Source organism: Pelodiscus sinensis, chromosome 24, assembly GCF_049634645.1.
Source record: "Pelodiscus sinensis isolate JC-2024 chromosome 24, ASM4963464v1, whole genome shotgun sequence".
NCBI lineage: Eukaryota > Metazoa > Chordata > Testudines > Trionychidae > Pelodiscus > Pelodiscus sinensis.
In genome coordinates this window covers 6,498,765-6,638,930 of record NC_134734.1, presented here as the reverse complement: position 1 = coordinate 6,638,930, position 140,166 = coordinate 6,498,765, and the positions used below count along the sequence as shown (strand labels likewise).

The following is a 140,166-nucleotide window of genomic DNA, read 5'->3' as shown; positions in this document are numbered from 1 at the left end:
GTGCTGTATTCTCTGACTTCTCCCCCTTCTCCAAGTATAGGCATGACCCTTCCTGCCCTTGAGGAGGGGGACGATAGTGTAAAACTTGTACATTCATGCTATAGTCTCCTCATAACATGGGGAATGCCAGTTTTCCCAGGCCAGACACACATCCTGTTCTTAAAGATTTCTTCTTGTCTCGTTTTCCCCATAGGTGAATGGATCCCTGGTCAATCTTCCCTTGGTGCTTGCTTCAGGTAAAGTGTATGCTTATTTCAGTGGCTCGTCCTCTGTGGTTCAGACAGATTTTGGCCTCTCTGTATCCTATGACTGGTTCGACTCTGTGTCGGTTTCTGTTTCTGAGGCCTATTCTGGGTTCCTCTGTGGACTTGGTGGAGACTTCAATGGGAACTGGAGTGATGATTTTCGAACTCCGAATGGTTCTGTGGTCCATGACCCTGTCACCTTTGGCAACAGCTGGAGGGTTGCCAATTCCCATTTTCACTGCACAGCCGTTGGGCTCCCCGCCCATTGTAATGAACGAGCCCAGTACAGATCCCAGACCTATTGCAGGATCATCGCAGACTCTGCTGGGCCTTTTAAAGTGTGTAACAAACCAGCTGATGCTCATGTTCACATGAAGAACTGCATGCAGGATATGTGTGCAACTCAGGGAATCCACGAGACTCTGTGTCAAGTGCTTCGCAGTTATGCTCAGCAGTGTCAAAGTCGGAGCATTGCCATTAAGCCATGGAGACAGCAGGCTGCGTGTGGTAAGCAGATGGTTCCAGACACATGCTCTTCCTCTCTTATTGAACAGCTCAGACATTAGCCTGAGTCACATTGGTCAGGGCCGGCTTTTCCTGTTCCTACATTCTGATGCTTTCCTTTCAAAGATCAGTATAAAAATCTTTAGATGATGAGGACAGATCATTTATTTCTTTGTTCCCAGTTTTCGTTCTTCAGAACAAATTAGCTTTTCTGATACAGTGTCGACTTTTATTCTTCCTGCTTTCAAATGTCAGTCTCTCAAAATGTCCTACCAAGCTATGAGCCAGCACTACAAAGCTGGTAAAACACAGGAGTCATTAGTTTCTCAATAGAGCTCCAATATCAGATCTAGTTTGAAATTAATAAAATGAAAATGAGTGCGAGAAATGTTCATCTTAGATGCAAAACTGCCAGTTCTAATGGGTAGAATTTTGACAAGTGCTCTTGGGATTTAGGAGCACAAATCCCACTGGGATTCATACTATAAGTTGCTCAGGTACCTCTCAAAATGCCAACCAACATGAAAATATTTTTTCACACAACCATCCCTTTTCATGTTCTATCATATTATCCCTATTTTCATTCCCTCTCTGGGGTTTACTGCCTGGTAGGGACTCCCTGGAACACTCCTTTGGGATTTAACAATCCTTTTTATGTCCCTTTCAGAGTTAATCTGCCCCCCCAACAGCCACTATGAGCTCTGTGGACCTTCCTGCCCGGCCTCTTGTGCCCACCCAGCTGTGCCCTCCCGCTGCCGGACTGCATGCCAAGAAGGGTGCCAGTGTGACCCTGGCTTTGTGCTGAGTGGCACTGACTGCGTGCCTCGGGAGCAGTGCGGCTGCACCCACAATGGCAGATATCACCTGGCGGGGGAAAGCTTCTGGGAAGGAGAAAATTGCCAGAGATTGTGCAGGTGCAATGGCTCCTCCCACGCTGTCCAGTGCTCCAGCGCTGCCTGTGCTCCCGGGGAATCCTGTGGCACTCGCCGGGGGGTTTATGGCTGCCACGAGAGAACCAACGGCATCTGCTGGGCGTCTGGGCTGCCCCACTACACTACGTTTGACGGCAAGCGCTACGACTTCCAGGGCACCTGCAGATATGTCTTTGCTGAACTGTGTGCGGCATCAAAGTCCTTGCCCTTCTTCAGAGTGGAAGTGAAGAATGAAAACCTGCCCCATGTCCCTGTGGCTGTGACGTCGGAGGTGTTTGTCCTTGTGAGCGGAGTTGAGATCCACCTGCAGAGGGGTCAGCATGGGACAGTCCAGGTAATTCCCTGGGAAAGTATTGACTCAAAGATCTTACACCGGAAAAATATTTCCCAGATTATTTTCTACCTTCCCCAATAAACCAATCCTTGTTCTCTACTAGTCCACTTTAAAGGTGGCTACAACTAAAATCCTCGATTAGGTGGACAGTCTACACTGCCAGCTTTGCCGGCAATGACTGTGCAAATGAAATGCTGCATGGAGAGCGTGGACCCCATGTGTCGCTTGCTCCCATGCAGCGGCCCAGCTGAGCGGCGCAGAAGTCAGCCGAGTGCCATGATGGGAGGCAACAGTGCCACCCAGAGGGAACAGCCAGCATTTCAGTGTTACAGAGTCACAGACATTGGGCTACTACATATATGACTAGCTAATAGCCCGTCATAAAATGGGATTTATGGGTCTCTCCTCTATGTCTGTCTCTCTCTCTCTCCTCCTCCTTCTGCCTAACCCCTCTCTCCCTCTGCCTCCTGCCTCTCTCTCTGTCTCTCTCTTTCTCTTCTTCCCCACCTGCCTCTCACTCTCTGGGTATGTCTACACTGCAAAGTTGAATAGCGTCTATTCATGCGGAGCTCTTAATTCGAATTTGGTAAATTTCATTCTATGAGGAGTAATGCCAAATTAGAAATAGCTACACAGCTAAGTGCTATGTAGAAACTTAATTCGAAATAGGGGCCCTCCAGCCCTTCCCAGGGAGCCCTGGTGGCCACTCTGGGCACAACCAGGAAAACTTACTCTCCTCTCCCCAGCCCTAGAGCCATTAAAGGGGTAGACCCTGGCCACAGTGCCTGTGCCAGCTCCAAGCCTGCCAGCTCAGAGCCAGCAGTGGCCACTGGGGCCCCTGACCCAGAGGCCCCAAAACATGAGCCAGTAAGCCACTGGCAGCCAGCCCTCCACCGCTCCCCAGGAGCAGTCTGCCAGCTCCCAGGAGCCTGACAGGGGCTGGAAAAGGCGGGCGCCTTCCTGGTCCAGGATGGAGATCATGGACCTTATTCAGGTTTGGGGGGGGATGCCCCCAACATTCATGATCTCCGCACTAGACAGAGGAACCTGGCCATGTATGGCAGGATAGCTGCCAGCCTGGCCACCAAAGGCCACATGTGAACCCAGGAGCAGGTTAGCATGAAAGTCAAGTTGGTCCGGTGAGACCCCCAACCTTGAGCCCTGAGCTTCCCCTCCCCCTTCTTCCTCTTGCTTCCCCCTTCCAGCTCCCTCCGCCCAGGTTTCTCCTTCTCCGCTCCCACCTTTTCTCTTCCCCTCTCCCACCTCCTTTTCCCAGTCTCCCTAGAGGTTCATCCCCCCCCCCCAGTTTTGTTCAATAAACCCAGTTTCTTTTTTTGAACATATGTCTTTTGTTTGACATCAGGAAGAGGGGCTAGGGACAGGTAAGTGGAAGGACGTGGGGGAGGAATGGAGCACGAGCCCCCAGTGGAGAAGACCAGGGTGGCGCTGAGGTCTCCTCGGGGTGGACGCTCTCCCGCAGGGCCTCCTGGATCCTGACAACCCCCTGATGGACCTCCCGGATGGCAGCCTGCAGCAAGTGCAGCCAGGCTGATGGCAATGACCCCACAAGATGCACCAGCATGCCCAGGGGTGGGTCTGGTTCCATGTTGCAGAGTGCCATGTTGTCCTGAGTGAGGGCAAGAAGTTCACTCTGAGAAACAAATGCTTTGCGGTCCCTCAGCGAGGTAGACAAACAAGCAGGGAACCCTGAGAACTGTCTGTCTGGTATTGGGGGGCAGGGTAGGATCCCTTAAAGCACAGACCTCGGCTAGCCTGAGGCAGCAGCCCCCCACACTAAGTCTGACCCTGATGCCCTGCCGGCACTGGTTCCGGCCAGCTTTACCTTCAATTCAGGGTCCACTCAATGTGGACGCGCTATTTTGAATTAGAAAAACGCTATTTTGAATTAGTTTTTGTGTCTAGATGCATTATTTTGAATTAGCTTATTCAAAATAAGTTAATTCAAAATAGTGCTGTAGTGTAGACATACCCTCCCTTTCTCTTCTCTTCTTCCTCCTGCCTCTCACTCTCGCCCCACTCCGTCTCTCTCTTTCTCTTCTCCCCTCCTGCCTCTAACTCAGCTCTCCTCTGTCTCTGTCGGGGATGCACACTCGTCCAGGCCCTGCCCCCTGGGCATGTATGTCCCCGCCCCCTTCTCCTCCCGCCGTGTTGCTCGGAAAGGAGGTCGGGGTGGTGAAGTTCACGTGCAGGGGTTGGGCCTGGAGCCGCTGTCACGCCGCGTATCATCACTCTGCCCCCCCCTTTGCCTCCTGCTGTGGCGCTCGGCTGAGTTCTGCACCGCTCAGCCGGGTCGCAGTGGGGGAGCAAGCGGAGCAAGCGGCTGTTTGGGCTCCCCTCCAGCTGCCTGGCTTAGTGGCACAGAACTTAGCCGAGCACCACGGTGGGAGGCGAGATGGGGCAGGGAGGTGACGTATATGGTTGCCAGGTGTCCGGTTTTCTACCGGACAGTCCAGTTTTCGGGCCCTCTGTCCAGGAAAAAAAATCAGAAAATACTGGACATGTACAATGTCAGGTGTTTCCTGGTTCTCTGGCTGGGTGCCAGATGGAAGCCTGGCGGGGGCGGGGGAGTGGCTGGGAGGGGGGGTGCGATAGGCACTGGGAGCCTCTAGCTGCCTCTGGGAAGCAGGGGAAGCTCTGTCCCTGCTCCTGAGGGCTGTTCCGGTGCGTGCTGGAGCCGCAACTGGACTTGCTCACTGGGACCATGAGCGGGGCGGGCAGTACCCTGGGATCTGCATGTGCCCGGGTGAGTCTGGCTCCCCGCTGGTCGATTCCCTCTCCCCGCCCCCTGCCAGCCAGTTCCTCCTCCCGATCTCCCACGGCCAGCCTCACTGCCCCCGACTCCCACCCCCGACCAGCTTTGCTACCCGCCAGCCAGCCCCGCAGCCTCCGACCCCCACCCCCAACTGGATTTGCTTCCTGCCAGCCGCCCCCCCCCCCCCGCAGCAGCCCGGCTGAGTGGTGCAGAATGCAGCGGAGCGCTATGGTGGGAGGTGAAGGGGGGCAGGGCGGTGACATACACAGCTGGGCGCTGCGTTCCCCATGCAGCATCTGCATGGGGACCACGGGGCCCAAATTGCCACTTGTGCCGCTTGCTCCCCCGCGGCGGCCTGGCTGAGTGGCGCAGAAGTCAGCCGAGCACCATGGCGGGAAGCAACAGCATCCCCCAGAGGCAACTCGTAACGCTACAGCATTACAGAGTCACAGACATTGGGCTACTATATATATGACTAACCAATAGCCCATCATAAGACAGGATTTTTGGATCTCTCTCCACGTCTGACTCTCTCTCTCTCTCTCCTCCTCCGACTGCCTCCCCCTCTCTCTCTCAGCTCTCCTCCACCTCCTGCCTCTCTCTCTGTCTCTCTTTCTCTTCTCCTCCCCCTCCTGCCTCTCATTCAGGGGACCACAGAGCCCAAATGGCCGTTTAGGCTCCATGCTCCCCCTGCAGGAGCAAGCAGCGAAAGTGGCCATTTGGGCTCTGTGCACCCCATGCTGCATGGGGAGTATGGAGCCCAAACAGCTGCTTGCGCCTCTTGCTCCTGCGCGGCGGCCCAGTTGAGTGGCACAGAAGTCAGCCGAGCACCACGGCGGGAGATGAAGGAGGGCGAGGCAGTGACATTCATGGCCAGGGGGTGGGGCCTGGAGCCACTGTCAAACCACACGTCACCACCCCACCCTCCTTCGCCTCCCGCCGTGGCACTCAGCTGACTTCTGCATAGCTCAGCCAGGCCGCCGCTGGGGAGCAAGTGGTGGAAGCAGCCGTTTGGGCTCCCCTGCGGCGGCCCAGCTGAGTGGCGCAGAAGTCAGCTGAGCGCCATGGTGAGAGGCGAAGAGGGGTGGGACAGTGACTTACACGGCCAGGCCCCGCCCCCTGGCCATGTACGTCACTGCCCCTCCCCACTTCCCCTTCCGCCGTGGCGCTCGGCTGACTTCTGTGCCGCTCAGCCTAGCCGCCGTGGGAGAGCAAGCAGCACAAGCGTCCTGCATGGGGGTGCTGCATGGGAACCGCAGCGCCCAAACGGCCCTTTGCACCGCTTGCTCCCCCGCGCAGAAGTCAGCCGAGTGCCATGGCGGGAGGCAACAGAGGGAACAGCCAGCATTTCAGCATTACAGAGTCACAGGCACTGGGCTACTATACTTGTAAAATGGGTACACTACTTGTAAAATCATAGGACTGGGAGAGATCTTGAGAGGTTATCTAGTTCAGGCTGTGTCTAGACTTCATTCCTTTTTCAATAAATGGATGTAAATTAGGCACGTCGATATTGCAAATGAAGCTGGGATTTGAATTTCCCATGTTTCATTTGCATAATGGCGGCCACCGCTTTTTTTTTTTTTTTGAGGCATAAGGCTCTTGCGCAAAAAGGAAATGTCCATGCTGCTTGGTTTTGCGCAAAAATCTATATAGCAAAAACGGATTGGCAGAAAATATGCACATGAGATCGTGACTCATGCAAATGAGCCCCTCATTAGCATATTTTCTGCCACAAAAACTGGCAGAATAGACGTAGCACTCGAGCCTTGCAGTCACATCTGATTTGCTCCTGGCCATACCTCACAGTATCTTCAGTGTCCACATGGATGAGTGGCATGAGGTAGTAGTCAGAGGCTCTGGACGATCCTTAACAATCCCTCTGTAATTTCTTGGATTCAGGACTCTGGCAGGCAGCATAGCTCCTGGGATGCCAGGTCAGAGTGATGATAGGTGCCTCTGTCCCCCTCAGAAGAGAGTCACCAGCCACCACTTTCCTACATTTCCTTCTGGGTGTAGTGTCTGTGATCCGCCTGGCCTTGAGGCTACTTGGCTTCTCCTCCTCCACCTTTTGGGGATGATTCCTCATAGCTCACTGTCAAGGTAGCATAATGGTTCTTCATCACTATGGTGGCTGGATTGGAAGTAGGGGTGGAGTATGACTGCTGCCAGGAGTAACCAGCATTCAGTGTCCTCCCTCTGACTGAGTCATATCTTGGTGGCATGATAGCAGGTCTCTTTAGCTGGATAGCTTCCTCAGCCTTGGATGTCTCACTATGAATGCTCTCAAGTAATTCCTCAGGAGCATGGATGCTCCTCAGCCTAGCCATCTCCTCCTAGCAGCTCTCCCACCTGCTTCCAGAGAGATTCCACCAGCAGACACCTGTCACACTGGCTGGTCCCTCCTGCCTGGCTCTCTGAGAATGGAAAATGCAGGCCATAGTCTCTGCAATTAAAACACCAACAGCTCCTGGTCATTAGCAGGCAGGACTGAGTCTGGGACCTGTGGAACTAAATGCAAGAACTACTGCCTGAGCTAATAGCCACATAGCCATTAGCTAAGGCTATAGAGCAGACTCATTTTTCTCTAAGTGGTCTTAGTTCCACTACATGGGATGGAACACTTCACCCAGGAGTGTGAGTTATCAAATCCACCCCAGGACCTGGATAGAGGTATTTTTTATCAGAGTCTTTGTCTTAGTGTACCGTAGGTGAAGGAGCGAGCAATGTTGGCACAGGCAATGCAACCTTTCCTAACCACTGTGATTATATTACAATCTGTTGACCAGCTCCCCCTGGTCACTTAGCATTTGGCTTTTAAAGCTTTCTCTCCCAGATCAGTGCTACTCCCATAGGAGGACAGTGATCACAAGGAGGACTGAGCCTTTTGTTCCCTAGATCATCTTTGAACAGCCTCAAACAGTCCCCAGACATACAATCCCTAATGGTCTAGTATTGTCATGGAGGAGATGGAGTAAGCTCAATCTGTTTCACAGAAACCTGGAGCTGAATGGGAACTGAAAAAGTCATCTAGTCCATCCCCCCCACATTGAGGAAGGACTATGTATACCTAGATCATCACTGACAGGTGTTTCTCTAATTTGGTTAATAACATACAATGACGGGGATTCCACAACCTCCCTAGGTGACCTGTTCCAGGGCTTAAATATTCTTAGAATTAGATTTTATCCCTAATGTTTAATTTGGAGTTTTCCTTGCTGCAAATTAAGCAAATTGGGAATTGTCTTACCCAAATTAGAGGACATGAAGAACAATTGATTGCTGTTCTTTTTATAACTAGGGATATAAAATCCTGTTTAAAATATTAATCTGTTAAACTCTGGCTGTGTCTAGACTGGCATGATTTGCGCAAAAGCGGCCACTTTTGTGCAAAATCTTGCCATCTGTCTACACTGGCTGCGAGTATTTGCGCAAGAACACTGACTTTGTAATGTACAAAATCAGTGGTTCTTGCGCAAATACTCTGACGCTCCCACTCAGGGATAAGCCCTCTTGCACAAGTATTCTTGCACAGGAGGGCCAGTGTAGACAGCAATGTTAATTTCTTGGGCTAAAATGGCCATCGGAGCTTTCTTGTGCAAAGGCACATGCCAGTATAGATGCTGTCTTGCACAAATACTTTTAATGGAAAAACTTTTCCATTAAAAGTATTTGCGCAAAATCATGCGAGTCTAGACGCAGCCTCTGTGTTTAACTGATTAATTGATTCACTGCACTGAGCTGTGAGCAGAGGCCTGCTTCAGTCCAGTCAAGCTGGAGTGGCCCCTTGCCCACAGCATGGCTGGGCCGTGATGTGTCCTGTTGTGCCATAGGCTGCTCCAGCCAAGCCTGGCTGAGCCCACCAAATCATGCTGTGTGCGGAGCATGGCGCAGTGCCATGGGTCTGGCCAGGCTGGGCTGAGACCCACTGTCCCACGGGCGAGGGCTGGTCTGGTAGGCTGGGCAGAGCCCATCGTGCTGCACTGCAGTGGGGTGTGCTTGAGCCCCTCACCTGTGGTACAGCATGCCACAGCACGGTTGAGCTGGAGTACCCTCCGCGCACGGCATGGCATGGTGTGGTGGGCCCAGCTGGGTAGAAGATTCATATCTTCCTAAAGTACATGCAGGAGTTCAGCCAGAAGATATAGGGCTTGCTGGTGTCATTTATGTGGTAGAGAAGAATAATTCCCTCCGCTGAGGGAAGCTGTCTGGCCTGGATCCTGTTGGAGATCAGACTAGATGTTCAAAATGTCCCTGTCTATGAATAGGACATTTCCTATGTTGATCTCTTTGGTGCTGTTTTCCCTCACTCAGGTTAACGGGGTGACTCTGAGTCTCCCAGTGCATCTCCAGAGAAGCGGAATCCTCGTTTATCAGGCTGGGTTTCATACGGTTGTGCAAGCCGACTCTGGGCTGAACGTGAGCTACGATCTGGCCCACAGCCTCTTTGTCAGCCTGCCCCCAGAGTACCGAGGCCAGACCTGCGGCCTGTGTGGGAACTTCAATGGGGCCGCTCAGGACGACTTTGTGACACATAACGGCTCCCTAGGGAAGGACGCCTTCCACTTTGCTGCGGACTGGAAGTCGGAGGCTGTCCCTGGCTGTGACGATGGCTGCCGCGATTCCTGCCCTGTGTGTGACGATGAGGAGAGTCTGGTGCAGTCAAAGTCCCAGTGCTGGGTGATCCAGGATCCTGACGGGCCGTTCTCCTCCTGCCACTCCCAGGTTGAGCCAGGCCCCTATCTGTCTGATTGCATCTTTGACCTGTGTGTGTCAGGAGGGGCTGGCAATGCCCTATGCGAGTCCATTCAGACATACGCAGCCGCCTGCCAGAGAGCCAACATCACCATCTCCCCTTGGAGGAGCGAGGCTTTTTGTGGTAAGGCTGCTCTGCTATTGGACTGTGTGCTGCTGGTGGGCACATAGATCTTATGTGATCAGATTCTATAAATATTTGTAGCAGGAACCCAAATTCTGTTGTAATCCAGTCCCCAACTACAAAGGCTTGTAGACATATTAAAGACAAGGTCTGAATTGTCTTCTAGAGAAGGAGAAGATCAACCAGTCCCAGGTTGTCCCTCTCATTCCAGGGTGAATTTGACCTACCGATGTAACCTTCTACCTTAGGCATTCCTGTTCATCATTAGTATTTTGCAGAGGCATGTGAGACTTCTCAAAGCTAACGTTCTTACTAGTAACCGTGGGAGTGTAAGATATAGTCATGCCAAAGATTCATACCCATTTTCCACTCCCAATTCTTTTCACAGATCCTCGCTGTCCAGCAAACAGTCACTACAAGCTTTGTGGGCGTCCCTGTCAGGACCTGTGTGCAGGCTTCTTTCTTGAACATCACTGCAGCTCCCTGTGCTCTGAAGGGTGTTTCTGCAATGACGGGTACCTGCAAAGCCGGGAGCAGTGTGTCCCGCCAGAGCAGTGTGGCTGTGAGCATGAGGGAATCTACTATGGGGTGAGTTTCCACTTCTCTTGCAGATCTGGCAACTCAGGACAGTGAGAAGACAATATAAGGGAGCCTGATTTACTTTAATCAAGGACTAAAGAATCTGCTTTTTCCCTGGTGTATGTTCCATGGAAAAGTACTGGAATCATCTGTCCATGAAAATTTTTCTCTATATATCTTATCTGTCTATCTTACTTACTTGTCTATATCTAGTTTTGTTTTCTCTTCCTTTCTGGGAGATCAGAATATTAATCACAGATGGGTAGTGCTGGAAAAGTCCATTACACATCAGCAAACCCAGACACTTGCACTGAAGCAGAACCAAGCAGACCTTAGACAATCCCTGAGACGTGTTTTCCAATCTCTTCTTAAAAATCTCCAGTGATTGGGATTCCAGAACAAGGGATGTTAAATGTAATCAGCTAATTGATTAGTCAATTTTAACCCCACTGCATTACAGCCTTTTCAATGTATTAAGAGTCTGGTGGCTCTTAATACTTTTAAAAAACACAAGTGCGGCAGGGGGATCAGGTGTGAGCTGGGAATCAGATTGCTTGCACCCAGTCCCCTGCTACGTCTCTGCCTGTGTCCCCTTCCCCCACAGAGATGGTGCTGGGGGGGAGCCGGCTTTTAAGCGAGCTCCCCCAAGCACTGGCTCCCACTCTCCACCCCCCATCTTGCTGCCTCTTTCTGACAGAGAAGCGACTAGTCGAGTCACTAGTCAACTAGTCACTAGTCACTGGTCAACTAGTTGCTTACATCTCTATCCAAAGCCTCCATTGGAAGCCTGTTCCAGAACTCAACTACTGTGTTCTCTACTCTCTCCCTAAATCGTGGTATTGGTCACTATCAGCAACAGGGTAGTGAGCTAGGGAGACCAGTGGTCTGAGGCTTTGTGGTGGTTTTTATGGTCAGATGTGCTTACATGCAGGAGGAATCCTGCCACATGATAAATCCCCACAATAAAACCATGCTGATGATCGATTGTTTTCCCCACATTAAACACCTACTTGTACACTGGGAAGCCCCAAAACTGTCTTTCTCAGAAGCATGAACGGTACCATTTGTTGCAGCTAGGGACCTAAGAGCCAGGTACCATGGGGCAGCCTTCCCATACTTAAAAGCAATCCCAGATGTGTTGTAGGTCAAGGAGTATGCACAGGGAAGAGGCAGGGCTGAGGGAAGATGGGGACAGAGGAGTTTAATAGCTGCGGAATAAGTTAACATGGCTGCTGTATTCAGATATGAATGAAGGAGCTGTGAGCATGGAGGGGACCAGATTGGAGCTGGCACTTGCTATAGGTTATGACAAATCATAGAAACAGAGAGCAGCATGGGACCTCGAGACATCATCAAATCCAGCCCCGGGGCTGAGGCCAGGCCAAGTAAACCTAGACCAGCTCTGGCAGGTATTTGTCCAACTTGTTTTTAAAAACCTCCAATGAGGGAGATTCCACAACCTCCCTTGGAAGCTTATTTCTGTGCTTAACCACCCTGGTAGATAAAATGTTCTTCCTAATGTCCCTTGCTGCAGATTAAGCCTGGGCTTCTTGTCCAGTCTTCAGTGAACATGGAGAACAATTATAAGGGTTATGTCGAGACTACATCCATCTGTCGCCAGAGGGATTTAGATTAGACATACCGAAATTGCTAATGAAGTGGGGATTTAAATACGCAACGAGGTTTACAGGATCGGTCGGAAAAGGCTTTCCTTGTTGACCGATCCCCATCTAGACTGCCACTTTTTGCCGGCAAAGTGCCGTGGCGGCAAAAAGTGGTGGCCATTTTTATTCCAATGAAGCGCGGGATATTTAAATCCCCGCTTCATTAGCAATTTTGGTATGTCAAATTTACATCCCTCTGTAGACAGAGGGATGTAGTCTAGACATACCCTAAGGCTATGTCTACACTCGCAGCTTCTTGCACAAGAACATCTTGCACAAGGGTTCTTGTGCAAGAAGTCTTGCGTAAGAAAACATCCACGCTGCCAAGTGTGTGCTGTGCTTTTGTGCAAGAGCAGTGTGGACACTTTCTCGTGCAAGAAAGCTCTGACGGCCATTTTAGCCATAAGGCTTTCTTGCGCAAGAAATCCCCGCCTAGCGTCCACACTGCCCTCTTGCACAAGAGCTCCTGCACAAGAGGGCTTACACCTATTAAAAAAGAGCATAGCTCTTGCACAAGAAGCTCTTTCTTACCACACCGTACTGTAAATTTCCTTGCGCAAGAGCGGGTGGGCAGTGTAGACGCTCTGCAGATTCTTGCGCGAGAATGGCCATACTTGTGCAAGAAGCCGCAAGTGTAGACATAGCCGAAGTGTCCTCTTTCTAGCAGCCTTTAACATATTTGAAGACTTCTCAGGTTCCTGCTCAGATTTCTCAAGACTAATCAGAGCTCTTTTTTTTTTTTTTAAATCTTTCCTCACAGGTTAGGTTTTCTAAACCTATTGCAAATTTTGTTGCTTTCCTTTCAGCTCTCTCTAGTTTGTTCCCATTTTTTCTAAAGTGTGCTGCCCAGGACTGCAGACAGTACACTAGCTGGGGTCTCTCTGGTGCTGAGTATAGGGGGACAGTTATCTCCCATGTCTAACATACAACCCTCCTATTAATAAACCTCACAATGTTATTAGCTTTTTTTGTAATTGCCTCACATTGTTGACTCCTGCAATTTGTGAACCACAATAACCCTAGTATCCTTTTCAGTGGTACTACCACCTAGCCAGTTATTTCCAATTTTGTAGTTATGATTTCTAATCAAAGTACTTTGCATTTTGTCTTTATAGTATTTTGCCCTGTTGAATTCAGACTATTTCTCCAATTTGTCACGGTCATTTTGACTTCTAATCCTGTTAATTAAAGTGCTTGCAGCTGCTCCCAGCTTGATATCGTGCACATTTTATAAGCATACTCTCTGCTTCTGTGGAAGGACACTACTGGGTATGCCCCCCAGTCTGACAGTGAATCACTGAAACAGCTCTTTGAGTATGGTGTATTATCGAGTTGTGCTCCCACCTAATAGTATTTTCAATTACTGCAGTTTGTATATGAGAATGTCATGTGGGACTGTGTTAAAAACCTGACTAAAATCAAGATAAATCACATCTACTGCTTCTCCCCACTCATCCAGGGTTACTAAGCCAGTAACCCTGTCAAAGAAGGACATTAGGTTAGTTTGGCATGATGTATTCTTCACAAATCCATGCTGGCTATCCTTATATACTATCATCCTCTAGGTACTTGTAGTATAACAGGTCAGTCTGGGCACTGCCGAGGGAGTTAGATCAGGGCATACAATCGCTGCAGTAACTGCATCACTTGTGCATGTCTATGCTTTACTTTTTCCATCTGTGGTGCATATCCTCACCAGGAGCACTTGCACCGATAGAACTGTTAGCACAGGGAACTGTGGAATGGCTTCTCAAAGCCAGCAGCAGCAGTCAATGTAAGCAATGCCATGTCCATACAGACACTGCGTCAACTCAAATACATCAGCATTGATTCTATGCCTCGCATGGAAGTGGAGGTATTAAGACGGAGGGGCAGGAGAGTTACGTGGGTGTGAATGAAATTTTGGAGTAAACAAGTAGAGTTACATTGATGTAAGATGCCTTGCATCAACAGAATTATGTAGTGTAGGGCAGGGCTTGGCCTTTCTGATTTTGTCCCTGAATGCTTATACTATTCATTTGTGCTGCTCCTTAGCAATCAGTCCATGTTTCCACTTTTTACAAGATTCCTTTCTGATTGTCAAATAACTAAAAAAGCTCCTAATCTTATCATTTATTTTAGAAATGTGTGTCTGTCTGTCCATCTGTGAGTTCAAGAATTCCTCTTAAACAGTAAGAGCTAGGATAACCTAATTTGGTATAAGTGGTGAGGAGTCCTGTGGCACCTTATAGACTAACAGAAGTGTTGGAGCATAAGCTTTTGTGGGCAAAGACCCACTTCATCAGTCATCTGATGAAGTGGGTCTTTGCCCACAAAAGCTTATGCTCCAACACTTCTGTTAGTCTATAAGGTGCCACAGGACTCCTCGCCGCTTTTGCAGATTCAGACTAACATGGCTACCCCTCTGATACTAATTTGGTATGCAGCTTCCTCTTATCATAACTTAAAGCAAAGTCAGGGTTTGGTTGAGCCAGGACAATGGGATGTGCCTGGAATTCAATTGTTTTTCATAAAAAGGAAAGAGAGGGGTCTGGTAGGAGGGACAATTTTACTGCAGAATGACCTGAGGGAAGCAATAAGGGGCCAGAGATGGGGACTGGGACAGCTATAACCCCATTAGGCCAGCAGGGGGCTGGAGTGCAGAAAGGAACAGCTAGCTGCCTACTATATATTACAGAGAATGTGTCTGCTTGTGTGTCTGTCTGTCCCTCAGCTGTGCTGCAGTGGCTATAGAGAGATGCTTCTCACCTGGCCTCCAGCTGCTGTGGTGACAGAAGCTTTGTCCTCTCTCCCCAGGGCAGCCTGCACACTGAACCTCTCATCCCCAACCCCACCCCAGAGTAATGATTTAAACGAAGAAAAACAAAACATATTTGAAGTAAGGACCCAAATTGAACTGGGTAAATCTTCTAGTGAAGCAGTATTGGCCTGTTACTGTTCTTCCTAGCTGTCTCTCGAATCAGGATAATTTGAAATTATGTCTTTATTATTGTTCCCTTGACAAACTGCCAGCTGAACTGAACAACATTTTTCCTTTGATTTTCTTCCTATGGGACCTGACCTACCAGTTTGCTGAGCTTTTTAAAGATCATTCTCCTTATTCTGCTCCGCTCACCTTCCTTTCCCTAGAACAGTGGTTCTCAAACCAGTGCAGACCTTTCTGTAGGCCACCAGCCATGATCACAGAATCATAGAAACAGAGCTGGAAAAGACCTCAGAAGGTCATCAAGTCCAGCACTCCGCCCAAGGCAGGACCAATCCCAACTAAATCAACCCAGCCAGGGCTTTGTCAAGCCGAGACTTAAACAACACTAGGGATGGAGACTCCACTACTTCCCTAGGTAACCCATTCCAGTACTTCACCACTCTCTTAGGCTGTGTCTAGACTGCAGGCTTCTTTCGAAAGAGCGCGTCTAGACTACAATGCGCGGATCGAAAGATCGATCCGCTATTTCGAAAAAGAGCGTCCAGACTGCCGGACGCTCTTTCGAAATTGAAAGCCACCCGGAACTGCTTCTGCCAGGGCATGGGGGCAGCATTTCCTTCCGGGTGCTGCCTGCCTGCCCTTTGCAGAGACGCGTGGTGAGAGGGACACTCCTGAACACCCGTGGCTCTGCTCCTGCAGCTGCCTTTGCTGTCCCTTGAGGAATTTTGCAAGGCATTGCAGTGCTGCTTTGGAGTGCTCAGCTTCCTGGGACACCCCAGCAGCTTTTTTCTTTTGAGGTTTTTCTGCTTGCAGACCCTTATTTGTAGCATGGAGCCAGAGCTGCCCCTGGGCAGGCGAGGGCCCCACACCACCATACTGCAGCTGTTGCTGCATCTTCGTGAGACAATCATGAGGCTCCTTCCCGAGCTGGACCCAGACCAGAGGGACGAGGGGTTCCCCCGTCCGGCAGCCACACTGCCCTTGCCTCCGAACTTTTTCGTGGACAGGCGTGTTTGGAGGTTTGACACCAGCTCTGACTGGTGGGACCGGCTTGTGATGGAGATCTGGGATGACCAAGACTGGCTACGGAACTTCCGCATGAGAAAGACCACTTTCCAGGAGCTGTGTACCTGGCTCGCCCCTGCTCTGCAACGGCAAGACACCCACCTGCGGCCCGCCATCCCCCTGGAAAAGAGGGTCGCCATTGCCCTCTGGAAGCTGGCAACCCCCGACAGCTACCGCTCCGTGGGACACCAATTTGGAGTGGGGAGATCTACTGTCGGGGCCGTCTTGATGGAGGTAAGTCATTGTCTGGGGACAGTCACAGTTTGGGGTGGGGGGAAGGGAGACTGTCAGGAAGGGCCAAGTGGAGTGGGAGTGAGAGTGGGAGGGAGCTCCTCCAGTCACCCTGAATTGGGGGGGGGGGGTTCTGAGGAGGGGATTCCCGGGCTGTTTGTTTGAGAGGGAAGGTGGGCGGTGGGTTCTCCTCCTAAGACATAAGGCACCCCTTCTAACACTTTGTTGTCTGTCTCGTTCTGCAGGTGGTGAGGGCCATCAATTCGGAGCTGCTCAACAGGCTCATCTGTCTACCGGATCTGGACAGCGTCATGGCCGGCTTTGCTGCCCTCGGCTTCCCCAATTGCGGAGGAGCGCTCGATGGGACACACATTGCCATCCGTGCACCGCCCCATCGAGCAGCCCAATTCATCAATCGAAAGGGCTACTTTTCTATGGTCCTCCAGGCCCTGGTCGACCATCGTGGCCAGTTTTCGGACATTTGTGTTGGGTGGTCAGGGCGGGCACACGATGCCCGCATCTTCAGGAACTCGTACCTGTACTGGAGGCTTCAGGCAGGAACATTTTTCCCCCATCGCCAGTTTGCGGTTGGGGATGTGCACATGCCGGTGTGCATAGTGGCTGATGCCGCCTATCCCCTGATGCCGTGGCTGATGAAGCCCTACACCGGCCAGCTGGATGCGAGCAAGGAGCAGTTTAATGCTCGCCTTAACCGGGCTCGCAACCAGGTTGAATGTGCGTTTGGCCGTTTAAAGGGCAGATTCCGGTGCTTGCTCACACGCCTCGACATGGGGGAGACCAACATCCCCGAGGTGGTGGCCGCGTGTTGCGTCCTCCATAACCTCGTGGAGAGGAAAGGGGAGGCCTTCCTACCAGGGTGGGGGAGAGCTGCTGATGCCCAGGAGAGGCTCTTTGCCCAGCCCCGGACAGCTGCCATCCACCAGGCTCACCGGTCTGCAGTTGGCATCCAGGAGGCCCTCCGGGAGCAATTCTCCAGTGGAGGCCACTGAGTGCACTGAGGGGCTTCTGCCTGGGGACTGGGCCCTGGCCCCCAATAGAAGCTTCCCTCCACAACCCATCTCCTGACCCAGTTTGGACACATCACTTACACCAGGGTGTGTTTCAAAATAAAATGTTCTCTTTACTTATTTATAATTTTGTACATATTATCAAACAATGTGGCAAAATAACAAAAAAAATTTTCATTTTTGTTGTTGCCAAACTATATACAATAAACAAACAGTTCCTTTAACCCTTTGTTTGTGCTTAATAAGTGGGGTGATGGGGGTGATTGAAACCTGGAGGGGGGAAGGGGACTGGAAACCTGGAGGGGGGAAGGGGATCAGGTTGAACGGGGCTTGGCAGATTTCCCTTTCCTGGCTGGGCCTCGTGTTTGGGGTGCTCCCCGGCTACGGGATCGGGTGATGCACCTGTCGGTTGGCTGGCTGCTGGGGGGCTCTTGGGACGTGGAAGCCTGGGGGAGAGGAGGGCCAGGGGGAGAGAGGGGCTTGGGAGCTGGGGGGGCTGGGGGAGAGGGAGGTCCAAGGGGGGAAAGGGCTGCTGTTGTGGAAGGGGGGTTTGGTGGGGTGGGGTCATGGGGTGCTGGAGGAGCAGGACCAGGCACAGCAGCAGGCAAGCCGCTGACCTCCCTCAGGGTGGCGTACAGCACCGTGCGCTGCAGGACCAGCTCATTCATGAGCCGATCACGCCACCGCTCCTCTGCCTCCGCCCTCTGTAGCAGGATGGCGTTCTGCTCCTGCACAGCCTCGACGTGCTGCCGGAGGATGTCGGCGTAGACACGCCTGTGTCTGCGGCTCCCATGTCTCCAAGGTGGAGATGGAGATGGAGGTGGGGCTGGGGTGCTGCGGCCCTCTTCCACGGCTGGTCCGGCTGTGGAGGAAAAGAAGAAGACACAATCAGTCCTATAAACTGGACTCTGTAGCACTTACAATACTAACAGGATGATTTATTAGGGGATGAGCTTTCCAGGGCCAGACCCACTTCCTCAGATCAGAGTAACACCGCTACATTTCTATCACAATCAGTCATGTGTGCAACAGCTGTCCAAAAGGGCATGCCCTCTCCCTTGAGACAGGGGAAGCAGACATTCTGAAGGTCACACTGTGTGTGTGTGTGTGTGTGTGTGTGTGTGTGTGTGTGTGTGTGTGTGTGTGTGTGTGTGTGTGTGAGAGAGAGACCTGGGCATCAGCCTGAGCATGACAGGTTTCCCTTGTGCATCACCCACTGTGCACCCACCCACCTACCTCCCCCCCCCCCCGGGTGTGACACAAACTCACTGTACTCACCTGCTGCTTCCTCTCCCACGCCAGATGACGCCTGGGAGGCCTCAGAGGTCTGGGTGACTGGCTCCAGAGTGAGGGTCGCCGTCTCCTCGGTGTCCTCCTCCTCTGGGCCCATGTCCCCGTCTCCAGACTGCTGTAGCTCCCGCTCTGGAGCGTCCACCACCGGGTCTGCCAGTCCGGACTGCACGAACCTCCGTGGTGTGCGTGCTTCTGCACTGCCACCCAGGATCTGGTCCAGCTCTGAGTAGTAGGGGCAGTAGTGGGGGGCTGCCCCAGAACGGGAGCTCTCCTCCCTGGCTTTGGCGTAGCCCTGCCGCAGCTCCTTCACTTTGGAGCGCACCTGGTCCTGGGTGCGGGGGTAGTGGCCCTTCTGGGCCAGGGCTTCAGCCATGCGGCCATAAATGTCGGCATTTCGCCGCCGGCTTTTGAGGGCCTGTAAGGCCTCCTCCTCTCCCCACAGCTCCAGCAGGCTCTTTATCTCTGCGCCGGACCAGGATGGTGCCCGGCGCTTGGAGCCCTTGGCTGGGTCCCCAGAAGGCTCGGAGGAAGGGCCAGGACGCTCTTGGGGCTGTGACATGCTGCAGCAAGGTCACCGTGTGCTCTGGCTCCTTGTCTGCAACAAGTGGCTGTGAGGGTGCCTGTCCCTTTAAGGAATGGCTGCAGCCAGGAACCACAGACGTGCAACCCATGGCCCAGATTGTCCACCAGGGCTTGTTCCTGGAGGCCAATAATTTCGAAAGAAAGGGCTCCCCCTGTCCAGACTCACGTTCTTTCGACGGATCTCCCTCGAAAAAGGCGTTCTTCCTCGTGAAACGAGGTTTACCGCCGTCGAAAGAAAAGCTGCGTTCTTTCGATTTAATTTCGAAAGAACGCGGCTTGAGTCTGGACGCAGGGGAAGTTCTTTCGAAAAAAGGCTACTTTTTTCGAACGAACCCCTGAGTGTGGACACGGCCTTAGTGAAATAGTTTTTCCTAATATCCAACCTGGACCTCTCCCACCACAACTTGAGACCATTGTTCCCTGTTCTGCCATCTGTCACTACTGAGAACAGCCTCTCTCCATCCTCTTTGGAACCTCTCTTCAGGAAGTTGAAGGCTGCTATCAAATCCCCCAACTCTTCGCTTCTGCAAACTAAACAAACTCAACTCCCTCAGCCTTTCCTCATAGGTCATATGCTCCAACTCCCTAATCATTTTGGTTGCCCTCCACTGGACCCTCTCCAATGCGTCCACATCATTTTTGTAGAGGGGGCCCCGGAACTGGACACAATACTCCAGATGTGACCTCACCAGAGTCGAACAAAGAGGAACAATGACATCTCTGAATCTGCTGGCAATGCTCCCCTTAATGAAACCTAATATGCCATTAGCCTTCTTGGCTACAAGGGCACATTGTTGTTTCATATCCAGCTTCTCATCCACTGTAACCCCCACGTCCTTTTCTGAAGAACTACTACTTAAATGGTTGGTCACCAGCCTGTAACAATGCTTGGGATTCTTCCGTCCCAAGTGCGGGATTCTGCACTTGTCCTTGTTTTACCTCATCAGATTTCTTGTGGCCCAAGCCTCCAATTTGTCTAAAGTCACTCTGGCCCCTATCTCTGCCCTCAAGTGTATCTACCTTTCCCCCTAGCTTAGTGTCATCTGCAAACTTGCTGAGGGTGCAATCCATCCCCTCATCCAGATCATTAATAAAGATATTGAACAAAACTGGTCCTAGAACTGAACCTTGGGGCACTCCACTAGAAACCAACCGCCATCCTGACATCGAGCCGTTGAACACTACCCGTTGGGCCCGGCCTTCTAGCCAGCTTTCTATCCATCTTACCGTCCATTTATCCAATCCACATTCCCTTAAATTGCTGGCAAGAATATTGTGGGGGACCATATCAAAAGCCTTGCTAAAGTCAAGGTATATCACATCCACTGACTTTCCCATGTCCACAGAGCCAGTTACCTCATCATAGAAGCTAATCAGATTGGTCAGGCACGACTTGCCCTTTGTGAATCCATGCTGACTATTCCTGATCACTTTCCTCTTTTCCAAGTGCCTCAAAATAGATTCCTTGAGGATCCCTTCCATGATTTTTCCAGGAACCAAGGTAAGACTATCCGATCTATAGTTCCCTGGATCATCCTTCTTCCCTTTTTTGAAGATGGGCACTACATTTGCCTTTTTCCAATCATCCAGGATCTCTCCCAATCTTCACGACTTTTCAGAGATAATGGCCAAAGGCTCCTCAATGACATTTGCCAACTCCCTCAGTACCCTCAGATGCATTAAGTTCACACCCATGGATTTGTGTACGTTTAGCTTTTCTAAATAGTTCCTAACCTGTTCTTTACCCACCACGGGCTGTCCATCTTCATCTCATCTTGCGTCACTTAGCGCATTAGTCCGGGAGGCTACCTTGTCCTTGAATACAGAGTCAAAGAAAGCATTGAGTACTTCAGCTTTCCCCACATCATCTGTCACTAGGTTACCTCCTTCATCCAGTAGGGGCCCCATGCCCTCTCTGATCACCTTCTTCTTGTTAACATGCTTGTAGAAACCTTTCTTGTTATCCTTCACATCCTTAGCCAGTCGCTATTCCAATTACGCTTTCGCCTTCTTCATAACCCCTCCCTGGTCATTTGTCCAAATTTCCACTTTTTGTAAGCTTCCTTTTTGTGCTTAAATTCACCAAGGATTTCCCCTGTAAGCCAATCTGATCTTTTACCATGTTTGCCTTTCTTGCTACGCGTCGGGATGTTTTCTTTCTGTGCCTTCAATAAGGCTTCTTTAAAATACTGCCAGCTCTCCTGGACTCCTTTCCCCTTCATGTTAGCATCCCAAGGGATTCTGCCCATCAGGTCTCTCAGGGAGTCAAAATCTGCTCTTCTGAAGTCCAAGGTATGTATTTTACTACTCTCTTTTCTTCCTTTGGTCAGGATCCTGAAATCTACCATCTCATGATCACTGCTTCCCAGGTTGTCACCCACCTCTACTTGACCGATTAGTTCCTCCCTGTTTGTGAGCAGAAGGTCAAGCTGTGCAGAGCCCCTGGTCAGATCCTTCAGCACTTGTACCAAGAAGTTATCTCCAACATTCTCCAAAAACTTCCTGGATTGCCTGTGTACTGACGTATTGGTTTCCCAACAGATGTGAGGGTGAGTAAAGTCCCCCATGAGAACCAGGGCCTGCAATCTGGGAACTTCTCTCAGTTGAACAAAGAAGGCCTGTGACGTAGTGAGGGAACCTGGCTCGGTTTCTATGCTGCTGGCTCTGGGGTAACCCCCACTGCTGCCGTGGGTACCATGACCCAGCAAAACAGGATGAGTCACTATCCAAAGGGATCTCTCAACCAGTATGGCCAGACACCCCCCATGGAGAGGAACAAAGGAAGGTGGAATGCTGCCCTGGCTGGGGGGGAAGGGCTGGAAGAGTGTTGGTTAGTTGCTGTCTGGGAGCATAGAGGAGACAGCCTATGGAAAGGGGCTGGAGTTTAGGGACCCAGTCTCCCCCATCTCAAGGGGGCCTGAGGCAGCCTAGCCCAGCTCTGTGACCAGATTACATCTGTGCTGTATCCTGGAGAGGCAATAAACTTCCTCTATTCCACCGGCTGGTGCAGTCTGTTTGTGCCATTTCGGGATGCAGGAGACGGGGGACCCCCAACGCGCCGTCACAAGGCCTCATCTACCTCATCCACCTGATTTGGTGGCCTCTAGTAGACACCAACCACAACATCACTGCTGTTGTTTGCACCTCTAAACTTAGCCCATAGGCTCTCAACAGGTTTTTCTCCCTCTATATACTGGAATTCAGAGCAATCCGTCTATACCCTTCCATGATAGCACTCCAGTCATGCGAGTCACCCCACCAAGTCTCTGTTATCCCAATTAAATCATGTTTCTTGGACTGGGCCAGGGCCTCGGCCTCCAGGTCTTCCTGTTTGTTGCCCAGGCTTCTTGCATTAGTGTACAAACACCTCAGATAACCAGTTGATTGCCCTATCTTCTCCATTCGAATCAGGGGTTCTCCTTTCTTGCTCGTTCCTCTTTGCATTTCTTCCTGGTATCCAGCTTTCCCACTCCCCTCAGGTTTTTGGTTACCCTCCCTGAATGAAACTAGTTTTAAGCCCTCCTCACTAGGTTTGCAAGCCTGCCTGCGAAGATGCTCCTTCCTCTCTTGATTATGTGGATCCCATCTCTTTCTAACAATCCTTGTGCCCGGAACAGGTATGTTGCTTACTGGGAGTTTGAATTCAGGATGTGACTGAGAGGCTTACCAAACTGATCAAATCTTTGGATCGCTACCCCTTCCTGCAACATACCTGTTCCGGGCACAAGGATTGTTAGAAAGAGATGGGATCCACATAATCAAGAGAGGAAGGAGCATCTTCGCAGGCAGGCTTGCAAACAGAGTCCCATGGTAGAAGAAACCAAAGCCCTCTTTGTGACACCACTGCGCAACCACACATTTAGTTCCTCAATTCGATGATCCCTGCCCAGTCCTTTCCCTTCAACAGGGAGGATGGACGAGAACACCACTTACGCTCTGAATTCTTGGATCCTTCTTCCCAGCGCTACATAATCCGCAGTAACCCGCTCAAGGTCATTCTTGGCTGTATAGTTAGTTCCCATGTGGAGAAGCAGGAAGGGGTAGCGATCCAAAGATTTGATCAGTTTGGTAAGCCTCTCAGTCACATTCTGAATTCAAACTCCCAGTAAGCAACATACCTCTTGAGATTCCAGGTCCAGACGGCAGATGGATGGCTCAGTCCCTCTTAGGAAGGAGTGCCCGACCACTACCACCCGTCGTTTTCTTGGGGGGGGAGGGAGTCGTGGAACACCCATCCCTAGGACTACGCATCCCATGTCTTCCAGTAGATGGTGTTCCCTTGCGGTTTCTTCCTTGTGAGGTCCCTTCCAAAACATTCACCACTGCAGAGCCTGCGGAGAGAGCCTGAAAGTGATTACTTATCTCTATAGCCTTTTCCCCCTTCTAGAAGTTACATGCTGCCAGTTCTCTTCCTGGTCCTGTACTGCCCTCTCTGGCTCTTCCGCCTGCAGTGCTTGCAGGATTAAACGCTGCCTTCTATCGGGAAATATTCATCCTCTCTGATCGAGCAGAGGGTCAACACTTGAGTCTCCAGTCCTCTAATTTTTTCTTCCAAAATGGTGACCAGCTTGCACTTAGTGCAGATGAAATCTGTTCTTTCTTCCGGGAGGAAGACAAACATGGCACATGCTGTGCAGGTAACAGCAGCAGACCCATCACCATCCATTGCTGCTGTCCTGGAGAAAGGATTTAAAAAGAAAGGCAAGAGAACCTCATCCCTTTCCCTTTCCCCTTTCCCTTCCCAACGCCCTCTCTAAGCTCCCTGTTAGCACTCACCTGTTCGCAAGCTCCTTGGTCACTTGCTCACTGCTTAATAAAGCCCTGGAGTGCCTGAAAGTCCCTCCCCCTACCATGGCTCAGCCAATCAGCAGAGGCTTCTAGAATGCAAACTTTAATTGGAAGCCAACTGTTTCCACCTGCCAGTCACAGCACATACTCCATGAAGGAGAGGGGGAGGGAAAAGGGGAAGTGGAGAAAAAAAAGCCTCACTTTCAAACACAGGGGAAAAAAAAGCCTCATTCACAAACACAAGCACAGCACACAGCAAGAAAGCCCCAAGCACAACACACACTTCCCTCTAGAGTCCTGTATCTGCTTCTCCTCTACCTGGAGAACTCCCTCTCTAAAGCCTCACTCATAAACAAAATGAGTGCAGGAGCATGCTGAGGATGGGGGTCGGGCCAGAAGGTTGGCTGCAGGAGTGGAGCGGGGATGGAGGGTCTTGGCTGGAGGAGTATGTGTGAGGGGGAGGAGGATGCAGGGTTGCTGGCTCCGAGATTCTGCCACTCCTAGGCACTGCCTTCCACTGCTCCCATTTGCCATGATTCCAGCCAATAGGAACAGCAGAGAAAACCTCCAAGTGAGTTGTTTCCTGCGCTGCCATTCCTCCAGTTGTGGAAGGAGCAGCAGAAGTGTGTGGAGCCACTTCCTTGCCATCAAGCTGGATCTGGCTTGCGAGGCTCCCTGGTCTGCAGCAGGAAGTCAGTGCTGGTGCGCCAACCCACCAGGGGTGTGTGCAGGGCAGAAGCCCAGGCTCCCCACTGTGGGGGGAGTGGGTCCCAAATCTGCAGCCCACCTGCTAGATGGTCGCGGAGCTTTAGTGGGCGTTGGACCACAATTTGAAACCATTGCTTTAGGAGCATGAAATCTATCATGATTTTATGGTCACTTTAAGTCAAATTTCCTTCTTTCACATTTGCTACCAATTCCTCCCTGTTGGTCAGAATAAATATAAAATGAATCTTAATGAAATTCTAGTTTCTAGTTTGTGTCTCATTTCTCAGATTTTCGTAATGCATTTGTTAGTACAATGTTTTGATTATGTCAAAGGACATTTCTTCTTCTCCTTTTTCAATCTCTCTCTTTATGCCAGGTTGGAGATTTTCTCTGGCTCGCTGATTGCACCCAAAGGTGCAGCTGTGACTCCTCTTCCACTTTCCGGTGTGTCCCAGCCAGCTGCAACCCTGGCCAGCGATGTGCTGTGAAGGATGGGAAGCTGGGCTGTCAGAGCCAGCTGACAACCTGCACGGTGACAGGGGACCCTCACTACTTCACTTTTGATGGGGCTGTGGCACATTTCCAGGGCACGTGCGCCTACGAGATCTCCCACACCTGCAACTCCTCCCTCGACTTCTCCTTCCGCGTGGTGGCTGCGAACAGGAATTTCCGGAATCCCTGGGTCTCCTTCATTTACCGAGTAGAACTTTGGCTCAAAACTGGTGATTTTAATTCCCATGTTGTTCTCGAGCGAGGCAAAGATGTACTGGTGAGCTGAGTTATTTGACCCTTTGTTTGTAGAAAGGACAAAGAAGAAACAGACACAACTATCATCTCTCACAGGCTCCCATCACCATAGCATCCAAGCACCTCACCTTCTTGAAATCCTTTATCTTCCCAAGCCTCCTTTGAGGCAAGGCAGTGCTATTATTCCCATTTCACACATGGGGAAACCAAGGCACATATTTCCAGCTCCTCTGTGATCTCTGTGAGAGTTAGACACAATACATGCCTTTCAGCATCAGCACTAGAGAGACCAAGGGCTGGATTTTCAAGATATTGAGGTTGGCTAAGGATGCTAGTAGTGTTTTTAATCAAAAACACCATGGTGCTTCTGAAAACCCCAGCAGTGTTTCTCTGCTTCTTTAGAGCTGATGCACTTGCTGGAAATCTGGTCTTAACGGACTTGCCCAAGGTCACACAGCTTGTGGCAGTCAGAGAACTTGAACCCTGCCCACCCAGCTCTCACACCAGCCCCATAGCGGCCAGCCCCTTTAGTGCCTCCCCTACTACAAGGCAGAGGGTGGGAGTGGTGTTTGTTAAGGTCGTTTGTCCAAGGAGAAGCAGAACTTCAGTTGGAATTGTCCTGGGAGCATCTCTCCCTCGAACTATGTGCTGGGACCGACCTGTCTCCTCCAGTCTTGTCAGCCTTTGGCTCCTGCTCCTTGTTAGTCTCAGTCCCTCTGGAGCCATCATTTAATTCTGATAAATTATAAAGCATGAGGCGGCCCTATGCTCCCCCGTGTGTGCTGTCTGCAAGGAGGAGGGATTCAGCATGGTGGGAGGGTGGGGCAGACAAATGGGTTGAGGCACGTGTGTGTTGCATGGGCATTGCACCCAGCACAATGGCACGACGAGCTACACTGCACAGAGAGATGCCAGGGATAGACTGAGGGGACGTTGCTTCCCCTGCCCCCGACTGAGTTGCTTCCACTGTACACTCGCTAGCCCAGTGTGGGGCTCGGACTGTGAGATTACAGTCCTGGAAACAGATGCAGTGCACAAACTGTGCTGTGCTCCTCTTCTTGTGTCCTTTGGGGAGCTCTAGGTTATAGATTTGTCTCCTCAGACATCACAGCAGCTTCCATGTGGGTTTAGCGCTGGAATGCTGCAGTGGAAATGCCCCTCTGTAACCCTTGGGAATAGTTTTTATTACCTCCCCAGGAGGTACTCCCCCTTCCAGATCACCTCCCTTCCTGTTTCAGGTTAATGGGACAAAGACCCTCATACCAGCCCAGCTGGGTCATGTGGCCAATCTCACCAGGGTGAGGAACATGGTGATTCTGAGAGCAGACGCCAACGTGGAGATCCAGTTTAATGGCCGCCATGCCTTGTTTGTCCGCGTGGGCCCAGAGTATCGAGAACAGCTGTGTGGAATGTGTGGGAACTTCAATGGCGTCCGCAGGGATGATAAAGTCCTGCCCAGTGGAGAGAGAGCCCGGGATGATGCAGAATTCGGAAATGCCTGGACCTCTGACATCAGCCCACCGAGGTGTGTGTGTTATCTCTTCATGGTCCCTTCTTTTGTCTGAGCACCTGTTTCCGTGGCCTTATCTGTCCTCTCCCAGCACTGTGTTGCTTTAGGAGTGTGCCTGCATGGCAAAAGAAACCCAACAAGAGTGAGCCTTACAGCCCGGGGGAGGGTTTCAGAGTCCAGGTTCCAACCCTCTAGCAGGGATGTCTTCACTGCTATTCTAAGCCCCACAGTGCAAGTCCTATTGGCTTGAGCTAGTTGACCTGGGCTCAGGGATTTGCTGTTGTGAGGGTTTTTTTTGGCATGTGACATAGAGAAGATATCTTCTCTTTCTCAAAGAAAGCTAATGTTGTGCCTTTATTTAAAAGAGAGAAACAGAATAACTCAGGTAATTGTAGGTCTGTTACCTTGACATTGATTCTGGGCAAAATAAGGGACTGGCTAGTACATGACTGAAATACATGTTCAAAGGGGATTAACATAAGTAATGGGAAGCAACACTGTTTTGGCATCTGTGGGTGCTGAGGGCTGAGAGCTCATGGGGAAAAGCAACTCCTCCCCTCCCAAGCGCTTCCAGAATGCTGCAAATAATGCCTTTGGATGTTCGAGCTCAGGAAGGGAAGGGAAGGGAGGAGCAGGAATGGGGGATTGCTCTGGGGAAGAGGTGTTAGAGCCTTGTGGCTGGGGGCTGGGAACACAACTCAGTGGCTGCAGAGCTCTGTAGTGCCCCTTCCCCAACCCTGCTCCATCAGTGGTGCCTCCGGAGCAAAGTCCAGCAACCAGCAGCAGGAGAGGGGTGGGCATTGACCTCCCCTGGCCTGGCAAATTCCCTGGCTCAGGATTGATTAGTTCCGAGGGTGCCGGGTCAGGGACTTTCAACTTGCGCTATTGATTGTATTTACGTAGAGTTCTGGAAGGTATTTGACTTAGTGCCGCACAAGATTTAGAATCAGCTCTTGACTGATACAAAATGAATCTGCACACATTAATGGATTAAAATGGGGCTAAGTGAGAAGTCTTAAGACATAATTGTAGACATGGAATCAGCACTGAGTGATGTGTCCCTAGTGTGTGGGGTGGAAATAATGAGGTGTGCTGATCAATGATACAGAATCAGTGTTTCACTGGTGCCAGGACTTACCAGGGCTGAGCCCTGGCACCTCTATGCTTGGCAACTCATTGCCCCAGCACTTCTGGGTTTCCTGCATCAGTTGAATGTAAACATTTGTTTGAGCCCCAGCACCTCTTTCATTACAAACTAAGTCCTGTGCAGAATGAATTGGACCACTTGGTAAGTTGGATGCAAGTCAGCAGTGTACATTTTAACATGGCCAAATGTAAAATTATGCCTTTAGGAGCAATGAATGTCAGCCATACTTCTAGAGGGAGGGATTCTATCCTGGGAAGTAATGAATCTAAAAAGAAACTTAGAAATCGTGGTGACTAATCAGCTGAACGTGAGTTTCCATGGCAGTGCTGTACCCAAAAAGTGAATCATAGAATCGTAGGGCTGGTAGACACCTCAGGAGTCATCTAGTCCAGCTCTCTGCTCAAGGCAGAACCAACCCCGATTAAATCATCCCAGCCAGGACTTATAAACCTCTAAGGGTGGAGATTTCACCATCTCCCTAGGGAACCCAATCCCAGTGTTTCACCACCCTCCTAGTATTCAGCATAAACCTCTCTCTCTGCAGCTTGAGGCCACTTTTCCTTGCTCTGTCTTTTGTCACCACTGAGAACAGTCTAGTTCAATCCACTTTGGAATGCCCCTTCAGATATAGAATCATAGTATCATAGTGTGGGAAGAGACCTCAGGAGGTCATTGAGTCCAACCTGCAGCTACAAGCAGGACCATTCCCAGCTAAATCATCTGGGACCAGGGCTTTGTCAAGCCAGGATTTAAAAACCTCTAAGGATAGAGATTCCACCCCCTTCCTAGGGAACCCATCCCAGGACTTCCCTACCCTCCTAGGGAAATAGTTTTTCCTAATATCCAACCTAGACCTTCCCTACTGCAACTTGAGACATTGCTCCTCATTCTGTCATCTGTCGCCACTGAGAACAGCCTCTTTCCACCCTCTTTGGAACTTCAGGAAGTTGAAGGCTGCTATCAAGTCCCCCCACACTCCTCTCTTCTTCAGACTAAATAAGCCCAAATTCCACAGCCTGTCCTCATAAGTCAAGTGCCCCAGCATCTTCAACATTTTTGTTGCCCTCTGCTGGATTCTCTCCAATGCATCCACATCCTTCCTTTAATGGGGGCCTCAGAATTAGACACAGTATTCCAGATGTGGCCTCACCATGCCAAATAGAAGGAAACAGTCACTGCCCTAAATCTTTTGGCCATGCTCCTACTAATGCACCCTAATATGCCATTAGCCTTCTTGGCTCCAAGGGCACACTGTTGACTCCCATCCAGCTTTTTGTCTATTGTAATCCCCAGGCCCTTTTCTGCAGTGTTGCTGCTTAGCCAGTCAGTTCCCAGTCTATAGCAGTGCTTAGGGTTCTTCTGTCCCAAATGCAGGACTCTGCCATTGTCCTTGTTGAACCTCATCAGACCTAATCCTCCAAATTGTCTAGGTCACTCTCCAGTGTATCTTTCCTTACTCTCCAGTGTATCTATTTCGAACTCTAGCTTATTGGAAGGTTAAGGGGAGGCTTGATGAGTGCTCATAAATACCTCTGTGGGGTATTTATGTGGGACAAAGGTATAAAAAGATGGAGGCTGAGCCTAGATAATTTACCAAAGGCTGTGATAGATTCTCTGGGCATTTGTCTAACAGATCAGATCCTCTGCAAACAGAAATTAACTCAAGATTTGTTCTGGCTTGTGTGCTACAGGAGGTCAGATGGGGCTACATATACACTGCAGGCTTCTTGAGCCAGAACTTTTTGCGGAAGAGATCTTCCACAAAAAGTTATTGCGCAAGAGCGCATCCACACTCCGATGGCCATTTACAGAACCCCCCCTTCCCCACAAGATGTAGCATTGCTGGAGGTTCTAGTGTTTTTACTGAGTTTTTTGCTTTCCCCAGCAAGTGGGGAAAATGGCTGTGACGGACCGGGCCAGGTCTGGGCACCGCTGTGGGCATCTGCTCAGAGCGAATTGCTCAGAACAAGGGCTCTTTACAGCCCCAGACCAGAGACCTTCCCAAAAAGGCCACAAACTGGTCACACTGAGCAAAACCCCTCAGGGTGTGTCTACACTAGCTCGTTGATTCGAGCTAGGTAGGCAAATCAGGCAACCAGAGTTGCAAATGAAGGAGGAGTAACAGTTAATCCGAATGAAGGATTTAGTTCAGATTAACTTTAAACTGCCACGTGTAGCCGCGGGCAGTTAGTTCAAACTAAAGGGGATTTAAAAACGGCAGCCGGACGGGAACATGCAAATAAAGCCCTGGATATTTAAATAGCGGGCTTCATTTGCAACTCCGATTGCCTGATTTGCCTACCTACCTCGAATTAACAAGCTAGTGTAGATGTACCCTCAGATACCCCAGCTCTCCCTGTGCCACAATCAGCCCTGGGCCTACACACAGGTGAGAGGTTATAGAACCCAATCTCACCTACCCTGAACAGGTCTTTCTGGTCCCAAAGAACCAGCCACAAATCCCTGATCAATTTACACTTTGGATCTTACCCACAAGATCACATTGGGCCAATCCTTTAGAATCTAAAATCTAAAGGTTTATTAATAAAAGAAAGGAAAGCATGAGAGTAAGGTTGTTAAGGAGAATACATTACATGCATTGAATCTCCCAGTTCTCAATGCAGGTTCTTAGCAGAGATGTTATAAACTGCTATCTTTAAAGTCTCTGGTGTACATCCTATGTCAGGATAGGCCCATGATTCTTCCCGGCTCGCTGTTCCTCGTAAGGCTGCATCTGGAATCGGTAGCAGAATTGAAGGCAAGATGGAGTCTGCCTCATGGCATTTTATATCCATCCCTGGTATCTTCCAAGCTGGAGCAGGTCACATGGCACAGTGACCTATCCTTGTGTCCCAAGTCAGCAGCCATGATACTGGCTGGTTTGCAGGTCCCAGACACATTCCTTAGGTGTGTACTAGCCTCTCTGAGAGCCTTGTCCTTGTTAATTAGCATAGTCACTGGCTGAACATTCCTGGCCCATTGCTCGGTCTCAGACAGAGAATCTTCCAGCATCAACACAGAGTCCATATTTATAACTCCACATATAGAATTCACACAAGTACATGAGTAGAATATATAGAATCAGTAGAACACAAGCTTTCACTTGGCACCTCACCTTTGTATATACTTAGAGGCACACTCCCCTGCTTTGGGTGCAGCATGACCTGACTAATCCCCTATAAAATCCCGTAACATGACAATGGCACCCTGGGCAAACTTGTATTTTGGTGCCCCTTGAGTTTAAGTATGTAGGGGTACGTCTACACTGCATCCCTAGTTCGGACTAACACCTCCCAGCGCGCACTTCCTGGTTCGAATCAGCTGTGATTCGAACTAGCGCACCAGCGAGATCATGTCAATGGAGCGCGGGATATTTAAATCCCCGTTTCATTAACTACTTCAGTCATCTCCATTTGCATCCCTAGTACGAACTAGGGAAGCAGTGTAGATGTACCCTAATAGATATAAAGCTGTAATCTCAAAAGCTTTTATAATTTACTCAAAATTTGACACAAACTTGAATTCAATTTTATTAAAGTATTGAAGTATGTAAGGGTATGTCTACACTACCCCGCTAGTTCGAACTAGCGGGGTAATGTATGCATACCGCACTTGCTAATGAAGCCCGGGATTTGAATTTCCCGGGCTTTATTAGCATAAGCGGGGAGCCGCCATTTTTAAATCCCCGCTGCTTCGAACCCCGTGCAGCGCGGCTACACGGGGCTCGAACTAAGTAGTTCGGACTAGGTTCCTATTCCGAACTACCGTTACTCCTCGTGAAACGAGGTGTACCGGTAGTTCGGAATAGGCACCCTAGTCCGAACTACCTAGTTCGAGCCCCGTGTAGCCGTGCTGCACGGGGTTCGAAGCAGCGGGGATTTAAAAATGGCGGCTCCCCGCTTATGCTAATGAAGCCCGGGAAATTCAAATCCCGGGCTTCATTAGCAAGTGCGGTATGCATACATTACCCCGCTAGTTCGAACTAGCGGGGTAGTGTAGACATACCCTCAGTCATAAAAACATTAGAGCTAAAAGTGTCAAATAAACTAAAAATTAAACTAAACACTAAACTAATGATTAAGAACAAATACAAAATGCTGCTCACCAAGATGCTAAGATTCAGAAGGCAGCACTGCGCCTTTGCTGCTGCAAACTGTGCCATTGCCTGCGACAGGAGAGATTGTGACCCACAGCATTCTCCATAGGCAGGGGTGGAACTGAAAACTCAGCAGATCAAAGGAGAAGGCACATCTAGGAGGGCACGTGAAGAAAGCTGCACTTGCCCCTTATTCCTGGGATTTGGCCTGCTGCTCAAGGCAAGCTCTATGCAGTCAGATGGGGGCTGCATCTTGCTTGAGCCCATGGCCCTCCTGCAGGCCTCTGGCTACGCCTGACTCACTGGGGGGAAGGGCATTTCAGATTGTGTTGGGCATCAGGGAGGCAACTTTTTACTGTGACTCCAGAAAATACATAGGCACCAGAAACTCCACGGCTACGTCTACACTGGCATGATTTTCCGGAAATGCTTTTAACGGAAAAGTTTTCCGTAAAAAGCATTTTCAGAAAAGCTCATCTAGATTGGCAGGACGCTTTTCCGCAAAAGCACTTTTTTCAGAAAAGTGTCCGTGGCCAATTTAGACGCGCTTTTCCGCAAAAAAGCCCCAATCGCCATTTTTGCAATCGGGGCTTTTTTGCGCAAAACAAATCTCTGCTGTCTACACTGTCCCTTTTGCGCAAAAGTTTTTCGGAAAAAGACTTTTGCCCGAATGGGAGCAGCATAGTATTTCCGCAAGAACACTGACAATCTTACATGAGATCGTCAGTGCTTTTGCAGAAATTCAAGCGGCCAGTGTAGACAGCTGGCAAGTTTTTCCGCAAAAGCAGATGATTTTGCGGAAAAACTTGCCAGTCTAGACACAACCCAGGGTTTTTTGTTGTTTTTTTCTTTTTGGATTTTTTGCAAATAACTTAGAAATTAGCTATTGATTTCACAGTACAGCCAAATCCTGAAATATTTCCATCAGTAATAATTTAATTATTTACAGCTAGGGAAAACAAGAAAAATGCTGCTTGAGAACTTAAGAATTAAAATTCAGTGATATAACAACCTTTGGAACTCCACAGAGTTGTTCTCTATGCCCATGAAGCTCAAAAGGGCTGATCTCTTTCCAAAACCAAAACCAAAAAAGATATTACCTCATTTACCTTGTCTCGGTGTTTTAACAGCTTTAAAGCTTGGATTCTTTGAATCTCAACTTCTGCTGTCATTAAAAAATTATCTGATCTCTCCCCGTAATTTCCCACAACTGTGAATATTATAAAAAGACAAAAAGCTTAACATCTTACAAAGTTATAAACATACAAAAATGGATTCCACGACGCCTATTCATAAGCCAGAGCAGCAGGGATGATGCAGGACCGGCTCGAGACATTCCTGTGTCCCGGGCAGCGGGTGCACAACACATGTGCGGCTTTGCCCCCGGGTGCACGGCGCATGCACGGCCCGGCCCCCTGGTGCGCTGCGCACCTTACAGCTGCAATCGGGCACATGGTGCCCGATTGCAGCTCTAAGGGGCACCGCACGGCTCCCGCCCCCAGGTGCGCAGCACCCCTTACAGCTGCCATTACGCACCCCCCATAGGTTGGCACCCCGGGCAGCTTCCAGGCGAGCCCCTCCTTAATCCAGCCCTGGGGTGATGCATGGTGGAGATGCACAGAGTGGATATGCCCACTAGAGTCCTCTCTCAGTTGAGAGGCCTGATTGTTGTGACTTGCAGTTTCAATCACACATTATCCTCAGTTCCTCCCACAAACAGTAGGAACCTCAGTGACTTCCAGAACATGGAAAACATTTGCAGGTTAAGGGATTTAGATGGGAGCAAAAAAAAATTCCTTATTCTTAAACCTGATGCATATCGGAATGTTACAACCAGTTCCTTCTAAACTGCACAGCAGCTCAGCTTCACAGGTGATTAATCAGCCCCACCCAGTCAGTCAGCTCCCTGCAGGAAGCCCTGAGCCTCTGACTGGGCGGGGCTGATTGGGGCCTGTGAAGTTTAGCAGGCACAGTGGTTACAAGCTGTGCTCAAAAGCTTAAACAAGGCCCTTGCCCCAGAGAATTTTAGCAAACTGTTAAGTACAACTTGTAGTGGAAATAGAAAGAATATCTACACAAGAGTTTTTGCTACAAAAAATATGCAAATGAGGGACTCAATCTCATTTGCCCAGGGCCAGCTCTGGGCACCAGCAAACCAAGCACATGGTTGGGGCGGCACATTTCCAGGGGCGGCATTCCGGCCAGCCTTACCGCGGGATGCGGGCCTGCCTGTGGCTGCCCAAGGCAAGGGGCGGGGCGGTGGAGAGGAGTGCTGCAGGGAAGGCGCCAGGCAACACAGAGACAAAGGTGGAGAGGGGTCATGCGGCAGGATGCCGGAGCCCAGCCATCTGCAGCCTCTCCCCCACCCCCGATGGTTGTGCTAGGTGACGACTGAAGTTCGCTGGGCGCCCGATGCGACTGCCGCCGCCCTGGACAACAGGGTCCTAGTGGTGGGCGGGGGATGCGGCACAGGCGGGGTGCCGGTGTAGCGAGTGACCGTCACAAAAACGGAGCGGTTTCACTTTTTGCCTATACACCCCGCCTGGGCATGAATCAGCCGAGCATCGGTGGAGCGGCAGCCGGTGGGGAGAGGCAACTGGGTCAGGGCTGGCATGTAGGCAGGCACAGCGCGCTCCGCTAGCCGCCGTCGGTGTCCTAGGGGGCGCTGCGGCGGACAGCTCAGCCGGGAGGCGGGCGAGCGCTGAGCCCCATCGCTTGTGAGCCGAGCCCATGGGAGGAGCGGGCACGCCCCGCACCTACCCCGACCCCCGATGGCAAACGCCAGCGAGCTCAGGGGCGGGCAGCTGCGCTCCACGGTCTGAGTCGCCTGCCACCGTCCCCGCTCGGACTGCCGCCGCGCCGCTTGTTGTTGATTTCACCCCCTCTTCCCCACCTATCCCCGTCCCTTCGGCCTCTTGTCTAATCAGCACCAGGAGAGCTCGGGAGACCCTCCTCCTGCTCCGTGCGGAGCGTGGACCCTGGCGCAGCCAGCGCCCCACCCAGCGCTCTGCCTCGCTCCTGCTCCCAGGTGTTTGCCCGGGGCAGCCAGCCAGCTGCGCTACCGCGCCGGCCCCTCAGCACTTCCACAGCACCCCCGGGAGCCACTGGCCGCAGAGTCCCTCGCGGCGGCTGCAGGCGAGCCCTGGCCTGGCGGCTCCTCTCTCTGCTCTTGCAGGGGAGGGGAGCCCGTGGCGCCCTGCTTCACACCGGGGAATGGTGTGTACAGCTGCAGAGAAAGGGGAGTAGGGGGACCCGTGACACTTTCACCTCCCCCCAGGGCGCGCCCATGTTTCCGCACGTGGTGTGAGGAAGGGACGTGAGGATTTGGCGGGGAGCGGGAAAGGAGACGGAGTTCGGTCAGTGGGGGGAGGTGGGAGTGGGGAGCAGACTGGGTCCGGTCTGGAGCAGGGGGCGTCGGGTTTGGCTGGGAGGGAAGAGGGGGCGCAGGGTGGATTAGGTGGGGGAGAGAAGAAGGGCGGACTGAGTCCGGTCACTGAGGGGTCGGGTTTGTCTGGGAGGGGAGAGAAGGTGGAAACTGGGTTCTGTCAGTGGGGGGGGGGGTGTGTGTATGGAGGGGAGACAGGACGTAGGCTGGGTTTGGCCGGAGGGAGTCAAAGAGCCGCAAGGTGAAAGGGGAGCTTTCCTCCTCAGTGCCTATCCTGCAGCAGCAGGCCAAGGGGGGAGGGAGGTCGGCCAAAAAATGTTTTGCTTGGGGCGCAAAAAACTTAGAGCCGGCCCGTTTTTGCCTATTTTCTGCCAGTCTGTTTTTGCACTCCGGTTTTTGTACAAAAACAAGTAGTGTGGATGTTTTCATTTTGCACAAAATACCCCTTTTCCGCAATAGGTTAGGGTTAGGATTAGGATAGGTGGGGTGAGAGGGGGTGAAATCAACAACAAGGTCCCTCACCAAAGGCTCTTGTGTAAATTACATGCCATGGGATAAGAGGGAAGGTCCTTTCTTGAATTGAGAACTGGTTAAAAGACAGGAAACAAAGGGTAGGAATAAATGGTAAATTTTCAGAATGGAGAAGGGTAACTAGTGGTGTCCCCCAAGGGTCAGTCCTGGGACCAATCCTGTTTACCTTATTCATAAATGATCTGGAGAAAGGAGTAAGCAGTGAGGTGGTAAAGTTTGCGGATGATACCAAACTGTTTAGGATCGTGAAGACAGAAGCAGACTGTGAGGGACTCCCAGAAGATCTCACCAAACTGAGTGATTGGGCAACAAAATGGCAAATGAAATTTAATGTGGATAAGTGTAAAGTAATGCACATCGGGGAAAAATAACCCCAACTATACGTATAGTATGATGGGGGCTAATTTGGCTACGACAAATCAGGAAATAGATCTTGGAGTTATCGTAGACAGTTCTCTGAAAGTTTCCACTCAGTGTGCAGTGGTGGTCAAAAAGGCAAATAGGATGCTAGGAATTAGTAAGAAAGAGATAGAAAATAAGACTCAGAATATCTTACTGCCCCTGTATAAAACTATGGTACGCCCACATCTTGAATACTGTGTGCAGATGTGGTCTCCTCACCTCAAAAAAGATATTTTGGCCTTGGAAAGGGTTCAGAAAAAGGCAACTAAAATGATTAGGGGTTTGGAATGGGTCCCATATGAGGAAAGGTTAAAGAGACTGGGACTTTTCAGTTTAGAAAAGAGGAGACTGAGGGAGGATATGATAGAGGTAGGCAAGCAACACGGGAATGCAGGGGCAAGATTAGAAAGGCAAAGGCACAAAATGAGATCAAACTAGCTACAGGCATAAAGGGAAACAAGAAGACCTTTTATAAATACATTAGAAGCAAGAGGAAGACCAAGGACAGGGTAGGCCCACTGCTCAGTGAGGAGGGAGAAGCAGTTACAGGAAACTTGGAAATGGTGGAGATGTTCAATGACTTCTTTGTTTTGGTCTTCACCGAGAAGTCTGGAGGTGTGCCTAACGTAGTGAATACAAGCAGAGAGAGGGTAAGTTTAGAAGATAGGATACACAAAGAACAAGTTAAAAATCACTTAGGAAAGTTAGATGTCAGCAAGTCACCAGGTCCTGATGAAATGCATCCCAGGATACTCAAGGGCTACGTCTACACTGGCCCCTTTTCCGGAAGGGGCATGTAAATTTCACTAGTCGTTGTAGGGAAATCTGCGGGGGATTTAAATATCCCCTGCGGCATTTAAATAAAAATGTCCGCCGCTTTTTTCCGGCTTTTAAAAAAGCCGGAAAAGAGCTTCTACACTGGCCCCGATCCTCCGGAAAAAGTTCCCTTTTCCGGAGGCTCTTATTCCTACTTCAAAGTAGGAATAAGAGCCTCCGGAAAAGGGCACTTTTTCCGGAGGATCGGGGCCAGTCTAGACGCTCTTTTCCGGCTTTTTTAAAAGCCGGAAAAAAGCGGCGGACATTTTTATTTAAATGCCGCGGGGGATATTTAAATCCCCCGCGGATTTCCCTACGACGACTAGTGAAATTTACATGCCCCTTCCGGAAAAGGGGCCAGTGTAGACGTAGCCAAGGAGCTGATAGAGGAGGTATCTGAGCCTTTAGCTATGATCTTTGAAAAATCATGGAAGACAGGGGAGATTCCAGAAGACTGGAAAAGGGCAAATATTGTGCCCATCTATAAAAAGGGGAATAAGAACAACCCAGGAAACTACAGACCGGTCAGTTTAACGTCTGTCCCAGGGAAGATAATGGAGCAGGTAATTAAGGAAATCATATGCAAACACTTGGAAGGTAATAAAGTGATAGGGAATAGTCAGCATGGGTTTGTGAAGAACAAGTCATGCCAAACTAATCTGATAGCTTTCTTTGATAGGATAACGAGCCTTGTGGATAAGGGAGAAGCAGTGGATGTCATATACCTAGACTTTAGTAAGGCATTTGATACGGTCTCGCATGATATTCTTATTGATAAACTAGGCAAATATAACTTAGATAGGGCCACGATAAGGTGGGTGCATAATTGGCTGGATAACCGTAGTCAGAGAGTTGTTGTTAACGGTGCTAAATCCTGCTGGAAAGGGATAACAAGTGGAGTTCCTCAAGGGTCTGTTTTTGGGACCCGTACTGTTCAATATCTTCATCAATGATGTAGATATTGGGATAGAGAGTACGCTTATTAAGTTTGCAGATGATACCAAACTGGGTGGGGTTGCGACTTCTTTGGAGGATAGGGACATAATTCAAAATGACCTTAGCAAGTTAGAGAAATGGTCAGAGGTAAACAGGATGAAGTTTAATAAAGAGAAATGCAAAGTGCTCCACTTAGGAAGGAACAATCAGTTCCATACATACAGGATGGGAAACGACTGTCTAGGAAGGAGCATGGCGGAAAGGGATCTAGGGGTCATAGTGGACCATAAGTTGAATATGAGTCAACAGTGTGCTGCTGCAAAAAAAAAGCAAATATGATTCTAGGTTGTATCAACAGGTGTGTTGTAAGCAAAACTTGTTAAGTCATTCTGCCGCTCTACTCTGCACTAGTTAGGCCTCAGCTGGAGTACTGTGTCCAGTTCTGGGCGCCACATTTCAAGAAAGATGTGGAGAAATTGGAAAGGGTACAGAGAAGAGCGACAAGAATGATTAAAGGTCTAGAGAACATGACCTGTGAAGCCAGGCTTCATGAACTGGGCTTGTTTAGTTTGGAAAAAAGAAGATGAAGGGGGGACATGATAGCGGTTTTCAAATATCTAAAAGGGTGTCACAAGGAGGAAGGAGAAAATTTGTTCCTCTTGGTTTCTGAGGACAGGACAAGGAGTAATGGGCTTAAAGTGCAGCAAGGGAGATTTAGATTGGACATTAGGAAAAAATTCCTAACTGTCAGGGTGGTAAAATATTGGAATAAATTGCCAAGGGAGGTGGTGGAATCTCCCTCTCTGGAGATATTTAAGAACAGGTTAGATAGACATCTGTCAGGGATGGTGTAGACGGAGCATGGTCCTGCCTTGAGGGCGGGGGGCTGGACTCGATGACCTCTCCAGGTCCCTTCCAGTCCTATGATTCTATGATTCTATGAAAATCATGAGTGGTGTGGAGAGGATCGATAAAGAAAAGTTATTTATTAGTTCCCTAAACAGAAGAACTAGAGGACACCAAATGAAATTAATGGGTAGCAGGGTTAAAACTAATAAAAGGAAGTTCTTCTTCACACAGCGTGTATTCAACCTATGGAACTCCTTGCCAGAGGAGGCTGTGAAGGCTAGGACTATAATAGAGTTTAAAGAGAAGCTAGATAATTTCCTGGAGGTTAGGTCCATAAAAGGCTATTAGCCAGGGGATAAAATGGTGTCCTTGGTCTCTGTTTGTCAGAGGCTGGAGAGGGATGGCAGGAGACAAATCACTTGATCATTGTCTTCGGTCCACCCTCTCTGGGGCACTTGGTGCTGGCCACTGTCGGCATACAGGATACTGGACTAGATGGACCTTTGGTCTGACCCAGTACGGCTGTTCTTATGTTCTCATTTCCTTAGACCCCAAAAAAGGAGGTTTACCGATATTGCAGAAAAAGGGGTTTTTGCATGAGAAGAAAACATCCACATTGCTTGTTTTTGCGCAAAAAGCCCAGCACAAAAATGGATCGGCAGAAAATATGCAAATGAGATCATGACTCATGCAAACTAGTCCCTCATTTGCAGGGCTCGACAAATAATGCAATCTACTCACCCGCAGCGAGTAGATTGCAACCCGGAAAAGCCGGGTTCAGGCGATCTGCGTATGCGCAGATCTCTGGACAGCGCTGCTGGCAAGCGGGGTTTGCCACAGTTCGGCGAGCCCTGCTCATTTGCATATTTTTCCTGAGAAAACTTGTAGTGTAGACGTAGCCAAACAGTTTAACTCTTAGGCCATGTCTCTCCTTATGTGGAAGTTCAAATTCCAATACATAACTCCAGCTATGTAATTGACATAACTTAATTTGAACTTCCCTGCCATCTTCACAGCCAGAGCTTGATACTTCAATTGACTTTTCTTATTCCTCACAATTTGAGGAGTGCCAGTGTCACTGGGGTGCCTTCAGCATTTGATTTAGAAGGTCTTTACTAGACTCGCCTAATTGAACATGGGAAGACAGACCAGCACAGCATGAACCTCTGAGTAAGTACAGACATGGCTTTAGGGTGTGGATAAGTAATCAGGAGTTGAATGAGAAGTAAAACCAACTGTGACCCCATTTCCCACTTCTTTTGGGAGAGACACATGAGAGAGCTGATCTGAGTAACACTCCCTTATCTCCTGTGCCCCCACCCATCTGTCTCACATGGGAGAAGCAGCAGCAACCTGCCTGGGACCAAAACTGAGGGAAGCTTCTGAGCCAGGGTGCAGGGAGGACAGGACCTTCAGCTGTTGATGGAGGGTACAATTTAAAGCTCCCCCCACAACCGAAGTGTAATTTAGGCACTGAGAGAGTTCAGGCACCTCCATGATTTCACAGCCTCTGAATAGGGGGTTTGTGAATCTCTGTCAAGCTTGATTCTGGGAATTAAATGCCTAAAATTGCTGTTAGGCACTGGAATCCTTTTGTGACTCTAGCTCAAGGATTTTAAAGTACAGGGATCCATGGCAAATCCTATGTTCCTGTGACAAGCTCATCGCTGCTTTTCATAAATGTGATATGTGATGTAAAATGTAAAAAATCAATCAAGAAAACACGGAGTGAGGAAGGCAGAATTTCAGTATGAAGCCTTGAGCCATGTCAGAAATTGGTCTGTCAATAGACAACTGTTCTGAATCATTAAAAAGATGCCTCTGGTAAAAGAAACAACCTTGTAACTGGTATTTGCATGAAACTTCCAGGTGTAAGAATGATACTGGTAACACAGAGGCATGTACAAACCTGAATGCATTCCAACAGCTGTGTGGGATCCTAACAAACCGCTCTGGGCCATTTGCTGAGTGTCACTGGCACGAGAGCCCAACCCCCTACTACGACTCCTGTGTCTACGACCTCTGCCAGTATGGCCAGGGCAATCGCATGCTGTGTGCAGCTGTCGAGTCGTATGATGAGATGTGTGCCTTTCACGGCGTGAAAGTAGGAAAGTGGAGACCAGGACTGGACTGTGGTAAGCAACAGGGAGTCTTTTGTTTTCCTCTAAATTCATAGAGCCCCCAAGGGGCATTGAGAAGTTATGCCATGGAAGAGATCATCAAAGAATCTGGGATACTCAGTCATGAAAAGAATGTGAGTGTTTGTGGGAAATGTGTAACTTTGTAAAACACCTGTAGGTACAGGTAACTTTGTTCCTTTTCTTCCCCAGGGGTCACTTGTCCAGCCAACTCCTATTTTGACTTGTGCGGCCTTCCCTGCCATGCTTCTTGTGCCAGCCTTAATTCAACCATTCCATGCACAAAGCCCTGCGTGGCGGGATGCTTCTGCCGGGAAGGGTATGTTCTGGATGTGGAACGCTGCGTGCCTGTGAGTCAGTGCGGCTGCACGCTGGAGGGTCGGTATCACCAGCTGGGAGAGGAGGTGATCTTGACAGACACCTGCAGCAGGAAATGCAGCTGCCGCCAGCCAGCCCAGCCCATGCAGTGCCAGGATCATGCCTGCGGGGCTCTGGAGACGTGCAGAGTTGTGGATGGCGTCCGAGGCTGCTACCCTGTGAAATTTGGTGACTTATGGGTGTTTGGTCACCCCCACTATCACATTTTTGATGGACTTACTTTTGACTTTGAAGGAACCTGCAAATACACCCTGAGCAAGTACTGTGGCCCCCCTGGGAATCTCCCCGATTTCACTGTCAAGGTGGAGAATGAGCACAGGGGTGCCATCACAGCATCCTGGACACGCCTGGTGGAGCTGGATGTCTACGGGCAGCATATTGCTGCAGCAGCCAGAGAGCACGGCCAAGTGCAGGTGAGCAGGGCCGGCTCTAGGCACCAGCAAACCAAGCACATGCCTGGGGCGGAATATTTCCAGGGGCAGCATTCCGGCCAGCCTTACTGCCCTATGCGGGCCTGCCTGTGGGCAGCACGGAGACAAAGGCAGGGAGGGAAGAGGGGGTATGTCTACACTACCCTCCTAGTTCGAACTAGGAGGGTAATGTATGCATACCGCACTTGCTAATGAAGCCCGGGATTTGAATTTCCCGGGCTTCATTAGCATAAGCGGGGAGCCGCCATTTTTAAATCCCCGCTGCTTCGAACCCCGTGTAGCGCGGCTACACGGGGCTCGAACTAGGTAGTTCGGACTAGGGTCCTATTCCGAACTACAGTTACTCCTCGTGAAACGAGGAGTACCGGTAGTTCGGAATAGGCACCCTAGTCCGAACTACCTAGTTCGAGCCCCGTGTAGCCGCGCTACACGGGGTTCGAAGCAGCGGGGATTTAAAAATGGCGGCTCCCCGCTTATGCTAATGAAGCCCGGGAAATTCAAATCCCGGGCTTCATTAGCAAGTGCGGTATGCATACATTACCCCGCTAGTTCGAACTAGCGGGGTAGTGTAGACATACCCAGGGAGAGGAGAGGGGGCCATGCGGCAGGATGCCGGAGCCCATCCACCCCTGCCCCCTGCAGTCTCCCTCCCGGCGGCTGCTAGGCAACAACTGAAGTTTGCTGGGTGCCCAATGCGGCTGCCGCTGCCCTGGGGAGCAGGGTCCCGGTGGTGGGGTCCGCGTTAACCCCCGCAGCGCTGGCCAGCAGCACCCTTCCCCCTGCGGCCGCGAGGCCCTGCACGGCCAGGGGCCCTGCTGCCCTGCTGCCACCAGCTCCACGTGCCCTCCCCCACGCGCCGGGCAGAGGTGGGGCTGCACATGCACCTTCCCCCAACCCGGGGCGCAATTAAACTGTCTGCCCGGGGCACCAGAATGGCTCAGTCCAGCCCTGGCAGCACCCCCAGGAGCCACTGGCCGCAGAGTCCCTCACGGCGGCTGCAGGCGAGCCCTGGCCTGGTGGCTCCTCTCTCTCCTCTTGCAGGGGAGGGGAGCCCGCGGCGCCCCGCTTCACACCGGGGAAAGGTGTGTACAGCTGCAGAGAAAGGGGACCCGTGACACTTTCACCTTTCCCCCAGGGCACTCTGATGTTTCTATGCGTGCTGTGAGGAAGGGACGTGAGGATTTGGAGGGTTGGGTTTGTCTGGGAGGGGAGAGAAGGTGGAAACTGGGTTCTGAGAGTGCGTGGGGAGGCATGGGTCAGGATGTCTATGGAGGGGAGACAGGACGTAGACTGGGTTTGGCCGGAGGGCATGGTGGGAGTCAAAGAGCCGCAAGGTGAAAGGGGCGCTTTCCTTCTCAGTGCCTATCCTGCTGCAGTGGGCAAAGGGGGGAGGAGAGGCATCCAAAAAATGTTTTGCTTGGGGTGCAAAAAACTTAGAGCTGGCCCTGCAGGTGAGAGCTTGAATTTAATTGTTTTCTAACTTCTCTTGCTAATGGGAAGGGGACTTGACAATTAGGGAGGGATCTGAAAATGTTACCTGCTAACCCCTATAGTGTCCTGCTTTATAGCTCAGCCTTTCCCACCCATTTTCCTATCTCCCATGGAGATGTTGCCCCTCCCTACACTTCAGGGCAAGGGAGGACAGGCGTTGGAAGGCCAGCCCTCTGCCTTTCCCTAAGGCCAGGTCCACACTAGGGGATAAGTTTGAATAAAGATACGTTGACTCCAGTGATGTAATTAACATAGCTGGAGTTGTGTATCTTAAATCGCATTTTGGTGCCGCCCACAAAGTGGGAGGTTGACAGAAGCCCTTCCCTTAGTCCTCATAGGAGCAGGACTACCGGCACCAGCGGCAGGGCCCTCGGTTCAGATGAGCTGTTTTCACAGATTCATTCATTGAAACCCTGGAAGATTGACTGCAGCAGCTTCTACCTTCTCTGTAGTGTGGAAAGCCCTAAGTCAGTTTATCCTTGGTACTTTTTCCTTGTTCCTCTCTCTACTTGTTTCCAAGCAATCAATTGACATTAGGGTCTTCAGAGGGATGGAGCTCTCATAGCTGCTGTCAGCTTCCTTGGGAGCTGGAGAAACTTAGCATCCCTCAACAGAACAGAGAAGCCCTGAACATTCTCCCCTGTACAAAGAACCTGTGTTGCAAAGGGGCTGCTTGGGTCTCTCCAGCAGCCTCAAATCAAATCTCTGCAATGAGGGTGCACCCTGGCCTGTGGTACTAGTGTGCAGAGACTGGTACTTGAAGGGGGCAAAGACCCTCTTGTTAAGGGGGGAGAGCCGGGCAAGGGACTGCAGAAGCAAAGAAGGGAGGGGTTGGTAGAATGCTGTCTGGAGTGGGAGGGAGTTGTACACACATCGCTCCTGCACACACCAGCACAGTTTGAAGCAAAGGATGATAGAGCTGATGCCAGAAGGGGCTCAGGAAGGAGATTATTATTTGCAAACATTATGCTGATTTTTTGGCGCCTTTCCTGGTCATGCTGAATTCTTCCCCTTAGGTGAATGGATCGCTGGTCAATCTGCCCCTTGTCCTAGCATCAGGTAAACTCTATGCCTATTACACCGGTTCATCTGTTGTGGTCCAGACAGAATTTGGCCTCTCTGTATCCTATGACTGGTCCCACTACGTGACTATCACTATACCTGAGACTTACTCTGGGCTGCTCTGTGGGCTTGGTGGAGACTTCAATGGAAACCAAAGTGATGATTTCAGGATGCCCAATGGATCTGTGGCTCCCAACCTTGTCTCTTTTGTGACTAGCTGGAAGGATGTCAATTCCCCTTTCCATTGCACAGCTGTTGGTCCGCAAGCAGAATGCAACAAAGGAACTATACACAAGTACAGAGATCAGAGCTACTGTGGGATCCTCACAGACATGGAAGGACCTTTCAAACATTGTAGCAACCTTACTAGTGCTCCGATGTCCCTGGAGAGCTGTGTACATGATCTCTGTGTCACCAAAGGGAGCCACAAAACGCTGTGCAATACACTTCGGAGTTATGCTGTGCATTGCCAAAGTCACAGCATCACCATACTGCCATGGAGACAGCTGGCTGGGTGTGGTAAGCACTGATTTCAGGGGCCTTCATGAATGGTAGCCCATAAATCACTCAACCATTGGGCTTGGGAACATTGAGTAGTCTCATTGATTTGTACCTTTCTGCACAGTGAGTGTATTGACACTCCAGAGGTAGAGCAGAGTTTGGTTTCCTCCTTCCCAGTTATGGTGTCCCAAGTACCCCAGAAAGTAATGACATAGGTATTCACTGTGCATTGACTATATAGCGCAATGCAGCGGATATTGTTCTCCCAGGAGCGGTATATACTGAGCTAGGGATGTTAAAATGTGTTTATTTTGGTAATAGCTGAAACTTCCAGAAATTCCACATTTCCATGAGGAAGAAGGTGGCTCCCATGAAGCCTCCTGCTGCTCCACTTGTGCAGCTGCCTCTGAAACGGAGCCAGCAAAGCGGGGGGAAGAGGGAGGCAAGAGGCTCCCTGTGAGCACTGGCTCCTGCCTCTTCCCCCTGCTTTACTGCCTCTGTATCAGAGGCAGCAGCACTTGAGGAAGGGGCTGGCAGCAGGTGGCTCCCTGGGAGAACATGCTTAAAAGAGCACCAGCTCCTACTGACCCCACCTCCCTAAGCTGCTGCCCCTAATATAGAGGCAGCAGAATGGCGGGGGGAGCCTGCATGTAACCATGAAAGTTAACAGATGGCTGTTAACTGTTTACATGATCACATCTCTATACTGAGCTTCAGACATTAGAACTTTTGCTGAATGACAATTTTAGTGAGGACAATGCTTTCATTCCCTGCTCTTGGAGAAATGCCAAGGGATTTTTAAGTGTCTACTGTACAGCTGCAAGATTTAGTAAGAAAGTGCTGTATCTTCAACAACTTGAATAGTATAGCATACTCTACAAATGTTGCACTGCAGGATTCTCAGGATTTTTCTTCCCGTGTGATAGTGTAGGATGGGGTGGGGAACATTTGACCCTCAGAAAAATCAGGCATGTGTTGTATGCAAGTGAGAAGCAAAAAATATGTATATTTAAACCAACAAAAAATCCTCACAGACATGGCCATCAAGGGAGGAGGAGAAAGGCACAAAGACTCTCTCCATATTCCCCTCATGCATCAGAGCTTAGGGCAGCCTAGTAGATCTTGTGTGCTCCAGACCCGTGGTAGAGTGGCGGGGGGCAGGAGTACAAGTGCGGGCTTCCCAATGCTGGAAGGGGTCCTGAGCCTTGAGGGCTGGATCCAGCTAAGCTGGGTCCTAGGTTCTCCACCCCTGGTGTAGGACTTCTTGTGAAAGTTATAGTCCAGCCATCATGCTAGCAACAGAGGTGTAATAACACACCTGTATCACTTAGTACATCCATTATTTATAGAAAACATGATTTTGTAACTGAATACAAAACCTGAATATCGATCAAGAAAAAGACATTAAAAAGGAATATTCATTCCTTCCTGATTTGTTTTAATTCTCTATGTTTCCTGCCTGGGAGGATTCCTGTAGTATCCCTTCTGTATTTCTAACCACGGTTCTTCATGTCCCTTTCAGAGTTAATCTGCCCCCCCAACAGCCACTATGAGCTCTGTGGACCTTCCTGCCCGGCCTCTTGTGCCCACCCAGCTGTGCCCTCCCGCTGCCGGACTGCATGCCAAGAAGGGTGCCAGTGTGACCCTGGCTTTGTGCTGAGTGGCACTGACTGCGTGCCTCGGGAGCAGTGCGGCTGCACCCACAATGGCAGATATCACCTGGCGGGGGAAAGCTTCTGGGAAGGAGAAAATTGCCAGAGATTGTGCAGGTGCAATGGCTCCTCCCACGCTGTCCAGTGCTCCAGCGCTGCCTGTGCTCCCGGGGAATCCTGTGGCACTCGCCGGGGGGTTTATGGCTGCCACGAGAGAACCAACGGCATCTGCTGGGCGTCTGGGCTGCCCCACTACACTACGTTTGACGGCAAGCGCTACGACTTACAGGGCACCTGCAGATATGTCTTTGCTGAACTGTGTGCGGCATCAAAGTCCTTGCCCTTCTTCAGAGTGGAAGTGAAGAATGAAAACCTGCCCCATGTCCCTGTGGCTGTGACGTCGGAGGTGTTTGTCCTTGTGAGCGGAGTTGAGATCCACCTGCAGAGGGGTCAGCATGGGACAGTCCAGGTAATTCCCTGGGGCTAGTGAACTCTGGGGCAGTGCATAAATTACTGATAGACACTGTTGCTGGCTCACTTATTCAACTTCCTCCCCAAATGTGGCATTGAACTCTCTTTAGGATTCATCCCCTGGATTAATCTCTTTGCTGCTATTTCTCTCTGCCAGGTTGATGGGGTCACTGAGACCCTCCCAGTGAGTGTCAAAGCAGGAGAAATCCTCATTTATCAGGCTGGGTTTCATACGGTTGTGCAAGCTGACTCTGGATTGAGTGTGAGCTACGACCTGGCCCACAGCCTCTTTGTCAGCCTGCCCCCAGAGTACCGAGGCCAGACCTGCGGCCTGTGTGGGAACTTCAATGGGGCCGCTCAGGACGACTTTGTGACCCATAACGGCTCCCTAGGGAAGGACGCCTTCCACTTTGCTGCAGACTGGAAGTCGGAGGCTGTCCCTGGCTGTGACGATGGCTGCCGCGATTCCTGCCCTGTGTGTGAAGATGAGGAGAGTCTGGTGCAGTCCAAGTCCCAGTGCTGGGTGATCCAGGATCCTGACGGGCCGTTCTCCTCCTGCCACTCCCAGGTTGAGCCAGGCCCCTATCTGTCTGATTGCATCTTTGACCTGTGTGTGTCAGGAGGGGCTGGCAGTGCCCTGTGCGAGTCCATTCAGACATACGCAGCCGCCTGCCAGAGAGCCAACATCACCATCTCCCCATGGAGGAGCGAGGCTTTTTGTGGTAAGTGACCATGATTTCTCTGTAAAGGAACAAAAGTATTTTTGCAAGCACAGGCAAATGAATCGAACAGAAACACACGCACAAAATTACATGCACATAGTGTTCAGGTTGCAAAGCCAAGCTGGGCAGTGTTGGGAAAGGCCCATAGGAAGGTCACCCTTGCAACTGCCACTGAGCCTTGTGTTTTATGCTGAGACTGTATCTGAAGAGGCAGTTCCCAATCCAACCCTCATACAGTCAATACCGTATGTATGATTTCTTGATTTCAGCTTGCTTGCTAGTCATCCATCCGCATACACAGCAGTAGGCAGGGCTCTTCTCTTGTATTTCTTCTTCCCTTGGACTTGCACTCAGAGCTTCTAGTAGAGTCATGTACATGGAGCCTGGGATTGACTTCCTCTGATGACAGAGCACAGGCTCACCATCCTGGGCAGTTTTGGCTCTTCCCAGCTTGCAGTTCTGAGTTTGTTTGACAATTGGGGGCTGGCTGCTCTCCCCTGTAGATTACATGGAGAGAAGCCTTGTAGCCTCTGCAGCCCGCTTTTAACGTGGACATTTCAAATGCACTAAGGGAGCTGGGGTTCCAATGCCACTGAAATGGAAGCCACTTGAAAATCAGTATCATAAAAAGCAAGGAGCCTGTTGCGACTCCAGTGCAGCCAGACTAAATGCAGTGGATTTGCTATTGTGAAATCTCTAGTTGCATGGTCAATCCCGTTTTGTCTGGATAATTCCTCTAGCCATGTGCATATACTGACCCAGGAACTTCTAATGGCCTCTTTCACAGCCCCTCAGTGCCCCACCCACAGTCACTATGAGCTGTGTGAGACTCACTTTCAGGACCTGTGTGCTGGATCCTGGCTGCAGAAGTATCACAGGCTCACATGCTCTGAAGGTTGTTTCTGCAATGATGGGTACCTGCGGAGTGGGGAGCAGTGTGTCCCGCCAGAGCAATGTGGCTGTGAGCACGACGGACACTACTATGGGGTGAGTTGAGAGTTCACACTGACTAGTATCAGGGGAATCTGGGTGCATTTGAACATATGGAAGAACCTAATTTCTTTATTTCAGAGAATAAAGAACCAGCTTTTCCACTAGTCCACACACTAGTCTGAGAAGTTTCTGTCAAACAATGTTTTCATCATCAAATAATTTCTTCAAACTGTTTTGATGTTTTCAGCTTAAAGTCACCTTTTGGCTAAATATCAAACAGTTGTGGTGTTCAGTTGTTGGCCAGAATCATTTGTTTCTCAGTTGCTGGAAACCAGAAAATATCTAGTGTTTTTTCTCATGAAAGCCTGAACAATTTTGTCAAAATTGGACTTTCCTCCAGAAAATTTCGTTGTTCTTAAAAAACCATTTTATGTTAAAAATGGCTTCAGATAGATTCATATCAGCCAGCTCTAATCTTAGTCCATGTCACTTTGAACACTTTCTTTCCTGTGTGCATATGGTCAGCTCCTGTTTGGGTAGCAAAGCAGAGCAAGAGTTAATAATGTGCTCCAGTACCTACCTGTCTGGCTTGGTTCTGGGATTTAGTGAAGAGGTTGTGCTGGTGATGATGCTGATGAGGAGGGTAATTTCATTTCTTCTCTCTCTCCATGCCAGATTGGAGACCATGTCTGGTTCTCTGGTTGTACCCAGAGATGTAGCTGCAACTCCCGAGACCATTTCCGGTGTTTCCGAGCTCAGTGCTACCCAGGCCAGCAGTGTGCTGTGAAGAACGGCAAGCGAGCCTGCCAGAGTCTCTTGACCACTTGTGTGGTAACAGGGGACCCTCACTACTTTACATTTGATGGGACTGTGGCTCATTTCCAAGGCATATGTGACTACGAAATCTCCCGCACCTGCAACTCCTCCTTGGACTTGTCTTTTCGTGTGGTGGCAGCAAACAGGCATTTCCGCAATCCCCGAGTGTCTTTTGTTTACCGAGTGGAAATTTGGCTTAGCACTGGCAATTTTAATTCTCACATTGTCCTAGAGAGAGGCAAAGCTGTCCATGTGAGTTGACCTGTATACTAACAATCAATAATGTCCCTAGTGATTTCACCAAGGGTGTTTTAGAGGCAGAAGGATTTGTCTGAGGCTCAAACACACAGGGAGACTTTTCTCCTAGTTTTTCTGTTTCCAATTATTTCAGGAATCAGGCAAAAATTGTTTCTTGTTGTTGTGTGTGATTTTGCCTCTGGTTCCATCAGTATTTTCAAAAGTAGTGACTCAGGATGGTTGGGTAGTCCTCCTGAGGCACCAGAAGGAGCCTCATTATCAACATTTTCTAAAGGCCAGGCCATTGTGGAGTGTCTCACACTGAACCCCAAAATAGTGGAATTCTAAATGTTTGGTGACTACAAAATCTCTCTGGTTGCAATAAGGAACAGAGAGTCCAATACCATTCTCAGTTACCCAGTTACAGTCAATGCAGTTACATGAGTGTAAAATCAGTCCACCTCAGAGCTCCTTGAGGCCCAGGGAAGGCAGGGCTAGGGCTGGTGTAGTGACGGGCCATTTTGTGGCACACATACTGTGTTATTTTGCTTTCCCTAGCAGTGTCAGTTACAGGGCTCTGAATGTGGAGGGAGTTCTCCAAAGATGCCAGCACCGAAATCTCTCAAGCAGAATTTCATACACTATCTCTGTGTATTGGACAAAGACTGTAAACCCCTGCATGCTTGGTTAATGGAACAGCAGGTACCTGCTTAGAGAAGGCAAAGTGAGGGGGGGAACTAATTTTGCCTTTTTGTCTCAGGTTAATGGGCTGCGGACTCGCTTACCAGCACATCTGGGATCTGTTGCTAAGGTCCTGAGACTGAAGAACATGCTAACAGTGAGAGCACAGGCCAATGTGGAGATTCAATTTAATGGTGCCAGTAGTTTGTTTGTCCGTGTGGGCCCGGAGTATCAGAAGCAGCTATGCGGGATGTGTGGGAATTTCAATGGCAATCCCATGGATGATAAGGTCCTGCCCAGCGGGGAGAGAGCCCAGAATGACACACAGTTTGGGAACAAGTGGATTTCCGACACCAGCCCTCCTGGGTATGTTTGTTTATCCCTGGCCACCTTTTCCTACAGAGAGGGAAAATACAAGCATCCTGGCAGAAGCGAGGTTCCTGAAGAGGCTGGAAAATCCAGTTCAGCAAGCTAGGCTTTGGAATTCAGGGCCGCAAGATCTTATCACACTGACCCTATGCAGTATTAATTCATTTCTTTCTCAGGAGCAGATTTCTAGGCTAGCAGGGACCAGCCTAGGTGACACCATCTACAGATACATAGTTTTTCAAATGTCACCCACTGATTCCTGCTTTGATATCCATGCTGGGAGATGGGACTCAACCCCCCAAGTCCAGTGCAGGTTTCTGGGCTGCTTTGTGCATCCGGCAGACAAGGGAAGGACATGTATACATTAGCATTGTGCAGCATGGTTATTAGAGTAGTGTGTAAGCCCAACCAAGAATGGGGCCTCACTGTACTAAGTGCTGCACAAACTGAAAGAGCTAATAGTCTAACTCAGTGGTCCTCAAACTTTACCCCTCTGCCTGAGAGCCATAGTCAGGAACCAGAGCTGGGGCGAGGGACAGATGTGAACAGCAGTAAGTGGATCAGGAACCATGGTCTTAGGCTGGAGTTGGGGCTGGGGCTAGAAGTCAGGAGCTGAATTACAGCTGAGAGCCCAGAGGTGGGGCCCCAGCACAGCTGGGGGCAGCATTGGGCTAGGTGGTATTCCCTCCCAGTCCCCCATTGCAGCTGGACTGGGTCTCACTGCATCCCCCTGATCATTCCTCCATACACCCTTAGCGTGGGGACCACTGGTCTAACTAGAGAAGATGGAGACAGGGCAGAGGAAAAAGGTCAAACACACAAACAGAGAGGAAAGTGTTAGTTCTATAATTCCCTGGGAGTGCAGAGGTGTGTTTAGTTACTTGGGGGTTAGCTAAAATTGAAAGGAAGAGAGTCAGAAAGACAGGGCAGGGGAGGAGAGGAGAGGGGACTGGAGGGGAGGAAAGCAGAGAAACAGAGAGAAGTTCTCACTGAATATGTGACTGCCAAATACATCAACATGCTAGTTCAGGGACTGGCCTGTGCTGCCTGGGCATCCTAATTCCTTAGTGAGATGAGAGGGAAATCTTTGTAATCATTATTCACGTGACTCTTCCAGGTGTACTAACGATACCAGCAACCTCGTGCCTTGTCCAAAATTACACATATACCAGCAACTGTGTGGAGTCCTAGTGAACCACACGGGACCTTTCTCTGAGTGTCACTGGCACGAGAGCCCAGATCCTTACTACGAGTCCTGTATCTATGACCTTTGTCAGTATGGCCTGGGCAATCGCATGCTGTGCACAGCAATCGAGTCGTACGATGAAATGTGCACCATTGTCGGTGTGAAACTGGTGAACTGGAGACCGATGATGGGATGCAGTAAGTGAATACATCTTTGCTTGTATTGAAAATGGCTATTCTCTGTCAATGAGGCCGGGCCTACATTAGGAGAGAAAATCAACCTAAGATATGCAAGTCCAGCTACATGAATAGTGTAGCTAGAGTTGATGTAACTAACATAGGTCAAATTTCCATGGTGTCCCCACTATGGGAGGTTGACGGGAGAGTTTCTCCCATTGCCTTCCCTAACTCCTCACAACCCAATGGAGTACTGGAGTCGAAGATGGCACCATCAGTAGTCGATTTAGTGTGTCCTTACTAGGTGCGCCAAATGAAACTCCAGAAGATTGATCTACACAACATCGATCTCCCGCTAAGTGGAGACAAGCCCTGAAACTCCAGCTCTATGGAACTCTCAAAAAAGAGGACACCTGGTGCTGGTCGGTGCTGTGGCAGTGGTAGCTGCTCCTCTCGCACAGGTGGCCAGTCTCAGGAGCCAGCAAACTTGTCCCCATGCATGCCAGGCTTGGGGCTCTGGCTGCCGCCTTGTGCTGCTGGGGCTGCCGCTGCTCCGCTGGCTCTCATGGTGTGAGGGGATGCTGCATGCTGGGCTCCCGCTTCTGCGCCATACCACCCTGAGATACGCAGCAGTGTGGACTCCAGCAGCGCCACCAACCAGCCGGCAGCCTGGGCTGCTGCGGGACCAGGAGGAGAGAGTGGGGGACCAGAGAGGCTGCTGGCTGGGGCATGAAGTTAAAGGCACCGAGGGGAGAAGTGGCATGGCTATAGAAGGAACCCAGGCATCATGCTTCCCGGAATCCCTTCCTTTCCCCTGCCCACCCCACCAACCACCAGCTCCCACAGTCCTCCCACAGCTGAGACTGGGACCCTCAAATCTCACCCACAGACCCACTGCCCGCCTGCAGGGAAGGAAAGAAGCCAGAAGTTCTAATTCCCAGTTCCCAGTTCTAACCCAGTTCCACTGCCCTCCCCCAGAACCAGCCCCCCTCCCAATCCTGCTGCTCTAACCCAGTGCACCCACCCCTCCCCTCGCCCAGAGACAGGTACCCCCCCAGCCCTCCTGCTCCAACCCAATGCCTTGCCCTTCTCTCAGTCAGGCACCCCTGTGCTCTAACCCAGTGCCCCTGCTCTGCCCCAGAACCAGCCACCTTCCCAGCACCCCCGCTCTAACCCAGTGCCCCTGCTCTGCCCCAGAACCAGCCACCTTCCCAGCACCCCCGCTCTAACCCAGTGCCCCTGCTCTGCCCCAGAACCAGCCACCTTCCCAGCACCCCCGCTCTAACCCAGTGCCCCTGCTCTGCCCCAGAACCAGCCACCTTCCCAGCACCCCCGCTCTAACCCAGTGCCCCTGCTCTGCCCCAGAACCAGCCACCTTCCCAGCACCCCCGCTCTAACCCAGTGCCCCTGCTCTGCCCCAGAACCAGCCACCTTCCCAGCACCCCCGCTCTAACCCAGTGCCCCTGCTCTGCCCCAGAACCAGCCACCTTCCCAGCCCCCCCCCCCCCCCAACCCAGTGCCCTTTCCCTCCCTCAGAGCCAGGGACATAATCTAGCAGGGTGTAGGGTAATGCAGTGTCTCCATGGGAGGAGTCAAACCTGCCCCCCACATCAGATGTGTCCTGGGTCTCACTGGAGTCTTCGCAGCCACATGCTTTTCCTACCAGGCACTGGGGCACATGTGCAAAGCAACTGTTAATGTCTGGGTGCACGGCTCCAAATGTTCAGTTTGATAGGCATGTGCCGCTGCCCCCTCCCTGATTCCCTTTGCAGGGCAAAATCCTGGACATGTTTTGCCATTTAAAAAAGCCGGACAAACAGATTTAACATAGAAAACGAGGACATGTCCAGTAACCCTATACAGGCAGTCCCCGGGTTACGTACAAGATAGGGACTGTAGGTTTGTTCTTAAGTTGAATTTGTATGTAAGTTGGAACTGGTACATATTGTAGGGGAAACTCTAACCAAACATTTCTCCAGAGCTCAGTTTTATTCTCCCACACCTCACTTCCCTCAGTCCTGCAGACCAGGGAGACGTGGAGCGGCTTTTCTCGCCGCGGAGGACGCGGGTGGCGGGACCGTGGCGCATCTCGGCGGTCTGCTGGGGCAGGGGCGCAGCTAGTGCGGGGTTGCCTCACCCCGTTTGTAAGTAGGGATCCGATGTAAGTCGGATCCATGTAACCCGGGGACTGCCTGTAGTTGCTGGATGAGTGTGATGCTGTGTTCTCTAAAGTCAGGGTCCCTACCCACTGCAAACCACAGGCAGCATTTCCACAGTGTGTACATGCAACACAGCTGTCCCAGCTTCCTCAATGGGGAGAAAGGAATGATGCCAGACTGGGTCAGTCATTCCCATAGGCAAATATGCTTCCTTATCTGATTCCAAGTCCTGTGTTTACTGTCAATGGGAACAGGAAGAGAATGTAGAAGCTGAGACCACAACTGTCCCTTTTCCACTCTAGCTTCTCCATCCATGCCACTTCCCTCCATTTGTTTGGCTGCTATTCGTACGAATGTGACCCTTCTGCCAGGGGAGAGGGCAGCAATCAAGCCAAGTTTGATATCTAGGTTCGTTTTCAACAATACAAGACAGAACTGGCTTAAATCCTCTCCAGTAACCTGGGCGAATCACACTGCTGCCCTGGGTGCTTCTGAGAGGGCAGGCTTCCCCATCCACAAGCACAGAGTCTGAGGCTACGTCTACACTTAGCAAGGCGATTGATCCATGAGGGTCTAATTTAGCAGGTCTAGAGAAGAGCAGCTGAATCAACTGCGGGTCACTTTCTCATTAACTCTGGCACTCCACTGGAACGATACGCAAAGGGGAAGTCAACGGAAGATTTTTTTCCCATTGAGTAATCCACAGTGGAGACTCCATGGGAACCCCATATAGCTGGAGTTACATAAATTAGGTCACCTGTGGCCCGTATTGCAGAGCTGCCCTGAGCATATGAAAGGAGGGAAGAAAATGCCACAGGCAGGAATCTTAATCATAAAAGTGTAAGCAGGATGCCCACCCCAGAGTGTGCAGGCAGGGCCATCCACCTTCTATTCTTGAGCTCTGCTCCCAAAAGTTCCTTTTCTGTGCCCCTCTCTGCTCCCTCATCTTCCCTACTCACAGTGGCTGTCATGAGTCAGTGAGGACCCAGGGACCAGAGGTGCCTCAGTGTGAGTTCACTTCCCACCTGGGGAAGAAGGCATCTTGGTTTTTTGGCTGCCCCTCCTGCCACCATTCTGCTCTGCTGGCCACCTCACCAGCTGCCAGCTGCTCTGCTGCCTGCCCTGCCAGCCACGGTGCTGAACACCATCACCTTCTGCTGCCACCTGGTTCTTTCCTGGGACTTCTACAGGTCCGTTGCTTGAGGCTTCTCCTCAGCTCTTAGTAATTTTCAGTTCTAAGTGGCAGAACTTGACTGCTGAAGCAGGCTTGGCAGAGACGCTGTCCTACAATGAGTGATTTCAGCTCCAGTGAGCACTTAACAGTAAGCCTAATGGAGCTTTACTGTCTTTGCAGGAGGGATGTAACTCTACCTGGGGCTCTGAGAGAGAACCCCCGCCTCCTGGAAGGGACACCTGTCCCCATTCCCACTTATTTTCACAGTGCTCTGTGTCCAAGCCCCGGCCTTAGCACGTTCATTTCATTGAAAGTGACCCATTCAATCAGAACAGGCTCCACACTGTTCTGCTCCCTTTGACTTGCACAATAAGGATGACACCACTGGTAACAATTCACTGCCCCTGCATTCGGTTCTACAGTGATTCTAGAGCCGATCACTTTGGCAACTTTGACTGCTGGATGGCCAGCTAGAGTGGGTGTGTTCATGTAAATACAGTCCGGTTTTGAAGTCTACCCCTCCCCTCAGCTGGCTGTCAGAGGACGGCTCATTTACTTTCAGATGAAAAATGTGGAAAAGACAGGGCTTGCTCACTAGACTGGGGCTGTTTCTGAAGTGCACACTTGAAATTCATGCACAGGTCTCTCTTGGTTCTTCTAGGTTTCACCTGCCCAGCCAAGAATTACTTTGACTTCTGTGGCCCTGCCTGCCCTGCCACTTGTGCCAACCTCAGTGCTCCCCTGCTCTGCACAAAGCCCTGTGTGGCAGGATGCTTCTGCCGGGAAGGGTATGTTCTGGATGAGGAACGCTGCGTGCCTGTGAGTCAGTGCGGCTGCACGCTGGAGGGGCGGTATCACCAGCTGGGAGAGGAGGTGATCTTGACAGACACCTGCAGCAGGAAATGCAGCTGCCGCCAGCCAGCCCAGCCCATGCAGTGCCAGGATCATGCCTGCGGGGCTCTGGAGACGTGCAGAGTTGTGGATGGCGTCCGAGGTTGCTCCCCTGTGACGTTTGGCACCTGCAGGGTGTTTGGCCACATCCACTACACCACATTCGACGGAGTCATGTTTGATTACCAAGGAGCCTGCAAATACACCCTGAGCAAGTTCTGTGGGCCCCCCGGGAGCCTCCCGGACTTCACCGTCAGAGCAGAGAATGAGCACAGGGGATCCATCGCGGTGTCCCGGACGCGCCTGGTGGAGCTGGATGTCTACGGGGAGCGTGTCACTATAGCCACGGGACAGTATGGCCAGGTGCAGGTGAGAGCATTTCCCAGATTTGCAGCAATGTATCTCCTCTGTGCTGAACAGAGATGGGGAGGAAAAATAGTTCCAGGGAACTCACGACAGGAAGAAGCCTGAAATATGCTCCTCTTCCATTTAAATGGTGAAGAACCTGTTGCCAAGGTAAGTCAGAGACTGGGGCTTGCTGTAAACATTGTCTTCGGAGCCTCACTTGGAAGGACCAACTGCCCAAGCTGGCCACATCTGCAGTTTGCAAAGAGGATGGAAAATGGCAGAAAATTAAACACCCTAAACTTACAGACCAACCCTAGGGCACAGATGTGATGTGATGTGAAATAGCTAGGGCTGGGGGCTGCCTGTGGGCATGACACTGAATGCATCAGGCTTGGGGAGAGTGGATTAATGCACACATTTGTCTCGCTTTTCCCCCAGGTGAATGGATCCCTGGTCAATCTGCCTCTGGTCCTCGCATCAGGTAAACTCTATGCCTATTTCAGTGGCTCGGCCGCTGTGCTCCAGACAGATTTTGGCCTCTCCGTATCCTATGACTGGTCCCACTCCGTGTCGGTTTCTGTTTCTGAGATCTACTTTGGGTCACTGTGTGGACTTGGTGGGGATTTCAACAGAAACCGAAGTGATGATTTCCAGACCCCACACGGCTCTCTGGTTGCTGATGCTGTCACCTTTGGCAACAGCTGGCGGGATGCCGATTCCCCTTTTCACTGCACGGCCGTCGGGCTCCCAACCTCATGTGACCAGGTCGAACTCGCCCAGTACAGATCGCAGAGCTACTGCGGGATCATCACAGACCCTGCTGGGCCTTTTCAAGGGTGTGACACGCCGGCTGATGCTCAGGCCCACTTGGAGAGCTGCGTGCGGGATGTGTGTGCCACTCGGGGCAGCCGCCAGACCCTGTGCCAAGTGCTCCGCAGTTATGCCCAGCAGTGCCAAAGTGGTAGCATTGCCGTTAAGCCTTGGAGACAGCGGGCTGCGTGCGGTAAGTGGACAAGTCCAAATATATGGACAGTGTTACGTCCAACTCCCTAGTCCTTCCTTGTTTCCTTGGCCTGATCCAAAGTCCATTAAAGTGAAGAGAGTCTTTCCACTGATTTCTGTCAGATTTGGCTCAGGTCCCATTGAATCACAGGAACATGTTGGGCTGACATCCCCGGTTGGTGGGTATTAGAAGCTTGGCGCAAATGCGGCAAGAAATGCTATGTACAGTGCACCTCCCTTTTGGAGGTCAGCTAGCCCAGCATATTTGGAGCATCACTGCTAGAAGCTCACAAGAAGTTGGAGTCCACTGGTGCCCCTAGACCCTACCCTCATTTCCCACCCCCACCCCACTCCCCACTTCTTCCTCCCTACTGTTTGCTCCTCTTCCCCCTTATCCATACAGCAGGAGGGGATAGAAAGGAGCATGTGGCAGGATCCTCAGCGGAGGAGGCAGAGAGGACTTGAGCAGCAGATGGGTGGGGAGGGTGTCAGGGACAAAAAGGAGCACAAAGCAGTTGGAGAGCTCACGGGTGGGCAGAGCAGAGTGGCTGGTGGGCTTTTGGGAGGGGCAGAGAGGAATAGGGTGGTTCTCGGGGCGGACAGGGAGAGGAGCACGTGAGGGGCACCTTGGGGCACAGTGGAGGGCAGCGTGATGGTCCAGGTGCCAATTGCCCTTAACACTTCTAGGGCGTTTCTAACACTTGAGCCCAGCCTGTCCCAATGCAGGAGGCCTGTGCTGCCTATGGCAACTCTACCTCCTGTTTCTGCCACCTGGCTTGTTTGTACAGGGCAAGGGACTGTTATCAGGTTGCTGCGGTGTCAGTGAGATTTTCAAGCTGAAATGAAACAAAGTGGATATGCCATTTGGACAAGTGAGGTGGTCAGAATGGGAATGGAATTAGGATAACCCCTTTGTACTGAGTCCAGGGAACATTAGTTGACTAGTGTTCACACTCGGATCCTTTCTAACCAACTTGGACTTTGGCCAGTGTTCTCAGATTATGATGCTTGGTTATTCTTAACCAACTAGCCAATTAGCCCGTCATAAAATGGGATTTTGAGGTCTTCTCTCCTGAGCTCTTTCGCTTTGTCTCTCTCTCTCTCTCCTCCTACTGCCTCCCCCACCTCAGCTCTCCTCCGCCTCCTGCCTCTCTCTCCGTCTCTTTCTTTCTCTTCTCCCCCTCTTGCCTCTCACTCTCCCTTTCTCTTCTCCTCCTCCTCTTCCTGCCTCTCCCTCCCCTCTATCTCTCCCCTTCCCCTTTCCCTTCCCCTCCCCCTTCCCTCCCGCCATGGCGCTTGGCTGAGTGCTGCCTGCTCAGCCGGGCTGCCGCGAGGGAGGGGGGCAGGGTGGTGATGTATGTGGCCAGGGGGCGGGGCCATGTACGTCACCGCCCTCCCTTCCCCTTCTACCCCGGAGGAACCCAAACAGCCCCTTGCACTGTTGGCTCCCCTGGCGGCCCAGCCGAGGGGCGCAGCACTCAGCTGAGTGCCACAGCAGGAGGGGAAGGGAGATGGTGATGTACACGGCCTCGCCCCCTTCCCCTCCCTCCATGGTGGCTCGGCTGAGTGTTGTATGCTGAGCTGGGCTGCTGCGGGGGAGGAGGGATGGGGCGGTGATGTACACAGATAGGAGGCAGGGCTGTCTACGTCACCACTCCTCCTCCCCTCTCCTGCGGTGGCCTGGCTCAGGGGCGCACCACTCAGCGCCACGGCAGGAGGAGGAAGGGGGGGCGATGACGTACACGGCCCCGCCCCCTGGCCGTGTACATCACTGCCCCGCCCTCCTTCCTGTCCCACCAGGGCTCAGCTGAGCAGCGCAGCGCCAGTGCCACTCAACTGGGATGCGGCCAGGGAGCAAGTGGCGGCAAGTGTCCATTTGGGGTCTGGCTGTGGCCAGTGGCTGCACCCCCCCCCCTTGCCAGGTCTGCTTCCCACCCCCTCTTCCTGCCGGCCAGCCCCACGGCCCCCCAGCTCTGCTTCCTGCCCCCCTTCCAGCCAGCTTCGCCCCCCCTTCTCCTCCCTGCATGGTGCCCGGCCCCCCTTCCCCTCCCTCTGTGGTGCGCTGTGTCCCTCAGCTGGGCCCAGCTGAGCAGCGTCCGCTTGCTGCCCCGGGCCCAGCTGAGCGGTGCTCCCGCCGGGGCCCAGCTGAGCAGTGCAGCGTTTGGCTGAACCGCCATGGAGGGCGGGGCACTGACATACAGGGCCAGGGGGCGTGGTCGTGTACATCAGCGTTACAGACTCACAGACAATGGGCCACTATATATATGATTCACCCAGGACCATCTCTGCATGCAGTCACCAGTTCACCCCACCAGGGTAGACACAGCCAGTGTTCTGAATACATCACCTTAGCCATATAAGCATATAGCCATCATGGACGATGTTCATCAGTTATACCAAGGAGCAATCCAAATTGCCAATGTTAATTAGTAAATGCACTGATCATCAACGTGTAGTACTTTTAATTCATTTATTACACTTCTCCTACCTCTCCAAGGAACAAGGCTTTCTGTCTTAAAGGGACTTTCAGGAGGGTGGGCCCTGTGAGTTGAATGATTTGGGGTGACACAAGTTTAAAGTACCAGCAGTAATTGCTTACAGATATTGTTTTAAATCTCTCTCAAGCAAGTTTGCTTGGACTTGTAAAGGAGGCCAGCATGTAGCACTACTCAGTTAGCATCCAAGAGAGGCTCTCTTGCTGTCTCACCACAGAGCACAGACTCAGCAAGTTGACCATCAGTCAAAGAACAGAAGGAGGAAGCCAGTCTTTGAAAATGAAATCTCACTGCTACTTCCTTTCCTCTTACCCCTGGAATAAGGGAGACACCTTTCCACATGCCTACTTCTGAATTCTGCTATGTACATGGGGGTTCAGTCAGCTCTTCACCCTGGAAACAATAAATAATGGGTGCTCAGCACCCCCCAGCAACAGCTGTTCAGCAGCACCACCCTATCAGCCCTTTGGCAGTGTGCCAATGAGCTAATCAGGGCTGCCAGCAAACAGCTGTTGTGCAATGCTGCCAAACATGGTTTGGTGGCTGGAGGATGCCTTGTTGGAGAGTGGAGAACAGCAAGCAGCAGGCCGGTGGGAGCCCAGAGGAAGAGGTGAGGGGGTGGAACCCTGCAGTTTCTATTGGCCATGATTGCTCTCACCTTTCAGCTCCCAGTTACTGTGCTTCTTCCATCAAAATCCAGTAGATGGTGGTGGTGTGTTACACATTTCTTAACACTGCCTGTAGTCGGAGCCTTTCCAGAGTCATTTCATGGAGCCTTTCCCCAGCTATGAATTGGGATCACCCCCTTTTAAGACATTTCTCTGAATTTTCCAGAGTTACACTCTGGTTAGATGCTGGGTGCTGATATCGTGCAACATGCTTTTCAATTCCTATCGCTTCCACAGGGCAATAATTTACAAAGAAACAAACAAAATCCTTCAGCATCTTCTTAATGTTTTCTAAAGCCAGCAGACACAGAGCCAGCTCTAGGCACCAGCAAACCAAGCACATCTCCAGGGGCGGCATTCCGGCCAGCCTTACCGCGGGATGCGGGCCTGCCTGTGGCTGCCCAAGGCAAGGGGCGGGGCGGCGGAGCTGGCGGAGGGGAGCGCTGCAGGGAAGGCACTGGGCAGCACGGAGACAAAGGCGGGGAGGAAAGGGAGACGGGAGCGGGGCCATGCGGCAGGATGCCGGAGCCCAGCCACCCCTACCCCCCGCAGCCTTCCCCTCGGTGGCTGTGCTAGGCAACGACTGAAGTTGGCAGGACACCCGATGCAGCTGCCTGGAGAGTGAGGTCCCAGTGGTGGGCAGGAAGACGGCTCGGGCGGGAGGCCACAAACTGGCATGGGGGCACCACTGCCGCGCTCCGCACACGCCCAGCCCAGCCTGGGCATGAAGCATCTGAACATCTGTGGAGCGGCAGCCGGTGGGGAGAGGCAACCGGGTCGGGGCTGGCATGTAGGCAGGCACAGCGCGCTCCGCTAGCCGCCGTCGGTGTCCTAGGGGGCGCTGCGGCGGACAGCTCAGCCGGGAGGCGGGCGAGCGCTGAGCCCCATCGCTTGTGAGCCGAGCCCATGGGAGGAGCGGGCACGCCCCGCACCTACCCCGACCCCCGATGGCAAACGCCAGCGAGCTCAGGGGCGGGCAGCTGCGCTCCACGGTCTGAGTCGCCTGCCACCGTCCCCGCTCGGACTGCCGCCGCGCCGCTTGTTGTTGATTTCACCCCCTCTTCCCCACCTATCCCCGTCCCTTCGGCCTCTTGTCTAATCAGCACCAGGAGAGCTCGGGAGACCCTCCTCCTGCTCCGTGCGGAGCGTGGACCCTGGCGCAGCCAGCGCCCCACCCAGCGCTCTGCCTCGCTCCTGCTCCCAGGTGTTTGCCCGGGGCAGCCAGCCAGCTGCGCTACCGCGCCGGCCCCTCAGCACTTCCACAGCACCCCCGGGAGCCACTGGCCGCAGAGTCCCTCGCGGCGGCTGCAGGCGAGCCCTGGCCTGGCGGCTCCTCTCTCTGCTCTTGCAGGGGAGGGGAGCCCGTGGCGCCCTGCTTCACACCGGGGAATGGTGTGTACAGCTGCAGAGAAAGGGGAGTAGGGGGACCCGTGACACTTTCACCTCCCCCCAGGGCGCGCCCATGTTTCCGCACGTGGTGTGAGGAAAGGACGTGAGGATTTGGCGGGGAGCGGGAAAGGAGACGGAGTTCGGTCAGTGGGGGGAGGTGGGAGAGGGGAGCGGACTGGGTCCGGTCTGGAGCAGGGGGCGTCGGGTTTGGCTGGGAGGGAAGAGGGGGCGCAGGGTGGATTAGGTGGGGGAGAGAAGAAGGGCGGACTGAGTCCGGTCACTGAGGGGTCGGGTTTGTCTGGGAGGGGAGAGAAGGTGGAAACTGGGTTCTGTGAGTGGGGGGGGGGGGTCGGGATGTGCGTGGACAGGGATGTGTATGGAGGGGAGACAGGACGTAGGCTGGGTTTGGCCGGAGGGAGTCAAAGAGCCGCAAGGTGAAAGGGGAGCTTTCCTCCTCAGTGCCTGTCCTGCAGCAGCAGGCCAAGGGGAGGCGGGGGCGGCCAAAAAATGTTTTGCGTGGGGCGCAAAAAACTTAGAGCCGGCCTTGAGCAGACATGCTCCATGTGCTCTTGGACTACACCTAATACTTCTCCGATCCCATCTTTCAGGCTTATCATAGCACAGAAGACCTTGCATTGGAAAAATAAGACACATTGCTCCTGAGGAAAGCTGTAATTCGGATTCCCAAGGAAGAGCACAGACTTAGACTCAAAACCTCAGGGTTAGACTGAGTCAGGCCTGCCAGAGTCAGCTAGTCTAGCCCCTGCCGAGGTGCAGGACTTGTTGGGCCTATACCATCTAAGTCAGACAGCCATCCAGCTTCCTTGTGAAACCTCCAGTGAACTAGTATCCTCAGCCTCCCAGGGCAGTCTGTGCCATTGTCCTACTGTTCTTACAAGTAGTAAGCTTTTTTCTGAGATTCAGTCTAAATCTGCCATGCTCTAGTTGGAATCCATTGCACGTTGTCCTGCCTTCTGTGGCAAAAAAAGCAACTTTTCTCCATCTTTTAATGGCAGCCTTTCAAGTATTTAATAGCCAGGATAATGTTGCTCCTTAATCTCCTCGTTTCCAAACTAAGCACAGCCCATTCCTCCAGCCTTTGCTCATATGGGTGTGTTCCATCCCTTGGATCACTTTTGTCGTTAGCCTCTGGATCCTCACCAGTTGCTCTACATTGGCAACCAAAACTTTGTACACTGCTCCAGCTCAGTCCTGGCCAGTGCTGAGTAGTGCAATACTATCCTCTCCTCTGACTGTCTGGCAGTAGCTTAACTTATTGTACTACCATATTGCAGGGAAATTGGGGTTGGGATAAGACAGTTCCTGTAAGAAATGTAGGAGTGGGAGGGAATGCAGAGGCTCAGGGAAGAGGATTGGGTATGTGGGGGAGGGGGAGCTCAGGCTGGGGGCCTGGGTAATGAGGGGAGATACAGGGGAATTTAAGAGTCAGGGCAGGGGTTGGGCTGTGTGGTGTGTAAGAGTCAGAGCACAGAATAGGGGAGGCTCATGGCAGGGGTCATGGCAGGAAGTTGTAGGGTGTGGGGTCACTCAGGGCAGAGGATTAGGTGGGGGACTCAAGGGTTGACCCAGCTGTCCAATCACCGAGGCTGCTGGATCCCCAGTTCTGGCCAGGGCACAGAGACTGTGCTGCTGGAAATCCAAGCACTGGGGCTAGAGCCTGGGTGTGCTATGGCTGTGCTGCCCAACTGTAGTGACACAAACCATTTCTGTCACTACACTGACAGCATCCACAGCCCCACCACTAGCTGGTTAGCCACTTCCTGGTGCTCTGCACCAAGGTGCAAATATGATCTATGGATATCTGCATTCATATCCAGGATACCCTGGCTTTAAAACACATATCTGCAGATTTGCAGGGTTCTAAATACAAAATTTCTATCTGCATCCACCAGATTCAGCCATGGAGATCTACAGCCTCATCTGCAGATGCAGATATCCATCGATATAAAGTGGATATCCGCGGATTTGTGTGTCTCTGTGCACTGGATGGCTTCATCCTTGCTCGGAAGCTTCAGGGCCCAGTTAGTCTATATAGGATAAACTTAAAAAACAGCAAATGGTCTGGTAGCACTTTATAGACTAACAAAGCACGTAGATGGGATCATGAGCTTTCGTGGGCACAGCCCACTTCTTCAGATCACCGGAATTTTGAGTTTAGGATGAGCAGACCCAAAATAAATAGGGGAGAAGAGACGGGAGGGAAAGAAAAAGATGGAAGGGGGTGGGAAATAAAGAGCAGAGGGTGTCACAGGGTTACTGGTCCCACCAGAGTCTCACTACCACGGCTGCCAAGTGGCCTGAGGTTAATTGTCCTTTTTGTGCCTCTAATTCCATGCCCCTCTGGGGCCAGTATGGGTCTGAGGGAGACCTGGGCCCACCTTCTCTCCAGGTCCTGTCCCAGGGCCCTAAGGCATGTGAGCATGCTCGCACACCTGGCTGGCGGGGCCATTTGCCACAATGCACCAGCCCTCAAGCAGGCTCCTAACTGCCCACCCTGGCTCAGTTCCTCAATTCCTTCTCACTCGCCTGTGGGTGAGATTCTATGGCCTGCACTGTGCAGGGGGTCAGACTAGATGATCAAAATGGTCCCTTCTGACCTTAAAGTCTATGAGTCCTGACTCCCAAAGGAAAAAAAGGAGGCTTTCAGGGCACAATTGCTGGACAGCGTTGCCTGTCCCTCTTTGTTGTTACCTCTTTGCTCCTGTTCCTTCCTCCTCTTGTCCTCTCCTTCCCTCGTCAGGAGGACTCCTCTTATAACCTCCCCGCCCCCGCTCATGTCCTTCCGTTTCCCCAGCTGCTTTCGCCCCGCCCCCTTCCCTTTGGGATGTCACTCCGTGCAGCTGTGCAAACGCTGGCAACAGTCGCTCCCTTTCGGAGGCACATGCGCCAGTGTCCTCTGGACTCCTCGCTCCTCCTTTTCCCGACCCCCGGCTGTTAGGTGCTCCCGTGCATCCTGCTGGGGCTCCAACCTTGGCAAGCACCTGTCAGTTTCCCCTGCCACCACCTCTGGAGGGTGCCCGGTGCTCAGCCCTCTTCCCCCATACTCCAGGGACTTTTGTCCAGTGTGGGGTTGCTCACCACCTTAACACTCCTCCCCCCTTATGATACCATCTGTATTCGCCCCTGGTTCCTCTTCTTGCTCCGGTATCCGAGACCAAAAGTCTGCATTCTGGTGCACCACTCCCGGTCGGTGCACCACCTCGAAGCAGTACGGTTGCATTGTCAAGTACCAGTGCATGATTCGGGCATTCGTGTCCCTTATTGTCCGAATCCACTTCAATGGCACATGATCTGTCACTAATAAGAAACGGTCTCCTAAAAGATAACGAAGTGCGTCTATGGCCCATTTGATCGCTAGAGCCTCTTTTTCTATGGTAGCATAGTTTTTTTCCTGAGGGAACAGTTTTCAACTAATATACAAAACTGGGTGTTCCCCTGCCTCTATTTCCTGTGCTAGCACCGCGCCCAGTCCTACCTCGGATGCGTCAGTCTGCAGTATGAACGGTTTTGAAACATTGGGCTGCAGTAACACTGGAGCGTTACCTGGATGCTCTTTCAGCGTCTGAAAAGCCTGGGTGTTTTGCTAGGAGCATCTTACCTTTTGAGGCTGTCCACTCTTTGTTAAGTCTGTTAGCAGGGCCGCCACTGACGCAAAATCAGCTACAAACTGGAGATAATACCTAGATAGAAACTGGCGTACCTGCTTCTTCTTCATTGAGAGTGGATAATCTTGTATAGCCTTTATTTTGTCCACAAGGGGTTTGAACTGTCCTCTTCCCACCGTATATCCAAGGTAGGACTCTTCATGGCTGCCAAAACAACACTTTTTTGGGTTGGCTTTTAATCCGCTTGAACTAGTGCTCTGAGTACCGCTTCTATCTGCTGTAAATGATGTTTCCAGGGTGTATTAAAAATGATAATATCATCAATGTAAGCCACCGCGTATTGTCAGTGCTCACTTAGGACCTTTGGAAAGTGGCTGCCGCCCCATGGAGTCTGAATGGCGTATTAACGAATTGGTACAATCCGAAAGGCATAGCAAACGCCGTCTTCTCCCTAGACTCCAGGGACAAAGATATTTGCCAGTACCCCTTGGTAAGGTCAATAGTTGACAACTATTGGGCCCATCAGCTGTTCTAGGAGCTTGTCTATATGGGGCATCAGGTATGTGTCAAAGCTTGTGGTGCCCGTACAAGAGCTCGAAGGGAGAGTACTCAGTGGAGGCCTGGGGGACCTCGCGGATGGCAAATAGGAGGGCCAGTAATAATTTATCCCTGTCTTGTGAGTCATCCTGAATAACCCTGCGTAACATTGACTTTAGTGTTCTATTAAATCTCTCCACTAGGCCATCCGTTTGGGGGTGATACACGGACGTCCTTACCATTTTAATTCGTAACAGCTTGCACAGTTCTGCTATCAGCCAGGAAGTCACATTAGGGTCCTGGTCCGTCAATATCTCCCCCATGCAGTCCTACTCTAGAAAAAATCTTTATCAGTTCATCGGCTATTACTGGGGCCATTGTTTTACACAGGGGTACGCCTTCCAGGTAGCGGGTGGCATAATCTAGCACCACTAACATGTACTGGTGGCCTCTGCCAGAGCGTTCAAGCGGCCTCACCAGGTCCAGCACTAAGCACTCAAAAGAGATACCCGCCACCGGCAGGGGGACCAATGGAGCCTTCGGCACCCCTGTTGGCGCAATCTGCTGCCAGGGTTCTGTGGATCCTTTTTTCCCCCCACTGCCATAACAACCATTCATACCCTGGCCAATCCCTGCCCAACAAGACTGGGTAGGCTAGCTTTGTGGCTACGGCCACCTTGAGGGTTTCGTCCCTCCACCCATCATGGACCTGGACTCAGGTTCTGGGGTACAGTCAGGTATCCCCATGGATGCATTGCATGCAAACGTTTTGGCCTGTTGGACGACCAGCTCCCACCACGTCTGTCCTCGTTTGTAGTCGGGCCTCAGCTGCTTGTGGAGCTGGGCCACACAGTTTGAAAGTCCCGGGCCGTGACGTCACACCACAGCCGGGTGTCTCCCCTCTTACCTGTTGCGTGGCATTTCAGCATGCCATGCATGCACTCTCTCTGCCCCACAGTGCCCCATATATGGTTGCGGGGAATTAAAGTGAGGGTTTGCGGCATCCTGTCACAAATCCCTCTCCTCCTCCAGCAGCAGCTAGCCAGCCCAAGAAATTAGGGTGTGCCTGGGCACACCCGGCGCACCCTGTGCGCACGCCTATGCAACTTAGGTCTCACTTGGCCTTTCTCCCAATGGTGGTATCACAATTTCACTGGAACCAGGACACTTTCCTGCCTGTGTTCTATCCCAAAACACAGTGGCTACATCTAGACTGGCCCCTTCTTTGGAAGAGGCATGCTAATTTCTAACTTTAGAATAGGGAAATCCGCGGGGGATTTAAATAAACATGGCCACCGCTTTTTTTCCTGCTTTGGGAAAAGCCGGAAAACAGCGTCAAGACTGGCGCGATCCTCCAGAATAAAGCCCTTTTCTGGAGGATCTCTTATTCCTACTTGCAAGGGTAGGAATAAGAGATCCTCCGGAAAAGGGCTTTACTCCGGAGGATCACGCCAGTCTGGACGCTCTTTTCCGGCTTTTCCCCAAGCTGGAAAAAAAGCGGCGGCCATGTTTATTTAAAACCCGCGGGGGATATTTAAATCCCCCGCGGATTTCCCTATTCCAAAGTTAGAAATTAGCATGCCTCTTCCGAAGAAGGGGCCAGTCTAGACGTAGCCAGTCTGCTCCCAGGGAACAGAAGTTGCATTCCCTTGATGTACTCTGGCCTTTTATATTGAGAGAACAAATCCAATCTGTAAATCAGTACAGATTTGTGTGGCAATCTGAGACAGATCAGCAGGTGTCTGCCCAATGTATATCTTTATGGATTACGTCCCAAATCTGAGAGTGCTACAAATTAGCGAGTGTTCCTGCACCTCCAATCACACACATTCTGATAGGACATGGGCTTCTTCTGATGCCTTTCTAGCCCAAGTTCCCACTCAAGAAATCTATAGGGCGGATACAATGTTCTCTGTAAATGCATTCACCCCTGCTCAATTACGCGATTACTCAGAGAGCCAGGGACAATGCCTCATTTTGGATACTCGGTGTTAAATCGGTGGTTGTGCTGACCCCATCTCCTAGCCTTTTCCTTGTGAATCACCTAATTAGAATACACACGAACAGGCACTCACAGGATGTGTCTAGACTACATGGCTCCATTGACGAAACGAAGCTTACAGGATCTGCCAACAAAGGGTTCTGGGGTCGGCAGATCCCCATCTAGACTGCCGCGCTGTGCCGACAAACAGCTGATCAGCACAGCGCGATGGCCATTTTGATTTATTTAAATCACCGCTTCATTTCCCTTTTTCAAGTAAACTAATCTACATGGCTCTGTCGACAGAGCCATGTAGTCTAGACATACCCGAAGAAGGAACAATTATGTACCTTCTTGTAACTGTTGTTCTTTGAGATGTGTTGTTCATGTTTCTTCCAATCCCGGCACTCCTTCCTTTCTGTGGAAGTAGCTGGTGAGAAGGAACTGAGGAGGGGACAGGTGGACAGGGCACTATATTGGGCACCATGGAGGTGTGACTCCAGGTGGTGCCCAGGCTGATCCTATGGGCATTGCTATAGGAAAATCTTCTGGCCACCGTGCACATGCTCAATTAAAATAGATGTGGAGAACACATCCCAAAGATGTTATCAGAAAGCGCATAACCATTTTTTTTTTTGCCCTGCTCTGTTTTATTACAGTCTTTCCTGTAATCCCCATTTTCATTCTTTGTCCTGCATTTCCTGCCTGGGAGGATTCCTGTAGTATCCCTTCTGTATTTCTAACCACGGTTCTTCATGTCCCTTTCAGAGTTAATCTGCCCCCCCAACAGCCACTATGAGCTCTGTGGACCTTCCTGCCCGGCCTCTTGTGCCCACCCAGCTGTGCCCTCCCGCTGCCGGACTGCATGCCAAGAAGGGTGCCAGTGTGACCCTGGCTTTGTGCTGAGTGGCACTGACTGCGTGCCTCGGGAGCAGTGCGGCTGCACCCACAATGGCAGATATCACCTGGCGGGGGAAAGCTTCTGGGAAGGAGAAAATTGCCAGAGATTGTGCAGGTGCAATGGCTCCTCCCACGCTGTCCAGTGCTCCAGCGCTGCCTGTGCTCCCGGGGAATCCTGTGGCACTCGCCGGGGGGTTTATGGCTGCCACGAGAGAACCAACGGCATCTGCTGGGCGTCTGGGCTGCCCCACTACACTACATTTGACGGCAAGCGCTACGACTTCCAGGGCACCTGCAGATATGTCTTTGCTGAACTGTGTGCGGCATCAAAGTCCTTGCCCTTCTTCAGAGTGGAAGTGAAGAATGAAAACCTGCCCCATGTTCCTGTGTCTGTGACATCGGAGGTGTTTGTCCTTGTGAGCGGAGTTGAGATCCACCTGCAGAGGGGTCAGCACGGGACAGTCCAGGTAATTCCCTGGGAAAGTATTGACTTAAAGAACTTATATTGGAAAAATATTTCCCACATTATTTCCTACCTTCCCCAATAAACCAATCCTTGTTCTCTACTAGTCCACTTTAAAGGTGGCTACAACTAAAATCCTCAGTTAGGGGGACAGTATGGGTTTAAAGTTGAGATGCAAATCAGCTCATACAGCCGCTCTCCGAGTTACGAACGAGTTACGGACCAACACTTGGTCTATAACTCAAACTGTTCGTAACTCGGATCCCATAGAGTTACATGCGACCGTGGTGTTCGTAAGCGCGGCTCGCCGTTCGTAGCTTGGCTCCGCATTTACGACCGCTTTGGTCGTAAGTGTGGATGGTCATAAGTGGCCGTGGCCGTAAGTCGGGGTGCGGCTGTAGTAAGTTTCTCCCCAAAATCCTCACCCATGTTCACATTTGTACATTATAGACTTTATGGGCACATTACTCATAGAATCATAGGATTAGAAGGGATCTTGAGAGATCGTCTAATCCAGTGTTCCTGAACCAGTGGTCCGAGTACCCTTGGGGTACTCGAGAGAAGTCTGGGAGGTACAAAGCACAACTGAAATTTGGAGAAAACTGAATTTTTGTTTTAAGTTTACAACGCCTTATTATTTTTGTACTTTTTACACCCAAAAATGTCATTACCTGCCCTGATATCATTAAATTGTTTAAACAAATGTGTTGCAATGGTAGAAAAAACATTTTTGTGTCTGAAAACTGTAGGTACTGGGAGTAATTTATATATTTTTAAAAGGGGTGCTTTATTAAAAAAAAAAGGTTGAGAAACACTGATCTGATCCAATTCCCTGAACTCATGACAGGACTGTTATATAGAGTACTGTCCTTGACAGGTGTTTGTCCAACCTGCTCTTAAAAATCTCCCAATGATGGAGATTCCATAGCCTCCCAAGGCTATTTATTTCAGTGGTTAACCACCCTGGGTATGTCTACACTACCCCGCTAGTTCGAACTAGCGGGGTAATGTAGGCATACCGCACTTGCAAATGAAGCCCGGGATTTGAATTTCCCGGGCTTCATTTGCATAAGCGGGGAGCCGCCATTTTTAAAACCCCGCTGGTTTGAACCCCGTGCAGCGCGGCTACACGGGGCACAAACTAGGTAGTTCGAACTAGGCTTCCTATTCTGAACTACCGGTACACCTCGAGGTGGAACGAGGTGTACCGGTAGTTCGGAATAGGAAGCCTAGTTCGAACTACCTAGTTCGAGCCCCGTGTAGCCGCGCTGCACGGGGTTCGAACCAGTGGGGTTTTAAAAATGGCGGCTCCCCGCTTATGCAAATGAAGCCCGGGAAATTCAAATCCCGGGCTTCATTTGCAAGTGCGGTATGCCTACATTACCCCGCTAGTTCGAACTAGGAGGGTAGTGTAGGCATACCCCCTGATAGTTAAGAAGTTTTTCCTAATGTCCAGCCTAACCCACTTTCTTCCCTGCCCCTTCCCCACCTCCTTGCTGCAATTAAGCCTATTGGTTCATGTCCTATCCTTAGAGGTTAAGAAGAACAATTTTTCTCCATCCTCCTTGTAACAACTTTTTTATATTTGAAAACTGTCATCATGTCCCCTCTCAGTCTTTGCTTCTTCAGACTAACCAAACCCAGCATTATCAATCTTCTCTCCTAGATTCTAGACTTTTCTTTGGATTTTCTTCAATTGTTCACAGCTTTCCAGAAATGTGGCACCCAGAACTGGACATAATAATCCACCTAAGCAATGTGGAGTAGAGCTCAAGAATGACCTCTAATGCCTTGCTTACAACCAGTCCTGGTAATACATCCCAGAATAGGGTTTGCTTGTTTTGCAATTTGTGTTACACTTATATCCTTTCTGCCTGTTAAACCCAGCACCAGCCAGGGCTGGGTTCAATACCTGGGGTTCTTTTCCATCGATCCATCACAGAACCATATCAAGCTCCTACACCGTGGCTTGGGGAACTCAGACAGCACCCCGAAAGGCAATGCTCCCCCACTTGCAGGCACAGAGTCTGAGTGTAGAAAAGACACTTTTAGTGAAAGGGGAGGAAAGTAACTTGTCATTAATTTGGGAAAACACCCCAAATGGGGTTCATAAACATGACCCATGAGTAACAGTCCCAGCCCATGGAGGTTGTCCTTTTCCCCTCAGGTACTTAAGTCCAGCAGCCCAAAAGTCCCCTTCACTTACTCAGCTCACTGCTACAGCCCCTCTCAGTTGTTCACTGATACCATCCTGCTAACTGCTCGTGGCGCTCCCTGCTGCTGCCAGCTGGCAGTCACCATCTGCGGCCATCCCACCCTTGGCTGTGACTGCTGCACATCAGTCTCTTAGGAATATGCATCTCTTCCACAGGCTGGGCAGCAATGCTGCCTCTCCCAAGTGATTCCAGCTCCTGGTATTGTAACTCCCCCAGTCACAAACAGGGCTCTGCCACCATTAACATCAGAAAACGGCTTCTAATTAAGCCTATTTAGCTCTGTTCTTCAAGGGGGGGGGGGGGAGAAGAGGTCAAACCAGTGTAGGTAGTACCTCTGGGAAAGATGTGTAGCCCCTTGACCAGAATACCTGCCCCTCCTCCCCCTTTCTCTCACAGGCCTTAGCTTTGTCACAAACAGCTAGGTTGCTTCCATAATCAGACTCCTCCTCAGAGAGCAATGCAAAAAATTTGCAGCTGTCCTGTTTCCCAGCTCCTTGAGTCTGTCTCCATCTTTGCTTCTTTGTCCTTCTCAGAGGCTCCCTGTGGTGAGTGGTGCTACATTCTTTCCTTCTCCTGCTTGGGGCTTGTCGAAATTGCAACTCACTTCAGTATAAATTGCATCGCTCTGGGGTGTGAATTACTCCCATGCTACACTGATGTAAGCACCAGTGTAACAGTGCTATGGGGAGGAGCTATCTCCTCTCATGGGAGGGGGAACAATGAAGTTGACTGGAGATGTCTGTACCCTTGGTTTAGAGTCTCTTCACTAGTGTAGCTGTGGCCTTAGTCTGCTCCCCTGCAAAGAGTTTGGGTGCTCACTTGTTCTGGGCCTTCAGTTGTTAGATGTTAATGTCCCTGGCTCTCTCCTAGCTCTGTCAATGCAGGGCTCTCCATTAATATGTGTTGAGCCCATTCAGATCTGGACAGCATGAGAGTCCAGTTGAGGCAGCCCACCTGACCCAAAGACATCCTTCCTTTCCATGGAAAGCAGTTGAACCCCTATCCACAGAGTGGGTAAAAATCAGTCAGTGGGTAAACTGAGATATACTGAGATGGACCCTAAAAACATTGCCCAAAAGTCATCATGGTAGGTATCAGGCTTGCTGGTGTCGTTTATGTGGTAGAGAAGAATAATTCCCTCCGCTGAGGGAAGCTGTCTGGCCTGGATCCTGTTGGAGATCAGACTAGATGTTCAAAATGTCCCTGTCTATGAATAGGAAATTTCCTATGTTGATCTCTTTGGTGCTGTTTGCCCTCACTCAGGTTAACGGGGTGACTCTGAGTCTCCCAGTGCATCTCCAGAGAAGCGGAATCCTCGTTTATCAGGCTGGGTTTCATACGGTTGTGCAAGCCGACTCTGGGCTGAACGTGAGCTACGACCTGGCCCACAGCCTCTTTGTCAGCCTGCCCCCAGAGTACCGAGGCCAGACCTGCGGCCTGTGTGGGAACTTCAATGGAGCCGCTCAAGACGACTTTGTGACCCATAACGGCTCCATAGGGAAGGACGCCTTCCACTTCGCTGCAGACTGGAAGTCGGAGGCTGTCCCTGGCTGTGACGATGGCTGCCGCGATTCCTGCCCTGTGTGTGAAGATGAGGAGAGTCTGGTGCAGTCCAAGTCCCAGTGCTGGGTGATCCAGGATCCTGACGGGCCGTTCTCCTCCTGCCACTCCCAGGTTGAGCCAGGCCCCTATCTGTCTGATTGCATCTTTGACCTGTGTGTGTCAGGAGGGGCTGGCAGTGCCCTATGCGAGTCCATTCAGACATACGCAGCCGCCTGCCAGAGAACCAACATCACCATCTCCCCTTGGAGGAGCGAGGCTTTTTGTGGTAAGGCTGCTCTGCTATTGGACTGTGTGCTGCTGGTGGGCTGGCTTTCCTTGTCATACTCTGAGGTAAAATGATAGTCTCTCATCATTGGCAGAAACTGCTCATGTCTGGCTGAAACCCAGGTCCTCATAATCATCAGTGAAAGGGATCCCAGAGCCCTCAGAGAAACCATCCTCTGTCTTCTATGGAAGATTTCCCAGATCTACCCAGTTCAAGGATCGACCCTGAGCTCTGAGTAGGGCTGCAGCCCCATCAGTGCTGGGTTCTCATTATTTGCAGTGGAGGTGCCCATCTGCTGGTGTCAGGTCAAGGGAACCCGAGCCTTACTTTATAAATCAGTTGTTCAGATAAGCTAACAATCGGGGTTGGTCGAAAATGTTCCATCAAAGCGGGGTAGAGATGGAAAATGTGTCTTTCACCAAAATGAAGATTTTCATGAAAAAGTTTTGGTTTCCACAGAACAATCTTTCATTTTAATTAAACAGACTCTGGTTTAGAAAAGCTGCTGGACCACATCTCCCCTGAGCGCTTTGTCCAGGGAACCTACCGTGCACTATTCCTCCCCTCCCCAAGAAGGGGAAAGAGTGCAGCATGGGAGATGTAATCTGACCAGTGAGCTGACCAAGAGAGGAGAATGGAACCAGGACTTACTGAAGTACCATTCCCATGAGAGACTGAAATATTTTTTAATTCTTGCCTAACAAAATTGGATTTTTCCATGGAAAGAAATCCCTTTTTGTTCCAGTTCTCTGAATAACTAATGCTTCTCAGACTGACAGACCTGAAACGCCCAGCCCGGGGTGTGTCACAAATGGAGACAGACTCAGACTTCCCTCCTGATGGTAGGGCTAGTGAGCCCTCCTGTCCCTCGCTGCTTTAAAAGCTTTTCCTTACAAAGTGATCACTATAGTGAAATCATTCCCAGTGTTTCTGTTGGCAAAAGATTAGGTGTTTATTTTGCTTCCTCTAGTGTGTGGAGTAGGGATCTGACCCCTGCTCCTGGTGCAGTTTCTCTAGGGGTCCCAGGTTTCTCCTAACTGGCTCCCTTTAATTCATCTGCAAACCCTTAGCTTAAATTGTATATCAGCCCAGGGCTTGCGGTCTCCTTTTGTCTACCTGCTGATTTCTTGGAGGCAGCCTGGCTAGGATCAGTTGCTGCTCTGCTGTCTTTTCCCTCTGTTTGGGGCTGCTAAGTGTCGTGTAATGCACTGTCAAATCCTCTAACCTTCTACACCAGTGTGAAATGTTTTAAATTAAAGTAAGGCACTGGGTGGGGCCTTGCTGCTCTGGGGTTCAAGGACAATTTCAGGCACCACACGTGTTTCCACTGTATTCATATGAGAACTCCCTCTCCTATCCCAGAACCTGGGTGCCCAGAGAGCAGCCACTACGAGTTGTGTGAGCATCCCTGCAGGAACTTGTGTGCCGGCTCCTGGCCTCAGCATCTGTGCAGCTCCCTGTGCTCAGAAGGGTGTTTTTGCACTGACGGGTACTGGTGGAGCGGGGAACAGTGTGTCCCACCAGAGAACTGTGGCTGTGAGCATGAAGGACACTACTACAGGGTAAGTTGTAACTTCCTTCTCTGGACAAAGCCAAGGCTGGGATGAGTTAGTTGAGGTTGGTCCTGCTTTGAGCAGGGGATTGGACTTGATTACTCCTTCCAGTCTTAATCTTCTATGGCCCCGTCTGCACGTATGGGAAGATCAACACTTTGGAGATCAATCTTCCAAGGTTCAATTCAGAGGGTCTAGTAAGGACCCACTACATTGAACTCTGATTGAACCCTGTCAACCCTGGTATGTCATGAGGTCATGAGGAGGAAGGGAAGTCAACAGGAGAGTTTGTCCCATTGACCTTCCACAGTGAGGACACTGCAGAAATTCAATTTAAGGTGGAGTTGCACATCTTAAATCAAATGTATTGCACAGCATAAACGTGGCCTATGATGCTATGATTCCATGGCAGTGCTGAGGAAAGGTGGCTCTGTGGGCAACTATAGAATGAAACCTCATTTTTTCCCAGTCAAGGATCTTCACTACCAAGCTTTGTCACCAAAAACTGCCTTTTGGCGACAAGTGAGAGCATTCACACTGTAATGTGACTATTGTCAGAAAAAACACCCAGTTTTGGTGACACACAATTTCCAGTCCTACAAGAGACTTTTTTCTTTTTCCCTCTTTTTATTGTTGGCAAAGAGCCAGTGTGGACTCTGCTGTTTGTTTTGTCGACAGAACTGATTTCTGCCAGTATCCCTCAATGGCACTGCTCAGTGCTTTGTGATCTTTGCTGCCCTGCAGGCAAGCATCCCTCCCCCCCCCTCTGCCGCTTTCAAAGCTCTAGAAAGTACCTGACAACTGAGAGAACTGTTCCAGTTGGGGAGCCAAGAAAGTGCTCCTGGTCAGTCCTGCACTAGGAACACAGTGGCAGGCAGGCTGCTGCAGGGAGAAGGGGACAGGCTGTTGTGCCGCTTTGACGTTCCTCAGCATGGCAAGCTCACAGAACTACTAATGATGCTGCTCCCAACAGCTGAAGAGGCTGTGGGAGAATTTGGAGGGAATCCCAAGATGCGCAAGGATCAGCTCTGCCTTCCCACAGCATTACACTGTGCGATACTGGGGTGGGGTGACTGCTCCACACTGCTGGGAAGCGGTTAAAGCAGGCAGGAGGAAGCCTGCAGAGTCCTGGCCAATCAAGGAAAAGCTTTAAAAGAGCTAGTCAGAGGGTGGCTTGCTGAGGCAGCCCTGTAGAAAAGAAGCTGCTCAGCAGAGAATAAACAGGCTATGTTCAGGGAAAGCGTTTCTGAAAAAGTGGCCATGTTCTTTCGGCATCCCTGCATTCCTCATTGCATGAGGAAGAAGGGATGTTCTGAAAGAGGAGGTTTTTCCCACATTTGGCCCCGAGTAGATGAGCCAAATTTCAGAAAAGCCTCTTCCAAAAAAAAAACCCCACGGAAAAAGATATACCGTTTGCAATTTGCGTATCTTTTTCTGACTTTTCTTTGCAATCTAGACATAGCCTTAGACCCTGACCAGGGAAGGAGCAGTACCTGGTTCCCAGAGAACCACCTTTGGAAGAGCAGTGCTAGGCAGACTCAGGGGGGCTAGAGAGGGAGTCTCCAGCCTGATACCTGCCAGGCTGCTGCTCTTGCTACAAGGGCCAGGAGGTGTGAGAGTCACAGGGGGTATGTCTACACTACCCCGCTAGTTCGAACTAGGAGGGTAATGTAGGCATACCGCCCTTGCTAATGAAGCCCGGGATTTGAATTTCCCGGGCTTCATTAGCATAAGCGGGGAGCCGCCATTTTTAAATCCCCGCTGCTTCGAACCCCGTGTAGCGCGGCTACACGGGGCTCGAACTAGGTAGTTCGGACTAGGGTGCCTATTCCGAACTACCGGTACACCTCGTTTCATGAGGAGTAACGGTAGTTCGGAATAGGACCCTAGTCCGAACTACCTAGTTTGAGCCCCATGTAGCCGCGCTACACGGGGTTCGAAGCAGCGGGGATTTAAAAATGGCGGCTCCCCGCTTATGCTAATGAAGCCCGGGAAATTCAAATCCCGGGCTTCATTAGCAAGTGCGGTATGCATACATTACCCCGCTAGTTCGAACTAGCGGGGTAGTGTAGACATACCCAGGGAAAGTAACCCAAGGAACAAGAGGCAGTAAAGGGAAGTAGAGGAGGACAGGACAAGGTGTCCATTGGAGGTCAACATAATTTTTGTCAACAAAACTTGGTAGTGTAGACATTAGGGATGCTAAATATCGGTTAATTGAATAGTTGATTAACCTCATGAATTCTTATCAGTTAACCAGTTAACTATTCTATAGTCCCTGGGGGTGGGGCTGGCAGCCAGTGCGCTCCAGCCCCACTCCTGGGGAGCCCCTTGCCACCCCATGGTGCTGCCTCTCTATCAGAGGCAGCAGTGCAGGATGCCAGGAGGGAGCTAGTCCATGAGGGGAGCCAGTTTAAAAACCAGCTCCCCTTGTGGACCAGCTGCCTGATACAGAGGCAGCAGCATAGGGTGGCAGTTGGCCCTGTCTGAGGGTGGTCTGAGCTCCACCACTTGGCGCAAGCCAGAAATGAGCCAGCCTGCCTGCCTGGTTGCTAATACATTTTAAAAGCAGAGTGGCAGTGGGGGGAGGTCCTGGACCTGGCACAGGCCAGGGCTGAGTAGGGCTGCTGGCCAGCCTGCTAAAAAATGTACTGGGGGGGGGGGGCGGGGAGAATGCCTGTACTCTATAGAATTAACCTTATGGATTTTGCTTATCAGTTAATCAATTAATTGATTACACTATTACATCCCTAGTAGACATACCCAACAAGTCTCATCTTTAGCTAACCCTTGTGCCCTGCAGCATATGTTTCCAACTAACAAGTCAAGCCTGTGCTTTCTTTCTCTCCCTATCGCTTTCTTTTTATTTCTGTTGTTATCCTGTGTATTCTGGTTGCACCCAGCAGCTTTGTCATGCAGGAGGTCACCCGTGAAGTACACACAGAACAAAGAAACAGTCTCTGACTGAAACAGCTCAGAACTTAAATATAATACAAGAGTCAACAAGTAGAGACAGGCCAGAGAACACTTAAGAAACAATCAGACAGCTCTGTTTGCTTAAGTGCCTTCCTCCCTGCAGATGCTTTCAAGTCTCAGAGCCCGGGCCCAGAGTTAATGAGTCCTGTCTCCTGTTCCCTTTTGTGTTGTCTCCTATCCCATGTGCTCCTGTGGTTTGTTTTTGTGACATTTTGGGAGGATGACAATGGCCATGTCCTCCTCTCACTCTCTTTATGCCAGGTTGGGGATTTTCTCTGGCTCGCTGATTGCACCCAAAGGTGCAGCTGTGACTCCTCTTCCGCTTTCCGGTGTGTCCCAGCCAGCTGCAGCCCCGGCCAGCGATGTGCTGTGAAGGATGGGAAGCTGGGCTGTCAGAGCCAGCTGACAACCTGCACGGTGACAGGGGACCCTCACTACTTCACTTTCGATGGGGCTGTGGCACATTTCCAGGGCACATGCGCCTACGAGATCTCCCACACCTGCAACTCCTCCCTCGACTTCTCCTTCCGCGTGGTGGCTGCGAACAGGAATTTCCGGAATCCCTGGGTCTCCTTCATTTACCGAGTAGAACTTTGGCTCAAAACTGGTGATTTTAATTCCCATGTTGTTCTCGAGCAAGGCAAAGATGTACTGGTGAGCTGAGTTCTTTGACCCTTTGTTTGTAGAAAGGACAAAGAAGAAACAGACACAACTATCATCTCTCACAGGCTCTCATCACCATAGCATCCAAGCACCTCACCTTCTTGAAATTCTTTATCTTCCCAAGCCTCCTTTGAGGCAAGGCAGTACTATTATCCCCATTTTACATGTGGGGAAATCGAGGCACATATTACCAGCTCCTATGTGAGAGTTAGCCATGCCTTTCAGCATCAGCACCAGAGAGACCAAGGGCTGGATTTTCAAGATATTGAGGTTGGCTAAGGATGCTAGTAGTGTGTTTAATCAAAAACACCATGGTGCTTCTGAAAACCCCAGCAGTGTTTCTCTGCTTCTTTAGAGCTGGTGCACTTGCTGGAAATCTGATCTTAAAGGACTTGCCCAAGGTCACACAGTCTGTGGCAGACTGAAAACTTGAACCCTTCCCACCCAGCTCTCACACCAGCCCCTAGCGGCCAGCCCCTTTAGTGCCTCCCCTACTACAAGGCAGAGGGTGGGAGTGGTGTTTGTTAAGGTCGTTTGTCCAAGGAGAAGCAGAACTTCAGTTGGAATTGTCCTGGGAGCATCTCTCCCTCGAACTATGTGCCCCCTCCAGACTTGTCAACCTTTGGCTCCTGCTCCTGCTCCTGCTGCTGTGTGTGCTGTCTGCATGGAGGAGGGATTCAGCATGGTAGACAGACTGGTTGAGGCATGTATGTATAGCCTGGGCATCGCACCCAGCACACTGGCCAGACGAGCTACACTGCACAGAGAGATGCCAGGGATAGACTGAGGGGACGTTGCTTCCCCTGCCCCCGACTGAGGGTACATTGCTTCCACTGTACACTCGCTAGCCCAGTGTTTCTTAAACTTTTTAAGACCAAGGAATACCAAACAATTTGTTTTTTTATGAGGAACAGCAAGGATTTTTTTGTTGAGGGGAAAAAAAAGGTGTGTGTGGGGGGGGGGGGAAAGATTGGTAGAAAAGTTTAAGGGAGGCTGTTTTGAATTCTGTTGGTCTCCACGGCACACCTCTGACTGCCTTGCGGCACACCAGTGTACTGTAGACCACAGTTTAATACACTGCACTAGCCACTGCAGCACTCAAGCCAGCATGTGAGATTACAGTCCTGGAAACAGATGCAGTGCACAAACTGTGCTGTGCTCCTCTTCTTGTGTCCTTTGGGGAGCTCTGGGTTATAGATTTGTCTCCTCAGACAACACAGCAGTTTCCATGTGGGTTTAGCGCTGGAATGCTGCAGTGGAAATGCCCCTCTGTAACCCTTGGGAATAGTTTTTATTACCTCCCCAGGAGGTACTCCCCCTTCCAGATCACCTCCCTTCCTGTTTCAGGTTAATGGGACAAAGACCCTCATACCAGCCCAGCTGGGTCACGTGGCCAATCTCACCAGGGTGAGGAACATGGTGATTCTGAGAGCAGACGCCAACGTGGAGATCCAGTTTAATGGTCGCCATGCCTTGTTTGTCCGCGTGGGCCCGGAGTATCGAGAAAAGTTGTGCGGCATGTGTGGGAACTTCAATGGCGTCCGCAGGGATGATAAAGTCCTGCCCAGTGGAGAGACAGCCCGGGATGATGCAGAATTCGGAAATGCCTGGACCTCTGACATCAGCCCACCGAGGTGTGTGTGTTATCTCTTCATGGTCCCTTCTTTTCTCTGAGCACCTGTTTCCGTGGCCACAGCCCTTCTCCTCTCTACACCGTTGCTCTCGGCTACTGCCTGTTTTGGTTTGGCAGCCTCTCTCCTTCCATTCCCATCTGGCAACCATAGAACACATGCTGTTTCCCATAAATTATTGATCTTTGTTTATACTCAACTCATTGTTCTTCATGCAGAGTGACAATATTTTTACCTGACAACAATTTAAAGAATTCTTGTTGAAGCACAGAATATTTAATGTTACCCTAGAAACAGTCCAGAGAATGGCAATGAAAATGATTATGATTAGGGCTGTATCCACAAGGAGATTAGAAAGACAGGGATTGTTTAGTTTAGAAAAGAGAGCACTAAAAGGGAATATGAACACTATGACTGAGTCAGAGAAAATGAATAGGGATGTGTTATCTAGCCCAGGTTCATGTAACACAAGAGCCAGGGCTCACCTGATGATATTAATGTTTCAGATTTAAAACAAAGCAAAGAAGGAATTTTTTCACACAACATGCTATCAGCTGTGGAACTCATTGGCAGGGGTTGTTGTGAAGGCCAGAAGTAATAAATGAATTGAAAAAAGTCTCAGGGTATGTCTTCATAGCAGGGCAAAAGTCAAATGAAGATTCACAACTTGAGCTATGTCAATTGCATAGCTGAAGTTGAAATAGCTTAGTTCGGCTTTTGGCCCTATCTATACTGCAAGAAGTCGAAGGAAAAACATGCTTCCTTCGACCTTCCCTTGCTCCTCATGAAACGAGGGTTACAGGGGCTGGAGTAAGAAGTTCTCCAGCTCGACATTATTTTGAAATAACGGCTTGCTGTGTACACTTGAATTTTTTTATTTTAAAATAATGTCAGTTTTTCTGAAATAACATTGCCGTGTAGACATGTCCTTGGAGGGGTAGCCATATTCGTCTGTAACTTAAAAATACTAAAAAAACAACAAATAGTTCTGCAGCACCTTAGAGACTAACACAACATGTAAGATGGTATCATGAGCTTTCGTGGGCACAAACCACTTCTTTATCTGACAGCTGAAGCTCTTGACACCATCTACATTTTTTGTTAGTCTCTAAGGGTATGTCTACACTAGCCCTCTAGGGAACGAGATCCTAATTCGAACTACCTACTCCGTGCCGCGTGTAGCCACGGGCACAGAGTTCGGACTAAGGGGGATTTAAAAATGGCGGCACCCGGGAAGATGCAAATGAAGCCCGGGCTATTTAAATCTCGGGCTTCATTTGCAACTTCGAATGCCTACATTAACCTCCCTAGTTCGAACTAGGGGGCTAGTGTAAACATACCCTAAGGTGCTGCAGAACTAGTTATTGGATTGCAAAAAAAAAAAATAGATAAGTTCCTGATAGTCCATTGAAGGCTTTTTAGTTAGAACCCTGCAAATGTGGATGGAGATATCCCTGGCTCATTTTAGCAGATATCAATGCAGATGCACATACCAATTTTGTATCTAGAATCCTGCAAACTTGCAGATGTCCACTTTATATCCACAGGTCCCCACCTCAGTGGATGTGGATGCAGCTATCCGCAGCTCAATTTAGTGGCTCTGGATGCAGGTGCGGATACAAATTATGTGTCCACACAGGGCTCTCTATTTAGTCAAAATGATCAACTGCATGTTCTGTGTGTCCCTAAACCTCCAACTGCCAGGCACTGGGACTGGACAACAGGGGATCATGAGATAGTTTCCCTGTTCTTTTCACTCTCTCTGAAGCATCTGGCACCCAGCCCTCTTAGAAAGGATCCATGGCTAGATGGCCCATTGGTCTGAACCAGTACAACCATTCTACAGGCTGCATTTTGTGCTCTGGATTATAAGTGCACCTCTCATCTACCCTCTGCCAGACATGTCTGCTGCCCTCTTGTGCCAGGCACATCATTCTCCTGCAGAGGACATCACCTTTCACAGAACTGCAGAGAACAGCATTTGTTCCCATTCCCATGCCTTGTCTGCTTAGAAAGGTGATGCAAGTTGTTTTGGAAAATGCCCCCTTGCTGCCAGAGGATTTGCAGTCACCAGGCTCTCACCAGCTCCCCCTGCAGCGCAAGTGCACTTTGTAGCAGAAGCCCCAATTTCTCTTTGAGCCCTGCCAGCTGTGCTGTGGATCTGGAACAGCAGGTGTTAGGGAAACTTCCATAAAGGCACAGCTCTCCTCTCCCTCCCCCCTTTCCCGGGAGAGTGAACTCCCCCGTATCACAGCTGAGTCACTGCCCCACTCAGCCCAGGGCCATTGCCAGGAATTGGCCTCTGTGCTTGTGTATGCCTTGACATCTTGATGAGCAGCCGTGGCACTGTTGTCATGTAACAGGTGTAGGAATGACACCGGCTTCACTGGGTCCTGTCCCGAAGTGTCCAGGGTTGAGCAAGCATGTGGCTTATTAACGAATCGCACCGGGCCGTTTGCTGAGTGTCACTGGCACGAGAGCCCAGCCCCCTACTACGAGTCCTGTGTCTACGACCTCTGCCAGTATGGCCAGGGCAATCGCATGCTGTGTGCAGCAGTCGAGTCGTATGAAGAGCTGTGTGCCATTCACGGCGTGGCGATAGGAAACTGGGGAGAAGCAATCCAATGCGGTAAGCAATAACTGTCTTGCCTGTTATTCTTCATTAGTTGTGTGCTTGCTAGCTTCTGGGACCATACAAGTTCTAGAATGAGTTGCTTCTCAACACATGCAATGCAGAGTGTGGTATACCCCAGTCCTCACTGCGTCTGGTGAGGTTATGGGTCTGCTAATTTGAATGTCAGCATAGATTCTGTCTTCACACCTTGTTAAAGGGTAGGCTCCCCTCAGACTTACACCCGCCTCATCATCAGGGCTATCCGTGTCCTACTCCCCAACACCTGAGTGCTCCCTGCTTCCCTATCCAGTCTTTGGCTTGGGCGAGCCCAATCTACAAGTCTGCTGCTGTAGTCAATTGGCTTATCTTTGCCGGCTGGTCAGGGCAGCAGAGTGGAAGCAGGACTTGGGCCCACCCCCTCTCCAGGTCCCGACCCAGGACCCTAAAGGCAGGGGAAAGGCTCCGCTGCCTGGTTGGAGGAGATATTCCCTAAAACTCACCAACCCTCAGGGAATTAGGGGTTTTCCTTACCCCGTCCGGGGCCACATCCTTCCCTCCGCGTCATGCCGTCTAGGGCTGGTGTCCTGCCTGCTCGGAGCCCGTCCTCCTGACTCCTCTTCCCCCTTCTCTGTGGCCCTTGGCCACCTTTTGAATTGGCATGTCAGTGTCGCCATTCTGGACATGCCCTGGCCCTGCCCCTGACACCCTTCATGCCACAGCAGCCACTCACCCTTCCTCCCTCGCATGTGGGAAGGCGGCTATGGAGCAGACCCAGCAAAACCGCCGCGCAGCCAGCTACCAACACTTCGGCCGCCTTACGGTGAGTGTGGGGCTTCGCGGACTCAGCGCCTGCTGGGTCCTCTGCCCCGTCACACACCCCAACACCGGGGCTGCAGGAATCCTAACCACACAAAGAAGCTCCACACAAGCACATGCAGTGTAAATTTAATAATCCCACAATTCAGCAAATAGGAGTCTGGGGAATAGAGCTTCTTCTACGAGTGCTTGCTCATGTCCCTTCCATGTAGGTATGTGCATATCCGCCCACATGCCTGGGAGATGGAGATTTTCCTCTTCGCGATATCCTGAGGTATAGCGCTGTTGCCCCCTGAAGTCCTGCACTCATGCACTGGCATATGGGTTCTCATTGGCAAATTTACTCTGCATTGCTCAGGTCATTAAAGAGGGGCTCAGGGCAGGGGGCTGGCGGTGTAAGGGGTATGGAGTCAGGCAGGGGCTTGGGGATGTGGGAGGCTCAGGCCAGAGGGCTGGGGGTGGGGTGGCGAGTGCAGGAGTCCAGGTTGGGGTGAGAAGGAGCTAAGAGCAGGAGTGTGCGGCCTGGGGCAAGGAATGGAAATGAACAGTGGCTGCTCCTTGGGGGCAGTGGGAATCGCATGACCCTCCCACCGGCTGCTCCCTGGGGCCTAGCTGGGGTGGCTGGAGTTTTGCTGCCAGGGGCTGGGGCTCTTACTGCCTCCCTGTGGTCTTTATGAGGCATAACAGTGTCTGTTATAACACCTCTTCCTTTCCGTTTGATGAGAAACAATCACTTTCCAGGCACAACCAAACCCTGACCTTGCTTTATGTTTTGATAAGAGGAAGCTGCAGACCAGATTTGGTGGTCCTAGATCTTACTGTTTCAGAGGAGTTTTTGAACAAATGGACTCATAGATGGATGGACACACAGAGGGTATGGACACACAGCAAAGTTACCATATATATAGGAGCCCAATGTCTGCAAGTCTGTAACATCTGTAGTGTTACAGACCTGCCTCTGGGGGGAGCTCTTGCCTCCCGCCGTGGCACTCAGCTGTGTTCTGCGCCACTCAGCGGGGCTGCGGCGGGGGAGCAAGTGGTGGCAAGTGGCCATTTGGGGTCCGCGGTCCCCATGCTGCACGGACCCCAAATGGCCACTTGCCGCTGCTTGCTCCCCTGCTGCAGCCAAGCTGAGTGGCAGAGAACTCAGCCGAGCGCCACGGTGTGAGCGGAAGGAGGGTGGGGCGATGATGTACATGGCCAGGGGGCAGGGCCATATACATCACCGCCCTGCCCCCCTTCCCCTTCCGCCATGGTGTTCAGCTGAGTGCTGCAAGGCCACCGTGGGGGCGCAAGCGGCCATTTGGGGTCTATGCTGCATGGGGACCGGGGCGGTGATGTAAACGGCCCTGCCCCCTGGCCGTATACGTCACCACCCCGTCTCCCTCCTCTGCAGGGGCCCACTGCAGGAGGGGAAGGGGGCCGGGAGAGACGGAGCGGAGAGAGAGGCAGGAGGAGGAGGAGGAGAAAAGAAAGGGAGAGTGAGAGGCAGGAGGGGGAGAAGAGAAAGAGAGAGACAGAGAGAGAGGCAGAAGGTGGAGGAGAGCTGAGAGAGGGAGGGGGAGGCAGGAGGAGGAGGAGAGAGAGAGACAGGAGGCTCAGGAGAGAAGACCAACGTGGAGGAGAGACCTGAAAATCCCATCTTAGGACAGGCTAATTGGCTAGTTTCAAAATAACAACCCTTATTTCGACATAACTTTCCTATCCTCTACACTGCCAAACCACTATTTCAAAATAAATTCAAAATAGGGGAGTGTTTATTTCAAATTTGGTAAACCTCATTCTACAAGGAGCAATGCCAAATTCGAAATAGCTATTTCAAAATAAGTGCTGTGTAGACACTTATTTTGAAATAGGGGCCTCATTATTCCCAGAATGCCCAGGTGGCCACTCCAGCCTGAACCAAGAACACCTCTCTCCCTTCTCCCTTCCCCGGAGCCGTTAAAGGGGTAGACTCTGGCCACAGTGCCTGTACGAGCTCCAAGCCTGCCAGCCCAGAGCCAGCAGTCACTGCCCCTGACCCAGTGGCCCCAAAACATGAGCCAGAAAACCACAGGCAGCCAGCCCTCCACCGCTCCCCAGGACCAGTCTGCCAGCTCCTAGGAGCCTGACAAGGCCCAGAGAAGGCGGGCACCTTCCTGGTCCGGGGTGGAGATCATGGACCTTATTCAGGTTTGAGGGGGATGCCCCCAACGTCCATGATCTCCGCACTAGACAGAGTAATGTGGCCATGTATGGCAGCATAGTTCCCAGCCTGGCCACCAAAGGCCACATGCGAACCTAGGAGCAGGTTTGCATGACAATCAAGTTGGTCCGGCGAGACCCTCAACCCTGGGGCCTGAGAAACCACCCCATGAGACGCACTGGGGCAGCTCTGGCTCCACGTGGCCGAGTGCTGTGGTGTCCCGAGTGCGGGCACTCAAGACACTCCAAGACAGGACTGCTTTGCTGTCCCTCATCGAGGTAGACAAGCAAGCGGCGAACCCTGAGAACTGTCTCTCTGGGGTAGAGGTAAGGTCCTTTTAAACATGGAGCTCAGTTAGCCTCAGGTATCAGTCCCACACGCTAAGGGAATGTCTACTACAGTGCTATTTCGAATTAACTTAATTCAAAATAGTTAATTCAAATTAAGCTAATTCGAAATAACGCATCTATACACAAAAACTATTTCAAAATAGCATTTTGAAAAACTATTTCAAAATAGCACGTCCACACTGCGTGGACCCTGAACCGAAGTTAAGGGTGGCCGGAACCAGAGCTGGTAGGGCATCAGGTTAGGACTTAGTGTGTGGAGCTGATGCCTTAGGCTAACTGAGCTCTGTGCTTAAATGAACCCTACCCCCACCTTGGACAGACAGTTCTCAGGGTTCCCCGCTTGCTTGTCTACCTCGATGAGGGACAGTAAAGCAGTCCTGTCTTGGAGTGTCTTGAGTGCCCGCACTTGGGACATCACAGCACTCGGCCATATGGAGTGTCTCGTGGGGTCATTGCCATCAGCCTGGGTGCACTTGCTGCAGGCTGACATCTGGTGGGGGTTCATTGGGAGGCTGTCAGGATCCAGGAGGCCTTGAGGGAGAGCGTCCACCCTGAGGATCCCTCAGAGCCTCCCTGGTGCTCCCCACCGGGTTCTCGTGCCCCATTCCTCCCTCACGTCCTTCCACTTACCTCTTTCTAGTCCCCCTTCCTGATGTCAAATAAAAGACATGTATGTTCAAAAATAGAAACTGGGTTTATTGAACAAAACTGGGGAGGGATGAACCTCTGGGGAGACTGGGAAAAGGAGGTGGGAAAGGGGAAGAGAGAGGGTGGAAGAGACGAGGGGGGAGCTGGAAGGGGGAAGCAAAGGGAAGAAGCTCAGGGTTCAGGATTGGGGGTCTCATCAGACCAACTTGACTTTCATGCTATCCTGCTCCTGGGTTCACATGTGGCCTTTGGTGGCCAGGCTGGCAGCTATCCTGCCCTAGACGGCCGCATTCCACCATCTAGTGCGGAGATCATGGATGTTGGGGGCATCCCCCCAAACCTGAATAAGTTCCATGATCTCCACCCTGGAGCAGGAAGGTGCCCACCTCCTCCAGCCCCTGTCAGGCTCCTGGGAGCTGGCAGACTGCTCCTGGGGAGCGGTGGAGGGCTGGAGGCCCCCTATTTCAAATTAAGTGTCTACACAGCACTTAATTCAAAATAGCTATTTCGAATTTGGTGTTATTCCTTGTAGAATGAGGTTTACCAAATTCTAAATAAGGGCTCCAGTATTTCAAATGTATTTTGAAATGGCAGTTTGCCTGTGTAGATGCTCATACAGACTGATATAGAGCCTCTTGCCACTCATGCAGACTCTCACCCATCCCCGCCATCCCCCAGAAGCTGGAGCACCTGCACCATCTTCCTGCTGGTCAGGAGAGAAAGCCTCCAGAGGAACAGCAGAGCACAGACACCCGGCCCAGGGTATACAGCCTTGATAGAGAGCCATCACTGGCTCCAGGGAGGGATTGATGCTGGAGGTCTTCCAGACAGAGAAGAAACTAAAGGCACTCCCCAGGCTGCTCACAGCCTAGACTTGTCAAAGTACCCTTGCGAGAGATCCACTCCACAAGGAAGTCTGTGCTGAGTGTACCCCTCCAACTGCCAGGGTGATCCCAGTCACCACATCACCACTCGCACCCTGGTTTGAGCCAATCACCATCACTCTACCACTTGCCTGCAAGTCACCAATGAACTTTGTGAGGCTAGTCCCCAGCTCAACACCAATGGTCAGTTGACTCCAGTTGACTTAGATCATTGAATCATAGGGTTGGAAGAGACCTCAGATGGCATCGAGTCCCACCCCCTGCCAAAAGCAGGACCAACCCCAACTAAATCAACCCAGCCAGAGCTTGCTCAAGCCAGGCTTAAAAACCTCTAAGGATGGAGATTCCACCCTCTCCCTAGGGAACCAAGGTTCCCTATATGCTGCATGCCTGCGCGGGTGCGCAGCCCTTTTCTGAGCCCTGTGAAGAGGTTCAGCGCTCCCTGCATAGGCAGGTGCTCAGCCGATTGGCTGGGGAAGCAAGGGTGGGGCACTTGCCCTCTGGGAGAGCAGAAGCACAGCTGCTGCCTGCTATAAATGAAGAAGCTGGCTCCAGCCTCTACTCCAGATGATCACTGCGCCATGAGAGCCTCAGCCGGCTCTTACCCGCTCGGCACTCCGGAAAGGCAGTGCAGAGCCACGTGTGTGTTTCTGAATGTTGAGAGCCTTGAGGGAGGGGAGACAGGCTTCTCATGCTGTCCTCACCCCTAGTAGCTCCCATTGGCTGGTTTCAGCCAATAGCAGTTGCCTGTTTGCAGGACAAGCAGCATGCAAAGTGCCTCCCTTCCCTCAGCCCCTGGACTAACAGCATTCAATTTAGAACAAAAAACATGGTTCCTATAACTCCCCTGAACACATACAGGGGCTGGAAGCCAGGCCCTGGCTAAGGAACCTGCTTGGCTGCTGCCTAGCCCCTCCCTCCCCCAACCCTCTGCCCCCTTCTGCCCTCCTACCCTATGTAACCCAAACCTTCTGCATCCTTGCTTCAGCTTCATGTGCCTTCCCAGACATTGCATCCCCTCCTACACCTGTCCTCAGGTCACAACCCCCTCTCAGACCTTGCACCCCAATCTGCTATCCCTGGTCAGTCCAAATCCCTGCACCATCTCCAGCACTCCTGCCCCAGGTCACAAGCCTCTCACAGGCCCTGGACCCCCTCCTCACCCCAGTCCATTCCCCTAGGTCACAATCCCCTACTTCACCCAAACTCCCTCCCAGCTCCCACACCCCCGTCCTTTCTGCACGCAACCTCCATCCCACGCTTTGCATCTCCTCCATTAATATCATGGAAGAGTGTGGCCCTGGCCATTTATCAAATTCTTGGAGTGCCCCCCCCCCCAAAAAAGTCATTGCTCACCCCTATGTTATGGTGTGACTTATGGTAAGAAAAAAAAGGATTCTTTAAACAGAGTTTTTTTGAGTGTTGCAGATATCTAAAACGCTGATGTTAATGATTTTTAAAAACCTGTGTTACTAATTAATACATGGTAAAAGGGCAAATCTAGTGCCCATTTATAGAAAGGGAAATAAGAACAACCCAGGAAACTACAGACCAGTTAGTTTAACTTCACTGCCAGGGAAGATAATGGAGCAAGTAATTAAGGAAATCATCTGCATACACTTGGAAGGTGGTGAGGTGATAGGATTTGTAAAGCCAGCATGGATTTGTAAAGAGCCAGCATGGATTTGTAAAGAGCAAATCATGTCAAACCAATCTGATAGCTTTCTTTGATAGGATAATGAGTCTTGTGGATAAGGGAGAAGCGGTGGATGTGGTATACCTAGACTTTAGTAAGGCATTTGATACGGTCTCGCATGATATTCTTATCAATAAACTAGGCACATACAACTTAGATGGGGCTACTATAAGGTGAGTGCATAACTGGCTGGATAACAGTAATCAGAGTAATTATTAATTGTTCACAATCCTGCTGGAAAGGTATAAGAAGTGGGGTTCTGCAGGGGTCTGTTTTGGGACCAGCTCTGTTCAATATCTTCATCAACGATTTAGATATTGGCATAGAAAGTACGCTTATTAAGTTTTCAGATGATACCAAGCTGGGAGGGGTTGTGACTGCTCTGGAGAATAGGGTCATAATTCAAAATGATCTGGACAAATTGGAGAAATGGTCTGAGGTAAACAGGATGAAGTTTAATAAAGACAAATGCAAAGTGCTCCACTTAGAAAGAAACAATCAGTTTCGCACATACAGAATGGGAAGCAACTATCTAGGAAGGAGTATGGCAGTAAGGGATCTAGGGGTTATAGTGGACCACAAGCTGAATATGAGTCAGTGTGATGCTGTTGCAAAAAAAGCAAACATGATTCTAGGATGCATTAACGGGTGTGTTGTGAGTAAGAAACAAGAATCATTCTTCCGCTCTACTGTGCGCTGGTTAGGCCTCAGTTGGAGTATTGTGTCCAGTTCCAGGCACCGCATTTCAAGAAAGATGTGGAAAAATTGGAGAGGGTCCAGAGAAAAGTAACAAGAATGATTAAAGATCTAGAGAACATGACCTATGAAGGAAGACTGAAAGAACTGGGTTTGTTTAGTTTAGAAAAGAGAAGACTGAGGGGGGACATGATAGCAGTTTTCAGGTATCTAAAAGGGTGTCATAAGGGGGAGGGAGAAAACTTGTTCATCTTGGCCTCTGAGGACAGAACAAGAAGCAATGGGCTTACACTGCAGCAAGGGAGGTTTAGGTTGGACATTAGGAAAAAGTTCCTAACTGTCAGGGTGGTCAAACACTGGAACAAATTGCCCAGGGAGGTTGTGGAATCCCCATCTCTGGAGATATTTAAGAGTAGGTGAGATAAATTTCTATCAGGGATGGTCTAGACAGTATTTGGTCCTGCCATGGGAGCAGGGGCCTGGACTCGATGACCTCTCGAGGTCCCTTCCAGTCCTAGTATTCTATGATTCTATGACTGAATAGAAAGGGCTTGGAGTCAGCCTAGAAGTGTTGCAGTTCTGCCTCCTGCCCCCAGAGGACGCTGTGGCAGCAGAACTGCTGGCAGCGCTCAGGAAGCAGCTTCTTCTGGTGCCACGGCGCCCTCTGGTGGGCAAAAGGCAGAACTGCGTCACTTCGCGGCTAGAATGTGTTTTATGCAGGAAAAAATGAAAATTCTGCACGACAATGGGACCTGAGCTCCCCCAGGCAAGCGGGATCCCTGCGGGGGAGACCTCTTTCTGCACTGGGAGAGGCGCCCACCCCTGGACCAGCACACGCCTTGCTCTGGCATGTAAACAGAGCCCACTGGGCAGCAGTCCTAGGCACTAGCGCCTGCCGGCAGTGACATCACTGCTGTCACTGTAGTCTCCAGGAGAAATCGACCCATTGGCTGGTTGGCTCCGGGTGGACCAGTTTGCGGTGCCTTGAGTCCGGAAGACTGCACGGTCACTAAGGTCCCAATGACATGGCCGGTCACAAGACTAGCCCCCAATTCATTGCATCGCCAGAGATGTCCCCGTGGCACTGATCTCTGGCAACAGGATGATCAGCCACGCTGTGGCCACCGTGGTCCTTTGCCTCCTCTTCATCCTCATCAAGCTTAGGCTCAGGATCTGACTTTTCCAGACGCTGGTACTGAAGGGATGCTCTGTGTCAATCCCCCTCACCCTCTGCCATTGGGAACGCTGTGAAGAGGGGTGATCCCGGGCACTGGAGTCCGGCAGCTCAACAATGGCCCTTTTGGAATCATGGGGGTTTCTGCCAGGCCATGGAGCCATTTCACAGTGGTCCTCCTCTGGAGACTTGGAGACTTGCAGCACCAGGAGTGCACAGAAATCTAACCGATTTCTGGTACCGATGCCCATGCTGAAAGAGAAGACTGAGGGGGGACATGATAGCAGTTTTCAGGTATCTAAAAGGGTGTCATAAGGAGGAGGGAGAAAACTTGTTCATCTTGGCCTCTGAGGATAGAACAAGCAATGGGCTTGAACTGCAGCAAGGGAGGTTTAGGTTGGACATTAGGAAAAGGTTCCTAACTGTCAGGGTGGTCAAACACTGGAATAAATTGCCCAGGGAGGTTGTGAAATCTCCATCTCTGGAGATATTTAAGAGTAGGTTAGATAAATGTCTAACAGGATGGTCTAGACAGTATTTGGTCCTGCCATGAGGGCCAGGGACTGGACTCGATGACCTCTCGAGGTCCCTTCCAGTCCTAGTATTCTATGATTCTATGATTCTAACTACATTTCATTAAGACCAGATCTTTGCTATGTGGTAGATAGAATCAGAAATAGCAAGTACTAGGTACTCCAGGATCTCAGAGGACCTTGTGTGTCCTGTGTTAATCTTTAGTTAAAATAATAATGGTCCTATAACACCTTAGGCTAACAAAAATATATAGATAGTATCATGAGCTTTCATGGGGACACAACCCACTTCTTCAGCCAAGGGTAGTGTTAATTTTCTTTGTATTTGATTTCATATAAAATAATCATAAGCATTGTTCTTTGTTAATTATCCCTTGTTTTCATATATTTTCACACCCTAAGAACATAAGAATGGCCATACTGGGTCAGACCAAAAGTCCATCTAGACCAGTACCCTGTCTTCTGACAGTGGCCAATGCCAGATGCCCCAGAGGGAGGGATCACAACAAGTAATCCCCTGTCACCCACCTCTAGAGAAACAGAGGCTAGAGATACCATTCCTAACAATCCTGGCTAATAGCCATCAATGCACCTAACCTCCGTCAGGGAACGCCTTTGTTGAATGCTCCTGTAAAACCTCCATCAATGGAGCCATGTAGTTTAGATGAACCCTTGATGATAAAAAGAGACAAAGCAAGGTCACCCAGCATTGGCTTGGCATGCTCCTGGAACTGTCCATGGCAACCCTGCTAAGCCTACCGCTCCAGCTGGACATGTCTTATAGAATCAGAGCAGCCTTCTGCACCGAATGCGGCATCTCGCCATCTGACAGGCTAAATGCTGACGAGGGTGCCTGTTCAGCACAAACCCAACAGGTCCTAGTGGGTAAAGGAAGTCTCCCATCAAAGCATCCTACATGGCCAAGTGGAAACATTTCACTTCCTGTGCCTCAGAAAAAGGAGTCTCCTCCAAGTCTTCAATTCAGTTCACCCTGGATGGTTTGCTCCACCTTACACTCTGAGTCCTGGCTCTTTCATTGGTGAGGGTGTGCCTAGTGGCCACCTCCACTTTCCCTGAGCTAGTGCAGGGCAGTTCGCTTTGCCCCCATGAGATGCCAGTCAGATTCCTGAAGGGCCTGGAGAGGGTCTACCCTCTGGGACAGCCCAGGCCCCTTTGAAACTTGTCATCTCTCCCCTCATAGGCTCTCTCTTGGAGCGGATGGCATCCTGCTCATGGCTTCTCCTCGCCAAGGGAAGGCCGCCTTCCTGGTGCGATTACCTCAGCCTGTGGGATCTCAGATCAGAGCCCTGACTTGGGGGCCTCCTGCCAGGACAGAGTCCAGCTGCACCCTCCTCCAAAGGTGGAGTCTCAGCCCTGTTGCAATCAGATTCTGTTCCTTCTGGGCAGTAGGAGTGTCTCCACCTTCTGTGTAGTGGGGACAGGGCCTGGCGCAGAGTGGGGGCGGGAGAAGGGGTGGGAGGGGAAGGATGGCGTGGGGACGGAGTCTGGGGCAGAGCAGGGGTGGGAGGGGAGGGGAAGGGTGGAGTGGGGATGGGGTCTGGGGAAGAGCAGGGATGGGAGGGGAGGGGAAGGGTGGAGTGGGGATGGGGTCTGGGGCCTGGGACAGAGCTGGGGCGGGAAGATGGGGTGGAGGGGAAGGATGGAGTGGGGACGGGACCTAGGGCCTGGGACAGAGCTGGGGCGGGAAGATGGGGTGGAGGGGAAGGATGGAGTTGGGATGGAGTCTGGGGCAGAGCAGGGGTGGGAGGGGAGGGGAAGGGTGGAGTGGGGATGGGGCCTGGGACAGAGCGGGGGCGGGAAGATGGGGTGAGAGGGGAAGGCTGGAGTGGGAACGGGGTCTAGGGCAGAGCAGGAATGGGAGAAGGGGGTGGGGAGAGGAAGGATGGAGTGGGGACGGGGCCTGGGACAGAGCGGGGGTGGGAAGATGGGGTAGGGGGAAAGGGTGCAGTGGAGACGAGGCCTGGGGCAGAGTGGTGGATGGGTACCTGTGGGGAAAGGAGGAATTTGGCCCTGTGGAAGGACAGGCCTGTTTACTGCCAGAGCATTTCATCCTGGGAAGAATGTGTATGAGGATTTTCCCTGCACAAGGGGGTGGCTTGCCACTGGCCACAGTCACCATGCATTCCACCTGAGCTTAGGACTGAGCAGAGGCCTTGCTACCCAAATCCCCAGTCAGAGTATCTATGGAGCCGCCACTTAGAATCATAGAACCACAGAGCTGGAAGAGACCTCAGGAGGCATCAAGTCCAGCCCCCTGCCCTAGGCAGGACCAACCCAACTAAATCAACCCAGCCAGGACTTTGTCAAGCCAAGACTTAAACAGCTCTAGGGATGGACATTCCACCATCTCCCTAGGTTACCCATTCCAGTGCTGCACCCAGGGGCGGATATAGGGCAGGGCGAACAGGGCGGCCGCCCTGGGCCCTCCACTTCAGAAAGCCCCACGCATGCGCCCTGGCAAAGGGGGGGGCCCACGGAATTATGCTGCCCGGGGCCCCGCAAAACGGTCATCTGCCCCTGGCTGCACCTCCCTCCTAGTGAAATAGTTTTTCCTAATATTGAACCCTAGACCTCCCCCACTGTAACTTGAGACCATTGCTCCTCCTCCTGCCATCCATCACTACTATGAACAGCCTTTCTCCATCCTCTTTGGAACCCCCCTTTCAGGAAGTTGAGGGGGAGGGATAGCTCAGTGGTTTGAGCAGCAACCTGCTAAACCCAGGGTTGTGAGTTCAGTCCTTACAGAGGCCATTTAGGGATTTGGGGCAAAAATTTGTCAGGGATGGTACTTGGTCCTGCTGTGAAGGCAGGGGACTGGACTCAATGACCTTGTGAGGTCCCTTGCAGTTTTAGGAGATAGTCAATCTCTGTTAATAAAGTTGAAGGCTGCTCTCAAATCCCCCCTCACTCTTCTCTTCTGCAGACTGAACAAACCCAAATCCCTCACTCTCTCCTCATAGGTCATATGCTCCAGCCCCCTAATCATTTTGGTTGCCCTCCACTGGACCCTCTCTAATGCGTCCACATCCTTTTTGTAGTGGGGGGCCCTTACACAATATTCTAGATGTGGCCTCACCAGAGCCAAATAAAGGGGAATAATGACATCTCTGGATCTGTGGCAATGCTCCTCCTAATGCACCCCAATATGCCATTAGCCTTCTTGGCTACAAGGGCACATTGTTGACTCATATCCAGCTTCTCATCCACTGGAATCCCCAGGTCCTTTTCTGCAGAACTGCTACTTAGCCCTTCGGTCCCCAGCCTGTACCAATGCTTGGGATTCTTCCATCCCAAGTGCAGGACTCTGCACTTGTCCTTGTTGAACCTCATCAGATTTCTTTTGGCCCAACCCTCTAATCTGTCCAGGTCACTCTGGACCCTTTCCCTGCCCTCCAGCGTATTTACCCCTCCCCCTAGCTTAGTGTCATCTGCAAACTTGCCAGGTGTTCGGTATTTTCATCACCTGGCAGGGGGAAAAAATCAGAAAATACCAGATATTTTAGATGTCCAGTATTTTCTGCATTTTTTTACCAGACAGGAGGTGAAAATACCTGGCAACCCTGTCTCTGGCTGCTGGGCACACACCTCCATGGAATGGGCCTGAGCCACGCACCTCAAAGGACAGCAGCTGCAGAAAGCCAGCAGTGCTTTCCCAGTCCCAAATCAGAGTGTTTACAGGCAGTCCCCGGGTTACGTACAAGATAGGGACTGTAGGTTTGTTCTTAAGTTGAATTTGTATGTAAGTCGGAACTGGCTCCAGATTCAGCCGCTGCTGTTGAAACTGATCAGGGGCTGACTACAGGAAGCTGGAGGCAGAATTGCTCTGCCCCCAGCTTCCTGGAATCAGCCACTGATCAGTTTCAGCAGCAGCGGCTGAATCTCGAGCCTGGGACAGAACTGCTGGGGGGGGGGGGGCGCACTAGCTGTGGCAAAGCCTCAGAGGAGCTGGACTCCGCCGCCGCTGCGGCTTTGCTCCGGGTGTCCCTGGTCTGCTGGAGACAGTCCCCAGCAGACCAGAGGCACCGGGAGCAAAGCGGCAGCGGCGGCGGGGTGCAGCGCCTCTGAGGCTTTGCTCTGGCCGCTGCAGCTTTGCTCCTGGTGTCCCTGGTCTGCTGGAGACGGGCGGTCCCACTGCCTGCGAGTTCCGGGGCGAGAAAGTCCCATTCGTAAGTGCGGATCCGCCATAAGTCAGATCCGCGTAACTCGGGGACTGCCTGTATACTGGGTGAGCAGACTGCTGATGGGGGGCAACTGCCCCAGGGCCCAGTCATTCAAAAGGGGCTGGGCTCCCTGCTGTCCCTGCTGCTACTGTGGCAGTGTTAGTTGCCAGAGCCAATACTAGGGGGCTGTGTCTACACTGGGCCACTTATTCTGGAAAAGCAGACGCTTTTCCGGAATAACTTGCCAGCTGTCTACACTGGCCGCTTGCTTTTCTGGAGAAGCAATGACAATCTACTGTAAAATTGTCAGTGTTTTTCCGGAAAAACTATGCTGCCCCTGTTCGGGCAAAAGTCCTTTTCCGGAAAAACAGTTCCGGAAAAGGGCCAGTGTAGACAGCACAGTAGTCTTTTCCGCAAAAAAGCCCCGATCGCGAAAATGACAATCGGGGCTCTTTTCCGGAAAAGTGCGTCTACATTGGCCACGGATGCTTTTCCGGAAAAAGTGCTTTTCCAGAAAAGCATCCTGCCAATGTAGACGCTCTTTTTCCGGAAATACTTATAACAGAAAACTGTTCCATTTTAAGCATTTCTGGAAAAGGGTGCCAGTGTAGACGTATCTGGGATGTTAAATCTCGGTTAATTGATTAACCTCATGAATTCGTATCAGCTACTCGACTATTCTATAGTGGCTGGGGGCGGGACCAGCATCCAGTGCACTCCTGCCTCACTTCTGAGGAGCCCCCTGTCACTCCGTGCTACTGCGTCTGTATCAGAGCCAGGGTGTCAAGTGGGAGCTGGTCCATGAAGGGAGCCAGTTTAAAAAAACAGCTCCCCTTGTGGCCTGCCTGCCTGTTGCCCCGTGCTGCTGCCCCTGTCCAGAGGAGGTCTGAACTCTTAGTCCTGGCACAAGTCAGGACTGAGCTGGGCTGCCTGCCTGCCTGGCTCCCAATAACCTTTAAATGCAGAGCCGCAGTGGGGGAGGTCCTGGACCCATCACAAGCCAGGACTGAGCCAGGCTGCTGGCCAGCCTGCTAAAAAATGTACAGGTGGGGGGAGGGAGGAAATGTGTGTAGTCTCTAGCATTAACCTATAAGCTTTTGATTGTCAGTTAATGGACTACAGTATGACATCCCTAGCTAATACTGCTCTGCTCACTGCCAGAGCTCTGGAAGTCGTCGCCAGAGCCCTGTGCAGCATGCTGAGAGCAGCCTGAGGGAGGCTAGCTCTAGCCCTGCCCCTTCTGCCTGAAGCCCCGCCCCTTCAGGGGTGCAGAGCCACTCTTCCAGCTTTGCCCAGGCTGCTGAGCCTGTCAGCACCCCTGAGGTGATCTAAACAATGGCTCTGTGGGCAGCCATTCCTCGGGGGCTGCTATGCCTGCCTAGGCCTAACCACTCTGGGCTGTGAGGGCCATGCTGCAAGTGAGCAGGAGCGGTGGTGTGCACTGCTCCAGCGTTGGTCGCTGCATCTCAGTGGGTGGAAGGGAGAAGCTCTACCCACCATGCACCCTGCCCACATGGGTGCTCTGTGGGGCACAAGGCATTGGCAGCAGAGCTGGCATGTTCCTTCCCTGCACTCTCTGGCAGACATTCGCCCAGTGCAAGTGACCTGCCCAAGGCCTTGACCCCTTTGGGTCTCAGGGTTGCCAGCCCTCCAGGTGTGTCCTGGAGTCCCCAGGAATTAAAGATTAATCTGCAATGAAAGATGATGTCATGGGAAGAAACCTCTGGGAATCCATCCCAGCACAGTCGGCAGCTCTACAAAGTTGTGTCCCATTGACACTTTCAAAGTAGGATTTAGGTCAATGGTGCCCATCCTCTCTCACTCGCTGGTACCAGCAATGGGATGTGTCCATGCTTCCCTGGGCAGGTGCTGAGATACAGCCAGCCTGGGGGCTGTGATCGGAGGGGCAGGGCCAAGAACTGGCAGTTGAGCCACAGAGCTGATGGGAAAGCGTTCTGGGTGCCCCCTCCACATGTTCCTCCACACACTCATAGGAGGGTGTGCCCCTCAGGTTGGGGATGATTCTTTTAAGTGCTTGTTCTGACCCTCTGCACAGGGGGCCCAATATTGGATGCATCAGATCAGTAATTGTCAGCATGTCTCTCGCACCACTGACTCTACCGCTGTACTCAGCAGGCGGAAAGCAAGCCCCAGACCAGCAGCACCATGACCTGCTCCTACAGTGCAGGGCTCTTCCCATGTGGAAGCTGCCAGCCATGGGGTGCTAGCACTAAATCTAACACAGGGACCAAAGCCTTCTGGGCTTCTGCACTGGCCACTGGTGACGCTTCTCCCTCCATCCTAGATACCACCTGCCCAGCCAAGAATTACTTTGACTTCTGTGGCCCTGCCTGCCCTGCCACTTGTGCCAACCTCAGTGCTCCCCTGCTCTGCACAAAGCCCTGTGTGGCAGGATGCTTCTGCCGGGAAGGGTATGTTCTGGATGAGGAACGCTGCGTGCCTGTGAGTCGGTGCGGCTGCACGCTGGAGGGGCGGTATCACCAGCTGGGAGAGGAGGTGATCCTGACAGACACCTGCAGCAGGAAATGCAGCTGCCGCCAGCCAGCCCAGCCCATGCAGTGCCAGGATCATGCCTGCGGGGCTCTGGAGACGTGCAGAGTTGTGGATGGCGTCCGAGGCTGCTCCCCTGTGACATTCGGCACCTGCAGGGTGTTTGGCCACATCCACTACACCACGTTCGACGGAGTCATGTTTGATTACCAAGGAGCCTGCAAATATACCCTGAGCAAGTTCTGTGGGCCCCCCGGGAGCCTCCCGGACTTCACCGTCAGAGCAGAGAATGAGCACAGGGGATCCATCGCGGTGTCCCGGACGCGCCTGGTGGAGCTGGATGTCTACGGGGAGCGTGTCACTATAGCCACGGGACAGTATGGCCAGGTGCAGGTGAGAGCATTTCCCAGATTTGCAGCAATGTATCTCCTCTGTGCTGAACAGAGATGGGGAGGAAAAATAGTTCCAGGGAACTCACGACAGGAAGAAGCCTGAAATATGCTCCTCTTCCATTTAAATGGTGAAGAACCTGTTGCCAAGGTAAGTCAGAGACTGGGGCTTGCTGTAAACATTGTCTTCGGAGCCTCACTTGGAAGGACCAACTGCCCAAGCTGGCCACATCTGCAGTTTGCAAAGAGGATGGAAAATGGCAGAAAATTAAACACCCTAAACTTACAGACCAACCCTAGGGCACAGATGTGATGTGATGTGAAATAGCTAGGGCTGGGGGCTGCCTGTGGGCATGACACTGAATGCATCAGGCTTGGGGAGAGTGGATTAATGCACACATTTGTCTCGCTTTTCCCCCAGGTGAATGGATCCCTGGTCAATCTGCCTCTGGTCCTCGCATCAGGTAAACTCTATGCCTATTTCAGTGGCTCGGCCGCTGTGCTCCAGACAGATTTTGGCCTCTCCGTATCCTATGACTGGTCCCACTCCGTGTCGGTTTCTGTTTCTGAGATCTACTTTGGGTCACTGTGTGGACTTGGTGGGGATTTCAACAGAAACCGAAGTGATGATTTCCAGACCCCACACGGCTCTCTGGTTGCTGATGCTGTCACCTTTGGCAACAGCTGGCGGGATGCCGATTCCCCTTTTCACTGCACGGCCGTCGGGCTCCCAACCTCGTGTGACCAGGTCGAACTCGCCCAGTACAGATCGCAGAGCTACTGCGGGATCATCACAGACCCTGCTGGGCCTTTTCAAGGGTGTGACACGCCGGCTGATGCTCAGGCCCACTTGGAGAGCTGCGTGCGGGATGTGTGTGCCACTCGGGGCAGCCGCCAGACCCTGTGCCAAGTGCTCCGCAGTTATGCCCAGCAGTGCCAAAGTGGTAGCATTGCCGTTGAGCCTTGGAGACAGCGGGCTGCGTGCGGTAAGCAGGAGATTCCAAATACTGGGAAAGTCTTTGTTGGCTGCACCACCCAGATCTCTCTCCTTGACGTGCCCACTCCAACCCTGCGCTGGGCTGTAGTGGCCATCACTGTTCTTATCTCCTCCATTTTTATTCCTGCCTGGGAGGATTCCTTGCACCGTCCCTTCTGTATTTCTAACCATGGTTCTTCATGTCCCTTTCAGAGTTAATCTGCCCCCCCAACAGCCACTATGAGCTCTGTGGACCTTCCTGCCCGGCCTCTTGTGCCCACCCAGCTGTGCCCTCCCGCTGCCGGACTGCATGCCAAGAAGGGTGCCAGTGTGACCCTGGCTTTGTGCTGAGTGGCACTGACTGCGTGCCTCGGGAGCAGTGCGGCTGCACCCACAATGGCAGATATCACCTGGCGGGGGAAAGCTTCTGGGAAGGAGAAAATTGCCAGAGATTGTGCAGGTGCAATGGCTCCTCCCACGCTGTCCAGTGCTCCAGCGCTGCCTGTGCTCCCGGGGAATCCTGTGGCACTCGCCGGGGGGTTTATGGCTGCCACGAGAGAACCAACGGCATCTGCTGGGCGTCTGGGCTGCCCCACTACACTACGTTTGACGGCAAGCGCTACGACTTCCAGGGCACCTGCAGATATGTCTTTGCTGAACTGTGTGCGGCATCAAAGTCCTTGCCCTTCTTCAGAGTGGAAGTGAAGAATGAAAACCTGCCCCATGTCCCTGTGGCTGTGACGTCGGAGGTGTTTGTCCTTGTGAGCAGAGTTGAGATCCACCTGCAGAGGGGTCAGCACGGGACAGTCCAGGTGATTCCCTGGGGCTAGTGAACTCTGGGAATCACTATCTGAGGGAATATAACCAGCACTCAGAACTGCCTGAAACACTCAGTCTGTGTCTACATTTCATGCTTCTTGCACAAGAACAGCCATTCTTGCACAAAATTTTGCTGGCTGTCTACACGGCACGCGTGTTCTTGAGCAAGTAAATTTACAGTACAGCGTCGGAAAACAGGGCTTCTTCCAGAAGAGTTATTCCTCTCCCCACGAGGAATAAGCCCTCTTGCGCAAGAACTCTTCCACAGGAAGGCAGTGTAGACAAGCTACTTGAATTTCCTGTGCAAACCCCTATGGTTAAAATGCCCATCAGAGCTTTCTTGCAGAAGAGAGCGTCCGCACTGCCATGGTTTGCAAAAGCACCTCTTCCACAAAAGCACATGGCAGTGTGGACGCACTCTTGTGGAAGACCTTTTGCACAAGAACTCGTGCACAAAACAGTTTTTGCTCAAAAAGCCTGCAGTGTAGACGTAGCCTCAGAGTTCAGGCCGTGACCAAGCTAGCAAGCACACAGAAGCAGAGCTTTGCTGATGCAGCTGCTCTGTGCCGACAGGAGTGCTCTCCATGGAACGCTATGGAAATAGTTAAAGCATCCCCAAGAGGTGGTGATAACTTTGTGGGCATGAGAAGCTCTCCCACCGACAGGCTGCCGTGCAACCAGCCTGTCAGTCTAACTTACCTCATCAGAGAGGAATTTTTGTTGCACCCTTGAGTGTGAGCAATTTTTCCAACATCCGCGGTAGTGCAGACATAGCCTCAGTCCAGTATTCCACACCTTGCTCTGCCCACAGGGGCCCACTGGGCAAGATTTGAGCTGAAATAGTTGTTACTCAATCAAGAGGAATGAAACCCCTAGGAATGTCCCTTTTATAAACAATCCTTTCAGCCTAGATTTGAGCACAGGGAGTGCCAAGGCAGCTGAAGGTAGAAGTGACATTGACCTGGCCACTAGCCACCCCTGAGAATTGTCTGGGATGGGAGTGATGAAATCAGCTCTTTAGGAGTCTGACTTAGAGGCTTCAGAAAGGGCAGCTCCCCCCAGGTGGCCCCGTTTCTGCCGTTTGAGCCACGCCCCAAGCCAAGGAGAGTTGTATTGTGCATGGCTCTGAGCTCTAGGGGGTTCAGAGTGCAGAAGCTAAGCCACTGCACATCGGTCAAGGTGCATGTGCCTGCTACGGCGAAATGGATGGATTGTACAGTGTCTTCAGGCAACATCAGACAGCCGAGCTCAGGAGGGAGATGAAAGAGGCCAATGCTCAGCTTGACTCACTGCACACTGGTGTATGAATGACTCTCCTGCACGCACACACCCTCCCCGCCCCCGCGGCACACAAAGGTTAGCACACTATGGGAGAGGATGGCCACGTGTGGATACTCAGGGTAGACCATGAACTGATGGGAAGTAGTGCTGAACAGCGGTATCAACAGGCATATGCCCGAGGGAGTGTTGTTTGCTTTGAGCAGACATCCTGAAGCTTAGTGCTTCCTGACACGTCGGTGCCTCACTGTGCACCTTCCTTCCCCTCACTGCTTTTGTGCAATAGATGGAAATTAAAAAGGAAAGGGGAATGGCTTTGCAATTTGTACTGCTTTGGTGTAGGAGCCAGATGCCATCCAAGCTTCATTCTCCTGCCTACACCTCGCCCCACCCCTTCAGCGGCTCTAGAATTGGTTCTGGGGTTAGCCAGTTTAAATGGCTAATGCAACCATCGTCAGCTATAGGGACAGGAAAGTTTATTAGCTCACTGCTGATCAGACTACAGTGAGATCACCCATGAAAGACTGTCCCCATACCTCTCCCCTATTGTTTTACAGTGTGTGAGGTAACATCCCCAGATTAACCCTTTCATGCTGTTCCCCCCCCCCCCATCAGATTGCTGGAGTGACTGTGACCCTCCCAGTGAATGCTAAAGCACTCGGAGTTGCCATTTATCAGCATGGGCTGTATACCGTACTGCAGACTCCCTTTGGGCTGAGCGTGAGCTACGACCTGGCCCACAGCCTCTTTGTCAGCCTGCCCCCAGAGTACCGAGGCCAGACCTGCGGCCTGTGTGGGAACTTCAATGGGGCCGCTCAGGACGACTTTGTGACCCATAACGGCTCCCTAGGGAAGGACGCCTTCCACTTCGCTGCAGACTGGAAGTCAGAGGCTGTCCCTGGCTGTGACGATGGCTGCCACGATTCCTGCCCTGTGTGTGAAGATGAGGAGAGTCTGGTGCAGTCCAAGTCCCAGTGCTGGGTGATCCAGGATCCTGACGGGCCGTTCTCCTCCTGCCACTCCCAGGTTGAGCCAGGCCCCTATCTGTCTGATTGCATCTTTGACCTGTGTGTGTCAGGAGGGGCTGGCAGTGCCCTGTGCGAGTCCATTCAGACATACGCAGCCGCCTGCCAGAGAGCCAACATCACCATCTCCCCTTGGAGGAGCGAGGCTTTCTGTGGTAAGCAGGGCCCAGGTTTGCATTTTACTTTTTACATTGAAAATGTCTCTGTTGTGTCTTGTTGCTGTGAATAATGTCTGATGCCACCACCTGTGGGGCCTAAGAACATGCAGTTGAAATGCTTGTTCCTCAAACCTCTGATCCAAGCCAAACCCTGAGCGAGCTTGAGCAAACTTGGGTCAGTTTCACTTGCCTGCTGCCAGCAAGAAATGGCACCAAAGCATTTGCCAGGGGAGGAGAAGAAGAAGGTGCCTCCCTCTCCCAGCATCCTAGGAGCTCAGAGTTGAGAGAGAGAAGGGAAGATGAAGCGAGAGCCCACGCCCCTTCTCCTTTCCAGCATTCTGCAAGGGAGGCTGACTCTGTATCGCTAACCCTGTCAGCAGTGGCTGCCAAAGACGGAGCCTACAAACAGTGCCCTGGAAGGAATCCCTGTCCTTTCCCACAGGTGGGGGCTGGTTTCCCACCGGTGTTGCCCTGGCATCTTACAGTGGTGAGTGGGTGAAGAATGCGATTCTTCTTTTGTACTGACCGGCTGGTTTATCTCCCTGGCTGATGGGCATCTGGCAAAGCTCTCCTGCACTGCTCTAGTGGCTTTGCTCATTGGTTTCATCTCCTGGGAACATTCTGAACTGGGCAAGGCTGCCAAGGCCCTTGATTGCCTAGTGTGAGTTTTGCGCTCCCCTGCTGGTGCCTCGTCATATCTTGTTCTGGAAACTCCAAACACCTCTCTCCATTATAAACACTGGGTCTTTTCTCTGTCTGCTCCTTTCTCTTTGCCAGACCCAGGATGCCAAGTAAACAGTCACTACAAGTTCTGCGAGCCCCCTTGCCAGGACTCCTGTGTACAAAGTGTGAGTCAGGGGCACTGCAGCCCTCTGTGCACAGAAGGCTGTTTCTGTAAGGACGGGTACCGGCGCAGCGCGGCCAGCTGCGTCCCAGAGAAGCAGTGTGGCTGTGTGCACAACGGATGGCACTACCCGGTGAGTTTCCTGGCCCAGTGCACTGAGCAGGCCTTTTGGTAGAACAGGGGCTTCCATCAGAAAATGAAGTTTCACCTTTGTTTTTTTCAAAATCAAAATGTTTTGTGTGAACAAGTCAGTTCCAGCATTGGTTACTTCATGGCTTGGCTCATTGCATTTTGACATACGTTAAACTATTTATTTGAATGCCATCATGCTCTTTTTAGTTTGGAAAAGAGAAGACTGAGAGGGGACATGAGAGCCGTTTCAAGTCTAAGTCATGGGAGGAGGTGGAATTGTTGTCCTTGGCCTCTGAGGATAGGAAAAGCAGCAATGGAGTTAAACTGCAGCAAGGGAGGTTTAGGTTGGTGTCAAGGGGTGTCCTAGTGCCCGGGGCACCTCGTGCCAATCCTCCCACAATGCAGTCCCAACTGTTAGGGCTGGTTCAGCCTCCTGGGCCTAGTCCCAAAGTTTAGTCCCCCCCACCCCTGCATTAGGATAAAGGCAGCCTCTCTGGCCTACTCCCAAACACACTTCCCCTCCCTCAGGGTATGGACCACCTTGCAGGCCTGGGAATGGAGCTGTGGGTGGTAGGGGGATCCGGGCCCTCCCACTCTACCAGGGCCTAGACCAGGACCCTGTTGGCAGTGAGGGCACATGCTGCCCGCTCAGCGGGGGTTCTGGCTGAAGCGTGCTGAGCTCCTGGAGGGAGGCCAATGACCCTGAGTCACTTCCTACCGTTCCCCATGCACACCATGTTCCTCGGAGTGTGGCTCAGCAAGCTGGTGCCTCCCAGGCGGCTTCCTGGTGGCTGCTAGGGTTGCCAGATGGTTTAACCAGAAATACTGACCCCCCCCCCACACACACACACACCCCACAAAAAAAATACCGGGGAAAAAATTCTGTTGAGAAAAAAAAAGGACCCTCAAGTTGTTAAGCAAAAAAAATAATTAAACAGTGTGGGCCCCTTTAAGAAATACCTTTGAGCCTTTTTTGGCCCTAACAGGCTGCTGGTGGCCGTCTGCCATCTTGTCTCCCTACTCTGGGCTGTACAGCTCCCCTGCAGAACCAGGTAAGCACCCAGGATTTTTGCCTCCTGGCCGGGAAAAAATCAGAAAATACCAGACATTTTAGGTGTCCGCTATTTTCTGAATTTTTTTACCAGACAGGAGGCAAAAATACCAGACTGTCCAGGTCAATACCGAACTGTCTGGGTCAATACCGGACACCTGGGAACCCTAGTGGCTGCTGCTGCTCCTGGGGCGGCTGTGGCTGCAACTGCTCACGTGCTTGGTCCTGAGCTCTCCCTCCCCCCACCCGCCCTCCTCCCTCATCTTAACTGACCCGAGTAGCTCTCTTTTATCCTGGAGCAGCTGGATCATGCCCAGTACACTAAAGGGGATGTGGCCTCCCCAGCCCTCCGGGTTGGGTTAACCCCCTCCTGCACAGTGTGGCTCCCCCCGAAACACCCCGTCGCAGTTGGACATGAGGAAAAACATCCTGCCTGTCAGGGTGGTTACACTGGAATAAATTGCCTAGGGGGCTTGTGGTATCTCCATCTCTGAAGATACTGAAGAGCAGGTTAGACAGACACCTATAGACTGTGTTTGGTCCTGCCATGAGGGCAGGGGGCTGGACTTGATGACCTCTCGATGTCCCTTCCAGTCCTAGTGTTCTGTGATTCTATGATTCTATAATGTGACACAAACGTTGTATTAAATATATTACGATGTTTAGATACGATCTACACAAAATGGTTTTACCTCAGTGAAACAAAACGTTTCGGCATAAACCTGAACCAAGTTTAGCAGTGGCTCCAAGTCCATTTTTCTGGAATTTTCATTCTGTGCGGGTATGTCTACAGCCGTTATTTCGAATTAACTTTAATAGCATCTATACATGCTTTTCCTCATTGTCTCCACTTAATTCAAATTTGGTAAACCTCATTCTACGAGGACTAATGCCAAATTCTAAATAGCTGTTTTGAATTAAGTGCTGTGTAGACACTTAATTCGAAATAGGGGGCCTCCAGCCCTTCCCAAGGAGCCCTGGTGGCCACTCTGGGCACAACCAGGAAAACTTACTCTCCTCTCCCCCAGCCCTGGAGCCATTAAAGGGGTAGACCCTGGCCACAGTGCCTGTGCCAGCTCCAAGCCTGCCAGCGCAGAGCCAGCAGCAGCCACCGGGGCCCCTGACCCGGTGGCCCCAAAACATGAGCCAGTCAGCTACTGGCAGCCAGCCCTCCACCACTCCCTAGGAGTAGTCTTCCAGCTCTCAGGAGCCTGATGGGCTGGAGACAGCGGGAACCTTCCTGGTCCAGGCTGGAGATCATGGACCTTATTCAGGTTTGGGGGGGATGCCCCCAACATCCATGATCTCTGCACTAGATGGAGTAATGTGGCTGTCTATGGCAGGATAGCTGCCAGTCTGGCCATCAAAGGCCACATGTGAACCCAGGAGCAGGTTTGCATGAAAATCAAGTTGGTCCGGTGAGACCCCCAACCCTGCGCCTTGAGCTTCCCCTTCCCCTTGCTTCCCCCTTCCAGCTCCCTCCTCCCAGGTTTCCCCCTCTCCTCTCCCACCCTCTCTTCCTGTCTCCCACCTTTTTCCAGTCTCCACACAGGTTCATCCCCCCCCTCCAGTTTTGTTCAAATAAACCCAGTTTCTATTTTTGAACATATGTGTCTTTTGTTTGACATCAGGAAGGGGGGCTAGGGAGGGGTAAGTGGAAGGACGTGATGGAGGAATGGAGCATGAGCCCCCGGCAGGGAGGACTGGGGTCATAGGTGTGCACACGGGGTGTGCTGGGTGTGCCCAGACACACCATAGCGTCTGAGGCCAGCCAGCAGCTGCTGGAGGAAGAGGGGGATTTGCGATGGAGCACCACAGACCCTCACTTTAAATTCCCCGCAGCCATCTACTGGGCACTGTGGGGCAGAGAGTGTGCATGTGCAGTGTCCTCAAATGCTGCACAACAGCTGAGAGGGGAAATGCCGGGAACTTTAAAACCCAGCAGCCCAGCTCCAAAAGCAGCTGGGGCCCGACTACAGACGGCGGCACAAGCCATTTTTGCGGCCTGGGCCCTGCCCTACAGCACCGCGTGGTGCCCTGGGGGCGCCCCCGCCTGTCCTGGCAGCACCCAGCCCAGTAGCACCACGTGGCACCCCGGGGGTGCCCCTCCCTGGCCCTGAAGCTTGGGCTGGCTCTCACTCCAGCCCTGCAAGCTGTAAGGCAGAAGCTGAAGGTAAGGAAGTAGGGAGAAATAAGAGGAAGGGTTCAGAGAGAAAGGGGCTTTTGCGGTGGGGGAGGGTGGAGGAGGAATTAAGGGGAAGAGGTGGAAGGGGCTTGTACAGAGGGGGAGGGGAGAGGAGGAAGAAAGAGGAAGGCACCAAAGGGACAGGGTAGAGGAGACACAAATGCTAGGGGCGAAGTGGAGACAATGAGGAAAAGGGCAGAGGGGAGGTGTCAGTGGGAGGGGGGACAGGATGATGCTGGAAGAGGAGAGGGTAAGGGCATTGGGGATTGGAGGGGGAGGTGCTGGGAGAAGGCTTGACAGAAGGTGGGCATGAGGAAGGTGGGGTTGGAGCAAGTCATGTGTGAGGGCACAGAGGGGCATGAGGAGAATGGGGGCAGAGGATGGTGAGGGGGTGGGCATCAGGGAAAAGAGGGCTAAGGGGGCAGGGGCAGTGAGGAAAGGGGGAGGCACCAGGAGGGTGCAGGGGTAAGGGAAGGTGTAGGTGCCAGGGGATTCTGGGAGTGAAGTAGAAGGGCAGACGCCTGCAGGGGAGGGACCAGGAGAGAGGCGAGGGAGGTGTTAGATGACGGGATGAGGAGGGGTAGCTCACATGATCAGAGTGGGGCTAACTAGAGGAGTGGGCACGGGGGGGAGAAGGGCTGGTGGGGGGCAGGTCTCAGAAAGGCTGAAGGCAGTGAGAAGGGCAGGAGTCAGGACAGCAGAGGAAGGTGAGGGGTTGGGGGGGCAGCAGGCACCAGGGGAGCTGATGGAGCAAGGGGAGGAGACATGGCAGCAGAGAGAAAAGGTAAAGGTTTATAAAATATTTATTAATAACTTGGGTGCCACAGTGGCACATCCAAACAAGCCACATGAACTCAGTACTGGTGCACAACACAAAATCCATTCTGCTCATGGGAGGAAACTCTTAGAGGGAACACTTCCTCCAGCCTCCCTGCCCCTGAGTTAATGTCACACACATTGGATTAATGCAATTGCAGGATAGTTGCATGAGGGGGAGTGTTGGTGGGGGCCAAACTAATCCCTATTAGAAGGAGGATGGTGGGAAAAATCCGGGGGGGGGGGGTGGTCACATAACACTTTTTACTTTTGGTCATGGGCCCATCTTGCCCGGAGAGGGTTACCTCCAGAGGCGTGGCTAATGGGGGCCAGAGGCGTGGTTAACAGAGGCCAGGGGTGTGGCTAATGGGGGGAGGGTCAAAGTACATTTTAAAAAAATTCTTTGGGTGCACATCCTAATGAAATGTGCTGCGCATGCCTATGACCGTGATGGCTCCTCGGGCTTCTCGGGGTGGATGCTCTCCTGCAGGGCCTCCTGGATCCTGTCAGCCCCCCGACGGCAGCCTGCAGGAAGTGCAGCCAGGCTGATGGCAATGACCCCATGAGACGTAGCGGCATGCCAAGGGGCAGCTCTGGCTCCATCTGGCCAAGTGCTGTGGTGTCCCGAGTGTGGGCACTCAGAACACTCCAAGACAGGACTGCTTTGCTGTCCCTCATTGAGGTAGACAAGCAAGCGGGGAACCCTGAGAACTGTCTGTCTGGGGTGGGGGTAGGGTCCCTTTAAGCACCGAGCTCAGTTAGCCTCAGGGAGCAGCCCCACACACTAAGTCCTAACCTGATGCCCTGCCGGCACTGGTTCCGGCCAGCTTTAACTTCGGTTCATGGTCCGCTCAGTGTGGATGCGCTATTTCGAAATAGCAAAATTTTATTTCGAAATAGGTTTTGTGTGTAGATGTGTTAATTTGAATTAGCTTAATTCGAATTAACTATTTCGAATTAAGTTAACTCGAATGAACGCTGTAGTGTAGACCTACCCTGGGAAATTTCAGCTTTTAGTCCAGTCCTGAAGGAAAATTAAGTTTTGTGTGGAGTAGAAGCCTAGTTTTCTGACTAGCTCCACAACAGCCCTGAGGGAGGTGTCATGTTGACAAGGAAAGATGCTGAGAAACTCTGTGCTTGGTCTAGCATTACTTCACTCACCTCTGGACTGCTTCAGTTTCATCACCAGCTCTTGTAATGAGGGGATACTGTCTGGCCTAAGTGCACCCTTGTAGGCAATGGGGTACTATGTGGCTGTGCTAACTTACCCTTGTACCTGGGCCAATCAACTCCTGTGTACCCTTTGGTGGCATGATTCAATTTTTCTTCTTAGATCATTCCAATACAACTTCCCTTCAGGCTTTTCCTTGACCAAAACCATCCCTGCATAGGCACTAGGCTCCTTAAGGTAAAAAGTAATCACAAATAAAACTCAGAATCCCAAAGAGAGTCCATTGCTAAGCCTGCACAATGCAGGGTCCCCCCCAGCTTCCTGCATAGGCCTTTGGAGCCACTCTCTTGCTTGGTCAGGGGTTCTCCCAGGCTCCTCTGCTCGGCCAACGTCCCTGGTCTCAGGCTCATCCTAGCAGATGCCTTTCCTCATCCTCTGCAGCCTTCCTTGCAGTTCTCCAAGCTTCCCCTTGGCTGCAGACACAGCTGCCCTTTGCAGGTGAGCCACCTTCTGTCACCTGTGCTAGCTAGCACCTGCCCTTAAGGGGTGAGCCACCTGTTACCTGCAGTATCTTTCTGGCCTGGGACCCATTCAATGACTTAGGCTTCAGGATGTTTCTCTTCTTTCCATCCATTCTTCCTTTGACAATTATGCCCTGCTGAACTGTTTCTCTCTGTGACCCCTGCAGATTGGGGACCGGGTCTGGCTCACTGGTTGCCGGGAAAGGTGCATCTGTGACTCCTCTTCCACTTTCCGGTGTGTCCCAGCCAGCTGCAGCCCCGGCCAGCGATGTGCTGTGAAGGATGGGAAGCTGGGCTGTCAGAGCCAGCTGACAACCTGCACTGTGACAGGGGACCCTCACTACTTCACTTTCGATGGGGCTGTGGCACATTTCCAGGGCACGTGTGCCTACGAGATCTCCCACACCTGCAACTCCTCCCTCGACTTCTCCTTCCGCGTGGTGGCTGAGAACAGGCACCGCAGCAATCGCCAGGTCTCCTTCGTGTCCCGGGTGGATGTCTGGCTGAGAAGAAGGGATCTCAATGTTCACATTGTCCTAGGGGACAGCAAGGCCGCCGAGGTGAGCCTGGAGCCTGGATCACTGGGATGGGTTCCCTAGGGAGGGGGTGGAATGTCCATCCCAAGAGGTTTTTAAGTCCTGGCTTGACAAAGCCCTGGCTGGGTTGATTTAGTTGGGGTCGGTCCTGCCTAGAGCAGGGGGCTGGACTTGATGCCTCCTGAGGTCTCTTCCAGCCCTAGGACTCTGACTCCATGACCCCAGCACAGCACCTGCCATTTGCGAGCTGAAACAGTCCTTGGGGTTCTCCTCTTCTCTGGATGAGGCCCCTGTGTCTCATGGTGTCACTGACCTGCCCTTGCTGGGCCTCAGTCCAGAGCCGGCTCTAAGTTTTTTGCTGCCCCAAGCAAAACATTTTTTGGCCGCCCCCGCTCCTTCCTTGGCCCACTGCTGCAGGACAGGCACTGAGGAGGAAAGCGCCCCTTTCACCTTGTGGCTCTTTGACTCCCTCCGGCCAAACCCAGCCTACGTCCTGTCTCCCCTCCATACACATCCCTGTCCACGCACATCCCGACCCCCCCCCCCCCCCCCACTCACAGAACCCAGTTTATTCAAAGTAGGAATAAGAGATCCTCCGGAAAAGGGCTTTATTCCGGAGGATCGCGCCAGTCTAGACGCTTTTTTCCGGCTTTTCCCCAAGCCGGAAAAAAAGCGGCGGCCATGTTTATTTAAATCCCACAGGGGATATTTAAATCCCCCGCGGATTTCCCTATTCTGAAGTTGGAAATTAACATGCCTCTTCTGGAGAAGGGGCCAATGTAGACGTAGCCCTAGTGTGTGGCTCTAAGAGTCCTTGGGCATGCGCATGGCATGACACTGGGCTGCTCCTTGAATTCATTCCCAGTGCCCTCTGTGGTTTCCTGGGCAGCGCAGGGCTGGGCTGGTGCTGAGAAGGCCTGGGAGCACTAGCGGCACTGAAGTGACACTAGTTGGCATCCAGACTCTGGGGGGGCTGTGTCAGCAGCTGGTGAACTGTGTTTGCTCCGGTTTTGACCTCTGCCCCCTCAGGCTGGATGAGGTGAGGCAGGAGTTCTGCCAGCTGGGCATGCAGGCTCTGTATGTGAGTAGGCTCCAGACAGGGGCTGTTGGGCTGTAGTTCTGAGGGATCCAGGCCTGTGAGGGGCTCTTAGACTCTCCCACAAGACAAATAAAGACTGAGGATGGAAATGGGCTTTTCTAGAACTCTGCCTCCCAGCCCCTTGGCCTGAATCTCCACCCAGGGGGTGCGATGCAGACTGCAGAGGTTTTGGGTGCTTCCAGGGAACTGTGCTGGGTGGGTGGGTCCCAGGAGCCACTCACTGCACTGAGTACTCTGCTCTTTCAGGTTAACGGGGAGAGAGTGAGCCTGCCGCACGCCCTGGGTCCTCTGGGCAGCGTGTCCCGGCTCAGAAACCTGGTGACCATACAGACCCCAGCCAATGTGGAGATCCAGTTCAACGGCCGCCACACTTTGTTAGTCCGTGTGGGCCCAGAGTATCAGGAGCAGCTGTGCGGGATGTGCGGGAACTTCAATGGCATCCGCTGGGATGATAAAGCCTTGCCCAGCGGGGAGAGAGCCCAGAGTGATGCTGAGTTTGGGAACGCATGGAAGTCTGAGCGCAGCCTGGCCAGGTCAGTGGGATCCTCACAGACCAGTAGGGGCCTTGAGGGTGTTGATAGTTGCTGTTTACCAGAGAATTAACTGAGGCTTTTGTGTTGGAACAGATCACCGTAGGGCTGAGCGCTCCCATACAGCGCTCCAGAAACAGGCAATGATAGGACAGCCACTTGGTGGCTCCTGTGGGAGATGAACTTGGGTCTCACCAGGCCTGTTCTTAGTGGGATGAGCAGATGAATGGAGGGAAGGGCGAGCTGGGTGAACAGGTGAATGGAGTGAGGGGAGGGGGGGTGAGCTGGGTGAACAGGTGAATGGAGTTTGGGGGAGTAAGCTGAGTGAACAGATGAATGGAGTGGAGGGGAGAGGGCGAGCAGGGTGAACAGGTGAATGGAATGAGAGAGAGGGGCAAGCTGGGTGAACAGGTGAATGGAGCAAGTGAGTGTAGAAAGAGAAGATGACAAACTGTTTCATAGCCAAAGAGATTAATCTGAGGCACAATTATTGCTAATTGAAACCTTTTCCTTAAAAAACAACAAATAGCCTAGCAGCACATTAAAGACTAATAAAACATGTAGATGGTATCATCATCTTTTGTGGGTACAATCCACTTCTTCAGATGAGTGGAGTATTAAAAATCCAGTTCCAAAATAAATACAGGATGAGGGGAAGAAGAAAGGGGGAAAAATAATGCAAATTGTTCTTAAGAACCCATTGTTTGGTGTGTTAAGTCATGAGGATGAGGAAGGTAGTGTACTAGCCAGGTAATGTCTTTTTTCATACCTTTGTGATGGGTCCCAACTTGTAAATTAAGTTAAATTCCAATGCTTTCCTGTGTATTTGTCTTGTGGAATTGGCCTGAAACAACACGGTGTGTTTGTGCATTTCAAAGCAGAAGCGCCCTCATGGAGCCTGGAGTCAGTGCAGGACTCAGAGTGCCCTGCTGACCCCAGGCTCTATGCTGCACTGCCGCTTTGAAATGCCAGGCGGAGCCCGGAGTCAGCTGACTCCGGGATCCATGTGGCATTCCCCGGAACCTGGGATCATGCTTTGAAATATCGTGCTGAAGCCCGGGATCAGCTGTACGGCACTTCCCCTTTGAAATGCCACCATGGTGTTTCAAAGTGGCACACAACCTGGGTATGGGCTCCATGTGACACTGCTGCTTTAAAGTAACCTCTCTCCCCCCTCCTTTGTTGCCTCTATCTGATAGAGGCAGCAAGGGGGCGGATCGACTAGTCGACCCGACCAACCAATAAGCATTTTGTATCAGATAGTCGACTAGTCCTAAACATCTTGGCTGTGTCTAGACTGGCCAGTTTTTCCGGAAAATCAGCCGCTTTTCCAGAAAAACTTGTCAGCTGTCTACACTGGCCGCTTGAATTTCCACAAAAGCACTGACTTCCTACTGTGTGAAATCAGTGCTTCTTGCGGAAATACTATTCTGCTCCCGTTCAGGCAAAAGTCCCTTTTGTGCAAAGCTTTTGCGCAAAAGGGCCAGTGTAGACAGCTCAGATTTGTTTTCTGCAAAAAAGCCCTGATTGCGAAAGTGGCGATGGGGGCTTTTTTGCGGAAAAGCGCGTCTAGATTGGCCACGGACGCTTTTCTGCAAAAAGTGCTTTTGTGGAAAAGCATCCATGCCAATCTAGACGCTCTGTTCCGAAAATGCTTTTAACGGAAAACTTTTCCGTTAAAAGCATTTCCGGAAAATCATGCCAGTGTAGACACAGCCCTTTAGTCCAGACAAAGGGTGACATAGTTACTGAAAGACACAACTTAGTCTGCCATGCAGACATTGTCTAATCGCGAGAAACAGGGTGAAACAGAATCCTACAGAGCTTAGAAGCAAGTCATTATACATCAGGTCATTATGAACCATATTTGTATTTTTAACCAATACTAAAATATACATTTGGGCTCTGGTGGGGATCAGACACTCCCTAGATGCCACTGGAGAGAGCTATCTCCTCTGCCCTGCTGTGGGGTCACTCACTTCCCTTTGTTCCAGGTGTTTGGATGACTCTGGCTCCCCCAGGCCCTGCCACGACCCCCTGGAATTTGAAGTGCTCTGTGGGACCCTGACAAGCCAATCTGGACCATTTGCTGAGTGCCACTGGCATGTCGACCCTGCCCCGTTTTACTCCTCCTGCCTGTACGACATGTGCCACTATGGGACGGCCAATGGGATGCTGTGCATGGCCATTGCCTCCTACGAAGAGCTCTGCAGCCTTCAGGGGATCCGCGTGGGCACATGGCAACCAGCTGCTCAGTGCCGTGAGCACCAGTCTTGCTAGCAGGCCCGGAGGGAGAGCGTGTGGGGGGACTGTGGGAGTGGGAAACATTGGCACTATTGAGACTGAGCTGTAAGGCCAATGCCCTGATCCCCCAAAGTCATTCAGACCTTGTAGGGCACCAGTCAACCCCCCATTTGGGAATTTACTTTCTTCTGCCTTTCTTCTCAAACGAGGATCCTTCTGCCCTTCCTGGCACAGCACAGTGCAGTGTTGCTGCAGCTGGCAGGCACTTTACCATGTCAGCACCCCTGGGCTGTATTTCTGTGTGGCTGCTAAAACAGCCACTGAGGCCCACCCCTGAAGTGACTGCATCTCAGCCCAGGCGGAGCAGCCCTGTGCAGCACTGCTCTGGCTGCTAGCCTGCTGTGGTGGCCCCCACCCCCAGTCCAGCCAATGTGGTTCAGTGTGAGCAGCATGAAAAGCGAATGCTTGTAATCTGCAGCCTCATTGTGGCAACTTCAGCTGGGAAGGGATGAGAGACACACGGCTCCCCTTAGAAAAACAGGGGGTTGGGTAGATCTGGGCATGGCTGCATGTTCTAAACTCCTTGCTGCTTCTAATCTCTGGTTCCTTCTGCAGCTGGGAGTGACCCATGTGTTGGTTTGGCCTGCGGGGAGAATGAGTGGTGCGGAGAGCAGGCGGGAAGATGGGGCTGTTACTGCTACAGGCCACCTGAGCCCATCCAAGCAGCTGACTATGGTAAAGAACAATTTCTGATCCCCTCCTCTCCATCCCCACTTGCTGGGACACTCATGGTGTAGAATTCCATGGTGGTTTTCCCGGGCAATGGCCCCAGCCAGTCTGGTCTGGCTCTGTGCATCTCGCAGTGGGATTCCAGCCAAAGAGCAGGGGGCAAGGCCTTGGGGAAAGACTTGGCAGCAAAGGTGACCCAGGCTCAAATTCTGGCTCAGATGCCACACATGTCTGTCCTGAGTCTGTGTCTTCCAAGCTGGGTAAACGGCTGGGCTCCTCGGGGGACTCCTACAATCCCAGGGCTGGAAGAGACCTCAGGAGGCATTGAGTCCAGCCCCCTGCCCAAGAAGGACCAGCCCCAACTAAATCATCCCAGCCTGGGCTTGGTCAAGTCAGGACTTAAAAACCTCTAGGGATGGAGATTCCACCCCCTCCCTAGGGAACCCATCCCAGCGCTTCCCCACCCTCCTAGGGAAATAGTTTTTCCTAATATCCAATCTAGATCTCCCCACTGCAACTTGAAACCATTGCTCCTTGTTCTCTCATCTGTCATAAGAATGGCCATACTGGGTCAGACCAAAGGCCCATTCAGCCCAATGTCCTGTCTTCTGACAGTGGCCAATGCCAGATACCCCAGAGGGAGTGAACAGAACAGGTAATCACCAAGTGATCCCTCTCTTGTCATCCATTTCCAGCCTCTGACAAACTCAGGCTAAGGACACCTTTCCCGCCCATCCTGGCTAATAGCCATTGATGGACCTGACCTCCATGAATCTATCTAGTTCTTTTTTGAACCCTGGTCTTCACAACATCCTCTGGCCAGGAGTTCCACAGGTTGATTATGAGCTGAGTGAAGAAAAGCTTCCTTTTGTTTGTTTTAAACCTGCTGCCTGTTCATTTCATTTGGTGACCCCTAGTTCTTATGTCATGGGAACAAGTAAATAACTTTTCCTTATTCATGTTCTTCATACCTGTCGTGATTTTCTGGATCTCTATCATATCCCCCTTTAGTCTCTTCTTTTCTAAGATGAAAAGTCCCAATCTTTTTAATCTCTCTTCATATGGGACCAGTTCCAAGACCCTAATTATTTTTGTTATCCTTTTCTGAACCTTTTCCAATGCCAATATATCTTTTTTGAGATGAGACCACCACATCTGTATGCAGTATTCAAGATGTGGGCACCCCTTAGTTTTATATGGAGGCAATAAGTTATTCTCTGTCTTATTCTCTGTCCCTTCTTAATTATTCTTAATAATCTGTTTGCTTTTTTTGACTACCGCTGCACACTGAGTGGATATTTTCAGAGAACTATCCACAAAGACTTCAAGATCATTCTCTTGAGTAGTTGTAGCTAAATTAGTCCCCATCATATTGTGTATATATAGTTGGGATTATTTTTTCCAAAGTGTATTCCTTTACATTTATCAACATTAAATTTCATTTGCCACTTAGTTTGGTGAGATCTTTTTGAAGCGCTTCATAGTCTGCTTTGTCTTAACCATTGTTTCTCGATCTTTTTTTATACAGTACCCCTTTTTAAAAAAAATTATAAGTACCCCCAGTACTACAGTTTTCAGACACACAAACTTTTTTCTACCATTGCAACACATTTGTTTAAACAACTTAATCATAGCCAGGTGGGCAATTAAATTTTTGGGTGTAAAAAGTACAAAAATAATAAAGTGCTGTAAAACTTAAAACAAATTCAGTTTTCTCCAAATTTCAGTTGTGTTGATGTGCCCTCCAGACTTCTCTCAAGTACCCCTAAGGATACTCGTACCACTGGTTGAGAAACACTGGTCTTAACTATCTTGAGCAGTTTGGTATCATCTGCAAATTTTGCCACCTCACTGTTTACCCCTTTTTCCAGATCATTTAAAATTAAGTTGAATAGGACTGGTCCCAATATGGACCTTTGGAGGACATCACTAGTTACCTCTCTCCATTCTGAAAACTTACCATTTATTCTTACCCTTTGTTTCCTGTCTTTTAACCAGCTATCAATCCATGAGAGGATTTTCCCTTTTATCCCATGACAACTTACTTTACTTAAGAGCCTTTGGTAAGGGACTTTGTCAAAGGCTTTATGGAAATCTAAGTACACTTTAGCCACTGGATCCCTCCTTGCACATGTTTGTTGATCCCCTCAAAGAACTCTAGTAGATTAGTACGGCATAATTTCCCTTTATAGAAACCATGTTGACTTTTCTCCGGCAAATTATGTTAATCTGTTTGTCTGCCAATTTTATTCTTTACTCTATTTTCAGCTACTTTTCCTGGTACTGACATTAGACTTGCTGCTCTGTAATTGCCAGGATCACCTCCAGAACCCTTTTTAAATATTGGCATCACATTAGCTATCTTCCAGTCATTATGTACAGAAGCTGATTTAAAAGATAGGTTACAAATCACAGTCAATAGTTCTGCAAATTCGTGAAATGAGGAGTAACAGTAGTTCAGACTAGGAAGCCTATTCCGAACTACCTAGTCCATGCCGCGTGTAGCCGCGCAGCACGGAGTCCGCACTAGCGGACATTTAAAAATGGCGGCGCCCGGCTTTATGCAAATGAAGCCCGGGAAATTCAAATCCCGGGCTTCATTTGCAACTCCGGTTGCCTACATTACCACCCTAGTTCGAACTAGGGTGGTAGTGTAGACATACCCCCAGTTGCTGGACAGCTTTGAGGGGGCTGTCCCCGGCTGCCTGCTGCTTGTTCTTCCACATGGGGAGGAGACCCATCCCCTAGCCCCCAGTGGCGGAGGAGTGGGCCCGTGCACTGTGATCGTACCAGCATTTCTGCTTCCCTTGGGCTCTGCCCAGGGTCTCTCTGGCCAGGCCCATGAGCTCAATGAACCTTTCCCAGAAAGCCAGGACATGATCCACCCCTGACTGTCCATCCAGGGAGGCCTCCTACTCCCATAACTCTCTCGGCAAGCCCAAGGGTCCCCTCCCCCTTCTGCACCATGGCTCCAATGGGGAGAATCCAGTGGACCCTTGGTGCACCTCTCTATGTGCAAACAGCAGGTGGGGCAAAAACTTGTCCCAGGCCTGCAAGTGCTGGTGCATAAAGGTCTTGAGCATCTGCTTTAGTGTCCCATTGAACCTCCCCACCAGCCCGTTGAACTGGGGGTGATATGCTGAGGCCCAGGAGAGCCGGACCCTGGTGCTTTTCTCACAAGCCCCAGAGCAGGGTGGACATGAAGTTGAACCCCTGGTCCATGAGGACCTCCTTGAGGAACCCCACCCTGCTGAAAAAAATGGCCAGCAGCACATCTTCCACCACGTCTGCCTCGACAGCAGGCAGAGCCACGGCCTCAGCATGGTGAATAGCGAAATCCACTACCACCAGGATGTATTGCTTCCCCAGCCGGGTCGCCTTGCTGAGGGGCCCCACTAGATCCATCTCCACCTTCTGGAAAGGCTCCTTTATGATGGCCAGGGGCCTGAAGGCAGCTTTCTTCCTATCTCTGGCATTTCCCATCTGCTAGCAGGAGGCGCAGGACTGGCAGTACCGCTGCACAGCTGCAAAGATCCCCAGCCAGTAAAAAATTCTGCAGCAGCCTCAGCTGGGTGCACCAGATCCCCTGGTGCCCCAAGAATAGGACGTCATGGGCCAGGTGCAGCAGCCTGTGGCGATAACTTTGGGGAAACACCTGCTACTGCTGGACCCCTCACGACTCCGCTTTCCCTGCAGGGAGCCATTCCCGGTACAGGAATTCCCTCTCCCACAGGAACCTCTCCCAGCAGCTTCCCCCAGGGGCTGAGCTGCGCGGAGGCCGGCCCGGCCCTTCAGCTTCTCCAAGGAGGGATCTGCCTGCACCTCGGCCTCAAATTTAGCAGCTGAGGAAGGTACAGGGACTGGTTCCCCCTCACTGGTTGTGTCCAGAGTCCCACATCTGTTAAGCCCACCCCCCTGGGTCACCCTGTGTGCTGGAATGGGACCCTGTGTCACCTGCAGGGTGCCCTCCCCATGGTCAGGACCATGAGCCTCTTGTCAGCTCTGATTATGAATAGCAAGCTGAGCAATGGATCCGCCCCACAGGCGCTTCCCCCAGTTGCACAGCCATGAACCGGTATCTCCAGGATTCCCTTACACACCCGGATGGGCTCTCTGTGAAGTCATCAGCCAGCTTCCCTGTGGCATGTGGTCCTCCGGCTTCCTGTCCTTCAGCCACCGCCTCAGGTCAGGCGAGCACATTTCATAAAACCGTTCCAGGACCATCAGCGTAACCAGGTCCACTGCTGTCTGGGCCCGAGCCCCGAACACCCATTTGTGGAAGTATTGCCTCAGGCGGGAGGCCAGGTCTACGTAAATCTCCTCAGGGTCCTTCTGCGCACTCCAGAACTTTTTCCTGGATGCCTCAAGGGTCAGCCTGAACTTGTGCAGCAGGACTCGTTTGACCCATTTGTTATCCCCTAGCTGCAGCCCCTCCAGCTGGCCAAGCACCCCTGTGGCCTTCTGAGCCAGTAAGGGGATGAGCTGCTGGAGCCAGTCGGCTAGGGGGACCTGGTGCAGCTCTCAGGCTCACTCGGAACAGTTAAGGAATCCATCCAGGTCCCCCACGTCCTTACACTGGGACAACACGAACCTCTCAAAGTGACCAGCAGTCCCGGGCCCCCTGGGGCCCTCCCCACTCACCACAGTTGGGGCCCCTTGGCTTCTCAGCTCTACCATGATCTGCTCATGTGCCACTGTTCCCTACGGTCCTTGTGCTCCTTCTCTTGCGCCTTCAATTCCTTTAGCCATAGCTCGATCTCCAGCCGTCACAAATCTGCTGAGGGGGACCCCACCAGGGATGAACCACTGCTGGCCGAGCATGGCCTGGTGGACACTGTCTGTGTAGTGGTCTCCTGCCCTACCTCCTGTCTCAGAGCCGGAAGTGCTCCTGGGGGTGTCTGGCTGCTCCCGGCCAGAACAGGATCCAGCCTCCTGAAACAATCAGTCTCCTCCAGCTGAGCAATTAGCTGGGCCTTGGTCAACTTCCCCATAGGCAGGCCTCTCTCCTTGCATAGTTCCATGGTGCCTGCCTTCAGGAGTCGGGTGTAGGCCATTTCCCTGCTGTTCTCAGGTGCAGACTCACAGGCTAATACTGCAGCGCCCCATGATTCCCAGGAAGAACCAGTCAGTGTGCCAGGCTCCTCAAGTGTCACTCCCCCTGGGGTTAAACCGTAGCCCCCTCTGCCTTCTGGGGAACACTCTTTCTCCGAGGCCAAACTCGGGCTGCGCTGGAGCTGCCTGCTCCTCTGCTTCCTGGAACCGCTTCTCACTGCCTCCAGCATGCCTGGCTCTTGCCAGCCCCCTTCCTTCTACTACACCCAGTCACTTACTGCCGGATGCTCCATCCACAGGGTGCAGTCAAACCATCCTCTACTACCACTGTCACGGAGTGGCAAGAGTCCCCGACCCTGCACCTTTCCACAGCCAGACGTGACTCAGCCAGCAGGTAGAAAAGAAGGTTTATTGGTTCACAGAGATACAGTGTAGCTTAGGATCGATGTTAGCACAGGAGCCAGGGCTGACAGCCTTATTCCTCTTGCGAGGAAGGGACTCCCGGGCCTCTCACTCCCTCTTCCTGCTCTCCATCTCCTCACTCATCCAGGCCCTTTGCCCCCAGCCTGGAGTCAGCCCCGCTTCTCCTTGTCTTTCTTCCCGGCTAAGGGTTGTTATCTCCTGAGTCTGGCCCTCAGGTGTCTGGGCCCAATACACATTTGGAGTGAGTCATCCTCAGCCTCTCCCCCCTCATGCAAAGAGTGCTGCAGGGTAGGGGGGAACTGAGGTACACGTACACACACAGCACAATACAGCAAAGAGTGAATGTAATAGTACCCCACTACGTCACAACTCCTCCAATGACACCTCAATCTGGGACAATTCCTCAGATTTGTCACCTAAAAAGAATGGCTCAGGTTTGGGAATCTTCTCAATATCCTCAGCCAAGAAGTTTCTCTGTAATGACCTTATCATCTTTGAGTGGTCCTTTGGCATCTCGATTACCAAGGGCCCCATTGGTTGTTTAGCAGGCTTCCTGCTTATGATGTACTTAACAACAAATGTTGCTATTTGTCATGGTTCTTAGGTCATGCTCATACTTGGCTCATCCGTCCCGGGAAGGACCCCCCTCTCCAATGAGACAGCCCCTTGGGGAGCCCACTCCAGTCCAGTGACAGAGAGACAGCCTTTTCTCAGGGAGTCCTCTCCAGTGCAGTGATCTTCTCTTGGGGCGTCCACTCTCACCTGGGAGTCTGCCCCTCTCTCTGGGCCTTCAGGACACCTGCCTCCCCTGTGAGTCCCCTCGGGGGGTCCGTTCCCTCTGGACCCCTGGGACCTCCTCTCCTAAAGGGAATAGTGCCTCCCTGTTCTCTAGACCACAGCGACTCTCAGCCAGCACAAACAGAAGGATTTATTGAGCTCTGAACACAAGAAAAGATCTCTGGCCTGTAGGCCTCGGCCCTCAGCCTCGCATGTCAGTCTCCCCTGCAGCCAGCTGAGTCCTGCCTGCTCTGCTCTCTGTCCCCAACAGCCCAGCAGTCTCCCAGCAGAGCCTCCAATATCCCCAGCAACAGCCCCTCTCCGGCCCTTCTTTTACTTGGTTCTTAAGCCACAGTAGCAATTTTTTGGTTCTCTTACTCTTTTTTATTTTGGGGTATGCATTTAAGTTGGACCTCTATTATGGTGTCTTTGAAAAGTTTCCATGCAGCTTGCAGGGATTTTACTTTTGTCTCTATACCTTTTAATTTCTGTTTATGTACTGCAAACAGCCTTTCTCCATCCTCTTTAGTACCCACCTTCCAGTAGTTGAAGGCTGCTATCAAATCCTCCCTCACTCTGGAGTATTGTGTCCAGTTCTGGGCCCCCCACTACAAAAAGGATGTGGACGCATTGGAGAGGGTCCAGCGGAGGGCAACCAAAATGATTAGGGGGCTGGAGCATATGACTTATGAGGAGAGGCTGAGGAATTTGGGTTTGTTTAGTCTGCAGAAGAGAAGAGTGAGGGGGGATTTGATAGCAGCCTTCAACTTCCTGAAGGGAGGTTCCAAAGAGGATGGAGAGAGGCTGTTCTCAGTAATGACAGGTGGCAGAACAAGGAGCAATGGTCTCAAGTTGTGGTGGGAGAGGTCCAGGTTGGATATTAGGAAAAACTATTTCCCTAGGAGGGTGGTGAAGCACTGGAATGGGTTACCTAGGGAAGTAGTAGAGTCTCCATCCCTAGAGGTGTTTGTCTCGGCTTGACAAAGCCCTGGCCAGGTTGATTTAGTTGGGATTGGTCCTGCCTAGAGCAGGGGGCTGGACTTGATGACCTTCTGAGGTCTCTTCCAGTTCTATGATTCTTCACTCCTGCAGACTAAATAAACCCAAATCCCTCAGCTTGACCTCATAAGTCATGTGCAGACAGGCCTTCAGACTGTGACCCTACTGTCTCCTAATCCAACCCTGTCCTTTGTCTACTCCCTCTGTGGTGCAAAGACATCTGGCTCCCACCCTGGTTAAGTTCTCTCTGCCTTGCACACCAGGAACTAGGGCCCAGGAGAGGCCCCCTGCTATGGACTCTGGCTTGTTACACTTATTGCTTCCTTCCCAGACTACCAGTTGAGCTGCAGCAGCGGGAACAGCTCTGTGTCCCTGTCCCGCTGCCTGCTCTTCGCCGATGGCTTCCCCACAGAGGCCTTGCACCTGGCCGACCCCAGCTGCACTGGCACCCTCCTCGGTGAGAGACTCGTCTTCTACTTTGACAGCACCCAGCACAGCTGCGGGACCTTCGTGACGGTGAGCAGGGGGCCACACCTGGGGATTGGCAGCAGCCAATGAGCACCACCTCCCCACAGCACCCTACCCCCATGAGGCCAATCCTGCCACCGGTGCCTGGCCTACACAAGCCCCACCCCACTGCCAGGGCCCGGTGCCACAAGCGCAATCCCCCACCAGCCTCTGGTTCTCACGAGCCCCATGCCTCCTACCAGTGCCAAGCCCTACCTCCCACCACCAGTGCACAGCTGCCACAAGCCCATACCCCCTGCCAACACCCGGCCCCAACAAGTCCATGTCCCCACCAGCACCCGGCCCCCACTAGCCCAACCCCCCCCCCCGGGCCCATCCCTCAAAATCCTGACCCCACCATCAGCACCTGGCCCCCACTAGGACAACCCCCCCACCAGCGCCTAGCCTCCACAAGCTCCATCTCCCCCATCAGTGCCTGGCCCCCACGAGGCCAACCCCCCCACCAGCGCCTAGCCTCCACAAGCTCCATCTCCCCCCATCAGCACCTGGCCCCCACTAGGACAACCCCCCCACCAGCGCCTAGCCTCCACAAGCTCCATCTCCCCCCATCAGCACCTGGCCCCCACGAGGCCAACCCCCCCACCAGCACCTAGCCTCCACAAGCTCCATCTCCCCCCATCAGCACCTGGCCCCCACGAGGCCAACCCCCCCACCAGCGCCTAGCCTCCACAAGCTCCATCTCCCCCCATCAGTGCCTGGCCCCCACTAGGACAACCCCCCCACCAGCGCCTAGCCTCCACAAGCTCCATCTCCCCCCATCAGTGCCTGGCCCCCACGAGGCCAACCTCCTCCAGTGCGTGGCCATGAGTGTAACTATGCCGCTCTCCCAACACACAGCCACATGCACATGCACCAACATCTGCCCATGTAAACATGGTCCTACCAAATTATGGCACTGGGGCATCCTGGAGGCCACACACCCCCATGGGATCCCACAGCCACATGCCTCTGCCAACGGGAGCCGCATGACCTATGCTGGTCCATGCTCTCTTCCTGGGTGACTAGGAGGGTGAGAAGGCTGTTGACAAATGTCACATGTGCAGGGCCATGGGGCTGGGCCCGATGGCAGCGACATAGGTCATGGGTGTGGACACGTTTGATGCTTACCACCACTGCTGCTTCTGTGCCCCCCACAGGTCAACGCCACCCACGCCACCTACTCCAACCAGGTGCAGGGCCGGACGGGCACCACCTATGGAGGGGTGATCAGCCGAGACAGGCTCCTCTTCTTGCACTTCTCCTGTGCCCACCCACTGAGCATCAACCTGTCCATCCCAATGGCCATCCAGCCCATACAGGAGTGAGTAGGTGGCGGGAGCTGGCCACAGCCTGGCGCCCCTGCACAGAACCACCTGCTGCTCTGATTTTTGGCACCCTCTGCAGCCCTCTGCCTTGGGACCACTGCCCCATCTCACTGCCCACAGGGCTGCTTCCACCATGCTCCTTTGCAGGATTCCTGCCACTGGACCAGTTCCTGTAACCCCCCTGGGTCCCACCTCCGTGGGCCAGTTCCTGCAACTCCCTGGGTCCCACCTCCATGGGCCAGTTCCTGCAACTCCCTGGGTCCCATCCCCGTGGGCCAGTTCCTGCAACTCCCTGAGTCCCACCCCTGTGGGCCAGTTCCTGCAACTCCCTGAGTCCCACCCCCGTGGGCCAGTTCCTGCAACTCCCTGAGTCCCATCCCCGTGGGCCAGTTCCTGCAACTCCCTGAGTCCCACCCCCGTGGGCCAGTTCCTGCAACTCCCTGGGTCCCACCCCCGTGGGCCAGTTCCTGCAACTCCCTGGGTCCCACCCCCGTGGGCCAGTTCCTGCAACTCCCTGGGTCCCATCCCCGTGGGCCAGTTCCTGCAACTCCCTGGGTCCCACCCCCGTGTGCCAGTTCCTGCAACTCCCTGAGTCCCACCCCCGTGGGCCAGTTCCTGCAACTCCCTGGGTCCCACCCCCGTGGGCCAGTTCCTGCAACTCCCTGGGTCCCATCCCCGTGGGCCAGTTCCTGCAACTCCCTGGGTCCCACCCCCGTGTGCCAGTTCCTGCAACTCCCTGAGTCCCACCCCCGTGGGCCAGTTCCTGCAACTCCCTGGGTCCCACCCCCGTGGGCCAGTTCCTGCAACTCCCTGGGTCCCACCCCATGTGCTAATTCCTGAGATCCCCCTTGGGTCCCACCACCATGTGCCATTTCCTGTGACTCCTGGGTCCTGCCTCTTTATGCCAGTTCCTGCGACTCCCTGCTCCTCCCTCCCCATGTGCTAGTTCCTGAGGGCCCCCCCCCCGGTCCCGCCCCCTTGTTACAGTTCTTCAAGTGCTTGTTGATGTCCATTCCAATCAGGTGTGCATGCATGCAGGGCCGGATTAAGGCATGGGCCAACCTATGGGAGGTGCCTGATGGCAACTATAAGGGGTGCTTAGCACCCCTTATAGCTGCCATCAGGCACTGCGTGCCCAGCTCCCAGATTTCTGGCTGCAGCAGCTCCAAGCGGCCACCCTGCAACCCCCGCAGCACCGACCAGCAGCGCCCTTCCCCCTGCAGCTGCAGGGTCCTGCATGGCCAGGCCCAGAGTAGCCAGCAAGGAACTGGGGGCTTGTGGGTGAGCAAGGCTCAATATCAAGCGTCATATCAGTGCCGCTCCAGGCAGAGCTACGCTGAGCCAACAGTTGTTGCTCAGAAAACATCTGTTAGGTTCCATGTGTGCACCCTTATTTGGAATGCACATGAATGACACATCGCAAAGAATAGTTCTGAAAAGTGAGTAAGCGAACGTTCCTGCAACCCCCTGGGTCCCACCCCCTTGCACCCATTCCTGCAACCCCCTGGGTCCCACCCCCTTGCACCCATTCCTGCAACCCCCTGGGTCCCACCCCCTTGCACCCATTCCTGCAACCCCCTGGGTCCCACGTTCCTGTTGCAGTTCCTGTGACCCTTGCACTACATGAGTTCCTATGACCCGAGTCCACCTGCCTTGGCTGTTCCATGACTCCTGGATCCCACATCCGCTGGTTCCCGTGTACCCTTACCCCCCGCTGGCTCTCGTGTACTCTTACCATGCTGGTTCCTGTGTACCCTTAATCCCCGCTGGCTTCCGTGTATCCTTACCCCACACTAGTTCCTGTGAGCCCTTGTTCTCCTGCTTCTTTGCACCTTACTAGTTCCTGCCCTGTTCCTTGCAGCTCCTGGGACTTCATCCATTCCCATAACCCTTTAACTTTGCCTTTGCCCTTGCCCACTGATGCCCCTAATTCCCTACTCTGATGCTGACATTAACTTTCTGCTCCAGCCTCCATCGACTGTTGTGTCTCTGCTCTTGCCTTCTTCCTCAGTGTTGTTAACACAACCCTCCCTTCGGGCCAAGGGAGCTACCTGACCACCATGGTCCTGTATCAAGACCCTCACTACAGCAACGCTTTTCCCCGGCGCCCCATGCCACTCACTGTCAATCACAGGGTCTATGTTGGCATCAGCGTTTCGGGGCTGGACACCAGCCAATTTGTGCTGACGTTGTCATCCTGCTGGGCCACTCCGGACCGAGACCCCTCCTCCAGCATCCGATGGGCTCTCATCACCAACCAGTGAGCAGATGGCCCTTTCACTGGGGGGGGGTAAGGGGTGAGAGGGACTGCTGCCTAGACCCTGGCCTCAGTCCCTGGCTCTGGGAGGGCAGTGATGACTAGTGGTTAGAGTGTGGCTTGGAGGGAAGCGTGGGAATGGACATCAGAACTCCAGGGTTCTATCCCCAGCTTTGGGAGGGCAGTGGGACCTTGTGGACTAGAGGTGGGGCCTGGAGGTCCCCCCCTCCTGGGTGTTAACCCTACACTGGGCTGGGAGGAGCTGCTGTAGCCCAGCAGAGCTGGCTAAGAGTACCTAACCTGCAGCCTGTTATTTCGTGCCATGACCCCCTGTGCCCTCCCCAGGTGTCCGAGCCTGCAAGATGGCACAGTGGCAATCGAGGAAGATGGCGTGTCCACCCTTGGCCGCTTCTCCTTCAGTGTCTTCCAGTTCCTCCCAGACTTGGAGCTGGTGTATCTTCATTGCCGGGTCCGGCTCTGCAGCCCCCAGGCAGCCACGTGCACCATGGTGAGCGAGCACATGAGCATGACCCCGCTGGCAGGGGGCCCCTGCTCCACGCCAGGGATTGGTTCTGAGACTTCTTGGAATCCTTCCTGCTGGCCAGGGCACAGGGTAGCCCTGAGTGGGCAGGAGGCTGTGCTCTCAGCCTGGTCCTGCAACCCCCTGAGTTCCTACGGCTCCAGCCCCAAGGAACAGACCCAGCCAGAGCTGCTGTTCATCTGTGGGGCTGAGTGCAACAATGAAATTCTCCTGGGTGCAGTGGAGAACTGCTCTTGCCAAGTCCTCCTTGTCTGGTAGGATGGGGTGTGCAGTGCATCCCCTGCCTAGGGGTCAGGTAGTACTGTCATGAAGCTGTGCCCCAGCTGCCCTGCCCCAGAGGTGGCTGCATTTCAGTGCTAACAAACTGTCCTAGCAGCAGCAGTGCCATGTGGCTATGCCCCAGCTGCCCCACCCCAGAGGTGGCTGCATTCCCGCATAACCAGGCACCCACAAACTTTACGGTGCTATCTGAGCCCTGGGAAGAGTGTGCTGTGCAAATGAGCCTCTTGCTACCCTGGTGCCCTCTAGTGCTCAGTGCAGTGCTGAGGCTCTGTTCTCCCCCTGTAGCGTTGTGCCAGGCCGGGCTCTGCTGTGCAGGGCAGGAAGCCTCCTTCAGGAGTTGTGTCTGCTGGCCCTTTCCTGAAGTATGATGGAGCTGCTGAGCAAGGTGACTGGCAGCTGTGCTGGCTCTGGCACTGCTGGGTGCTGGCTGGGTTTGGCGCTAAGGGTCTGAGTGTGCACGGGCCCCAGTCAATGAGTTGCCTGCAGTCCCAGGACATCCCAGCAGAGGGCAGGGAGGACACATTTGGGTATCTCTGAGCCAGTTTTTCAGCCCTGTCCTCAGAGTGGTGTGTCTGCCCCAGGGCCAGGCACTGTCCGAGTGTAGGACCCTGGCTTGAACAGGCTTTGCTCCAGAGGGACCCAGCACTGGCATAGGAAAGCCTGGCACAACAGCACTGGCTAAGCTGGGGGAGCCAGATATGGAGTGACCTGGGGATGGGGAGATGTTGGCAGATCTGCATGGGGTGGAGGGAAGAGCCTGGGGATGGGATAGCAGGAGCTGCACAGCAGGAGTGAGGGGTGCCAGCTGCCCTGGGTCTCTCTACTTCCCCACCTTCAGGCTGAGTGTCCTATAGGCCTCTCTGTTCCCCCCCCCCCACCCATCCCCAGTGGCCATTGCCCTTGGGATGCCAGCTTGGGGGCGGAGGAGGTTTGCCACTCCCAGCATGGTTATATCCTTTGCCATTCCGCAGTTTAGGAGGAAATCACTGGAAACAGAGAGCTTGAGCAGTTGCAAGTGTCCACTTATTTCATAACCCAGAACTAACTAGAACCAGCCCAAACCGGCTGGGCTGACCCCTAGTGGCCTTACTCAGTTACTATAACAACAAGATCTACAGCCCCACTGCACAAGAAGCACCACCCATGCCTGGAAATGAGATGACATCTCTGCACCTCTCTCTTGCAGGTCTGCAGCTGGCCAGCGGGGGCCCTCGCCTGTCTACCTCCTCCCCCCTGCTGCTGCTCCCCCCCTGCCTGCTCCTTGCTGGAGCCCCCTGAGCCAAGCCTGGGCAGGGGTTGCCTGCGGGATCCCACACTCCCCTGCAGAATGGGCTGCCAGGAGCTCCTGGTGCAAGGCCCCAGAGAGTTTGGGGAGGGCAGATGAGGGGCATTGGGGGGGGCCACCTGGTGTAAGGCCCCGGTGAGCTTGGAGGGGGAGGGTGGGTGAGGGAGTTGCAATTGTGGATTTGCCCTTCTCTCCTGCCCCTGCCTCCCAGCACCCTGACGGGGCCTTTGTGGGCTGAGTGGGGCGAATAGGGAGCTTGGGAAAACCGAGGCAGTGCCAGCGCTCCAACCCCGCCCCGCTGTCAGCAGTGGGTATCCCATATCGCAGCCGGCAAATAAAGTGAATGCAATGAAGCCCTGGCCTGTGACGGAGCCTGGCATTGCCACAGCAAAGCGGGGCCTGGCCTGGGGGCTGAGCCTAGATGCCAGGTTCTGGTCCCAGCTGTGGCTTGGCCATGACAAGACCTTTCTCCTGAAGCCCCAGGAAATTGATCCCGCTGAGGCGAGGCTCCGCAGCTCACTTCATCCCTGCCTGGGTCTGGGCGTGGCTCCCTGCCCTGGCAGCAGGGTCTGCGTATCGCTCACATGCCAGCATCTCAGCTCCACGGGCTCCACAACACAACATCCCTACACTATGCACCACACAACACGCTCAACAACAAAACCGCTGCCCAGCAGCCCTACAACAACAGATGCCTCCTCCACAAACAACAATCCACCTGCCAGCAACACTACAATGACAAATCCCTCCCCCAGAAACAATTCACCTGCCAGCAGCCCTACAATAACAAATCCCACCCCACAAACAGCCCACCTGCTATCAATCCTACAATAACTAACCCCTCCTCCCCCCAAAAAACCCACCTGTCAGGGACCCAATAATAACAAACCCTTCACCCTGACAGCAACCCACCTGCCTTTAGATCCACAATAACAAATCCCTCCCCCACGCAACAACCAGCCTGCCACCAACCCTACAATAACAACCCCCTCCTTCAGAAACAGCAAACCACTTGCCAGTAGCCCTACAATAACAAACCCCTCCTCCCGAAAAACCCACCTTACAGCAACCCTACAATAACAAACTTCTCCCCCCAGTGCAAACTTGCCTGCCAGGATCCCTACAATAACACATGACACCTCCAGAAACAACCCACCAGCCAGTTACTCTACAATCAGAAACCCCTCCCAAGAAACAACCCACTTGCAAGCAGCCCTATGATAACAAACCCTTCCCCAGAAACAACTTACATGCCAGCAGCCCTACAATAACAAACCTCTGCCCCAGAAACAACCCACAAACCAGTAGTGGCACAACAACAAACCCCTCCCTAGAGCCTGTGGATGGGAGCTGGGCCTATAGGTCAGGCTGGGGGCAGGCAGGGAGGAGACAGCTTGTGCTGGGCTATTGAGCAGTGAGCAGGGGGAGCCCAGCAGGCAGGCTGGACCCCAAGCTCTTTGTTCCCTGGGGGCAGGGAGTTGACTTTCTGCTACAGGACACCTTTGCCTCCGCTGTTCCAGCCATGCCCAGCCCCAGGTAACTGCCCCCTTCCCCAAGCTGAGCAGGGCCAGCTCCCCGCACAGATCCAGCTCCACCTGCCAGCAGCTGGGACTCTTCCCAACCTCCAGCTCCAGCACATACTGCAGCCTGGCCAGCTGGAAACTGTACAAGAAAGTAGCGAGAAAGCACAGCTGTGCCAGTGTTCCTGACCCCCAACCCGCAGCCCCCCAGCTACTCACCCCACAGAGCTGTGCCAGTGTTCCTGACCCCCAACCCGCAGCCCCCCAGCTACTCACCCCACAGAGCTGTGCCAGTGTTCCTGACCCCCAACACGCAGCCCCCCAGTTACTCACCCCACAGAGCTGTGCCAGTGTTCCTGACCCCCAACCCGCAGCCCCCCAGCTACTCACCCCACAGAGCTGTGCCAGTGTTCCTGACCCCCAACCCGCAGCCCCCCAGCTACTCACCGCACAGAGCTGTGCCAGTGTTCCTGACCCCCAACCCGCAGCCCCCCAGCTACTCACCCCACAGAGCTGTGCCAGTGTTCCTGACCCCCAACCCGCAGCCCCCCAGCTACTCACCCCACAGAGCTGTGCCAGTGTTCCTGACTCCCAACCCGCAGTCCCCCAGCTACTCACCCCACAGAGCTGTGCCAGTGTTCCTGACCCCCAACCCGCAGCCCCCCAGCTACTCACCCCACAGAGCTGTGCCAGTGTTCCTGACCCCCAACCCGCAGCCCCCCAGCTACTCACCCCACAGAGCTGTGCCAGTGTTCCTGACCCCCAACCCGCAGCCCCCCAGCTACTCACCCCACAGAGCTGTGCCAGTGTTCCTGACTCCCAACCCGCAGTCCCCCAGCTACTCACCCCACAGAGCTGTGCCAGTGTTCCTGACCCCCAACCCGCAGCCCCCCACAGAGCTGTGCCAGTGTTCCTGACCCCCAACCCGCAGCCCCCCACAGAGCTGTGCCAGTGTTCCTGACCCCCAACCCGCAGCCCCCCACAGAGCTGTGCCAGTGTTCCTGACCCCCAACCCGCAGCCCCCCACAGAGCTGTGCCAGTGTTCCTGACCCCCAACCCGCAGCCCCCCAGCTACTCACCCCACAGAGCTGTGCCAGTGTTCCTGACTCCCAACCCGCAGCCCCCCAGCTACCCGCCCCACAGAGCTGTGCCAGTGCTCTGTGTTCCCAACCCGAAGCCCCCTACCACCCCTGGTTCTATCAATATCTCACATACTCTGCCATCCCAGCCCTGGGCTTTCCCCATACCCACACACAGTGCCCTGCCCATGTCCCTGTTCTGACTCTACCCCTCTGCATAAACTCCACTGAACACAGTCTATAGCTCCTAATTCAAGTCAGCCAGGATGGGAATCCCTCACGCCATAGAACAGAGAGGTAAACTGAGGCACAAAGGGGACAAATTTGCCCCTTATGGAAGTGAGTCACTGTCTATGGAGGAAAGAGAACTCACACCGCTCCCCTAGTATCTGGGAGTCCTGGCTGCCGGACTCCCTACTTGCACAGCCCCAACACCCCTCTTCTCTGCGCAGTGTCCCCTTGCAGGAAAGCCACAAGCTGCCCCGTGAGGGGGGATAAACAGCAGGGGCAACGCAGTGCCCAACCCCTCAGGGAGTGTGGGTGAGTCACGGCCCTGCACCCCCACCCGCAGCCAGCGGTGACTCTCAGCCGGCAGGCAGAACAGGTGTCTTTGTTCCCGGGGGGGGAGTGGGGGGGGACGACAGCGTAGCGCAGACGTGTTGTTACTGGGATCAGGAGCATTCAGTACAATCCCTCTTGGCCCCCAAGCCTGCTAGACTCCATGCTCCGCGCTAACTCATACACCCAACAACGGGGCCCAGCCCTGCAGACAGCCCCGCCCCCTCCTTTGGTCAGATGGCCGGGCCCAAGGTATTATCTGGTGTCACCTGCTCCTCCGGACATGGGAGACTGAACAGACTTCCTCAGAGAGTCACGCCCAGCCTTCCCCTCCTCATCCGATTGCACTGCTTAGGGGAACTGAGGTGTGCATGCGCGTGCGCGCACACACACACACACACACACACACGAGTTACTGCACGCGCACGCACACACACACGAGTTACTGCATGCGCACGCACGCACACACACGCACACACACGCACACACACACAAGTTACTGCACGCGCACGCGCACACACACACACGAGTTACTGCACACACACACGCACACACACACACACGAGTTACTGCACACACACACACACACAAGTTACTGCACACACGCACACACACACACGAGTTACTGCACGCGCACGCACACACACGAGTTACTGCACACACACACGCACACACAAGTTACTGCACACACGCACACACACACACACGAGTTACTGCACGCACACACACGCACATGCACACACACACGAGTTACTGCACGCGCACGCACACACACACGAGTTACTGCACACACGCACACACACACACACGAGTTACTGCACGCGCACGCACACACACGCAAACGCATACACACACGAGTTACTGCACGCGCACGCACACACACGAGTTACTGCACACACGCGCACACACACACACACGAGTTACTGCACACACACACGCACACACACACACGAGTTACTGCACACACACACGCACACACGAGTTACTGCACACACATACACACGCACACACACACACACGAGTTACTGCACGCGCACGCACACACACACGAGTTACTGCACACACGCACACACACACACGAGTTACTGCACGCGCACGCGCACGCACACCCACGCACACGCACACACACACGAGTTACTGCACACGCACGCACACACACATGAGTTACTGCACACGCACGCACACACACGAGTTACTGCACGCGCACGCACACACACACACACGAGTTACTGCACGCGCACGCACACACACACACACGAGTTACTGCACGCGCACGCACACACACACACGAGTTACTGCACACACACACACACACGAGTTACTGCACACACACACACACACGCGCACACACACACACACACGAGTTACTGCAGGACAGTAGAATCACACACAACACGACAAAGCAAACAGTGAATAAGATCCCCAACACTACCTCTCACAGCCATTGACCTCTAGGTCTCTCTGCTGGGCCCTGGGGGCAGCACCCCTTAGGCTGGGCTGGGTGGGACGAACTGGGGCTGGGAAGCAGCACAACTGCAGTCCTGGGCTTCTACCACATTGGTCTCCACCCCTGAGGCCAGATACCTGCATCCACCCCCAGCGAGTGCTCAGAGCTGCCAGCAGAGCAGGACCTGGCGTTGCAGGATCCCAGCGCACTGGGAGAACGATCGAGGCACCACGCATTGAAAGGAGAGATCCAGGAGTCCCTCCCCCCACAATGATACCTAACTGGCTGCCATGGCCACTGGCCAGGAAGGGGCTGGGCAGGGAGCAGAGCCCAAGCCGCAGGGAAGCAACTGCCCGGTGTCTGCCTGCAGGCAGCCAGGCCCAATGAGCTCAGAGCAAAATCGTGGGCCCTGCCCCCAGCCAGCCAGTGCCTGCCCTGGGGCCAGGTGGGAGCTGGCACCCTCTAGGGCACAGGCCCCTGCCCCCCAGCCAGCCAGGCCCTGCCCGGCATGTTCCTGGGACTGGTGGCTCAGAGGGGCAGGGAGAGGCCCCACATTGTTGCCAGGTTTTATCACTGGCTCCCAGAGTTTCCTGTGGAGGCAGAACAAAGGCTGGGCCAGACGGAGCCTCCCCCGCCTGCCTGGCTCTCAATGGAGCCTTGTGCGGCCGCCAGCACTGGACAATGGGCCTCTGTGCATGGCTGGGCTGGGGTCAGCATGAACTGGCCTGGGTCTGCACTGGCCCAGAATGGCCCCCTGCCCCCTACCCTGCCCCTGCATCGCCCACCCCTTCCCCTCCCCCTGCGTCTCCCACCCCTTCCCCTCCCCCTCATCTCCCACCTCTTCTCCCTCCCCCTGCGTCTCCCACCCCTTCCCCTCCCCCTCATCTCTCACCTCTTCCCCTCCCCCTGCGTCTCCCACCCCTTCCCCTCCCCCTCATCTCCCACCTCTTCTCCCTCCCCCTGCGTCTCCCACCCCTTCCCCTCCCCCTGCATCGCCCACCCCTTCCCCTCCCCCTCATCTCCCACCTCTTCTCCCTCCCCGTGTCTCCCATCCCTTCCCCTCCCCCTGCATCTCCCACCCCTTCTCCCTCCCCCTGCATCGCCCACCCCTTCCCCTCCCCCTGCGTCTCCCACCCCTTCCCCTTCCCCTGTGTCTCCCATCCCTTCCCCTCCCCCTCATCTCCCACCTCTTCTCCCTCCCCCTGCGTCTCCCACCCCTTCCCCTCCCCCTGCATCGCCCACCCCTTCCCCTCCCCCTGCATCGCCCACCCCTTCCCCTTCCCCTGTGTCTCCCATCCCTTCCCCTCCCCCTCATCTCCCACCTCTTCTCCCTCCCCCTGCGTCTCCCACCCCTTCCCCTCCCCCTGCATCGCCCACCCCTTTCCCTCCCCCTGCATCTCCCATCCCTTCTCCCTCCCCCTGCATCGCCCACCCCTTCCCCTCCCCCTGCATCGCCCACCCCTTTCCCTCCCCCTGCATCTCCCATCCCTTCTCCCTCCCCCTGCATCGCCCACCCCTTCCCCTCCCCCTGCATCGCCCACCCCTTCCCCTCCCCCTCATCTCCCACCTCTTTCCCTCCCCCTGCGTCTCCCACCCCTTCCCCTCCCCCTGCATCTCCCACCTTTTCCCCTCCCCCTGCATCTCCCACCCCTTCCCCTCTTCCTGCATCGCCCACACCCTTCCCCTCCCCCTGTGTCACCTGCCCCTACATTGCTTTCCCCTCCCCCTTCATGGCCCACCCCCTACCCCTAACCCTGCATTGCCCACCTTTTCCCCTCCCCTTGCATCGCCCACACCTTCCACTCTCCCGCATTGCCCACCCCCTCCCTTTCCTCTCAATCGCCCACGCCCTTCCCCTTCCCCTACATCACCTTCCCTGGCCCCTGCATGGCCCACCTCTTCCCCTCCCCCTTCATCACCCAGCCCCTGCAACGCCCCTCCATTGCCCTCCCACCCCTCCCCCTGCAATGCCCAACCCTTCTCCTCCCCCTGAATGTGCCACCCTCTTCCCCTCCCCGAGTCGCCCGTCCCTTTCCCTCCCTCTAAATTGCCCACGCCCTGCCCCTCTCCCTGCCCCTACTTCACCTTCCCCACCCCCTGAATGGCCCACCTCCCTACCCCTAACCCTGCATTGCCCACCTCTTCCCCTCCCCCTCCATTGCCCAGCCCCTCCCCCTCCCTCTGCATCGTCCAACCCTTCCCTTCCCCCTGCATCACTCATACCCTTCCACTCCCTCTGCATCACCCTCCCCCTTCTCCTCCCCCTGCATGGCCCACCCCATTCCCTTCCCCTCCCCTTTATCACCCACCTCCTCCCCCTCCCCCTGCATCACCCACCCCCTTCCCCTCCCCCTTCCCCTGCATCACCCCCTCCCTTCCCCTCCCCCTTCCCCCTGCATCACCCACCCCCTTCCCCTCCCTCTCCATTGCCCAGCCCCTCCCCCTCCCTCTCCATCATCCAGGCTTTTCCTTCCCCCTGCATCGCCCACCTCCTTCCACTCCCTGTGTCACATGCCCCTTCCCCTCCCCCTGCATCATCCAACCATTCCCCCCCTTCATCGTCCAACCCTTCCCCTCCCCCTGCATCACCTACCCCCTACCCCTCTCTCTGCATTGCCCACACCTTCCCCTATCCCTAAATCGCCCACTCATTCCCCTCCCTCTGCATGGACCACCCTCTTCCTGCATCGCCCACCTCTTCCCCTCCTGCATGGCCCACCCTCTTCCCCTCCTCCTGCATTGCCTGCCCCTTACCCTCCCCCTACATCATCACCTTCCCCGGCCCCAGCATGGCCCACCCCCACCCCTAACCCTGCATTGTCCACCTCTTCCCCTCCCCCTCCATCACCCAGCCACTGCAACTCCTCTCCATCACCCTCCCACCCCTCCCCCTGCTTCCCCTTCTCCTCCCCCTTCTTCCCCCGCCCCCTGCATGGACCACCCCCTACCCCTAATCCTGTATCGCCCACCTCTTCTCCTCCCCCTTCATCGCCCACCCCTTTCCCTTCCCTCTGTGTCACCCACCCCCTTCTCCTCCCCCTGCATCGTCCAACCCTTCCCCTCCCCTTGCACTGCCTGCCCCCTTCCCCTCCCACATCATCACCCGTCCCCTCCCGCTACCCCCTGCATCGTCCAACCCTTCCCCTCCCCTTGCATTACCCCCCTTCCTCTCCCCCTGCATCCCCCATTCCCTCCCATTACCCCCTGAATTGCCAACCCTCTCCCGCTACCCCCTGCATGGCCCACTGCTTCTCCAACTCCCTGCATCGCCCACCCTTCCCCTCCCCCTGCATCACCCAGCCCAGGTGTGGGCAACCCGCAGCTCTTGAGTTGCATGTGGCTCTTTGCTCAAAGCAATGTGGCTCTTGCTAGTTCTGAGCCGCTCTGCACACATGCCACAGCACCTACAGGCAGAAGTGCATGGCTGTGGCGGCAGCTCCAATGAGACCCAGGCATTGGGTTAGCGCGGAAGTGGGGGGTTGGGGGTGCAGAGGGCATTGGGTTAGAGCAGGGAGGCTGGGGGTGCCTGGCTCTGAGGGAAGTGGAGGACATTGGGTTAGAGCAGGCGGTCTGGAGGTGCCAGGCCCCGGGGGAGAGGGTGGGGCATTGGAGCTACATCTAGACTATGGGGGTTTCCCAGAAAAACTGTGCCATGTCCAGGGGACATGTCTGTGCTTTTTTTTTCTCTCTTCTTCCAGAAGACCAGACACGCTTTTTCCAAAGCCCTGTCTTCCTCCTTCCATGAAAAAGTTTGCAAATTGCGGAGCACAATTTGTGTGCCTTTTCCCAATAAACTTTGAAAACAACAAATGGTCTGGTAGCACTTTATAGACTAACAAAACGTAGATGGGGTCATGAGCTTTCGTGGGCACAGCCCACTTCTTCAGATGACAGCGAAAGCTCATGATCCTATCTCCATGTTTTGTTAGTCTTTAAAGTGCTACCAGCCCATTTGTTGTTTTTTAAGTTTATCCTGCACAGACTAACTCAGCTACCCCCTGAAGCTTTTCCCAATAGATCATTGTAGTCTAGACATAACCTGGATTAGAGGGGGGAGGCAGGGGCTGAAGCATCTTAAACTCAAAGGCTTTGTCTATATTACAAGCCTCTTGCAGAAGAGCAAATGCAAATGGAGCACTCATTTGCATATGCAGCACTCTCATTTGTATTTCCTCGTCCTTTCCCTTTTGCTCAAGAGGTTTTTGGACAAAAAAGTGCAATGTAGATGGCACCTTTTTGCACAAAGATCCCCTTTTTCACAAGAGCCATTCTTCCATCCTGCTCACCACAGCCCAGCACCCCCTACTGGGTCCCCATCCTTCTCCCTGCTGCCCAGCACCCCCTGCTGGGTCCCTGCCCTGCTCCCCAGCATATCCTGCTGAGCTCCCTCCCTGCAGCCCAGTGACCCTGCTCAGCCCCACAACCCAACAGCCTCTACTGAGCCCTGTGCTTCCTGCAGCCCATAACCTCCTGCTGAGGCCCCACCCTGCTCCCCACAGCCCAGCACCTCCTTCTGAGCCCTCACCCTTCTACCTGCAGCCCAGCACCCCCCGTTGTGCCCCCACCTTGCTCCCTGAAGCCCAGCACCCGCTGCTGAGCCCCCACCCTGCAGTACAGTGCCCCGGGCTGTACCCTATTCTGCTTCCTGCAGCCCAGTACCCCCAGCGGGGCCCTCACTATGCTCCCTGCAACCCAGGGCCCCCTGCTGAGCCCCCTGCTCCCTGCAGCCCAGAACCTCCTGGTGGGCCCCCACCCTCTTCCTTGCAGCGCAGTGTTCCCTGCTGAGCCCCTGCCCCATTCCCTGCTGCCCAGTGCCTCCTGCTTATGACTGGGTTCTCCTTGCAGCTGCAGAAAGGCAGCTCTGGGCTAGTATTTAGGAGCAGGACTTCAGCTGCCCCTGCTATAACCCCTAGACCTCAACTCCCTACCTGAGCTGGAGAGAGAAGCCAGGAATCCTGTCTCCCAGCTGGCTCCATCCTACCCTCAACAGTTCCCCTTATTAGAGGGAATGGGGCTCCCCAGCTCTCCTGGCAGGGCTGGAGGTACCTGTTACCATCTCTTTAACCTTTTCCAGCCTACATGGACGGCAGCACTGGCCCTCCCCCTTTATCTCCCTGGGCTAGGCCGTGCCAGGGTTCGCACTTCAGAGTAACGTCAGCATCCGACACGCAGAGACAGAGAGGGTTGGGAATGTTTTTAACCTACAGACAACTGGGACCTGCTCCCAGCCCAGGGCTCCCTGCCAGAGCCCCTCACTCCCGATCCACAGCCCCCGCCAGCCCAGCCCTCCCGGAGTCCCTCACTCCCAACCCACAGCACCTGCCGGCCCCCTCACTTCCATCCCGGAGCCCCCTGCTAACCCAATGCTGGCCGCCCCCTGGGTCCCGCCCACAGCCCTGCCGGAGCCCCTCACTCCTGACCCACAGCCCCTGCATCCCTCGTTGAACTTTGCTTTTAACCCTGGCTACGTCTAGACTGGCATGATTTTCCGGAAATGCTTTTAACGGAAAAGTTTTCCGTTAAAAGCATTTTTGGAACAGAGCATCTAGATTGGCATGGACGCTTTTCTGCAAAAGCACTTTTTGTGGAAAAGCGTCTGTGCCAATCTAGTTGCACTTTTCCGCAAAAAAAGCCCCCATCGCCATTTTTGCCATCGGGGCTTTTTTGCGGAAAACAACTCTCAGCTGTCTACACTGGCCCTTTTGCGCAAAAGTTTTGCGCAAAAGGGACTTTTGCCCGAATGGGAGCAGCATAGTATTTCCGCAAGAAGCACTGATTTCTTACAGTAGGAAGTCAGTGCTTTTGCGGAAATTCAAGCGGCCAGTGTAGACAGCTGGCAAGTTTTTCTGGAAAAGCGGCTGATTTCCTGGAAAAACTGGCCAGTCTAGACACAGCCCCTCTGTATAATCCTGCAGTTGTATTACCACAACCTCCCAAAAGCACTGATTACAAGTCAGGGCCCTAGCTCCCTGTCCATCTAACCCAGAGCCAGAGAAAGAACTCAGGAGCTCTGCTCTAACCCACCAGATCCCCCTCCACAATCTGGGGAGAGGGGCCAGGAGACCTGGCCCCCACTGACCCTTTGCTGCACTGATACACAAGAGGGGCCATGCAGCAGCCTCCAAACTCATTTGCCTGGTGCCTGGGCCCCCAGGGGTTGCCAGATTCCTGCTGCTGCCTGAGGCTGTGGATCTAAGCCCAACCCTCCCTCGCCCAGCCCAGGCTGCCAGACCTGTCTCCACCTGCCTGGGTGTGGTTTGGGCCCTGCCCTACTTAGCCAGCAGGGCCAGAGGAGAGTTGAGCTCTGCTGCCTGATTGCTGTGGCTGCTCTGCTCTGGGTAAGTTGCCAGCTGGGCTGAGGATCCAGGGCTATTGTTTTAGCTGCCCTGTGTGAGCAGGCTACCCTGGGAGCTGACATGTTCAGTGCCCGGATTCTCCTGTTGGCTTTGCTTCTGCTACCCCTGTGCTCAGTGCCTGAGTTTGCCCCTCTGTAAAAGGGGGGAGGGGCAGGATAATCTGTGCTCTGGCAAGTTAAAATGCTACAGGATGGATTCTGGGGGGTGCCGATCTGAGAGGGGTCTGTATGGAACCAGGTGAGCAGGGAAGTGCTGATCTGGAGGAAGGGGAGG

At 52.6% G+C, this 140,166-nt stretch overlaps 6 protein-coding genes across 9 annotated transcripts in view; all 6 read left to right on the top strand.

Annotated features, from left to right (window-relative positions):
* The window catches only part of LOC106731621 (IgGFc-binding protein-like), a 10,781-nt gene extending 468 nt beyond the window's left edge, over nucleotides 1–10,313 (top strand). The window contains exons 2-5 of the mRNA XM_075908270.1: nucleotides 194–752; nucleotides 1,417–2,015; nucleotides 9,103–9,667; nucleotides 10,279–10,313. Of these exons, the coding sequence (XP_075764385.1) occupies nucleotides 194–752; nucleotides 1,417–2,015; nucleotides 9,103–9,667; nucleotides 10,279–10,313 (1,758 nt within the window). The remainder of the gene's footprint in view (nucleotides 1–193; nucleotides 753–1,416; nucleotides 2,016–9,102; nucleotides 9,668–10,278) is intronic.
* Nucleotides 10,314–34,545: 24,232 nt separating this feature from the next.
* On the top strand, nucleotides 34,546–74,377 carry LOC102446821 (IgGFc-binding protein-like). Its single transcript, XM_075907486.1, has 15 exons — nucleotides 34,546–35,247; nucleotides 39,967–40,120; nucleotides 40,820–41,085; nucleotides 41,281–41,879; nucleotides 44,405–44,969; nucleotides 46,474–47,072; nucleotides 47,232–47,796; nucleotides 48,584–48,783; nucleotides 49,405–49,797; nucleotides 50,543–50,829; nucleotides 51,950–52,215; nucleotides 56,189–56,787; nucleotides 57,205–57,769; nucleotides 69,233–69,831; nucleotides 73,307–74,377. The coding sequence occupies exons 3-15, from the start codon at nucleotides 40,998–41,000 to the stop codon at nucleotides 73,943–73,945; spliced, it is 5,964 nt and encodes a 1,987-aa protein (XP_075763601.1). The 5' UTR covers nucleotides 34,546–35,247; nucleotides 39,967–40,120; nucleotides 40,820–40,997; the 3' UTR covers nucleotides 73,946–74,377.
* A 5,817-nt stretch (nucleotides 74,378–80,194) lies between these two features.
* LOC142819549 (IgGFc-binding protein-like) lies at nucleotides 80,195–103,049 on the top strand. The gene is made up of 5 exons (XM_075907491.1): nucleotides 80,195–80,697; nucleotides 83,058–83,323; nucleotides 98,777–99,375; nucleotides 99,793–100,357; nucleotides 100,561–103,049. The coding sequence occupies exons 1-5, from the start codon at nucleotides 80,480–80,482 to the stop codon at nucleotides 101,175–101,177; spliced, it is 2,265 nt and encodes a 754-aa protein (XP_075763606.1). The 5' UTR covers nucleotides 80,195–80,479; the 3' UTR covers nucleotides 101,178–103,049.
* LOC142819705 (alpha-tectorin-like) lies at nucleotides 102,369–107,186 on the top strand. The gene is made up of 3 exons (XM_075908269.1): nucleotides 102,369–102,379; nucleotides 103,023–103,624; nucleotides 104,405–107,186. The coding sequence occupies exons 1-3, from the start codon at nucleotides 102,369–102,371 to the stop codon at nucleotides 104,644–104,646; spliced, it is 855 nt and encodes a 284-aa protein (XP_075764384.1). The 3' UTR covers nucleotides 104,647–107,186.
* A 2,311-nt stretch (nucleotides 107,187–109,497) lies between these two features.
* LOC102450241 (alpha-tectorin-like) lies at nucleotides 109,498–129,022 on the top strand. Its single transcript, XM_075908268.1, has 11 exons — nucleotides 109,498–109,509; nucleotides 110,515–110,907; nucleotides 112,229–112,515; nucleotides 114,507–114,772; nucleotides 115,372–115,491; nucleotides 123,068–123,252; nucleotides 124,401–124,564; nucleotides 126,580–126,828; nucleotides 127,171–127,333; nucleotides 127,934–128,033; nucleotides 128,835–129,022. Exons 1-11 carry the CDS (start codon nucleotides 109,498–109,500, stop codon nucleotides 128,924–128,926), a joined length of 2,031 nt encoding a protein of 676 aa, XP_075764383.1. The 3' UTR covers nucleotides 128,927–129,022.
* A 10,736-nt stretch (nucleotides 129,023–139,758) lies between these two features.
* The window catches only part of LOC102450959 (FXYD domain-containing ion transport regulator 3-like), an 8,783-nt gene continuing 8,375 nt past the window's right edge, over nucleotides 139,759–140,166 (top strand). The window contains exon 1 of one of the 4 annotated variants that reach the window (XM_075907506.1): nucleotides 139,759–139,875. Coding sequence is in view for 2 of the 4 variants with exons in the window: in XM_075907505.1 (XP_075763620.1) it covers nucleotides 140,084–140,130 (47 nt within the window). In the remaining 2 variants the exon portion in view is untranslated. Of the gene's footprint in view, nucleotides 139,876–139,920; nucleotides 140,131–140,166 lie in introns of those variants that run through there. The other 3 variants (XM_075907505.1, XM_075907504.1, XM_075907509.1) reach the window with 3 other exon arrangements.

Excerpts from the sequence above, each read along its gene's own strand:
- LOC102446821 (XM_075907486.1), top strand. The coding sequence starts at position 40,998 with ATGCTGTGTGCAGCTGTCGAGTCGTATGATGAGATGTGTGCCTTTCAC. Across the intron at positions 47,073-47,231 it reads GTCAGCATGGGACAGTCCAG|GTTGATGGGGTCACTGAGAC; the intron begins GTAATTCCCTGG and ends TCTCTCTGCCAG. Across the intron at positions 50,830-51,949 it reads TCCGACACCAGCCCTCCTGG|GTGTACTAACGATACCAGCA; the intron begins GTATGTTTGTTT and ends TGACTCTTCCAG.
- LOC142819549 (XM_075907491.1), top strand. The coding sequence starts at position 80,480 with ATGGTGATTCTGAGAGCAGACGCCAACGTGGAGATCCAGTTTAATGGT. Across the intron at positions 80,698-83,057 it reads TCTGACATCAGCCCACCGAG|GTGTAGGAATGACACCGGCT; the intron begins GTGTGTGTGTTA and ends GTCATGTAACAG. Across the intron at positions 83,324-98,776 it reads GGGAGAAGCAATCCAATGCG|ATACCACCTGCCCAGCCAAG; the intron begins GTAAGCAATAAC and ends CCTCCATCCTAG.
- LOC142819705 (XM_075908269.1), top strand. Across the intron at positions 103,625-104,404 it reads GAGGAGCGAGGCTTTCTGTG|ACCCAGGATGCCAAGTAAAC; the intron begins GTAAGCAGGGCC and ends TCTCTTTGCCAG.
- LOC102450241 (XM_075908268.1), top strand. Across the intron at positions 110,908-112,228 it reads GGGACAGCAAGGCCGCCGAG|GTTAACGGGGAGAGAGTGAG; the intron begins GTGAGCCTGGAG and ends CTGCTCTTTCAG. Across the intron at positions 114,773-115,371 it reads GCAACCAGCTGCTCAGTGCC|CTGGGAGTGACCCATGTGTT; the intron begins GTGAGCACCAGT and ends TTCCTTCTGCAG.